The sequence below is a fragment of the Dunckerocampus dactyliophorus genome, chromosome 1 (assembly GCF_027744805.1).
Source record: "Dunckerocampus dactyliophorus isolate RoL2022-P2 chromosome 1, RoL_Ddac_1.1, whole genome shotgun sequence".
NCBI classification, from domain to species: Eukaryota; Metazoa; Chordata; class Actinopteri; order Syngnathiformes; family Syngnathidae; genus Dunckerocampus; species Dunckerocampus dactyliophorus.
Window position 1 is genome coordinate 42114139 of NC_072819.1, and position 144179 is coordinate 42258317.

At 40.9% G+C, this 144179-nt stretch overlaps 6 protein-coding genes and 1 non-coding gene across 20 annotated transcripts; 4 read left to right on the forward strand and 3 right to left on the reverse strand.

Moving 5' to 3' along the window:
* Positions 1–5917: 5917 nt before the first annotated feature.
* On the reverse strand, positions 5918–20764 carry zgc:113278 (Translocating chain-associated membrane protein 1-like 1-like). Its single transcript, XM_054775348.1, has 11 exons — positions 20393–20764; positions 17859–17919; positions 17640–17758; positions 14092–14208; positions 13938–13996; positions 13768–13852; positions 13215–13285; positions 10909–11013; positions 10683–10826; positions 10254–10414; positions 5918–7580 (listed from the first exon to the last, which is right to left on the reverse strand). The coding sequence occupies exons 1-11, from the start codon at positions 20510–20512 to the stop codon at positions 7507–7509; spliced, it is 1116 nt and encodes a 371-aa protein (XP_054631323.1). The 5' UTR covers positions 20513–20764; the 3' UTR covers positions 5918–7506.
* A 3346-nt stretch (positions 20765–24110) lies between these two features.
* Positions 24111–43469, forward strand: LOC129180914 (MYND-type zinc finger-containing chromatin reader ZMYND8-like). 7 transcript variants are annotated; one of them, XM_054775288.1, is made up of 23 exons: positions 24111–24337; positions 25977–26197; positions 26291–26526; positions 28640–28675; positions 30716–30786; positions 31119–31282; positions 34159–34380; positions 34793–34906; positions 35017–35109; positions 35190–35277; positions 35364–35419; positions 35521–35598; positions 35674–35789; positions 35872–36347; positions 36453–36566; positions 36644–36793; positions 39737–40249; positions 40317–40745; positions 40819–40943; positions 41024–41104; positions 41176–41254; positions 41382–41621; positions 42410–43469. In XM_054775288.1, exons 3-23 carry the CDS (start codon positions 26513–26515, stop codon positions 42610–42612), a joined length of 3462 nt encoding a protein of 1153 aa, XP_054631263.1. In that variant the 5' UTR covers positions 24111–24337; positions 25977–26197; positions 26291–26512; the 3' UTR covers positions 42613–43469. The 7 variants fall into 7 exon arrangements, with proteins under 7 accessions (XP_054631263.1, XP_054631282.1, XP_054631253.1 ...); XM_054775307.1 differs by having other exon boundaries at positions 34237–34380; positions 36438–36566; XM_054775278.1 differs by having other exon boundaries at positions 24112–24337; positions 36438–36566.
* On the forward strand, positions 25672–25744 carry trnak-cuu (transfer RNA lysine (anticodon CUU)). Its single transcript has one exon. It is a non-coding gene; the product is annotated as a tRNA-Lys (tRNA).
* A 150-nt stretch (positions 43470–43619) lies between the features above and the next one.
* Positions 43620–74452, forward strand: si:ch73-181d5.4 (death-inducer obliterator 1). 4 transcript variants are annotated; one of them, XM_054780438.1, is made up of 17 exons: positions 43621–43735; positions 44406–44459; positions 45265–45334; positions 45429–46569; positions 46692–46923; positions 47097–47372; positions 47450–47627; positions 63078–63588; positions 63738–63897; positions 64249–64365; positions 64499–64609; positions 64766–64922; positions 65034–65637; positions 65747–65900; positions 65998–66087; positions 66162–66357; positions 67472–74452. In XM_054780438.1, the coding sequence occupies exons 3-17, from the start codon at positions 45301–45303 to the stop codon at positions 73945–73947; spliced, it is 10437 nt and encodes a 3478-aa protein (XP_054636413.1). In that variant the 5' UTR covers positions 43621–43735; positions 44406–44459; positions 45265–45300; the 3' UTR covers positions 73948–74452. The 4 variants fall into 4 exon arrangements, with proteins under 4 accessions (XP_054636421.1, XP_054636413.1, XP_054636398.1 ...); XM_054780423.1 differs by having other exon boundaries at positions 47094–47372; positions 67472–74451; XM_054780431.1 differs by having other exon boundaries at positions 43632–44271; positions 47094–47372; positions 67472–74451.
* Positions 74453–78834: 4382 nt separating this feature from the next.
* Positions 78835–92950, reverse strand: col9a3 (collagen, type IX, alpha 3). Of its 4 annotated transcripts, none has more exons than XM_054785173.1 (32): positions 91420–91483; positions 91183–91251; positions 89335–89370; positions 89092–89163; positions 88920–88973; positions 87534–87569; positions 87396–87419; positions 87201–87254; positions 86760–86813; positions 86636–86677; positions 86502–86558; positions 86377–86430; positions 86220–86273; positions 86086–86139; positions 85936–85989; positions 85761–85814; positions 85631–85684; positions 85484–85537; positions 84836–84889; positions 84688–84732; positions 84547–84600; positions 84382–84435; positions 83959–84012; positions 83813–83884; positions 83448–83483; positions 83260–83304; positions 83167–83199; positions 82665–82811; positions 82535–82589; positions 82256–82438; positions 82093–82170; positions 78835–80356 (listed from the first exon to the last, which is right to left on the reverse strand). In XM_054785173.1, the coding sequence occupies exons 1-32, from the start codon at positions 91420–91422 to the stop codon at positions 80172–80174; spliced, it is 1974 nt and encodes a 657-aa protein (XP_054641148.1). In that variant the 5' UTR covers positions 91423–91483; the 3' UTR covers positions 78835–80171. The 4 variants fall into 4 exon arrangements, with proteins under 4 accessions (XP_054641148.1, XP_054641139.1, XP_054641157.1 ...); XM_054785164.1 differs by lacking the exon at positions 91420–91483 and adding an exon at positions 91718–92950 and having other exon boundaries at positions 78836–80356; XM_054785182.1 differs by lacking the exon at positions 91420–91483 and having other exon boundaries at positions 78837–80356; positions 87396–87414; positions 91183–91222.
* A 159-nt stretch (positions 92951–93109) lies between these two features.
* On the reverse strand, positions 93110–100065 carry ogfr (opioid growth factor receptor). The gene is made up of 7 exons (XM_054785202.1): positions 99575–100065; positions 99069–99134; positions 98899–98980; positions 98740–98818; positions 95928–95994; positions 95698–95846; positions 93110–95612 (listed from the first exon to the last, which is right to left on the reverse strand). The coding sequence occupies exons 1-7, from the start codon at positions 99704–99706 to the stop codon at positions 94538–94540; spliced, it is 1650 nt and encodes a 549-aa protein (XP_054641177.1). The 5' UTR covers positions 99707–100065; the 3' UTR covers positions 93110–94537.
* A 6767-nt stretch (positions 100066–106832) lies between these two features.
* Positions 106833–109594, forward strand: kcnk15 (potassium channel, subfamily K, member 15). 2 transcript variants are annotated; one of them, XM_054782401.1, is made up of 3 exons: positions 106833–107332; positions 107627–108363; positions 108513–109594. In XM_054782401.1, exons 1-3 carry the CDS (start codon positions 107050–107052, stop codon positions 108588–108590), a joined length of 1098 nt encoding a protein of 365 aa, XP_054638376.1. In that variant the 5' UTR covers positions 106833–107049; the 3' UTR covers positions 108591–109594. The 2 variants fall into 2 exon arrangements, with proteins under 2 accessions (XP_054638376.1, XP_054638365.1); XM_054782390.1 differs by having other exon boundaries at positions 107627–109594.
* The last annotated feature ends 34585 nt before the right edge of the window (positions 109595–144179 follow it).

The window sequence follows — 144179 nt, forward strand, 5'->3', positions numbered from 1 at the left end:
ATGTGAAACTGATCACAATATGTCTTTGTCAGACTTCAAATGCAAGGTCGGACCGCACCATAATTGGCCTGTGCATAATGTTTATGATCATTTATTTTCTGTCCTGTTCAGGGTCATGGGTGAGCTGGAGCCTATCCCAGGTTAATTTGTGCTAGGAGTTGGGTACACCCTGGACTGGTCGGCAGTCTATCAGAGGGGACATCATAGACATAGTACAGATATTTTTGCTTAAAACAACCATCACACATCCAGGCACCAATATATCCATATAAGCATCCGTCCATCCATCCATTTTCCTTGTCCTAGCCATGTTCGAGTCGCAGGGGCAGCAGTCGAAGTCGGGAAACCCAGACTCCTTGTCTTTAGCCACCTCTTCTAGTTCCACCACGGGGATGCCGAGGCATAATCCCTCCAGCGTGTCCTTGGTCTACCCCGGGGCCTCCCCCCGGCTGAGCATGCCTGGAATCCACCACCAGGGAGGCGTCCAGGAGACATCTAGATCAGATGCCCAAGCCACCTCAACTGGCTCCTCTCAGTGTGAAGGAGCAGGTCTACTCTGACCTTGTCCCGGATGTTTGAGCTCCTTAACTTGACCGCCTGTATCCGCAATCTTGTTCTTTTGAACAAGATAACTCGTGACCAAAAGTGAGGGTACGAATGTAGATCGACCGGTAAATAGAGAACTTTGCCTTCTCGGCTCTCGCTTCACCAGACAGTCTGGTACAGTCACTGCATTACTGCAGACACGGCGCTGATTGGCCTATCAATCTCACACATCAGTCTTCCCTCACTGAACAAGATACAGAGATACTTGAACTCCACTTGGGGTAAGACCTCACTCCCAACCCGGAGGGTGCAATCCACCCTTTTCCAGTCGTGGCCTCAGATTTGGAGGTGCTAAATCTCATCCCAGAAGCTTTACACTCAGATGCAAAGCCGCCGCCTTCCGGTACCTGCCAACTGCTTCAGGAGTCCCACAAGCCATCCACGGTCAGACTCTTTCAGTTTGACAGCCCCCCTAACCTCTTGTGTCCACCCATCGAGCTCGGAGGTTGCTGTCATGGCTGCCACTTGACCTTACGACCACAGCTCCTATCGGCTGCCTTAGCAATGGAGGCATGCAATTTGGCCCATTCAGACTCAGTATCCTCGGTCTCCACCCGGATGCAGGTGAAACTCTGTCGGAGGTTTGAGTTGAAGACTCGAATCACGAGAGACGCTGCCAAATGTTTCCAGCAAACCCTCACTTTCTTATTTGGATCTGCCAGGTCTGTCCGTCATACTCAGCTGCCATCTAATCCAACTCATCAGCAGGTGATGACCAGTTGATGGCCGAGTCCATCTCTTCACTCGTATGTCCAAAACATGCGGATGCAGGTCTGATGACTAGTGATGTGAAGATCGATACTATAATATTTATACTTCCGATACCAGCACTTTATGCTGTAAAATCATTTCAGAAATCAAAATATTACTTTTGATACTTCGGTCATTTGACGTAATGTTTGTCTGAACCGTTTACCTGTTGAAATGGAGCCAGGAGCCAAGTGTGAATTGTGAATAAGGTTTTCATTCTAATGGTAGTTATTAATTAAACATTTATTTTAATGTTTTTTATTATTTTACTTTTTTTATTGTTTAAAATACAATTTTCATATATCGCCCTGCTACCTCAAAATACTTCATGGTTTAAAATAAATTATTTTAAAAATTAATTATGAAAATTATTCCTTTTTTAATGAATAAATTAATTAAATATATTGTATTCTTTATGCTATGATAAGAAATACAACACTATTTCAAATTAAAATTTACCAGACATATTAAGTGACTTTGCACAAAATATTGGTATCGGATCGGAAACAAAATCACTGGTATCGCACATCACTACTAATGATTTGACTATAAAGTTGATCGTAGACCTGTGGCCTAAGGTGTCCTGGTGCTAGGTGGAGTTTGCATGTTCTCCCCGTGCGTGCATGGATTTTCGCCGGGTACTCCGGTTTCCTCCCACATTCCAAAAACATGCATGTTAGGTTAATCGCGACACTAAATTGTCCATAGGTATGAATGTGAGTGTGAATGGTTGTTTGTCTATATGTGCCATGCGATTAGCTGGCTACCAGTCCAGGTTGTACCCTGCCTCTCGCCCAAAGTCAGCTGGGATAGGCTCCAGCACATCCCCGCAACCCTAGTGAGAATAAGCAGCATCGAAGATGGATGGATGGATGCTAGGTGCACTTATGGACATCCCTATGTTGTGTGTTTGAACATCCATATGTTCGAACATGGTGTTTGTTACGGACAAACAGATTTAGATCGGGGACACCGTTCCTCCCAATGATGCCCCTCCATGGGCATTGAAGGAAAACCACAGGGTCACCAGTGGGGATGCTCTCCAGCACTGCACTGATGGCCCCTAAGAAGGCTGGGTACTCTGTGCTGGGTTTGGTGCATTCACACAAACAACAGTCAGTCTCTTCCTGACTCAGAGGTGTAGGGAAGTATCCTTGTCGTTCGCTGTGGGTGACTCCAACACGTAGACACATAGCCGGGTGCTATTAATAAGCTATTAATAAGCCCATGCCAGCTCACTGCCTCTCCCCGTATCAACTCCAGAGTAGAACAAGGTCCAGCACCTCTTGAGCTGTGGCCTTTTTGGGCTGGGCCCCATGGGTGAACAGCCTCGGGTCCACGCTGAGGCCCTGGTGTCCCACGCCCGGGCGAGGTGCCATCTCTCCGAATGTTTTTTTCCGTAGGGTCTTCTGAATCACTCTTTTTCTGGCTCGTCACCTAGGACCTGTTTAACTTGGGAGACACTGCCAGGGGCATATAGACTCGAACAACATAGCTCCAAGGATCGCTCGGGCACTCAAGCCCTTCCACCACAATAAGGTAGTAATTCGCAGAGAGGCAAATATGTCTATATAATTCTACCTTTTCCCCCTCCCACACAGTCATTAGTTGTTCTCCATTCACATCTTCCTATACATCCAATTTATACCTATTCTGAAAGACACTGGTTGGATAACGTGCACTTCTTTATACCACACACAAGCACACACTGTTCTGCCCATTATTACTGTCAATACTAAAGTGAATCTGATCACATGCTCTGCATTGCTGCCTGTTTTTCTTCCTCGCTTCCATGAACACGTCTTCTTAACTCCCATCTACTTTCCATTCCCCCTGTTTCTGATGCCTACAGATCTTTCCTTCCCTTCTACACTCTGTCCTTCATCGTTGCGCACCTGCTCTACTGGCCACCTCAAACACACTCGTCTGGTCTGCTGGCGCCCCAAATAGCTGCGAGGCCATGAACGTCTTCGGTCTCTTCTGCACTTCACAGGACACTGCATGAAAAAAAAAAAGTCTCTGAGAGCAGCTGCTGCCCAATTTGCTCATCTGAGACAATCAATGAAAACAATGCTGGAGGACTACAATACTTAAAAGAGACTATGCACGGATACATAAATGCACAAGCTCCAGCCTGGATAATGGTGGCTATTTGTCTGCATGTCTGGGATTACATGTCCTATTAAATACAGAATTTAAAATGAGCTTTGTTAAATCAGAAAGTACTCCACTTTTAATGAAGTTAATTTATATGGAAATTACACATAATACTGACAATTCAGGGAGATTTATCCTCATTGGTTGCAAGGGAGGAATCGATGGGGTCGGAACACTCACCACCCTCTTCCGTCCTGGACATTTTGCCTCTCAAGCACACTCCAGATAATCCAGATCATGTATGTTTGGGCTGTAGATGGGTTTGTGTGTGCTTGATGGAGAATGTGTGTGTGAACTCCTGTCCTTGTGCTGACACTGCAGAGCTCAAGCCTTCCTCTTACTGATCCATCATGCTGTCTGCTTGGCCGGAGAATAGCCATTACTCTGAAGCAGCACAACACGTGAACACTGAGCTGCAGGTGTCTCTTTTCTGGGCGGTGCTCATTCCTCACAATCTATGAATACATACGTCATGTTTAGTGGCACAGCAGTCAAGTTGTACGACTGTGGTGGAGGTAAGGCCGAGGTCATCAACACCCACATCGAGATTTATAAAGCAAAAATGTCTGATTTGGTGAATTGACTGCTGAAGACTAAATCATTTGAACTGAGCTGGATATTGTTTGAGAAGGCAATGTTTCCATCTTTCTCACACTGACAAATGATTTATTAATGCAGGTTTATGTGCAGCTACCCTGCAGACTGCTTCTGTCCCGCCGGCCAAAAAAACAAAAAAAGCTCAGGGATGCCCTCTGGTGGTGTTGTAAGACGAAGGCATTATCAAATCAATATAAATGATTCTGCGATTGGCTGGCGACCAGTCCAGGGTGTACCCCGCCTCTCGCCCGAAGTCAGCTGGGGTAGGCTCCAGCATAGCCCCGCGACCCTAATTAGAATAAGCGGCATAGAAAATGAATGGATGGATATCAATGATTAGTTAAACATGCTTAAATTACCAAATTCTTTTTAGGATTATTAGTAAGGAGGGCATAAAGCATCATCACCACTCATTATCATTATATATAGTTATCGGATATATTTATTAAAATGACGTGTGAACGTGCTTTTCTACTGAGAGCGTTTCAACAATACAAGTGGATGCAAAAGTCTTGTGTAATGAAGAAAATGTTTTACTCAAAATAAAAAAAAATGTGACAAGAAAAGGTGATTAGAACACACAATAATTTGAATAAATATATACTGCATTTATATATATATATATATATATATATCATCAGAACATTTTAGAGACAACATATTCAAAAAGAAAAATACATGATCAGGTAACACGCAGCAAATGAAGTCCTGTGCAGAATTAATAACAATTGGATGAAATTTTTGGATAACAATTTCATGGTCAAAGGCATTAGCAACTGTTACCACATTGCTCGTATAGTTAATATAACGCAGTTAAAATGGCAAATTTCATTCAAACTCAACCTCCAATTTTTAATTCTCACACACAATGTCAAAGATGTGAAGGTGTGGGAAAAAAGTGCCTTTTTAAAAAATTGCACAAATGACTTCATAATTCAGAGCCAGATTGAACACACGAGCAAGCCTTGAAAGTTTTTGTCATTCATTTAGAATTCAGGACAGGTCAAAAAGAAAGGGTAGGATAAAATGTGGAAGCTACAGCATAGAGGCAACTGAGATTTGCTTTAAATAAGGCCATTAAAAGTGAAACAAACATTTGACACAAACAAAACTATATATCCATACTAGTTCAGCAAGCTTCATTCTTCGATCACAAACAATTCAGACCAGTTTGGATGCAGAACAACACTGCTGTCGAGAGCCCCAACCCCATAAAAATAGCTTTAAATCTGACACTTATTACAGTGTAGGATGCCTTTTAAATCTGAGACAGTTTAGTAAGAGGCTGGTAAATGTCCTCAGCTCTTCCTTCCATCCCGTGTCACTGCCACTGGGCCGTCCAAGTCTAAGGTGAACTAAAAGGAGTAGGATTTCTTTTCTTTCTTTTTTTTTTTTTTTATTTCCTCCCTGTTCGACATTTAAACTCCAAACGGTCAATGAGAGGACAGAGGAAGGTGTCTTAACAGGAGCACTCCATATCTCAAGAACACTGGAAAAGTGATGCTCTCAACATTTAGCAACCAATAACTTACAACACACGGCTATCTGCAACATAGCATTTTACACATAACTATCGGACTGGCCAGGTTTAAAAGCGGGCAGCGGTCAAGACGCATGTAGAGTGGAGTGGAGTGATTTAATGGGCAGATTGTCACATGCTCTGCACACAGACTTTCTTTTATACTGGACAAGCAGTAAACATTGCTGTCACCACAATTCAAGTTGATTGACACATATACAGTACACAATAACCAGAACAACACACACACAAAAACACCTCCCACTGCAACATGGGATGTAAGTGGAGAAACAACTCATGCCCTGATATCCCAGGATATAAAAAAAAAAAAAAAGTCAAATGGAAGAAGCACACAAGCAAAAACAAGTGAGACAACTCACTGACATTTTAAGGACACTTGAAGAAGGATTGTATTGTTTGGATTAACTCAACACAGTTGCTATGTACCGCTGTGTTTGCTGGTTATACTAACTATCTGTAGTCTATGACAAAAATAAATAACCCTCTTGCAGCAGTTGTAAAAAGGCCACTGAATGCTTGTGTGTGTGTGTGTGTGTGTGTGTGAGAGAGAGAGAGTAGCAAACTCAACAGCACAAGTAGGAGTTAGCCATAGTGTGTTCAAACCACCATGCATTGACGTTACCATAGAAAAACACTGAGTTGCAGCCCCAAACACAGTTTCTTGCTCAAGTGTCTGCTCATGCTGATAGTTAGATTTAACTGTATACACACAGTGAAGCCTCAAAAGGTGACAGCACCGCTCCCGGACAGGACGGGCCCGTGTGAGCAGGGTGAAGCTGTTCACCGGGCTAGGGGGAATTAAATAAAACTAGGAAAATGCGCCTCAATCCGATTGTTGGATTTCAAAGGCACAAATGATCATTGGTTAACAATTTCAACACCAACTACCTCCAGTGAATAGCAGTGATTTACACAGACTGACTGACGGGGATGTTTTCTGACAAGAACACCATTTTTAGTGCTGTGCAAGAGAGGCTTTTGGAATGTGAGCCACCAGCCTGTTTAACTAATTAATGCCCAAACTAAAAACACAAACCATCCAAAAAAAAAACCCAACAACCTTGTACAGTATATCTGTACTTTAACACTTGACGTTAACTTGTTGATTAAGAAACTGAAATGTCGTGTAATTCGATGTCATAACAGCAAAAAAGTAGTTGTACACATATTTTGCAAAATTTGTTCTGTTTAAAGCATGAAAACAAACTCCGTCCTGCAATCCTCCACACAGAAGACTAGCAACCTCGCAGTGAGAGTCTTCCTAAAAGGAATCTCAACACCAAAAAGACAGCTACGTGAGGTTTCTCAAGGCTAAAATATGCTACCGCATCACGGCGCCGGCGTACGCAACGCTGGCTGCTCCCCTTCCAAACCCTCTGGCGGAGCATGACGCGCATCTTCAAAATATCTCGCGCCAATGTTGGCTCGATTGGTCGGCTTTTTTGGTACATCATTTCCGTTTTTTCCCTCCCGTGAAAGCACCAAAAAGTTTGCCAAAACAACAAAAAAAATGGTGCGAATTGAGGAGCGTCTCAGTGAATAAATACGCAACATGCAAATATGAGCAGTGAAATCAATAGGACATAAATATGGACGGTTTCAGAGTTCCAGCTCCAACAACGATCTGGATGTCGCTTCAGTCAACTTTGTTCACTACTGCTGCTGTGGTCGCTCACGCTCAAGAAAACACTGCCTCTAGCGTTTTGGTAGAGAACTGCAAATCACACGCTCACCCCGGCCGAAGAGCTATACAGGATCAAGACGCCGCCAGAAGGGCCGGCGTAGTGACTGTGCTGTAGAATAGTTCAGCCTTCAGTGCGATTTTGTTTCGAGAACAGTAAAAACATGCTCCGTTTTTAGGAGTTTTTAGCTTTTCTTGCTCGTGGTGATGTCTTTTCGTCAGGCTTCACAATCCCATTGGCAGCTCCTCCTGAACACAAACAACAGAATCAGAGTAATATAATAAAAGAAAGAATACCATCAGATACAACTAAATTAGCTGGGCTGAATGACAAAACGAGCAGCCTCAAACATCCTGACCTAGATATGCTCAAATGGACCAAAAAGTCTCGGAACTCACCTTTTGATTAATTAACAGATCCCTTTGTCGCACTCCAAATGACGTGTGACTTTTCAGGACATTTTTGACAACTTGGGAACAGATTGTGAGCCACAACTACTTAGCCTCAGTGACTTTAATTTCACGAAACTCTTGAGTTTGGATGAAAATTCAACCATACTGTTACTTTCATATTTGATTTCCGTCGGTGTAATAGCTCCGTTTCAATACCTCTGCCCATATTGCGTATCATGGAAAAATAATCATTGTATTGACCTGGAATAGAAGACCACCCCCTTTTTTTCTTTTTCAAAGACAAAAATACTGAAATACTTCATTTTTGGTTTTAAAATTCTGTTTTTAACATCAGAAAAATAAAAAGATATTTAAAAAAAAAGGATATGATGTTTTTTTTTGGTGGTGTTCTGACGAGCCGAGCACCTCTGCTTGTGCATCCCGTAGTGCAACCTGACAGCTCCCACAGCTGTAATATTCACCTGGCTACGCAGCTACTAACTCAGTAGATAACGCTATAAAGCACATTAACAGAGTTTTTTTTCAGTTTTGACATTACCATTTCAAAAGGTTGTAGCTTGAAAATGGTTCCAGATAAAGGCATACTGTAAATTAGAAAAATCATCAGTATGACCCAAAGTTTGTGATGGGAGTAAATAGGAAAAAGTATTAATCTAATGTGCGTATTATGATGTCACCAGGCTCAGAATTTCTCAGATCCCTGTCTCCACGATACCGGTTCAACAGGCTCATCAATATGTCTGATCCACTTGTGATACTCTTCCTCATCTCTCAAGCAAACCCAGCCATCATCCTCGTCATTTTCAACACCACTACTGCCTCAACGGCTATTATTACATAGATAGACATACTGTAAAGTATCTATCTATCTATCTATCTATCTATTATGCCTGTGAATATTCTCAGTCATCCAGGTCATTGTATTCTCAGGTCATATCTATTTGTTAGCAATGTATTTTTTGCCAAGGAGCGTCCCGCGGATTGTACCGCGTATGCTGCTATTTACGCGTTTTTTTGGTTTTTTTTTTTAAACATTCCCCACGTCCCCTCCTGCCACCCCCGGTTTTGCAAATCTCAAGTATGCTGCGTGTGGACTGTGATGACGAAAAAAAATGCCCACAAATGTTGCTTAGACTGAAGTTATAGATGTTGGCCATCTCATGGTGTAAAGCAGGGGTAGGGAACCTATGGCTCGGGAGCCAGACGTGGCTCTTTTGATGACTGCATTTGGCTCCCAAACATGTCTTAACATGATCAAATTTATTTACATTTTTTTTTTTGGCTGGCATTTTAGAGTAAAACATTACAGAAATCACAGTGTAAAAAAATAATGTTCAAAATATAAAACTTTCTTATGCGTTTTAATCCATCCATCCAATTTCTACTGCAATGCGGGTGGCCAGAGCCAATGCCAGCTGTCCTTCCGATATTTTCTGGGTCAGACACCAAAACCTTATTATTACTGGATAAAGCGGTAGCCTACCTGGGTTATTGAGATGTCAAGAAGTAATCTTCCCTCCTTTAATTAAATAGTCAGCTAGCTAATTCTGCACAGCCTTTCGACAAAGAAGATGGTGAAAAGAAAGAAAGATACGGAGTACATTACAAAACCATGCAGCACCAGAAGCCACCAGAAGGAGTATTTTATTTATTACTGATTAGCTTCAGTATGATAATGTTAATAAAAAGAATAAATTCAGAGACTTATTCTAAAATTGTTGGTCTAGCTTAAAATGCACGCATTTAGTTGTTTTCAATGTTAAAAAAAACATAATATGGCTCTCACGGAAATACATTTTTAAAAAATGTGCCTTTCATGGCTCTCTTAGCCAAAAAGGTTCCCGACCCCTGGTGTAAAGTATTAACTACATGAGGCACCATATTTGCAGAAATGGTTTGTTAAATTCGGCAATGTTGCTCGTCGCAATTTTGCGACATACACAAGGGTTAAGATGAATATATTCCTAATAAGTCGTAAATGTAGTACTTCAATAGGTTGTAGTGTAAAACATGCATATTAAATGACAAAACACACTGATATAGCTTTATTTAGTGTGAAGATTCTACTCATGTAAAAGATTCCTTCAAAAGGAATGCACAATTAGAACATTTAAAACAAGTTTTTTTCATTACATGCATGCGCAGTCGTGCTAGGCAGCACAACTCCATGATGGTGCACGGATTGACAGGACACCGAAGTTTGACGCCTCTGTTTCATTGAGCAACATAATCTCAATTATTATAATCTCACTGCCGACTTGCCCAAAATTTTAGACACTTATCCAAGCTTTGTCTCTGTGTCGTGTCTGCTAGTGGCCCTCCAGACCCCAAATATAAGACGACCTGCCTTTTTCAGACTTTCTTTCTATGAAAAAAACCTCAACCTACATTCATGTCTATATTCATGTGGAAATGCTTGAAAATCACTGTAAGTTTGAACAAATTTTGTTGAATATGCCGTTTTACAGTTACTACCATGGTTCTGTTTGAGGCTGCCCAACCACTCACCCCTTGTAAGTTCCCTTTTGTGAGGTTTGCTCTTTGGGCTGGCTGTCTTCTTCTTAGAGGCCAGGTTCTGACTGTGTTCTCTCCACTTCTTTAATTGGAAGTTGATGAACTTCCACATCATCCAAGCCTGAGTCAGGCAGATGGCGGCCAAACACGTCATCCTAAGGCGTACAACAGACACAGTCAAAGTCATGTGTTCATACTTCATGTTTATACAATGATTTCTATTGCTATATTTAAAAATACAAAAGTGTGATTGTTGACTCAAGTATCCCAAATGGACATTGTCTGGATTTTTTCATGCATTCTAAAATGCGAGTGTATGAAAGCACAATTAGAGCTATCATTTGAAATCCAGATGTCAAGTATAAACATGCAGCCGATAACAGACACAATACTATATAGCACATTATTGTCATTGGGACTTGCCTTATAGTGAGTACATTAAAGTTGCCTTCCACCAGCGAAAAGCCTTGGTTTTCTGTCCGGGGCAACCCAAAGCCAAATGTCAGGACTGAGAGGGTGAGAGTGAGCAGGCGAGCAATGACAAAAAGCAAAGCCCACAGAGTGAAACTGTAAAAGACAACAAATTCAGGAAAGATATTACATTTTTTCTTTATAAAATGACATGACTTATTGGTTTTATGGATGATACCCCTTCTGCTTGTTCTCGTCACTGAAGTAGAAGAGGCGTGAGGCGTGAAACAGGAGCTCCACCAAGTAGTGAGGGACCAGCAACATTAGGCCGAGTCGGTGGAGGCTAAACAAAGGAACACAAAGAGTAAGGAACAGCATACAATTGGTCTTGTGGAAGTCACAAAACGGTAAATTATTAATAAGATGATGACTTGTGGCCAAAAACAGAATTATAATCTAAAAACATACACTGCTGGCCAAAATCAGGTCACACACTAATATTTTGTTGGACCCCCTTTAGCTTTTTTTTACGGCACTCATTGGCTTTGGCATTGTTTTAATTCATCGTTCTTTAATTTAAAAATGTAAATCTTCTGATTTCAGCCTCTGAAATTTCATTTTATTTCAAAATTTCCTTCCTCATCCATGAAAGCAGACGCATTATTTCCATGTTTAATGCAAAACAAGATATTCACACACATCAGACTGACCTTTGCCTTTGGAATCAGTGATTGACATTGTTGCCTCTTTTCCAAACCACTAACTGTTTGTGTTCATTGATTCATATTGACATTCATATTCATTTGGTCCGTATAGGGCCTAACTGATTACACGATTAATCAAAGCAACAAGCTTCAGATTAATCGACCAGGAAATTATCGTTAGTTGCAGCCCTGGCAATGTGACATGTGTTTCTGTCCAGAGTTACATTCATTTTTCTCCAAGAGGTTGTATTGATGACAGGACATTCGGACAGCTGTGCAAAGTTTCCCCACTGTCCTTCCACATTTTAACAATGCGTAGGACAGTTCTTAAAACTCATTTTAGTAGTTTTGGCAATCTCCTTTCTCATGCTTGGTGCATGCCAATTATTTGACCCTTCTGAAACAGATTAACATCTTTTCTGTGACCACAGAATGTGTATTTCGACATGGTTGTTTGACAAATGAGAAGCTACTCACTGCATCAGTTACAGTTAAAATGACGTGTTGCTATTTCCCTAGTTTAATCCAAGCAGGGACCTTTTTTTTGCCAGGCGGTGTAGATATACAGTATAAGTAAAGTATATTATCACATATGCCTTTCATTTGATATAACTCCTGCCCCATTGTTTTCTCCACGTAATCTAGAGGTTGTCCATCACACTTCTGGTTTTCGTATGGGGGCCAAACATGTCAATGTGGACACCATTCAGTTACCACCGGCTGCGCAGATGTCAGTATTTTATAATACTAATAAATGCAAACCAGATGTCATAAAAAAAAATGCTGAATGTGATGGAGTGAATCCATGCACTCCGTCACACTAATGTACTGGAGCACTCACGTTGGCAGTAACAGTGAAACCTGGAAAGGCGAGATTGGGAGGAATGGCCCCCTGATCTGAATCCAAGCAGCGCCTTGTTACTGGACTTCTGTGCTCGTCACAGATTACACATAACGAACACCATGTTCGAGCATAAGTGTGTCCACATGTCCCAGAACCCTTTGGTGGACATCAGCGGTGAGGGATGCCATCAAACTGAGGAGTCCGATCGAACCTTTTTGGCCCTTGGGACTCCGGAGGCAGCCTTCGGGTACCGGTAGGTCAAGCAGTTTGCAGCTCTGGCGGTCGCCGAGGCAAAAACTTGGACATGGGAGGAGTTCGGGGAGGCCATAAATGGCTTCGGACAGCTTTGAAGAGATTCTGGACCACCATCCGCCATTTTAGCAGGGGAGGCAATATTGTGGCGAAATTTTTTTACGTTAACTGAGGTTCCACTGTACAGACATTTTAAAGTCTTCAGTTGCTTATTGCGGACAAGCATTTTTTACTGTCATATAAACTGGGTTTTAGCATTTCCCATTTTCGAGCCCAACAATATTTCAATGTTGGTTTTAGTATACATTTTGCAGTTGCTTAATTGAACTGATTTGAAACCACTCCAAATTTGAGCATGTTCACACTCCGCTCCACTCGGCGAGAGCCACAGATTCAGCAGCCACCATTCTCTGCTGTTGTTTCGGAACTTTTTCCCCTTCATGATGGACTATCTTGGGAACTCTGTGATAACCTTTCCCGAAATCCACATATGAACGATTCCAACATGCAAGACCAGTGCATGTTTGCCTCATTTTCGCTCTGATTTCACTTGACGTCTCGCTACGACTACGCTTGCTCCCCAGGTGCTTTGAGTCCTTGACAACTGCAACCAAATGTGACGTTACATGCAACCCAGCAAGAGTCTGTGACGATCATAATGAGGCAAGTGTGAGCAAACAAAAGCTACACAAAGAGCTAGTCAGTTTTTGTCTAAATCCAATAATGAGTTAAACTTATACTCACTTTAAGACATAGGCACCAGTGATGTGAACAACATAAAGGCAAATATAGTAAAGTTGGCGAGGGACGTCCTCCTGGAGACATAACACAAATGAAACAAGAGTCTGTGAGTTTCTGTCTGCAGTTTTCATGTTCTCTCTGATATTTGTGTGGGTTCTCCAGCTTCTCCCAAGGTGCAAAAAGATGTACTATTACTGTAAGTGTGAATGTGAATAGTTGTCTGTCCCCGTCCCCTTCAAGTGTGATTTAAACATTGACCGTCCTCTGCTCCAACCGTGTGTGGACAAAGTTTTTTTTTTTTTTTTTTAAGTGTATAGAAACACTTTGCCCTTAAAAAACACCTTACTAAATTAAAAGACGGCATTAACCGCTTTGTATAAAAGACAAAAGAAAACCCCCTGAGGAGGCAAGCACATGTAGAAGTGAGAGGAGCCAACTTTTACATGAAAGCAGCAGTTCAAGTAGCCTGAAACTCAACTTTTTCTAACTTTACCTTTAACACAAGGACTTTGTCAGTACGCTAATAGGCAGATTGCTTTGAAATAGAATGACTTACCCTGCGCACTTTTTGAAAGTACAGCTCAGGAAGTGCGTGAAGCCAATAGGCAATTTGGCAAATATAGAAAAACTTGGCCTGAAAACTAAACAAACAAAACAGATGTTGAACCAAAGACACAGTGCATGATATTTCTGTACAACGTCTGAAAAAAATAAACGTTTACGTACACCATGTGAGTGTGTGGGTAACCCTCCCATAGGAAAGTGGGATTTTTTGCAAAGTCCTCCTGTCCAGGAAAAGAAAGAAAGAAAGAAAAAGAGAAGATTTTAATAGGTGAAAGACTGAAAAGACATGTTTTAATGTCCCTTGTAACATTCATACCGCTGTCAGGATGCTGCAACCCCAGATGAAGGAGAACAGGTAGAATGCTGCCAGTTGACCTGATTCATTGAATTTGCTGTGTTTGGTTTTTGACAGATGCAGCCTCCTGTTAATTTTCTAAAAAGAAAGAAATCATATTATAATAGCACTGCATATGGACATTTTCATTTTACACATTTTTCACGAACATTTGTAAACATAAAATGTATTATGTTTGATGTTTTGCGTCATAGGGAGTACGTAAAGATGATGTACATACAATTGTGCATATTTTTTCTTATTTTATACTTCACAAAAATGTGATGCACGGAGACTTTTGACATAAAAGCATCAGTAAGAAATAATAGAATTTATACGCTCTTGGGGTACCCACATACGAGTTGAAATGTACTTTTAAGCCACTGTGGTGAATATTAATCAATGGAGGAAAACATTTGTTGACAGAGTGAAATGGAAGTGAAGTCAAATAAACATTGTACGCAAAAGGTGTGTGTTTATAAATCATTTTGTATGAGCACTGCACCACAACCCTGAACAGTAATGTTCACACCATCCTTCATGTTAGTGTAACCCGCCTGGTCCAGCCAGCCCGAACCAGAGTCCGCACAATGAGAATCGAGAGCGCTAAACATCGAGCTAAAAGCCTGAGCGCTCAATGTGATGTCCAGCGCAACAAACGTACTTGCACACAACCACACTGGATGTCATCCGTAACATTAGCACAACATATCGTGTCCTGGCTGGTCTAAAATTATTCTACACCATGAAAGTGGGTGTTCTACAGTCACCATGACAGGGTCTCGTATCTCCTATTACAAGTTAGTGTATAAACCAAACTGGCATTTTTAAGGACAAATTGATATGTACTGTTACTCACTGTCGGACTCACACGGTTTGTTTCTGTTCGAACACTTCAATGTCTGTATGCATCCTCACATTACCCCTTAGTGTTTTACCACTGAGACATGGTTTTTCAATTTGGTGAACACCCACAAGAATCAGTCAGTTCAAAGTGCAAGACTGATACTGTATTAGTATGGTAAGGTGTATTTGTTTCAGATATGCTTAATAAGTTACATTAAGGAACATCACATGGTTACATTTGCACAACTTAACATGTCCTAAAAGAAGTAGGAAGAAACGGTGCTTATTTAATCCTACTCCTTCTCCATATTACTAGCAATTGATTCACGGCATATCTTTTACATGTTAACACTTATAATACAGTATTTTGTTTGTTTAAATGTTGCCATTTAAAGTTTGTTCACTTCCTGTGTGAAAAGAAAGGAAGGACTTCAAAAAATTAAATATAACCACTAGTAAATACGAGTTAAAAATGGCGCTACACTCGTCCCTCGCCACGTTGAGGTTCAAATTTGCCGGCTTCACTCTATCATGGTTTTTCAAAATAAATTAATTCATAAATTGTCACTGTTTCGTGGTTGACTATGGCCTATTAGTCAAAATTGTGCATATTTTAGCACATTTTGGCCTAAATTAAGAATTTTCAAGCATACAATTGGCTAAATGAAAGAAAATACAAATAAGGCTTACAGAAGACACATTCAAAGATGCCGTGAATGATAGGTGCTATTCTGGTCACTTGGTGACAGTAATGTTACATTGACGAGACACTAACCACAGCGGGAAGGATGCTGCCCAGGAAAAAATAAGAAATACCGGTAATAAAAACATGCATCATGTTTCTAGACTTAATACAAGGGACTAAACTTCATTTTATGTTACAATGAAGTTGCTTTCAAAACATGCAATATATCAAATGACACCTAAATCCATTACTTTGAACATTTTCTAAATGGTTTGAATGAAGACATTAACTTGTGAATGTATGAGCCCCTGTAAATCCTGCATGGAAGTATGAGGTGAAGTTTCACTTTAGTCTAGATAACGGTGGACATATGTATTAACCGTTGCGTCTCTGCTTATCTCACAAGGATGCAACATATACGACGTTAAAGCGCTGCAATACGCTTTCTAAAACTTGCGTGAAAACTAGAATGCTCTCCTTGACGGTCCCTGACAGTGTGGCACTAACGTGTGGTGTATATTGTTTTACAACGTCACAGTTTACCATGGTGTAACAAAAAACGCAGTTCCCTTTCGTGCTCGTCTCCTCCTACAGCCAACTGAGTGAAAGAGAGCGACGCAGCGAGAGCGCTGCTGTCTGTGTGTGAGGGGGAGGGGCCAGGTACTCAGCCAGGGAGCAGACAGCAGAGGAAGACACAGGCAGGGAGCGACACAATCCGCGCAGCAAAAAAAGTTAATATATCGGTTACATATTCACCGATATCGATTAATCGGTGAAACGTCATAAAAAAGATCTATCGGTCGGGCTCTCGTGGAGACTTAAATAAAGATAAGTAAAGCAAAGACATTGAGAATACACCTGTACAATTTTTTTACTCTATCGCGCAATTCAAGAGTAATTTTTGGATATAGATTACGTAATAATTTGGTTATTGGCCACATTAAGTGAATAAAATGCATTGCTTAATATTGGTGAATTTGGCATAGTCTATGTTATTATTATCGATTGTTGACAGGGTTCCCACACTTTTTCCAGCTGCCACAGAGACAAGTTATCACGTCATATACATTCAATACATTCCTCTGTCCTCCTCATTCTTTGAAAGTGTTCTTTTCTACAGCTGTAACTTGCTTTTACTCAAATTATTTCTATGTGCATTACTATTACATTTTCATGTGCAGTCTATTAATAAAATATAGCTATGAAAAATAATTATGACAAATGTATCATAGAATAATATCAACACAATCACAGATTACAGGTTGGTACTTCATTAGAATGAAAAATGGAGTTACAATGTTCAACTGGGCCATTCCTAACTCAACTTTCTCATCTCTTTTACCTTCTCTGCTGCGCTTCCTCTAAAAATATTTGTGTATTTTCAATACATCACTGAAAAACTGTTTCCTTTGTTTCATCTCAGTTTACTGAACAACTCAGCTGACTTAACACACCTGACATCTTAACTTCGCCTGCTAAAATAGCCAAGAAAACAACAATATGTCCCATACATTTGTCATTTAGAATGATTTCACATTATTTTCTGCATATAAAAGTATAATTATTCTCTATCAAGTGTAGTTTTTTATTACTTATGTGTGTCTGGAACTGTAGATTTACATAATCTCCTATGTTTTTGTACATTTTGGTTTTCATTGAACCTTTTGGAACAAACTAATTACGAAAACCAATATACCACTGTATGTATATGTAAATATATATATATATATTTTTTTTACTTTAAAGTTCAATTTTTATGTATCATCGCTCTACATCCTGAACAATACTGTATATGAAAAGACATATGCTATAGATTTGTCCCTTATAGTTTGAAAAGGACTGCAGGAATAATTACAGTTTCAAAGCCCAAGTGGTGGCAAAAGTTACCTAATTATCTATAACGTCGTTCTAAAAGTTCTTTTAAAAATGCAGCATGTAAGTCAGACCATAACAAAGGGGCCCATTACACGCACTATGACTTCTAAGCATGGATACTCACGTCAAGAATATATTCTTGTATCAGGGCATGAAGGATGATGGCAATCAGAAGGTAAAAAAACACGGTGGCCACATCTTTTGGGCCATAATGGTAAAGGTTCACTTGGTCTTTCTTGTCATCTGGAAAAAAAGATGTTTCAAACAAACAAACAAACAAAAAAGACTTAAAGAAGCAAACAAAACAAAGCAATGATCAGTAGAGATTGAGACTTCCACTCACCAAGAACTTGTGTGACGTTGTACTGGACTGTGATGAACATGATGGCAAACTTTGCTGTGACCTGCAGTGAAAGGAAAATAGGTGGATGGACTAGTTCAAAGTTTGGATTGTATCCACTTGTGACAAAACAAAAACAATAGCAAGTGAATGGCATCACTCCACAGATAGTTTAAAAGGTGCAAATAATCAAAGTAGAAAGTTAGGCTGCAAAAAGGGGCGACCAACTCCATATTTTCACTTCATCAATACATACACTGTACTCATATAGTGACTTGTACTGTACATTCTCATAGTGTTATGAACTCTACACTCAAAACTCTTGGAATTGAAACCAAGCAGATGAAACTGATTAAAAGATGTGTGGAATTAAGGTACAGTACATTTAAAAGACAAGCAACACTCAATGAGAATAAACACTTAGGAAACATCCCATCTATCCATTTTCTATGTCACTTATCCTCATCAGGGTCGCGGGGGTAGGCTGGAGCCTATCCCAGCTGACTTTAGGCGAGAGGCGGGGTACAACCTGGACTCGTCGCCAGCCAATCGCAGGGCACATATAGACAAACAACAATTGACACTCACATTCATACCTATGGACAAATTAGAGTTGCCAATTTTGGATATTCTATACATAGTTTTCCCTAATATATATTTGTCAATGATGTGTCTGGAGTGAAACTGAGCAGCTGACTGTTTCAATTTCCTGTGTTACAATAAACCTATGTATCCCTGGGTGCAGTCATCTAGCATAAAGATGTGACAAACAGAACCTTTATGTATGAACAATGCATTTTTGGAAAAACACCATCTGGCCACCCAAAATTCCATTCTATTTTCTTCCGCTTATCCAGGTCTGGGTCGCGCGGGCAGCAGTCGCAGTAGGGAAGTCCAGACTTCCCGGTCTTCGGCCACCTCTTTCAGTTCCACTGGGAAGACACCAAGGCGTTACCAAGCCAGCTGTTGAGACATAATCCCTCCTAGGTCTGCCCCGGGACTTTCTCCTGGCTGGGCATACCTGGAACACCTCACCAGGGAGGCGTCTGGGAGGCATCCAGACTAGATGCCTGAGCCACGGCAACTGGCTCCTCTCAATGTGAAGAAACAGCGGCTCCACTCTGAGCCACTCCCGGATGACCGAGCTCCTCACCTCTTAGGGTGAGTCCAGCCACCTTAAAGAGGAAACTCCTTTCAGCCACTTGTATACAGTATCTCGTTCTTTCGGTCACGACTCTAAAGCTAATGACCATAAGTGAGGGTGGGAACATAGATTTACCAGTAAATTGAGAGCTTTGCCTTCCCGCTCACCTCTCTCTTCACCATGACGGTCCGGTACAGCAACCGCATTAGTGCAGATGCTGTGCCAATCCACCTGTCGAGTTCACGCTCCAATTTGGAGGTGCCGAGTCTCATCCCAGAAGCTTCACACTCTGCTGCAAACCTCCCCAGTAAACGCTGACGGCCACAGCCTGATGAGGCCATCAGGACCACATCGTCTGCGAATAGCAGAGACGAGATCCTAAGGCCCCCAAACTGGACTCCCTCGACACCTTGGCTGCGCCTAGAAATTCTGGCAATGTGAACCAGGCTCCTGCTCCAGCTGTACCAAGACCAATTGGCACGTAGTGGCACATGCCACCAATCCCATACTCCAGGAGCACACCCCACAGGACACCGCGAGGGACATGGTCGAATGCCTTTTCCAAGTCTGCAAAGCACATGTAGACCGATTGGGCAAACTCCCATGTACCCTCTCGTACCCTTGCAAGGATGTAGAGCTGGTCCAGTGTTCCGCGATCGGGACGAAAACCATATTGCACCTCCTGTAGCCGAGGTTCGACATACCCTTCTCTCCAGCACTCTGGAAATAGACTTTCCCTGGGTAGCCTGACCAGTGTGATCCCACTATAGCTGGAACACACCCTGCAGTCACCCTTCTTGAACAGTGGGACCACCACCCTGTTCTGCCAATCCTGAGGTACTGTTCCCGACTTTTACACAATATTGAACAGACATCTCAGCCAAGACAGTCCCTCAACATCCGTGCAGTAACACATCAGTAGGGAAGAACTAACCTGTCTCATCCAGGCCACCCAAAATACCAAATTACAATACTGATTTCAACATCTATTGTAAAATACAGAACATACTATGTTTATTGTGGCTCTAGGTAGTTTAGATTATTGAGCTTTTAAACTTAAATCTAGCCAGCTAAATGTCATGCGTGTGCCTTAGTGCAGTGTACGTCCATTTAAATATACAGTATAGTGTGATATTACCACCAGGGCCCTCAGTATTGTATGGTATCCATATGATACTGTACTATGGCGCTATGGTGTCATGCGGCCATTCGGTGTGGCCATGTTCGAGAATAGGTAAAAAAGAAATGTTGATAAGATGTGAGTAGTTTGGCGGAAGATGTATGAGGTTCGGCAGTGGGGTGTATGGGGAGGAAGGAGGACGACTCAGCTAATGGAACACAGCAGCAGCTAGGCGGCAAATAAACACAATACAGCATCGTATCCGCACAGTACCTCGAACATCAGGCCCAGGAGGATGATCATGGCCAGGCACGAAACCATGTCGGCGTGGTTTTGGATCACAAATTCATGGCTGAGCGCGGGTGGGCTCTTGTTCTTCTTGCGGAAGCCCATGGCGCACAGGCGAGACTCTGCCTCGTCTTACTCCTCTTGGGCTGCCGTGAACCGCACCGCCGCCGGCCTGCACCGCACAGCCGATGGATGTTTGCTCTTTTGTGCAGTCGTCGGTGTCCCGCTGCTCATGTGTTCAAAAACATTGCGAGCCAAACAAAACCGCAGCTCAACAACACCCACTTTTTTTTAACCCACAGCCGGCTGGTAAAGACTGTTGAAGGGCCCTCCCACTTCCAATGCCCATTCATGAACCGCCCTGTGCCATTGACGTACAAGGAGAACCCAGAGAATCTGCCGCTCCGAACCCGCCTCACGTAAGCAATTCAAATACATTACATTTTGTCTCGTTTTATTATTTTGTGTTGTGCAAGGTTTAAAGAATGCACAACCTGAGTATTTTAAATTTGCTTACATAGAGAACAGCAGTGAAATGTGACCAAATATAAGAGTTGAATGAAAAATTATAAACGGAGAGTATAAGAGATATTTTTATTTCTTCTTCTTGTTTCCTCTTGCTGTTCGGTTAAGAGACATATAAGAAAAAATAAACTGAAAATCAATGTACCGTAATGATAAAACTATAAACAATCAATGTTGTTATTCAAGTGGTTCTACCAGAGGGGGGTGCTGTGGTTCCACCATTGGTTGAAATTTACCACAAGAAAGTAAGCTATAGGTGTGTGATACTGAAAAAATGTGGTATCGATGCCATACCAAGTAAATACAGGCACTAATAATCAAATCAAATCAAATCAAATCAAAGTTTATTTGTATAGCATCTTACAACATCCCAATGGTGCCCAAGGTGCTTCACAAGAGTAAAAAAACAGGTTATAGCAAATAAGAACAGGGTAAGATTGAATAAGGACAGTTAAAAGCTCAACCAAGTATGCTGGAGCAAGGCCATTAATGGCCTTGAACACAAATACAAGGACTTTAAAATTTATTCTAGACTGTACCGGGAGCCAATGGAGAGAACGGAGAACTGGAGTGATATGGGCGTATTTTGGAGCATTAATGGGAAGGCGAGCAGTTGTGTTTTGTACCAACTGGAGCGGAGGAGGGACTGATTTACTCCAGTGAGAGGGCATTACAATAATCAAGCCTCGAGCTGATGAAAGCATGAATTGCTTTTTCAAGATCCGTACTTGATAAAAAGGGCTTCACCTTTGCCAGGAGCCTGAGGTGGAAGAAACTTGCTCTTATCACAGAACTAATTTGCTTATCAAATTTTAGACTGTTGTCAAAAATCACACCAAGGTTTTTAACCGCAGGAGCAAAAAGAGGGGTGGGAGTGTTAAAATTGGGTTCACTGTGCGGTGAATCGGGGGTACAAACAGTTTTTCCTTCATTTAAATGAAGGAAATTATGAGAGAGCCATTGTTTGATGTCATGACGGCAGCTATGGAGGGGATTTAGTGCGTTCTTGTCACTGAGCATTACTGGTAGGTACAGCTGTACGTCATCGGCATAAAAATGAAAATGGATGTTGTGTCTGGAGATGATTGGTCCTAATGGTAGCATGTATAGTGAAAATAAGGTAGGCCCAAGGATGGAACCCTGGGGCACACCAGAAGAGACGCGAGTGGTTGTAGAGGAGAAGTCATTGATCGTTACTGAAAAAGTCCTTTTGTTGAGATATGAGATGAACCATTTAAGCACAGAGCCACGTAAGCCAACACAGTGTTCTACACGGGAGATGAGGACTGAGTGGTCCACAGTATCAAAAGCAGCTGTAGGGTCTAAAAGCACCAGCACAACAGAGTTTTTGCGTCAAGGGCTGTAAGGATGTCATTGTGTACTTTCAATCATGCGGATTCTGTGCTGCGACGCGTTCTAAAGCCAGATTGAAATTTGTTAGCAATATTATGGATAGACAGATAGGACTGGAGTTCTGAGAAGACAAGTTTCTCCATGACCTTGGACAGGAAGGGCAAATGTGAAATTGGACGGAAGTTGGACAGAGTTGATGGGTCTAGGTTAGTTTTTTTAAGAAGTGGTCTAATTACAGCTTGCTTAAGGGCAGTGGGGACAATACCCAGCCTGAAGCAGCTGTTTGTAAAAAGAACAAGGCTGGGACCAATGGTATCTATAACCTCCTTCATCATCCTTGCAGGGATAACGTCTAGAGGGCAGTTGGTGGGGTTTAACTGTTGGACTGATTTTTTAAGAAGAGAAGTGGAGATTGGCTCAAAGTTGTCAAAAGTGTGTTTTACAGGGGAGTCAGCCAGACTAGCAGTTGAGAACTTTGGGATGGATTTTCTGACTGTTGTGACCTTGTCCATAAAAAAGTGTTGAAATGTATTGCATGTGTGTTCAGAAACATCATTAAAAACAGCATTGACGGGGTTAATAACAGAATTAATGGTGTTAAATAACACTCTGGGGCGATGGCTATTGCTAGAAATGATGTGGCAAGACTGTCCCTTAAGATGCCCAGTGATACATGAAGTCCATCCCTCTTCCATTTGTGCTCAGCCTGCCTACACTGCCGTCTCAGGGCGCGAGTGGTTTCATTCAACCGCGGGTCAGGTGTGAGTCTGGTCGCTTTGTCCTTAAATGGTGCCACAGAGTCCAGGATCTGGGAGTGGAAACAGGAGAGGAAGTTGTCCGGACACATTATAGGGCTTAGGTCTGTGCCTGAGAATGCAACAGCAAAGTCATTGGCTGTTGTGGAGGTGAAAACCCGGCGGCGGGAGGTGGCAGCAGGTTTAGGTGCAGCTGGAGGTGCTTGGGCCTGGAAGCAGATGAAGGAGTGATCGGAAATACGAACATTTATATTAGTAACTGACACAGATAGTCCGTGGGAGATGACAAGGTCCAGTGTGTGCCCAAGCTGATGAGTGGGACAAACAATAAACTGGGTGAGATCCATAGATTCCAGCAGAGAATTAAAGCATCGAGCCAGCTGATCCGAGGGGGATCGGACATGGATGTTAAAATAAATACAGTAATTGGAAATATATATATTTTTATATATACTTTTTACTTGAACTTTTTCAAGATCATTGGATGATTTCATGATTTTGCCCTTGTATGATCAAAATAAAAGACGGGACAAAAGTTTAGGCAAACAAAAACATAATTTGAATCAACATATACTACTCACACAAAGTTAGGGATATTCGACTTACTGTGTAATTTCAGGATGAACCTATAATTTATTATAACCTTTACATGTGAGCTTAATTTAATTCAAAATGTTCACCTGTAAAGATTATAGTGCATTTTAGGTTCATCTTGTAATTCCACCCAGAAGCCAAATATCTTTTTGTGAGTAGTGTATTTGTGAACAAATTAAACAATACAGAAATACAATACTATAATGCAATGTAACAATAGCAAAAAAATAATGCATTTACTCCCTAAATCCCTTTTATTACACACGATTGTTTGAGCAAAATAAAGACAGTGGTGCAAAATAACAAAACAAAAGAAAACAACAATGTATAAACATAATATCAACAATATGTACAACACAACAAAAACACAGATATTTCTGAAAATAAACAAAGAGAACTGGAAAATATCGACCTCATATCATCACGCCAGTGTAGTTGCCGAGCCTATTGTTAGTATCGATACAGTTGATATTTGGACTCGTCCCTCGACTCGAGGTGTCTCGACTCCGCCAACCGAGTGACCTCATTACCCGATAGGGCTAATTTAAACTTTGCATTTTCACCTCGCCGAGACCTGAAGAATATCCACAATGTTTTCATGTAATACCAGGAATCCAGGCCCCGTTACATTCATAATATTATTGTTATCTACTCACCACAAGTTTGGCCTAGGTAGCCGACGGACCGACTGTGCTGCTAACAGGTAACGGTACCCTGAATTTGTTAGTTTAAAGGAGTCTATCATATTTGGTATTTCCCTTTGAAATACTCAACGTAAGACTACCTTATGTTGCTGTTGCAAGACTAATGAGTTTTACTGGTTTAACATTATCCTTCTTGTTTAGGCCAATAGAGGTCAGTATGTGAAAAGCCAAACTTGAATCTCAAGTGAATATTTAAAGTAAATGTATTTATGTCTTTTGTTGGCGACATGTTGATGCATCAACGGCATTATACTGTAGCATATCGAGATGTTTATCACCTTGTAACAGTTCGTAGTTTTAGTTTTGGTACTGTTTTGGCCACCTGTGTCTGGAGCTCAATCTTGGTTGTGAGAGCCAATCACGTTTCCAGATGCTACAATGAAACAATAAACATGATTTGACCAATGGCTGATCTGCATTCTACCAGCTTCACCCACATTCTCCAACCATTTAAACGAAAAAAATGCACTTTTTTTTTTTTTACAATTTTGCCCATCATCCACAATCCTTGTGTGAGACATGAACACATGTCTTTCTCTTTTCTGTGTGTTCTAGAGATAAAAAAAAAAAAAACAGATAAAAAGAGGCAGCTCAATAACGCACGTAATGGGACACAACTATTCCGCCAACAAAGCCCGCCATTAAAGGAATGGTTGGGATTTTTTTACATGAAGTTGTATGACATCCCCATCACCAGTGTACTACAGCAACAGTGACTTAGCCCCCCAATTGGTCCCGTGAATCCATTTCTTGTCGGAGATCCGTGACGTCGAATGTAGTTCAGCTTAGTTGGGGCCATTTAAGTAAAGAGTTTGTCTTCCCAAAACAATATGCGTTCAAAAGAGTAATACATTTGCATCACAGAAATGCCTCCTCAAAAAAATCAGAACTCACAAAACGCTCTGCGTTATATTTGTCTCCCGCCGTATCCCCGCGCACTGTCGCCTGTGCATTCATGTGTATGTGATGAAGATGCTCACATCCTTCCGCTGTGGAACACATACGTAAACAAGATGGCCGCGGCGCTCTGTTGCTGTTAGCTGTCTCTTTTTATCTGTTTTGATATCTTAAGGCTTGTGGATTAGAGGCAAAATTCCACCAAAAAAGTGTAGTTTTCCTTTAAGAGGCGATATCTGTACCCAAACATAATGGTAAATGTGTGTGCACATTTGATGCAAAAGGTTTTGTCTGTTTCCTGTAAATTGGTTAATTGTGTTTTTTTTATACACTGTGAAATGTTTGTTGGATTTGTTTCAGATCAGCTACAATGGTCTTGTCATCACCAGGGTTAATGATTATCATTACCATGTTTACCAGAGCTGAATACTTATGTGCCCGGCTAGCTCAGTCGGTAGAGCATGAGACTCTTAATCTCAGGGTCGTGGGTTCGAGCCCCACGTTGGGCGTGTGTCTTTTTCATTTTCCAGCATTTTACAACAATTTAATTTGAATGCTTATGCATTGATTGGATGTTATATATATCATCATCAAGGTTTGTGTGGCAATGACTGACATAAAAAGAATATAATACACATTCCTTTTATTATTTTTGTTAGCTTAACTACTCAAACAGTTGTATGTTTATTATACAATGTATGTGCATGTTGTAACCATGTTGTGGCTGTATTTTTGTCATAGGTAAAAAGCTCCAGCCTGGCATTTCACTGCAACGGCCAGAAGGGAGGGCGGAGTTTAAACAAAGGCCTTCACCGTATAAAAAATTCAGGCTTCTTCAGAGAAGCCACGGTGTCGTGCTTCTGCCTCTACATGTGAGCATTCCTTCCTCTTAAGCCAAAAGACAGGACAACTTTCACCAGATTCCACTCACGGGGGCTTCAAAATACTGTTACTTGTGGTTTGTATGTCAAACACGTCCACATTATTCATGTTATATGGTGTTTTTAGTCCTAGCTGTCTGCTTATTTTCCTTCCTCTGTCTCTGATACTCACAGTGCTGCCCCTGCCTGCTCTGAACAAAGATAATTACTCAGGAAACGTTTCGGCCAATCAGCTTCGGCGTTGCATCTTGCCTGCGTGGAGGGCGACCAGTAAGGATCTGGCTAACAACACCAGGGCCTGATCGCCTTGCCTGAAGAGCGGAGCCTTCCCCGGCTGAGGGCTGAGAGTGTCCTCCATGTTTTATAAGTGTTGACATAACAGTGTGTCAGGCAGCCATGCATCCACAGAGGTAAGCTCTGTCTTTATATTCTATCTCACATCTCTCATAACAGCATGGCTTCCTTCTCGATGTTGTGGTGACTTTTGGTTTCATGATGAATGTGCACACATTGAAATCAGTTTAGTGTGCAGGAGGAGGAGGAGGAGGAGGAGCTGGGGCGGATTGGAGGCCTCGCCAGGCCTCTGTGCTCCACTGTGCTGAGGGTGGGGGGTTGGGTAACGACTCTCACCCTTGCTCTCTATCTGTGTCTCAGGGTCACATGGGTGCCCCTGACAAGCAGACTTCCATACAGAAGGCAAAGTGGACCATGGCAAATCCTTTTCCTTTTTTTATAATGCAAAGAAGTGTTAGATTTAAAAATGGCACCCACATCTCCTTCCCTTGTATAGCCTGGCAGAAAAGGAATGGGGGATGGGCAATGGAGGAGGAGGAGGGGAAGGGGGTTATTGTGTACCCTTTGTAAGTAGATTGGCTCTGTGTTGTTTTCCTGTAAGTAATGCCAGGCCAGGGAATAGACACACAGGGGAGCAGAAGTGCTTACAGTGAACGAAGAACAAAAGAAAGCATATAACACAATCAAATGTATCTTGCATGCACCATGTATGCTGGCATGAGGAAAAGTTCCTCACTCCATTTTTGTCAAATGATTCTTCACAAATCTTTGGTGACAAGCGGAACTCTGCCACGTATTCAGTTGTAAACTTCAAAAATAAGATAGACACAGGTGTGCTTGATCTAGAGTCACGGGCCTTGAGTTTACATTCCAAGGCAACGCCGACTACGCTGCACTATTGTGAAACTGCTTCCGCCTCGCTCTCTTATCCTCACACAGTGGCCATTTTGTGCTCAGAGAGCTCTCCTCGCTTGAGGTTTTAGTCCTTGTGCAGATCACACAACAACGGCTAAAATGTCTCAAACCTCTTTTAATGTGACTGCAAATGGACTTCTGGAAGTCTCTTGAGAGTTGTTGAGGACATTGTGACATGTAGTTGGTGGTCTGTTTGCTTTATCACTACTTTTCTGTGTTTATTATTGTCACACAAGATCAGCGGCAGGAGATATATTGTTTTAATAGAAAGAATGATGCAGTGGATGAATAAAAACACAGTGACATTAGCTGTGGGAGGCAAAGAAGAGATTATTTTTGTTTAATCAGATCAACATAGTACGGTAATTGTTTCCTTGTAGTTCCGGCGCACACACTGAAAAGCAGACTGTAACCTCCAATAATAAATAGGTACGAGCTACCAGATGACAATGTTGGACTGCTTTATATGTCTGCAGTATGTACTGTAGCATTATGATGTTGGCAACAAATCCTTGGAGTCCTATTTTCACTTGCGGGAGTATCAGCACAACCACTAAGAGATGCATGTCATCCACAAATAATCTTCCCAAAGGACGTTCAAAATCCCCTTTGATTTAAATTGTCATAATCAAGTAGGGCAGGTTACACTGAAGTGAATGAACTGTCTTACGCAAAGGGGAAAATCTCTGCATTGCAGCAAAAAATGCTTTTGAAGAGAACGAGGGGAGCCGGCGCACTGTGATCCATGTGGCATAACTCAGCCAACCAATAATGTTCCACCCTGTTGGCCCTCCAGCCAATTGCAGCTGTAGCCGAGGTTAAAGATTGACAATCAGTGGGAGAGCAGCAGCGAGAAGGGCCTTCTGGAAAATTCCACAGCCATTTTTGATTCAGCATTTATATAAAACTCAGGTCAATTCTTTCTTTTATATGCAATATTCAACAAATACTAGCTGCCTGCTTTGCTAATGACGTATTGTTTTGACACTACCGGACTTATTTTATTCACTCATTAAAATCAGATAGGTACAACTGCAAATGTCTCTCCATTGTACAATGATCACATTCTTTCGTCTGCATGTCGTTGTCAGTCTTGAGAATGCAGGAGACATTTGTTTTTGGAGGTTTTGTAATGCAGACTTAATAATCTCCCTGGGGTTCTGCGTTGCAGGGTGGTTGGATGTTTTCAGGTCATGATAGAAATCCCATGTGCTTCCCCTCTGCGCCCTTCCAGGCTGTTGTGCTGTTATTTTGAGATGGCACTTCTTCAGTATTATGCTTCTTTGACTTTAACAAATGTGTGTTGTGTTTTAGGAATCTGTCCAAGGCCCCGCGTCTTCAAAATGAAATGTAATGATTGCAAGTCTGCAGAATTCACAAGCAACAAGAAATGAGGAAGAATGTGTTTTTTAATAAGGCTCCTTATTTTGTTGGATATTCTTTTGTGTGTGTCTCCGTGAGTGATCCTGTTGTATTTTTGTATAATGCTGGATTGCAATCTCGACCGAGGTCCTCCTGCATGGATGTGCCACTGTCTGAGTGTGAGCCTAGGAGTGGGGGATGGGGGAGAGGGGGGAGGGGAGCAAGCTGTGGCCTCCATTTTCTGTGACGAGAGAACCCTGCTCGTCTCTCACAGGAGTGGAATGTAAAGGCTCTGAGTCAGGGTTGTTTCCGTTTTATCCATCAGGTATGACTTGCACAGAGGAATTCTGTCAGTGTCTTTTCCAACGTGCATCTGTGTGGAATTTATGCCAGTATCAGCTGAGGATTTATTCGCCTGCACATGTGATGGATCATAGCTCCTGATCTGACAATGCTCTTTGGATAACCACACGTTGTTACATCCTGCCTTCCTGGTTCTGTCAGGAATGTCTTACCATGGCTGTATAGGGAGCCTTTTCTTCAGCTGCTCTGAATTGCCAGGCGATGGCATATGCGCTCTCTTTTCAAGGCTTTGGTGTTATGTAGCAGAAGGACTTGGCTAACATTTTCATATTTTCATGTGGGCCTCGTTTGTTCACTCAGTCCGGAAGAGGAAGGCCCCGGAGGGGTTGGGGTGTGTGTGTATGAGACTGTTGGCGGGCTGAAACCAGATACCCATATGCCACGGTTTTAAAGAAACTGCTCAACCCTTGTCTGTCCTGTTTGAGGTGATGCAATTTTATCATGCTTCAAGTTTACAAGCTGTGAGCTAGAATGTCTGCAGGAAGAAAAGCCTGTAAGGACATCGTCCACAATTATTAGTTACTTTGATGGCCAGATAAACATTTCCAGGCTTTGGATCAAATTTGACTTCGTGTTTAAATAGTGTGGATTTAATGCATGATAGAATCTTCCTTACAATCTAGATTGGCAGTTCAGACACCCTAAAGCCTTTGATTGAGCCAAGTGAGACATTTGATCAACTGTGTGTGGAATGTGTTTTTTTAAGGTGGAGGAGGAAAATTCCTTTCTTTGCCGATAGAAGTGCAGAAAAGCTTATCTTGGAAAAGTGCTTGGCCTTTGGATTCTAGCCTGTAAACTCATCGTGCTGAGTAGTAGTAACCAGATAACTAGAGCTACCTTATGAACTCGTCAAGTGGGTGGCCTGCCAGAGGGTCATTTGGGTATGTTTTCATCTGTGGGCCCACAAATGAGGACAATAACCTTGGTGCAAAGCCCTTTAGAGTTAAAATTAACTTTTGCAGGAATGTGTGTGATGAACATGGTCACTCGAGGTCAGACTTTATAATGTTGCAGTAATATCAATTGTGGTCTTTTTTTTCTTATAAAAATGAGTTTGATGAATATTTGAGCCACAGATGGAGGGCCAGATGTATTTACAGATTCCCTGCCTTTTTTGTTGCCCAAGAATTGTCCCCAAGCCATTGGTAGCTCATTTGTCCGTCAGAGGCTTCACATGTTTAGTGGACCAGTTTCCTCCTGCTCTCGAGTAGCCAGCAGTCTATTATTTACATTAAAACAAAGATCAGTTGTACTAAATGCTGTCAACTATTATGTATTCTGAAGGATGGAATCACTGGGAAGGGCTGTCTAAAACTCTATGTTTTGCATTCTGTATGTGGACTTGTGCTTTGCAGATGGTGGAACGTTGTCATGGAGACTGTTGCCATTCCCTTTCCACACAAAGAACAAATCCCGTCTAGTTTCTTACTGGTGATATGCAAAGGATTAAAACCTGGTCCACATGGTCTCAGAAGTGTTGAAATTGAATGAATATAATAAGAATGGAAACCTGGCACGTCCCTATTGACAATTCCTCTGTGATCTGGGTGCCTTAGGTGGTGGTCCATGGTTTACTGTTAATGCCACTGTTTTTGAGCACCCTTTCTGACTTTGTGTTTGTGTGTCTTCATGTGTCTCCGGCTGTGCTTGCTTGGTGCTCTTTAGTCTGGCTGAGGAGGAGATAAAGACGGAGTCGGATGTGGTAGAAGGGATGGATACACCTGTACGATCTAAAGGTATGTCTCAAGGGTCACTAAGAACCTTGTAGAATCCGAGTCCAACTGTCTACATAAAGTCTAGGTTGTTAAGATGGCACACTCAAAGAATGTGTTTAAAATGGCCATAAATATGAGTTACTGCCAATATTTGACTATTTGAATATTTGTTATACACAACAATGCAAATACAATGATGTGAATGGTATCTGGATTGGTTATATCCTCATCAATGTTTTCAAGAAGTAGAGTTAAAGTTAAATGTTAAGTTAAAGTTTAATGAATGGCACGCCAGTCTTTCGCGTGACACCAGCCATGCCGCCTGTGTGATTTCTTTGCATCTCCGCATTTAGCTCCTGATGCATCAGGGTCAGCAGAACGCTCCCTGGCACCGCAGAAGAGGAGGGTGTCCAGTCCCACCCACTCCTCCAATGGACACTCTCCGTCAGACACCTCCCCCAGCCCACTCAAGAAAAAGAAGAAGCCAGGGGCCATGAACTCTAACAACAAAGACCAGGTAAGACCAGATAAGGGGACCCCAGTTCCCCCCCCCCAGTCCTCAGGTAGAATCATAGTGCCTGCTGGTTTTACAAATCATTATACAACCAGCTTAAACCTGGACACAATGTATAGTATGTGTGTGACCTGTTGTGACACTGGATTTATTTTGGGGTGATTGCATGGCCAATACAGAGTGGTTTTCTTTATATACAGAACATTTTGCATCAACAGTATGTGTCGCTAAGGCTTTTGACATGTGACATCAACTTTGGCACAGTCTCCTCCATTTATAGTTAATTAGTGTTGTAGTCACGTTTGACCCCAGTATTTTTTGTACACACCAATTGTAGGGGTATTAAGTATGTATTGCATGTTGTAAAACAGGGACTGTCAACTGGTTTCACCCTAGGCCCATGAACACACTTTTATAGTTAGTAAAACCAAGCAAGTAAAATTTTCCAAAAATAGCGTTCAAACACACATGTATGTTATCTTCTTGCACATAAATACAGGTGGTCCTCGTTTTATGACGTTCCTTGAGGTATGAGGTTTTGTGGATACAAACGCCCCCACCCCCATAAATTAATTAAAAATGTTTTGGTTCATAAATACGAGACTCGCTCAAGAACCAGAAGAATACAGTATATACTTCACACGCAGCTACTGTACACTGAGGAAGGATAACATCGCTTTTTAGTTAACTTTTTTCGCTTTATTATGTGTCCCAAGCGTAATGCAGGCACTTCTGGTGGCTGTGTGCCAAAGAAAAGGAAATCCATCACTATGGAAGTGAAATTGAACATCATAAAAAGCTCATAGGAAGGAGAAACGTAAATAATAAAGATCGGAAAAGATAAAGATCGTATCCTTGAGCATGTTAAAGGATCTGCTCTTATGAAAGCGACAGTAATAACGAAGCAGCGTAGTGGTCTCATTATTGAGTGGGAAAGGTTGGTATTGCTTTGGCTGGAAGCTCAAAATCAACGCTGTATCCCAGTGAGCTTTATGTTGATTCAGGAGAAGGCCAAAAGATTGTTTGAAACCTCGAAAAGTAAAAAGGGGGAAGGGAGTGAAAGTGTAGTGACCGCAAACCTCTTTGGGAACGCTTCGGTGCATATGCATGTGGCACGTCCCCATGCATGCATTCGTGTCATCCGAAGGACAATTCCCACTCAATTTAATTCGCAATTGTGGAAAATATTGACATTTTCCCTTTAAATCTATCAATCAACATACACCATTGATGGTAACATGATAGCTAGTGGTGTTCTTCTTATATTAAAAAAAACAATGCAATCCTAAGCCAGTTGCAAATAGTCTCTTTAAGTATTAATTTACATATGAATCCCGATGTCCACAAAAGTTGCAGTGCATCGTAGGAATGGAACTCGTTCGTAACCTGTGGACCACCTGTAAAAGTAGTGATTGGCCTGTGATTTTTATTTAGGCTTCTCCATCTTGCTTTTAGACATCAGCACAAAATTGTAGTAAAATCAGTCAGACTCTAGACTTAAACATGCAGTCCAACTACAGATGTGTGATCAATCTTATTACTAGGGATGCTCCGATCAGGGTTTTATGCTGCCGATTCCGTTACTGATCATCCAGGACTGAATTCGCCCGATACCGATCACATGGATTAATTATACACTTTTCAGTTTATTTATGATGAGTGCTGTTGTCCACGGGTACCGTATAAAGGGGAAAAGTCAGGACAATTCCAAAGTCCCTTGACTCCCAGGGGACCCAAAAATAGGTAATTACTAATAAAATAAGTAATTAATGAATAAAGGGGGGTACAACGTGATTTTTTTTCATGGGACACAGAATTCCTGGCTGCACCCCTGCTAGTGGCTATATGATACGAAAATAAGAACCATAAAATGACCTCAATTTAGACAAAAACATATTTGACTTTTTCAAGAAAACATATATAATTCGTGAAACTTAGAGGATGAGATGCCTTCTTTTAGGAGGCTTTGGGTGTGACAGTACATTGGTTGAGCTCTAGCAGGACTTCTAGGTAAGTGAGAGAGCACTTGTCGAACCTGGTGTTTTCTACCGCTGAGAAAGGCTGGTTATCTCGTCTGATGGATTAAATTATTGTTCGTCTTATTTGCTTAGCCTTCTGACTGTCACACACATTCGGGTGAGTGTTGTCCAATGGCTGCGTTAGCTGCCGTTTGACTGATGATCACACCGTGAGCCTTGAAAACTCACCATACTCTGTCAAGTGTTTGTTCTTCAAATGCCGTATTAAATTAAAGTTTTTTAACGTGCTACCCACGCAAGATAGTTTTCGTAGCATGTGTTGTTAGTTAAGTTCCACACGGCAGACATGATTGTTTTTGCTTTGGCACGCCTGCGCACTGTGAAGAAAAGTGTGGGGGGGGGGGGGGGGGGGGGGGGGGGGGACGCTGCTCAAGACATTAGTTAGGGTAAGACATTAAATACACGCGGGAATCACTTCAGGCTGCAATAGTACTTCCTGCAGGTGATCCGCTTTTATGATCGGAGGCATTTATCTGTATATGCTGATCACATGATTTTTCACATAAATCGTCCCATACAGAATGATCGGTCAAATGTAATATGGCATTGGATGTCATAAATTATGGTTTCACCCAAACAAAAATGCCATTTACTAAAGTCAAAAGATACACAGTCATGCTTACAGAGCTCAAACCTTAAACCAGTTAAACCAGTTGTCTGTCACAGTTGAAATTGTCACATGATCTGACATTGAGATTAGTTGCTTGAGTGGTTATTTTCTGTCCTTGCTTACCAGGCTTACCCCACTGTATTCCTGCCTTGTTTTTGTTGCACTGCACCTTTTTGTGTTCCTGCGTGTTTTTGAAACCTGCCCCCCTTTTTCTCTTGCCTGCATTTCAGTCAGAGCTAAGACATGGTCCCTTTTACTATATGAAGCAGCCAGCACTCACCACAGACCCTGTTGATGTTGTACCGCAGGACGGGAGGAATGATTTCTACTGCTGGCTGTGCCACCGCGAGGGCCAGGTGCTCTGCTGTGAGCTCTGCCCCAGGGTGTACCACGCCAAGTGTCTCAAACTACCAGCTGAGCCTGAGGGCGACTGGTTCTGTCCCGAGTGTGAGGTATCTCAGTGAATACATGTTAGATCAACTGACTGTGGGATTTAAAATAGGGATGCAGCAACTGGGAAAAAAAAGCAGTTCCAATACAATGTGCTTTTGTAAGGTGTCCTATATTCCAGTTCCATTATCTGATCAATATCCTACAAGTATTGTATTGCTGACTCTCTAATTTAAAGCCCAGTGAAATGAATGTAATTGTCACAAATAGCGGATAAATTCATTTGTCTGTTACTTCAATAGTTTTGTTTCCTTACAGTAGTTTTTAAAAACCGAGCCCCTCACTTTGGACATGAGACATTTTGTACAGGAAACAAACTGTAGATTATTAAAAATCTCCAAAACTATTGATGATTTGTGATCGTCTTTGCCCATTAATTGTCAATCATTAATTAAATGTTTCTTCTTCTTGCAGAAAATAACAGTTGCTGAATGCATTGAAACACAGAGCAAAGCAATGACAATGCTTAACATAGACCATCTCTCTTACTTGCTCAAATTTGCACTCCAAAAGATTAAACAGCCTGGGGTAAGGCATGCTGTCAAAATGTTATTATAACTGCAGTGAAATGAAATAATGCATTGAAACCCTGTCTGATGTATCCATTTCTTTTCTCCTTATTTGTTCAAACCGAGCAGACTGAGCCTTTTCAGAAGCCTGTGTCTTTGGAACAGCACCCTGACTATGCTGAGTACATTTTTCACCCCATGGACTTGTCTACTCTAGAGAAGGTAGTTTTATTTTCAGATGAAAAGTTTTCAGCATGTATGAAATGGAATTCCAACAGGATGTTTCCCCCTTTTTCCAACAGAATATCAAAAAGAAAATGTATGGCTGCACTGAAGCCTTTCTGGCTGACATGAAGTGGATCTTACACAACTGCATAATATATAATGGAGGTAGACCACTGACATGTCTTAACAATTAGTCTTGTCTGTCAGTTAAGATACGAAAATCAGTGCTCGTTCTTATGAATTAATTCCAGGTAACCACAAATTAACAGCAACTGCAAAAGTCATTGTCAAGATATGTGAGCATGAGGTAAATATGCTTTATTTATGTATTATTACTGATATACTTGACTCATTATTGCTTGTAGTTTATTAGTAATGTTTGGCTTTTATTGTGCTTTCCTTTTTTAGATGAATGAGATAGAAGTATGTCCTGAGTGCTACCTGTCGTCCTGCCAAAAAAGGGACAATTGGTTCTGTGAGCCATGTGTACGTTAACAGCATGATTTTAAGTACAATAATGATGTGCTTGTTTTTAGATTTTTTTTTTTTGTCACCAAATAGAGTCAGCCTCACACACTGGTCTGGGCTAAACTGAAAGGCTTCCCCTTCTGGCCAGCAAAAGCACTTCGTGAAAAGGATGGGCAGGTAGATGCACGGTTCTTTGGACAACATGACAGGTGAGTTAAACGACTGAGAGTAGTAGAGTGCTTGTATTTGGGCTGGTACATTCATATTATTTGTGCTTCACTTTCTTTGTAGAGCTTGGGTCCCCATCAATAACTGCTACCTCATGTCCAAAGAGATCCCTTTCTCCGTGAAAAAGACAAAGAGCATTTTCAACAGTGCCATGCAAGAAATGGAGGTTTATGTGGAAAATGTTAGAAAGAAATTTGGAGTTTTCAACTATGCACCATTCCGAACTCCCTACACACCCAACAACCAGCTTCAAATGCTGCTGGACCCTGCCAACCCTAGTGCTGGCACTGTAAAAACAGAGAAGCCTGATAAACTTCGCTTTAACTTTGATATAACTGCATCTCCAAAGATGGTTCTTGGCAAGAGTTCCACACCTAGTAGTATGTGTCGGAGGGTGTCTATGACAGACATGCCTCGTTCCCCGATGAGCACTAATTCTTCAGTTCACACGGGGTCTGATGGAGAGCAGGATATGGAAAAAGCCAGTCGAAATTTGGCATTCCACTATAGCACTGGAGAGGAATCTATGGACTATACTGGCAAGTCATATCCTGTTTGGCTCCACATTTTATATTTTAAATTAATACATAATAGGATTGTATAAACATACACTTGGTTGTAATTTACAGCATCTCCTGTCTCAGGGAAGGTTGGTCCAGCAGGCAGCTTGACAGGCAGCCCAAAGCCTCTCAACCCTGGAGTGGTACCCAAGCAGGAGAGGCCTGCATCCACAGGAGGCATTCTCAACCTCAACCTCGGTCAGCACCCTAAACATCTACACTATGTCACAAATACTCATACTCATGCCAGATGTAAACTTTTTTTTTTCGCTCAGATCGAGTAAAAGCTGAGATGGACCTGAAAGAGCTGAGTGAAACTGTGCAGCAGCAACAGCAGCAACAAGTGGTGTCAGCCAGCCTCCCCACCCCAAAGAGACCCATCAGGAGTCTTGACAAGACTATTGAAAGCTGCAAGGCTCAGCTTGGTAATTATAATTAATTAATTAATTATAATTAATTGTTCAAAGCAACAGTATGTAGTAGTATCATGGAACAATAACCCCTTAAACGTAATTTGGATGGTACGCTGGTACAATTGCGTCACTGGATGACCTACTTTAGTGGTGACTAGTCAGGATACCTGTCATGTGTTCGCAATAGTGTTGGTGCTAACACTCAGGTTTCTCATTTATAAAGGTAGCATGTGCACAAAACAGGGCCTGACTGTTGTGTAAGCCACTTTTTACACCAATGTTGGGATTTATAAAAACAGCTTCGTACCTGCGCGTGTACCTGCATGCAAACTTTAGAGATGGCGTACACACATTTTGGCCGGCAGTGAGAACTGGAGAATGAAATGGTGACGTGATGAAGCCAGGTGATTCACACACATTAATTTCTACTTTGTATCGATGTCATTGATCTGCTTCATCACAAAAATAGTTGTGTTATTTGTGCTCTTACAAAATCAACCACTTTTATTTGTAGTTACATGTACATCAGTTTTCATGCAAAGTTTGTGCTTATTGTACCATACCTAGACCATTTTTGTTACCATTTTAAAAGATAGAACCCAACTTATGTTAAACAGAACAGAATAGATTGTACAAAAAAATGTTTTTCACAAACTGCATAAAAATTGTTTACATTTTTCCTTCGGCTCTAATGAAAAACTACACACAAAAGCAGTCTTACAGAAGCAATGAAGACTTTCATGTTGTTGTTACGATAGGCTATACATTCAATGGTTTTCAGCTAAACATTGACAAATTGCTATCATTAGCTGACAACGAACTTAACTGAGCGGCAGGTAGAGCAGGTTGTCCAGAAACTGCAAGGTTGGTGGTTCGTACCCCGCTTCCTCCATCCCTGTCCCTGTGGTTGTGTCCTTGGGCAAGACACTTCAACCACCCAGTGCTGCCCATGCTGGTGTATAAATGTGAATAAATGTTTGGTAGTGGTCAGAGAGGCCTTGGGCAGCGTGAATCACGTTTCCTTCAGTCTACTTTAAAAACAGATGTAGTTTACCACCACCAGTATGTGACTGTGGAGTGAATGAATAATGAGGTTCACAATGAGGTGCTTTGGGTACTTTGTAAAAAGGTATAAGAGCTATATAAATCCCGTCCATTATTATTACAGTATTACAAGGGCCATGCATGTATTACATTGGTGTAGCTTACATACTCAAAGCAGGAAGTGGCGGAATATACTGTAATGCTTGCAGCACGTTCGAATGTTGCCGCCCTCGAGGCAGCTGGAGGAACCCGCTGCATACAGTCCCTTTAAATAGATTAATCCATCAGATTACATCAAATTACATTAACATTAAATGTGTACAGAGCAAATTGTCAATATTTTATTCACTGCAAATAATCTTGTTACTATCAGTCCTGGTCATTATGCAATGGAAAATCAACATATCAAAACAGACTTAAAAAAAAAGACAGTATCAAATGTTCATGTTCAAACTGATGACTAGGTTATTTTTAGTGATACGCCAGGGAATTAATGTGATCTGTGCAACCTCTTAAAGTCATTTTAGGAGTAATATCACTGTGAAGCAGAATTCACCAAGCGTTGGATTGTTCGTCCACTAATAGGGAACATGAGCTGGGTTTAGACGTTGTGAGACAGGTTAGTTTTACCCTACTGATGATGTGCTGTTGCAGTAGTGATCCTGCTGTATTTTTGTAATTTTTCAGATAACTGCGGTGACTACCAAACAAAATGTACTCTAGAACTCTCCACCTCACCCATAATCACCTCAATTTCTGTGCTGGTAAATATTTGTTGGTCATTTTTTTCACTCACTGTAATTCCCGGTGAAGTGTCATTGATCAGAAACACAATTGATAGGCATTTTCTTTCATGAAGTGCTTAGCATTGACCCTTTGTGGTTGAAAGTGGCGATATCAGGCGGACCCATGCTGCGTACATTTAAGCTTGGGTTATGCTTGACGCATGTACGTGCGGCGTGGAAATGAGATGTGCGGAATCAGGCAGAGACAACTTTTGCAGCATTTATAGTCAGTGCATCATGTCCCCGCTGTTAGCCCATATTTTCCCAGATGATGGGGGCAGTGTAGAGCGTCTACGGCATTTGTACAACAATACAACATAGTAGAAGTAGGAAGCGTTGTTTACAACACGGTGACGAGCATGATCTTAAACGTTTCTCTGTGTTTGATAAAGGACAATAGCCAACCAATCTCAGAATCGTTGGGGCATTTTTGCCTTCACATATTGGTCTCTTAAATTTGTCCAACTTTTTTTTTTTACTGCCTCCTCGTCTCTTCCAAGAGTGGCAGCAATTTGTCTCCAATAATTGATGACAATCTGTTGATTGCGGTGATTCTTATGAGCCGAATTATAAAGATGTCTCTATTTTCGAATCTCCGCGACCAGGGGCACTTGCTTGTCCGCCATGTTTTTCCACGCGGGACCGCATAGTTAGAAAATTTCCTTGGTGCGCGGTACGGAAAATTAGGGCTGCGTGGACGTCGCGCGGAGGGGTGTGGTTGCAAAAGTGATGTAATTTGTTCGCGTGGAGCCGTGCGGACCTCCTGGATAAGTCAAGCATAAACCAAGCTTCACAGATGCATTGTGATTCTTAAAAGAAAGATTGGCAGGCATGCGTACGCTCGTTTTCATGAGTTCATAAGTGTGTACACAAAGATTTGGTAAGAATCCTACATGCATATTTTTAAATAAAAGACCTCTGAGCTGTATGTAGTGCTTGTACTGTATGTAGTGTATTTCAATAGCTTGTAAGTCAGTGAATGATTTTGCCAATGTCCGGCCAATGTCTATATCTCAAACTTTAGGGGAAGCTTCCAAGCAAAAAAACATCGTTAGTGTTGCTTTTAATATTTTAGTATGTTTCAAAGACTATTTATTTGTAACATTTATCCTTTATCCTCATGCAGGAATAGATGAGATTTCCGAAGATGTATATAAAGGTGTGGACCATAGTGACACAGAGGACTCTGATAAATCTGACTCGAGTGATAGTGAGTATATCAGTGATGAGGAACACAAGCCAAATAGCTCCAGCAAGGATGATAAGGTTAAAGTGGACCGAAAGAGGCCCAGAGCAAGTACAGCAGAAGCAGAGACTAAGGATGCAGTTGCAGTGATGGGGGACAAATCCACCCCTGAACCCCATACAAAAGAAAAGCAGGACAGCAATGGGGCAGAAGAAGCCCTCAAAGAGAAGCCTAAAGCGACCAATTCTCAGCCCCTCACTGACAAGCCCAAGACCCCAGAGGAGGGTAGAATACCTGCTGCCACATCAGTGACCGAGCAAGACTCTGATTCTGAAAGAGAGCTGGTGATTGACCTTGGGGATGAAGGAGGTCGTGACTCTAAGAGGTCAAGAAAAGACGTGGGAGCCTCTTCTGCCAAAACCTTCAAAGAGTCCAGTGCAGCCAAATTGGAGGGTAAGATATTATATATGATTTTCCCGTGATTCTGATGTGGCAATACATAATGTTTGCTACTTTCTAGGTAAGTTACCCAATTCTGCTGCATCAGCTCCTCTTGCCACTTCCACCTCAAAAGACAGCTTGCAGCCTTCTTCAGCTGCTGTCAACAATAATTCCTTCACAGCAACTGGCCAGCCGAGTTCTGGTTCAGTTACGAGCAGCACTTCCAGCGCTCCCTCCACCTCAGTTGCATCAACCTCACCTGTACCTCCAGCAATCAAGAAGCAGCGCCCTCTATTGCCCAAAGAAACTGCCCAGGCTGTGCAGCGAGCAGTCGTTTGGAATCCCACTAAATTGCAGAATTCCTCTCAGAAGTGTCATGTACAGAAACAGCAACATGCAGAGCAGTCACCTGTGCAGTCACAAGGCCAGACGCAGGTGCAGACACAGGCTCAGCTTCAGACGAATTCTTCCTCAAGTACCCGCTACCAGACCAGACAAGCAGCCAAAGGTTTCATATATTTTTTGATATTTTTATATATTTTGAATATATCTAAATTTTATTTCCATCTAATCCCCTCTAGTCCAACAAAAAGACTCAACTCAGAGTACTTCAGCTTCAAGTAGCTCTTCTTTCATGTCAGGAGACTTCCCGATACCTACTGCTTCTGCAGATGTAGCTGCAGATATAGCCAAATACACAAACAAAGTAAGTGTCAAATAGCTTTATAAGTTTCTATCATGTCTTAAGATGAAAGTCATTGACATGTTTTTGGCAAACCCTCTCAGATTATGGACACAATAAAAGGGACAATGACTGAAATCTACAATGACCTATCCAAAAGCACGTCGGGAAATACAATTGCAGAGGTAAATCTTTTAGTGATTGCCTTTGGTGATACCTTACATGAGTTGCTGTAACCTGTTTTGTCTTTCCAAAGATTCGAAGGCTGAGAATAGAGATTGAGAAACTTCAGTGGCTCCATCAACAAGAGTTGTCCGAGATGAAGCACAACCTGGGTATGTTTCCCACATTGAAGACAAAAGAAATCTCAATACTTTCTTGTATTTTGGGCTAAGAGTTAATTTTTCATTCTTGAAAGAGTGAAAAACAATATGTCCTTGTTGTTATGTCATGTTCACATAGAACTGACAATGGCAGAGATGAGGCAAAGTCTGGAGCAGGAGAGAGAGAGGCTGGTGGCAGAGGTGAAAAAGCAAATGGAGGTGGAAAAGCAGCAGGCTGTGGATGAGACCAAAAAGAAGCAGTGGTGTGCCAACTGTAGGAAGGAGGCCATCTTCTATTGTTGCTGGAACACCAGCTACTGTGATTACCCTTGCCAGCAAGCCCACTGGCCAGAACACATGAAGTCCTGCACACAGTCAGGTAAAAAGCTCACTGTGCTGTCTCCTTTTCATTTACTGTTATTCATGATTAGTTGCAAAGTTCATTTTGTTTATCCTGTGTGTCTCTTCCTGTGATGGGTTTGGCAAGTCATTTGAGTCATTTTTGAAGATGTAAAAGAAGCAACAGAACAATACCCTGGTATTATTTCTAAAAGTGAATGCCCTCTCGCTTCAGTATCATATATTTTTCTTTCCTGTGTTGGGTGAAGAAACCATCAACGTTATATGACAATCGGAATCGTCTTTATTGGCCCAGTATGCTTACACAAACAAGGAATTTAACTTTGGTTAAATTAGCTTTCACTGTTCATAAACACAAACACGTTATGAAAAAGTAATATATCTATGATATATTCTATTAATTAGCACTGATAAGCTCCACAAAGACAATTTAGTAATTAATATTGTCACAATTTAATTGCATACCTTTTTAAATGCATTGAGCATTTCCCTCATTTAAACTCGTTTTTTTTTTTTTTGTACTCATACCAATTGCATGCACAATGTTCTTACCGGCGTAGAAAAACAAAGGCAGCTCCAACATTCTTCAACTCTATCTTTTGCACCTCCCTAGTTTTATTAGCAGCCATGAAGTATGAACAAGCATCACTTTATACTGTATCCCACCACTCTTATCTCAAGGAGCCATCAGAGACGCGCTATTTTGTTTTTCATAATGCATCAGCATGTTAAGTGTAGTAACATTAAGTAATCTTTTATGGACTCAAACCAAAGCAGATATTGATTGTTGTGTTTTTTTTCCCCCAGCTACAGCTTCACAACAGGAACCAGAGGTGGAGCCCAACATAGACCCTTCAGTGAAATCATCAGGTCATTCCCCTGCCACACAAACTCTGCCTGCAGCAGCAGCGGCAGGAACACCATCGTTATCCTCATCCATATCAGACAAAAGCAACTCTCCCACATATATTGACAAGAGCAAGGACAGTACTGGGGTTACTGTGACATAACTGTTACACTACATTGTGGCATGCATTGGAAGGCTGTTGTGGTCTTTGCCGTGTCACATTTCAAGCTTCACTGCCTGTGCTCTGTGACAATTCACTTTATTATTTCCATTCCGAAATGCTTGGTGGACATTTTTGTTGTTTTGTGTGTTTTTGTGGCTTCATCATGTGAATAGTGAATATTCCGTCTTAAGAAAACAAATGTGAGTTTGTATGTTTCCATACTATAGTCTTGTCTCATGTTATGTCTAAACTACGTAGATTGTATCAAACAACAGCATATTTGCTACACTAAGATGTTGATTGCTGCTCTCAAATACCAGGCTGTACTTTTTGTTAATGGTTCTTCATACAATGAGAGAAAGGTTTAAACAGCCATGAACAAGTGATTCTCATGTATCATGGTGCCATCAGAAGTATTCTGGATTTTTCAAATGCCTTTATTCACTCACCCTTTCCATGTCAATGGTGGTTTACACCGGTTTGTTTGTCATCCCACATTGTAGGCCTAAGTGAAAAGGCCTTTGATTTATTAAAAAGATCTAAAACATTTAACTGTACAAAGTTTTTTATAATAAGATACACGAACAATATTTATTGTTATATGTTTTTATATGTTTTGAGAAAATCACATGTCAATGTGTCTAAAATTTATTTGACAATAAATTACTCATGAATGTCAGTACTGGGCAAAGTCTGTTTTACTGTGTTTCCAAAGGTGATGTAAATTCTGGTTCGACTGAAACTGTGTAGACATAAACAGAAAAAAAATGTTTGGCTGGTAGTTATTACAAGTGAGCATGTCTGATTATCGCTTGTCTCGTTCTTGTTTACATATTGTAAATACAATAAATTGACTTGTGAAGAAAATCAAAATCTTCTGGCTATTTTGTTGTTTGGCTTGTTTGGTTTTGAAGGGTTACTTATGTACCACCCATACATCCGGCTTGTGCCTACATGACGTCACTACCTCCTTTTAACGCAAACAGGAAGCAAGCTCCGGGAACGTGCTAGATGTTCTCGCGATATTCTCAACGGCAGCACGGTCAAGAAAATGGATGATTGTGCAAACAAGCTAAAGGGTCAATTCCAGTCTTAAACGGATGATATATGACTTATGCCGAAGGTATGCGTTCAGCCTTTGTCGTGGCATCAATCCGAAACGCCTATCAGTAGTTTAAAGTAGCAGTGTTGAATACAGTCGGTAGCGTATCGTATTATATGAGATTGAGGCCAACTAGCTTTTAGCCAAACGAGCTTCACGCAATGTCGGTTGCTCTACCTTCGGCATAATCGGATCATTTGCGGTATTGCAGAGTAGGCACGAAAGCTTCTTTTCTAAGTGCTCTGAATCTTTAATGTGACAATGAGTACTATAATTGCTTTTGTTTATTTTTGTGTTAAACGAATGTCTTTGAAATCTACAGTTTTTGGACGCTTATGGGTTGACTATAGTTAACGATGATTTTTCGTGGGTGCACGATTTTTGTGTTGTCACATCCAAAAGTGAAATTAGCCTGTCGGTGAAACCCCAGAAACGAAATATGAGTGACGTTGGATTTAGTTTTAACGGTGGTTAAGTCTAACGCAGCGGTCTCCCACCTTTTTTCATCTGTGAGATACTTTTACTCAATGAAAATGGCAGAGAGCCTCTCCTTTTTTGTAAGATGTATTTTAAAAGCTTATTTCAACCCAAACAACCTGAATACGCTTGTTTTTTTCCACATAAAATGTTGGCCTCACATTTTGTATGAAAACGACTAAAACAATTGTGTCCATCTTATATTTCTGTGCAGGTGTCTCCCAACTTTCATCACTATTAGAGCTACTTAGACAAATCGAACGGATAGGTGAGCCGTTTGTGTTTCATTTATATGACTGTCAACATTTCAAATGTACTTTATTTACAAAGCACATCTCCACTCCCAACAGTGTGGTCATTGCCTTTATTGTATTTTGTGGTAATTTGTCTTTAAATGGAGTCATTATGTCTCAATTGAACAGTTATAAAAATACTCAAATACCTTTTGACCCTTTGGTGAGCTACTTGTAGCTTCTGAGCTACTGGTTGGAAATCCCTGGTCTAGCGTATGTCTTGTCAGTGTTGGACTTTTGAACAACAAATCATTGCCATTGTAATAGTCTCTTAAACATACATAAGTTGACATAATTCCTTTACACAATAAGAGAAAGATGAGATTTAAAATATCCAATAGTCTGCGAAAGTTACATTAATGTATTAATTACATTAATGTATGTAATAAGTGTCTGTTTTTAAATTTCCATTACGTTCACATTTTGTGCATTTTCCTTGATGACTGAGGACTTTACATCGCATACATGTACAGTTGCACTCAAAATAATTTACCCCCATTGTAAACATTTATTTTCAAAATGTACATGCTTTCAGTAAATACTGACCATTTGTAATATGTATGTTTATGTATAGTATGTGATATGTTGACGTTTTTTTCTGTTTCATTGGATCATTACATGCAACTGCAAGTTCATAAACGTATCAAATATAATTTACATTAATGATTTTTTATATATATATATATATATATATATTGTTGAATATTTGAATATTTTTCGGTGCAACAGTATATGTATTTAGCTTGCATGCTAATAAGTAATGTATTTTATTTTGGGCAGCCTTCATTAATTACTGCTGGTGTTACTGTGGAACCAATGGAGAATAACAGCCTCACAAATGCCAGCTCAGGTGAAATACATGGCAATAATCTGTGAAGCAACTGTTCTAAATTATCATGACAAAATTTATCTATATTTGTTGATGTGGTGATTTGTTTTTGTAGAGGAGCAACAGAGCCAGTCAGAACCTTCAGGTGATAAACCAGGATTGTCCCAACTTAGAAAGTCATGGGGTTTCAGACGATCAACGATAGCTCAACGAGAGTTCATCGAAGAAGTTGGAGATGTAACCCATAGTCCTTCACCTGTGCGGAGGGCCAGAAGCCGGCGTTCTACTCAGACACCATCGGCCTTTAAAGACAACAAGGTCGCCCAAGCTCCTCAAGCATCTCTGACCGTTATGGATGACCTCGAGTGGTCTGCCCCATCTTCACCAGGTTCAGAGGAAACCAAACCAGCTTTATCCACTGTGGGAGGGTGCCTTGACCCAACCATGTGGCAGGACATTGGGTCTGCCTTTGACACTGCTTTCTCCCTTCTTGGTGGGGATGAGGGTTTGTCAATGGACATGTCTGATGATTTGGCAATTCCAGATATTTTGGGAGTTTCTGATACCACAGAGCCTCCTCCTTTACTAGTTTCAGATGACACAGAGATATCTGAGCTCAGGGGACGTCCTGATAATGATGGAATTCTGCAGCCAATGCCAACAGAGAAGGTGGCAAGTGGAGATGTAGATGTAGTTTTGATCTCAAGCCAAGACGAGGAAAGCGATGAAACGACTTCGATACAAATCGAGGAGCAAGTGCAATCTAAATCCAAGCAGGGAACCAGTGCAGGGAGAGGCGGAAGAGGAAGGGCCAGAGGTAGAGGAAGAGGACGAGGAAAGGGTAAAGGCAGAGGGAGGGGCAGAGGGAGGGGTAAGGTAGTTGAGGTTGAGTCATTAGTGGCGTGTGATGAGGACGATGATGTAATGCTTGTTAATCCATCAGAAGGGCAGCTGCAGCACCTACAAAGGGAGCATAAAGATAATGACCTGCACACACCTGAAATGGACACATATCTTGCGCACTCTGTTGTCACGCTGAGTCCTGTTCAGCAAACAAGCTCAGACTGTATTATTATAGACACAGATGTGGAGCAGAATAAAGACACAACTACAGGCCAGTATGATGATGCACCAGAGGAGGCAGACGAGCAATACAACAAAGATAAAGATGTTATGGAACATTCAAGCATATTTACTGCCAAGACTTACGATCCCAGTGCTCTGTACTGCATCTGTCGACAAAAACACAATAAAAGGTACTAATTACTTTAGGATAAAGTAATTTATCACTGTTTGAGTGATAAATTATCTTCTGGAAGGAGCTCCGTGTACACATTATTAAACTTCCCTATCTCTGCATTTGTGTCCCTGTTCTTAGGTTTATGGTCTCCTGTGACAGTTGTCAAGAGTGTTTCCATGGCGACTGTGTTGGTGTCAGTGAAACCGAAGGCCGTACAGAGTATGTTTGCCCACCCTGCACTACAAAGAAGCTCAGCCAATCCCAGTCTGAAGTCCACACCCAGCCAGAACCATATACTTTGCCTGCAGACTTATCACTTATTCCTTCTGGAGACAAACCAGAGGGACAAGAGGAGCAGGACTCCCTGAAGGTAAAAAAAAAATGTAATAATGCCCACATTCCATTAATCACAAAAATATCCTTTTCCAGTTACACACCATGGCAGTATTTTTAATCATGAATTCCTTTGTACTTGTAGTTTTTTTGTTATTTGAAATTTGCTGATGGAGGTCTGGCCTTAAGATAAAAATCTGGTTTCAGAAGACTGTAGAGTTGGAGGAGAATGATATAGAGGAGGCTTCTGCAATAAGTTCTGAACCTGGACGTGGACCTGGTGTGGCGATGGCGGCAGATAGCTCACTTCCGCTATGTATCGGACCAGGATGCACCAGACCAGCTTTACAGGGCTCTGTTTATTGCGGCACTGACTGCATTATTCAGCATGCTACTTTCACTATGCAGTCCCTCTCTGACACAAAGGTGCCCAAACCTACAGGTGGAATGCAGAGAAAAGCTTCACCTACAACACCTGCTGCAAAGGTAATGAGAGTAACTCCATTTAAACAAAGTGATCTAGAATTATGAATATTTGACAAGTGCAAATATTTTCCTCTCAGGGTCAGTGTAGTAGGGTGTCTGCAAGGTTAGCTGCAAAAGCTGAGGAAAATGCCAAAAAGGAGGAGCTGATGGAAGGTGATGGAACGCAGACAGAGGCTACATCCACCAAAGCCTGTGACCCCACTCTCACAGAAGTTCAGGCCACTTCGCTACCATCATCTAAGTTGTACACAGCGTGTATGTACCATTCACTACTCACACTCTTCCTAATCAGACAGCAATGTTAACGCAAGTGCCACCTTTAGCAGTAGATGTCCTACCTCTTTGCACAAGTAACACAATCATGCACAACAATGATACAAACAGAAATCTTTTGGATCACTAATAAGTAACATGGGTCAGCAGTGGGTAAGTATATTATTTTGTTCTTTTGTCAAATTTTAAGAGACAACTTGTGCTGAAACACAGTCCTAACATACTGGGATACCAGCATATAAATCAACACATTTAGTCTCATATAAATGGAAAACCAAGCACTGCACAGCAGTACTTCTTGAGATGGTATCGGGTAGGCAGCGGCCTTTAATGCATTCGGAATACACATCCTAACACTGATCAAGTGATGATTTTCAGCACACAAAAGGTCTCCCGCAGTCTTGAGGGTTTTCACGAAGCAAGCACACACTCAAAATGTGTACAGTTTTTATTTTAAAACCGCAGTTGACTGAAGGGACTGATACAGTCAATTCCAGTCATATTTGAAGACTTCACTGTCTGGTGAGGCACGAATCATCCAAGAACATAGGGTGCATGTGTTTATCATGGACAGCCCAAGCTGAGGAAAACGGGGCTTGAATCCATGGTAAAATTCACAACTTTGTCATTTAGGCATACTTGTTGCCTGAGATGAATCTCTTCTCATAAACTATTTTTTTTTATTTATTCTACTTTTTTTTTAGTCCCAAAGGGAAAATCTCTTTACACTCTGTTGTGTGTTATTTTTACACACAGTACATAAACACATAGATGTAATCCACGTGCCTGCAAAAATGGGTTCAATGAGCATGAAAACAAAACGAAGGGACAGTGAATGTGCCCCTGATCAGTTTGGCGGCGGGTTGTGCCTTGCTATTGGGTACAGGAAACAGACAGGTGTATGTTCATCAACCACTCCCTATTTACATATATACGTACATGCAGATGCATGTATAGTCCATGGCATTAAACCATTTGATCTGCACTGAGCAGATGCACAAATGACTTTGAGCTTGTATGAACGCCTTACGCTCCCAACACACGATTCATTGCAATTTTAAATATAAGGATTTTTTTTGCATGTTTCCATCTGATTTGACATCAGAAAAGATCCTGAAGGTTATGTTAGGCAAACATAGAGATGGTCAGCCTTTACTCTTTTGTACAAAGGAACATGAACTATTTCAGAATGCTTAAAGGTACACAGCAGGTTATTGGAATTCATTAGTTGTCGTGTCATTCCCTTTTAGTGTAATTAAGGAACACAGTTGGAAGGACAATTTTACAAACGCATACACACATGGACAATTGTGGAAAAAGTCGTCAACCTCGTGTTAGTCAACTGTTTCAGTTGCACACATGTTGCAGAACAGCACAGGCAGAATTTCGGGCTCTTGGAGAGCAAGCCTTTTCCCAACTTCAGTCCAATATATTCATACTGATTAGGTTGTGATCATTGCCTATGACGAGGATGAGAACAAGCCTTTTCCCAAATCAACAGTGCCGCTATATTCATACTGATTTATCTTGTGTTCCTTGCCAATGATGATATGTTCGCATCATTGGTAATTCACTTAGATGCTTCTGTGAGGACATATTGGATTTTTTTTACATACTGCATCAGAAAAGGCCTCTTACAACACATACATTCAAGTCAAACACCTTGCATCACAATAACCTACTGTTTACATACTGCATTGGAAAAGGCCTCTTACAACACATACATTCAAGTCGTAAACACCTTGCATCACAATAACTTACAGCAATCCTTGCCCCAGCATCATGCTTTGACTTTTGTCAGAACCTTAATGCTGTATCTCTCATCACAAACTACTGTACATACATACTCTTGGACGATTTGTTTATGACATAGCAGGGTTAGGATTGATAGGACCTTATTAAATTATATAGAGATGGAGGATGAATTTGCGGTCCACATGACAATGAGTGAGATTCTTTTGGTTACATTGCCACTGATGATTTAAATTGTCAGCTGAGTGACTACAATGTGTACATACAGCCTCCCCATGTGCCTTTATGAGGTCATCCATCTTCTACAAAGCTGCAAAGGAAGACAATTTATTGCGTAAAGATCACACACTGCAAACAAAAAGCCTGGTCAGGAGAGTGATGATTCAGAGAGCCCCTGACTGACAGGGACCTTGGAAAATAGTAAAACATTACTTGAGTTTTTTTTTTTGTTTTGTTTTGTTTTTTTGGTGGGGCCCCAAAGTGATATTTTTTTCACAGGGCCAAACAAAAAACATTCAGCGACATGCAAGAACTGTCGGACATAGAGTTGAAAAAGCTGTTCAATATTTCCACGCTTTTTTTTTTTGTGCTAAAATCTATTTTGTATTTTTCTTCACACCTGAGGGTATAGTACACTTATTGGCTGGGCAATTTGACTTTTGGTTTTCCAGCCTTTTTAGGCCATTTTAAAAATACACCGTTCACGCCAAACCTTTCACACACTTGAACGGCAATACACTGAAGTGAAACAAAATTGACAACAACGGGAAATTACAACACTGGACAGTGTAGGATGTATGAAGTCACATCTAGAAAAAGTTATTCAACATTCACTGAGTAGCGGGTGATGCTGTACTTAATACCTAGCTATAACCAACAGCAAGCTTTCCAACAAATTCATTTGGTTTTCTGCTGAGTATACTTGCAACAAGATCTTTAATGGACGTGGTTTGGTGTGATTATGGGGTCGTTCACAGTGGAATGACCAATTGTTTCTAGAAAGTATATAAACTAACAGCAACTGTCACTTGCTACAAAATGTATAATTTTGCCTTACAGTCATATTTCCTACATCGGACCAATGCTTGTGAGCCAGCAAAGGTTACTACACACCAACCCTTCCCTGCACTGAAAGTGAGATAGTTGACATGAAGAAAAATTCCTTGATACATTTTATCACTTGCCTTTTACAGAAGGAAGCATACAGTTTATTTATGTCTTAAAACCAAAATAAGTGAAACGGGTTAATGTAATCGACATCTGTAATTCAAGCAATGCACAGATAGAAAAGAGGTATGACTTAATAGAATCTTTTTTTTTTTTTTTTTACAACCATATACATGTGCTCGTGGACGTTTATACATGGATCTCGTCTTAAACTGTAAGGCATCAGGAGTTCCAAAGACAAATTGTTGTCAGGAGGCAAACAATTCAAACACCTCACAGTTATCACTATAGAGGTTGTTTTGTTCTTTATTGGCTGCATTTTCCCATTCTTACACAATGGAAACAGCACAGTGGTTAGAGAAAATCACTGTCAATATCCATAAGATCTGCCCAGTCTTTCTGATTTCACTGCATACAACAGGAACTTGTTTGTTTTTCAGTGCATTTCACTTCAGAAGCAATGCAATGTCAGTCAAAGCCTTCATACTTCACTTGGATCTTTTGATCCTACACATTTTTTGAGTCCCAGCAAAGAAGTACGAGTGCCATGCAACAGTTGGGTGAAGGTTTTTTTTATTTTATTTATTTTTTTTTTTTACCATTTCCTTTTTTACCTTTCTTAGGTTTCAATTCGAAAGGAAAAATATTTGGGACATTCAGGTGACACCAACACTGAAGATCACATAACACATTTTTCTCTCAGATCACTTGATTGAGCTGTTGGCACTTGGTTGTCACAAGGGTCCGCACTAGTCGTGGTTCTAACAAGTTCGTACTTCTGTCGAGGTCAGGAGGCAACACAAGTTTAGACTGTTGACTGAATGCCAAAAGTCTGTGGGCCTGGTTGGGATCTGTGGCTAAAAGTGGCCCAGTGGCATCACTGCACGTGCTCTCTTGCTGCATATTTTCATCTCTGCGTCAAGGGGAAGTCAACAAGCTAAACAGTACTATCTGCTTGAGACCTGGCTGTGAAGTTAGGAGCCTTTTGAACGTATCCCAAGTGCTGGGTGTCTTTGTGCTTGGCTATGATGCCTTCTTGCACTACATGCACATTTCTTGACAGAGATGGTTCTTTAAAGCAGGGATTCTCGAAGTATGTCAGAAGGTCTGCAAAATTTCATGATATTGACATTCCCTCACTAGTGAACTAATCCAATTAACTCTTGTGTAAAAATAAGACAGGCACATTAAATAAAAGCACAACATGAATACAGACGCACAATCCACCAGTACTAATTAACTTGAGGTTGTGCACCGAACAAATATGCACATTAATGCTCAATAAGGTCATCAAACTTTACCTTTATGTATTCTCACACAGTATCAGCATTTGAGACTAAATATGAAGTGACAGAAGAACGGGGCACATACACTAGGTCTTATCTGCAGCGTCTGAGAAAGTTAGCACACGCACACAGCTATGGTGCGTTCAAAGCTCATCGAACAAAGTGAGAAGGGTTGCGCTCTCTGAAACACAATGAAACACAACATAAACAAGCATCAAATGTGGGATTTCTAACTATATATTATTTTGGGAATAAAATAACGGTCCTTATTTCCAAAATTGATATGCATTTACATAAAATTTGACATAAATCCGCCAAAACAAGTCCTCTGCCTCGACTCGTTCAGGATCACGAATGTCTTTTCCTTTGGTTTTGGTGTAACGTGCAATAAAAGTGACTGCTGTTTCAAACAGAATAGTTCCAGCTCCAACAACAATCTGGTTGTTGCTTTAAAAGTCGCCATTGTTTTACTAGTAGAGGAACCTGAACAGCTGGTCAATGTTGTTTTTGCTCACTCTCAGATAAACACTGCCCCAAGTGTTTTGGCAGAGAATTACAAGTCACATGCTCACTCTTAGAGCATAACAGGATAAAGACGCCATCAAGAGTGCTGGCATAGTGACAACGATGTAGCATAAAGCATAAAGAAGCCTTAAGTGTGCAACTCCTGCTGCTCATTTCCATAGCACAGTGGACAAAAATGTAAGTCCATCCACTTCAAGGGATGCGAAGGCCAAACCGACTAAGCTTACGACAGCATTTATATTGAGTTTGGTTTGATTGAGAATGACGGAAGGCAGAATTATCAATTTTAATCAGCATGAGGGTTATAATGGGGTCCTTGGAAATAATCTCCCCTGCAAGGAGTCCATGTTCCCAAAACGTTTGAGAAGCCCTGCTTTAAAGTGTCTTGTGTTGTTTTGTATGACAAAATATATTACAAGTTTAATATCGGGCCACAACTCATGAACTGTGATTGTCTTATTGGCTTGAATGATGAGATTTTACAGTGCTAATCACGTTATTGTTCAGATTTATACTTACAAGTATAGTAGTGCTTCAGAAATACACCTAGATTTTTGTACCTTCATTGTAATAATATACCTTCTGTGTGCTTGTATAAACTGTGCAGAACGGCATATTAATACAGTTGCACAGATTGGTTTAATTTAATTTTAAATTAATTGTGCAGCACTAACAACACAATTACACAAGGGATGTGATCGGAAAGAACATGACTCCAACACTGAAATATCTTGATCAGATAATTCATTGTATTTGAATGTCTTAGATTGAAATCAACTATGGATAGTTTACTAAATAACTAACATTGCATATTTTTCCCTCAAATGAAGATTTGATTTTGACTAAGATCTTAAAATTGGTTTAGGTAGGCACAGCCAAGTCAGTTGTCACACACTTTACCTTTGTGACATTTAACATTCAGATTCTGGCAGGTTTTGCTTGGTAATGGCATAGTGGTGTAAGGTTTTGACGTATTGCTGGACCGTTATGTACAGTTTTAATCAGGATATCTTGTTCAATTTTTTTCACCTCATTACTGGTAAGAAAATAGTTCCCTTTGTAGTGTTGCCCATTGTTAATGTAGAGTGACTTCTTAATGGTGTAACATGACTACCCTCTAGCGGCCAAAATAATAACATGCAACCTTCCAGAGACACTGGCGCTTTTTTTTTTTTTTTTTGGAGTCTCGGCAATTAACACACACACATAAGTACTTGCTTTTTTCAATCAACCAGCACTTGTCTAAAGAAGAAAGTACACAAAACATGAGATCCTTGTAGTTATGGTACAGGTTAGACTGCATTGTGCTAGTATGATGTTGCATTAGTTATATAACTGAAAGCCATTGCCATCCGGCTTCATATTTTGCTGTGCTATTATAGCACATAATCATCATTAGTTAAAAAAGCCAACATTTTTTTTTTAAATTACCTGACGGCTATCTGTATTACCAAACATTCATTTGTTTTAGTTTGTCATTCATTGAGAATATCAGATCTATGCTGCCACAGGTAATTGTAAATAGGCTCTAATTATTTAAAATATATTTCATGGTGAAAAGGCCTGTAATTCAGGCCTTTTAATTTTTGGACATTTTTGCTTAATGTTCTTGACTTTTTGATTTGTATTGTATGGTAGGCCTATTCCTCAAACTCTGACATGTCTCGCATGTCTCCTTCAACATGTCTTTGCTTTCCAATCGGTGGTTACATTTCCTTACCGCTGCCTCATCCTCCATCGACTTTTTGAGACTTCCCGTTTTCTGTCAACACCATCACTCATATCAAATCCCCCTGGTCTGGTAATGGGTGATAGATAAAGTCAGTCAATCTTGTTTTCTTGGTCTCATTGAGAGCGTCTTCTTTGGTTATCACTGTTTGATGAAAAGTAAAATCCTACAAAACTTTCCATCATCGACACGCCAATCTAGGGTATAGATTTTGTCATTTGTCTCTCAATTACCTTCATAATGTTGGACATGAGTCTTTTTTTGTCCTTTAGAGCTCACTGAGAAAACCACAAATATGTTTGCATGGTATCATATGCTGTGGGAGCATAATTTAAATCTTTGTTCTTAAAATGAATGGTTTCCCTTTTAAATTAAAATGCTATAAGGCTGTAACTGTTTACCCCACCATCAGTATTACTTTAAGGGCAAAAAGTCCGTGCTTTCTTTGGTCAGATGATTTCCAGTTGATCTAATGCACATTAGACTGGTTATTTTAATTACACCAGTCAACATTCAGTGAAAAGTTTTGAAGTGTGCACAACCTCAGTAAATTGAAGCATTGTTTATGTTGAAAATGACAAAGCAATGCAAAATCAAGTACTCTAAGGCAGGGTCTTCAATTAAAATTGAGTAAGGTCCGTTTATGCAATTTTAATTATTTTTTTCACAGCAAATGTCCAAACCTCATATTGCCTTAAATTGTGTCAAACAGACCAGTTTTTATGAATATCAAATGTAATGAATCCCTGCAAATCTCCCGATTGATTCAACACAATTATCTTGTCACCTAAATTGCATTTAAAAGAAGGCCAAATTTCACATAAATTAAAAAAGGTTTAACTGTACAAACAATGTAATGAACACAAGAGGCTTATTTTTAAGTTAAATAAAACTGCACCGGTTTCTCTGAAAAAATAACATTAAATAATAATTTCATAAGTGTCTCTTTTAAAGAACACATTGCCTGCAACATTGTGCCTTTGGGAAAAGTAGTCTATAACGAAGGTAAAAGTTACCTTAAATGTTAATTGTAGCCCTTTCATTCAACGTTTATATGCATTTCAAATTGTAATTATAAAACTATAAAAACGTGTTGTGTATTAACACTTTTGAGAGTCAACTACTAATGACATCATAGACGGGCGACGTAAGTCCTGTTTTTGGTTGCCAATTTGTTCGCTAGCTAATAGGATGCTAACAAAGAAGTTTTCTGATCAAAAATATATGAAGAATGTAGATGTACTCACAGAGTGTATTAATGAACAGGATAAGATGTGCGCCATATTGTACGCTAATCGGAGAATGCATGCAAACCAAGGCTAAATTGCGAGTACATTTTTTGTATTTAACCAACAAACACGCTAACGGGGGTGAGTTAGAGGTTCCAAAGTATGGATACAATAAAACCTACGTGTTTAATAAATGTCAAAATGTTGTGGAAGAAGACAATTTTAATACATGATGCCTGGACACATCGCAGTGTGTAGAAACACGTCAAACAGCCGTATTTCAACACCAAAACTTCCATTTTTGTATGCATAGATGAATGAAAATAGACTGAAACTCAAACGTGTGTATTTCGTTAGTCAGTGGTAAGTATACAACAACAATGACACGACGGTAGATACTGTAGTTTAAGAAGTATATGAGAGAGAGCAACCAACAACTAAAAGTAACCCTGGAATGTCCATAAACAACATTTGAGAAGTCACAAAGTAGCAGACAGTTTTAAATAGTGAAGGCGAAGTACCACAATGGCGTATTTTTTATTTTTTTACTATGCCACTGATCACTACTACTGAGCATCACTACCACACAAATCAAAGCAGATGTCATTCAAACACACATGAAAACTTTACCGACAACATGAAAAACTGTATAATGTTATATTATCTGTTAGACTGACGGCTACATAGCTGATAGCATGTAGCTTTGTCTTTTACCATACGATTTAAAGACGTACATACGGAACCAAGATTAACAGTAAATGTAATTCACAGCAAAGAAGTTTACTTCACTTTCATTTGCAGTTTGTATTACTTCCATTTATAAAATATACCTTTTTAATTTTTACTCCAACCTCTTTTGCTCATTTGTTTTAAACTTTGCCCTCCATGGACCCCCGTCACACAATTTTTCCAGAGAGGAAATGAAAGCATTAGGAGTACGTAGGGCTGGGTTTTAATTGTAGTTAGGGTTTTCATGTTGAAGAAATTTGTGAAACAACTGCAATGTTACAATATTAACAGTTAGCTGTTGTTTTGATATATTTGTTAGTTTATATATAATATCTAGGGGTAAATATGTTAAATTGAAAACAATTTAATTATAATAGTAAATTAACATTTGTTATTATCATTGATTCTCAGGTTATTGGTACCGTATTGGTTCAAATGTGTAAGGTACCCATCCCTATATAGCATTACATATTTACCAGTGGTGGGTGGTGCATTTTGCACCTGGGCCTTCAGTGTGGCCTTAAGCGACCCAATCCACCTCTTAATGTCACCACCATCACGTCACAATCATAAAAACTATCAGTAATATAAATGCAACATAACAATGTGTGGCATTATATAGTTGGCAATGGATACCACATTACTAAAGCAACAAACCCAGTTAACACTTTATCTTCCAATACATCATCCCTAAATAACTCCACACTACAAACCTCTACCATACATCATGCAATTCAGAGTCAGTATTTATCTACACTCAACAAAAATATAAAATATATCACCACTTCTCTCAAATATTATTCACAAATCTGTCTAAATCTGTGATAGTGAGCACTTCTCCTTTGTTGAAATAATCCATCCCACCTCACAGGTGTGCCATATCAAGATGCTGATTAGACACCATGATTAGTGCACAGGTGTGCCTAGACTGCCCACAATAAAAGGCCACTCTGAAATGTGCAGTTTTATCACACAGCACAATGCCACAGATGTCGCAACATTTGAGGGGGCGTGCAATTGGCATGCTGACAGCAGGAATGTCAACCAGAGCTGTTGCTCGTGTATTGAATGTTCATTTCTCTACCATAAGCCGTCTCCAAAGGCGCTTCAGAGAATTTGGCAGTACATCCAACCAGCCTCACAACCACAGACCACATGTAACCACACAAGCCCGGGACCTCTACATCCAGCATGTTCACCTCCAAGATCGTCTGAGACCAGCCACTCCGACAGCTGCTGAAACAATCGGTTTGCATAACGAAAGAATTTCTGCACAAACTGTCAGATACCGTCTAAGGGAAGCTCATTTGCATGCTCGTCATGCTCATCAGGGTCTCGACTCCAGTTCGTCGTCGTAACTGACTTGAGTGGGCAAATGCTCAAATTAGATGGTGTCTGGCACGTAGGAGAGGTGTTCTCTTCGCCAATGAATCCCGGTTTACACTCTTCAGGGCAGATGGCAGGCAGCGTGTGTGGACTGGTGTAGGTGAGCGGTTTTCTGATGTCAATGTTGTGGATCGAGTGGCCCATGGTGGCGGTGGGGTCATGGTATGGGCAGGCGTCTGTTATGGTTGAAGAACACAGGTGCATTTCATTGATGGCATTTTGAATGCACAGAGATACCGTGACGAGATCCTGAGGCCCATTGTTGTGCCATACACATCACCTCATGTTGCAGCAGGATAATGCACAGCCCCATGTGGCAAGGATCTGTACACAATTCTTGGAAGATGTTTTTCTGAGTCCCCAGACACAATATTTGAGAGAAATGGTGATGTTGTGTATGTGGAAAAGGTTTTAGATCTCTGAGTTCATCTCATAAAAAATGGGAGCAAAAACAAAAGTGTTGCGTTTATATTTTTGTTGAGTGTAATAACATGACAAACACATTTAAAAAATGAAATAACATACATCACAGTTACCACTCACTTATAAGCACTGATCTGGAAGACTTCAAGTGGAAGCAGTGAACAACCCTATCCAAGGCTGACATATATAAAACATTGATATAAACTCACTTAGTTGTTCATATAACACACTCAGAAGAACTCCATGCCTGTCTGCTTTCGTCATGACTGAAAAAGATCAATAAAGTGCTGCTGTTCATGTGATGATGCATTTAAGTGTACTGTCAACTTTGAGTGCTACGGAATAGGCTTTCCAATATCACCCAGGGGACAGAAAAATGCTGACTTTACTGTGGGCCAGCTGAACTCTATCCGTCCATCCATTTATCCATCTACAGTATCTATCTGCCTATCTATCTACCTACCTACTTATGGCAACACATAGAAGCTGGGCAAAGAAATCGTAAGAGACACATACATCGACATCATGTTGATGGCCTCCACTCACAAGAGAAAAAGAGACTGACGAGGGCTCACTTTGTTCAAGCCTTTGCTTCTTGGAGAAAACGCGCCTAGGGGCTGAAAACAACAACAGGGTGAACCTTCTTCCTGCCTGTGTGGAGGCGAGAGAAGGAAAACAGACACACATGCGCCTGACAATATATTGAGGCCGGCAAAATGATTGCATTCGTTTTCATTTATCGTGCGATTGATTAATTATCACAAGACAGTTTTTTCTGAATGCGAAATCTTGTCACATTTTAATATTGCGAGATCTTGTGACACCCCTATTGAACATCTTTATTACCCATCACTGCCTTGCCTTAATTATCTTGGGTGTGGAATTCACCAGAACCGCACAGGTGATTACTGGAATCCTCCTCCACTACTCCATGATGCTATAACAGAGCTGGTGGAAGCTGGACACCTTGTGCTGCTTCAGCTCCTGCTTGAGGATACCCTACCAGTGCTCAGTTGGAGTCAGGTCTGGGGGACATACTCTGGCCACTCTATCACCTTCAGCTTCCTTAGCAAGGCACTTGTCATCTTTGAGGTGTGTTTTGGGTCGTTATGTTGGTCGTTTTGCGGCCCAGTTTCCAAAAAGAGGGGCTCATGCTCTACATCAGCATGTCACAGTTCATTCATATTTCCCTCAATGAACTGCAGCACTCATGGCGGCACAGACCATGGCACTACCCCACCACCATGCTTGACTTTTTCGATGTACACAAAGGGCCTATTTCTCAAGTTGTTCACAAATTTGTCTAAATCTGTTAGTGAGCATTCATAATTCATAAATCCACCATTTTTGCCTCAAATACGCCGATCCAGAGCATGTCAAACTTGCTCGGTATTTCTGTGCATTCAAAATGTCATTAATAAAATGCACCTGTGTTCATTGTCCATAACACGCCTGCCCTTACAATAAGCCCACTGCCACCATAGGCCACTTTATTCGCAACACAGGTGCATTTTGTTCTCTTAATGCACAGAGAAACCGTGACGAGATTCTGAGTCTCACTGCTGTGCCATTCATGCACGACCATTACCTCATGTTGCAGCATGATAATGCATGGCCCCATGTTGCAAGGATCTGTACACAATTCGTGGAAGCTGAAAACATCCCAGTCCTTGCATGGCTTTCATGTGATTTTGGGATCCCACTAGTGGTCTGCAAGCATTTTTTCTGCTATGCATTTTTCTGCTATGGCTCCAGCTGGTTTGTGCATCTGTGTCGTCACACCCTTGAGCCTTTCAAAGTTCTGCAACGGAGTTGAATGTGTGCTGTGCAGTTCTCCACCGAAGTGCTAGGGGCAGTGTTTTCTGGTGAGTCAATTCGGCGAGTAACCATGACACAATGATTTAGCTTGTTAGTTTCCTTTGTGGCTAATGAACAATAGCAACTTAAGTGATAGTGTTATTGGAAGTGGAAATAATTGATGTGTGCCAACACTTTTATTGTAAGTGTTGATCCAAACTTGTTGGAGAAGACGTTTGCGAAGTTGGGCCATACACGCTCAGAACCTTTGAATGAGTCGTATCAACACAGGAGAAATGTTTAGAATTACAGCCATTGCGGTCTGCATCATCTCTACGTAAGGTCAGAGTTTTTTGGAGGTGTAAGTCTCACTAGGCAAGAGTGTTTGGAGGGGGAGTTCAGCAGCTAAACAAGCTGTAGATACTGTAGCATAGAGTCTAGGTTCCCAAAGTGGGGTACGCCCCCAGGGGTAAGCCTATTGTGATGGGTGTACGTCAATAAAAATGAAAAACAATTGGCACCTATCACAATTACAAGTGCACCAGAACGTCTCAGGACACAAGGAGAATGGAGCAGACCTTCAATTTGAGACACCTTCAATTTGGTGTTAAATTAATATGCAGACTTAAACCATAGACATCGTGAGTGGGAAAAAAAAGTGAACCCAAATTCAAACTGGAATAAAAGATATGTAGGATGATTACTTATCTAATTATCAGTGGTCATGTGAAACTTTGTCAAAGGTGACCATGCAAAATACACGTTTGACCTGGAATTACTATAAAATTGATTACCCAATTAATTATGTTCAATATTTCAAGTTAATTCAGATAAAAGGGTTTACGCTTCTTAGGTGTGCAGGAGTAGGGAGTACATGGCTTCAAGTCAAATGTCTGAAGAGGTATGTGACTGTAAAAAGTTTGGTAAACACTGGCTAGCAAAGGAGAACAATAGCGGTGGAGATGTGTGGCAACGCAACAGCTAAGGAGAGAATAGCCCTGCACCAAACTGATGCAAAGGTAGATCTTAAGAAACGTGACTAAATTGCCAGGTGACAACACATGTAGCTTGCCACTCCTCTGTCTGACTTGAAGGAAGGCAACCTAAGGAGGAAACAGAAAACGGTAACAAAAATAAAATAATACAGGAATGGAATACATTTAAGGAAAGCTGGCAAACTATATAAGAGTGTTGGACTATCAGTGTAATGTCTTTCAGAAGTTGGACCTGGACACTGAGCAGAAAGGACTTAATAAGAAAATTCAGAAAGCGATCAAGATTCATACAATCTGCTGTCTTATAATAATACATTTAATTTATAAAAAGACATTCAGGGACACTTTACAAGATAAAGGTAAAACAACAAAGGCTAAAATAAACATTTAACAAACAATTGAAGGACAGTGTAGAAGCAGTCGTGAGTATGCAATTTTGAACAGATGAGTTTTGAGTCTGGATTGGGAGATGTGAAAGGAGTCAGTATTTCGGATGTCAGGTGGTAAGCAGTTCCGAGTTTGGGAGCAGAGCGACTCTTTGCCTGGCTTGGCGCCAGTAAAGTTTCTTAAGGGTGCGAGTGATGTGATGGAATGAGGGGGTTGTGGTTATGATCTGGGCAGCGGAGTTCTGGACCTATTGGAACATGTTGAGGAACTTCTGGGGGAGCCCAACGGGAAGAGAGGAGTTGCAGTAGTCGATGCTTGAGCAGACTGAACAAGGATGGAGGCAAAGTGGACAGCAACAGAAGGGCAGAGTTAATGTGTTAGTACAATTGTCTTTATTAATCTGGGTGTTATGTATCAATAACATGTTAGAAATGTTTAAATATAACTAGTCTAGGGTTGGGCATCGTTTGAATTTGAGTGATTCCGATTCCTCATTTAGATTCTGGTTCCTAACTATTCTCGATTCTGATTCTTTTCAAAGGTAGGGTCATAAAAGTTTGAATGGTTTAAATGAGGGCGCTAACCAAAGTTCTTGGATGAAATGTCTGAATGTCTCCATAATTTTATTTAATTATATGAACTTTTTATGAATTTACTATGAATTTTTCACAGGGCTATTTTTAACTAGTATATAAATATCAAACCTTTGAACTTGAACATAAATGTCTAGAAGGAGCATTACATAGGAGTACACGTTCACAAATTATTATTTTTGAAAACCTTATGAAAAAACAGTTACACATATCCTGTTTGTGTTGGAGAGTGTCTTACGATGCAGAATAGATGAAGTGTAACTTAACCATGCAACTGAGTTCCCACTAACCCGCGTGCAGAATATCAACAAAGCATGGTGAATGGAGTCACACTTTAAGTGGTCTGGTCAACTTCCTGGCTAAATGTGGCGTTAAACGTTAGGTCGTTTGTCTATGAAAACGTACCCAGCCTTACTTTAGCTGGATATTTGAGTTGGCCACCATATTCGTGGTATAAAGTGCAATTAGTTTGCTTCTTCAGTGTTTGCATAAGATTGATATTTATTGTTTCACTTACCTGACTGGTTGGAAGAAGTCCGGCGTAGCGCATCAAAAACGAGGCACTCTGTTGGACCGTGAATCCGGAGGTGTATAATCCTGTAATTGGTGCACCCTCCTTTGCATAATATGATGGCGTTGCAAATGTTTCACGGCGAAAAGTGTTAATTTTTTAGCTGAATTTTAGCTTTCAAACTTTCCAGCGCCGTCGCACACTGTCCATGGCTGAAATGGATGAGCACAAATGCTTTCTGCCGCTTCTTCTTCGTGGGTGTTCGCCGGCTTCTTCTTTGTTGGTGTTATGCGGGCTTTTTAGCCACTTGGCAGGCTGGTCAATCACTGAATGTAAGGAGTGAAACTTGTTAAAAATCTGAAGAATCGGAATGTTAGTCCCATTTCCCATCAATGCTCGATGCCCAACCCTACTTTAGTCATACGTTAATTTAGTCAAAAACATATAGTTAAGTATGGCCATATGTTTGATGTATTAAATAAGTTATTAAATAAATTATTTTTTACTTTCCTGTTTTTTTTGGGGGATTCTGGCAGTATTAGGAAGTAGTATCAAAGCCATAATAGAGTGTCGTGCCCGTACGAAAGTATCCAGCAATGCTGGATTGTCAAGTTTAACACCCAAGACTTGCAACTTCCGCCCTGTGTGGAAAGGATTTGTAGGTGTCCTTAGAATACCAAACCAGATGGTGATTTTGGTGTCATTACACGTATCTGATAGCAGCATTCTTTGTCTCTTTGTGACTGTGCACAGTTACGCCAATGTCCTAATTTTTTGGGGTGTGTCAAATGCAAAGATAAAAAATGCACGATTTATTAATAGTTAATATTTTGTGTTGCTTTGAAATGTTTTCTATTCATTTGCACATGTTGTGACATGTTGACATTATTGGTCACACAATGTCCCGCTGTTCTTTTTTCCAGTAACTAAGGAGTGTAAAGAAATAGAGCCTGAAACTCCCCAAAAACAAAAGCCAGAGGACCCACCCACAGATGAGTCTCCCCCACAACAACCCAGCACTGAGCCAGTTCTACCACAAAGTGACTCTCATACCAGCAAAAAGGATTCTGCAAACAGTGACATTTCAGAAGAAGCATCTGGAGAATCAGTTCCCTTCATACCCCCTACTGGAGCAAAATCAGGTCCACCTCCTCCCACACAGTCTCCAAACACAGGGACAAAACAACATGAAAGGGGAGTTGTTTTGAACACTCTGACAGCATACATAATCCCTAAGAAGCAATCTGGACTTCAGCCTTCATCTAGCCACATGGCAGCCTCATGCCAGAAGCCTTTGGCCCCCACTGTAGTGAATGAGACCCGAAATCTCCCTGTACCACCTGCACCAAGCGCTCCCTCCTCAAGACCCTCTCAGCCAAATAACCAGGTCAGACAGAGCATCCAGCGCTCTCTCACTAGCATCTTGTTCAAAAGGTGAGACTTAAGTATCTTTTTCAGCATTAAAATATATATTTTTTTGTATTGTATGGTTAGAAGATTTGAGTCCGTGTGATTTAAATATTGTCTGCAGAAAAGCATAAAAAAAAAATCTAAACTGATTAATTTTCTTTTTGTTTGTCAAGGGTTTGTGACTGTGAGGATTTGGACATGTCTGAAAGTGATGCTGCAAAGCTTGTTGCAAGCATTGAGATGGAGATGTTCGACATCTTTCGTAATACAGACAGCAAATACATGAATAAGTACAGAACTATTATGTTCAACCTGAAAGACCCAAGACACAAGGTTTGCTAGTGCTATTTTGTGATCTTTGTCAGTATGAAAGTTATTATATAGTTATTCCTTAAAGCATGTAACGGGTGCTGATCTTTACTGTGTACTGTTCTGTTATTACCCGTTACCTTTCAGTATGCTTTTTCTTGTTTTTTTCTTAATGTGATTCTTTGTCTTTACGTACTTAGAAAGGTGTGCTACAAATATTATGTACTGCATTATTAGGCCCCCAAGCACCAAGCAATATTGTATCTTTATTGTTATTATTATTATCATTTCACTTCTATGAATACAGGTAGTGAATTTTTTGTAAGACAAATTAATCTGGACGACCAAACTGACAATGTGGTCCTGGTTTTCTAGGGCTTTCTATATCGAGTTGTGCAAGGAGACATCAGTCCTTTCAGACTGGTCAGGATGAGCCAAAAGGACATGCAGGCTACCAAGGCACCAGACCAAAATGTAAAGGACACATCAGAGGTAAATCCTATGTCTGCTGTCGTGTGAAAATAAATATTTAGCTTAAATGTATGAGTCCTGCCAAGGTGTCTTATAGGTGTATAATCTCTCCCCCAGTTTCTATTTGAGATCAATAAAGTCATATGTGTCTTAGGTTAAAAATGCAGCTGCTAAAGTGCCAGGTTTGTCGCAGAAGCCTGAAGTTGTGAAGGTTGATCTTTCCTGTTTAAACATCACAAAACCCGAACGAAGATCTGTGGGCAATGTGAGCATTCATCTTATATTGATCCAGTCCAAAACTTATTTGAAGATGTTACTGTTGTCTTACTAATTGTACATATCTGCAAGCTGCAGTTACTGTGATGTTTTTGTGTAATACAATTATATTGTGTTGAAGAATGTGTTTTCTCATTTATAACAGAAGAGAAGTATGCCTACTCCCACTCTTACTCTGAAGAACAGAGGAAGTGAGCCAAGAAAAGAGAGTGCAGTGCCAGATGTTCTTACCTGTATGCTTAAGGACACAACATCAGAGCACAAGGCTCACCTGTTTGACCTGAAATGCAAGATATGTACAGGTGAATTAAACAAATCGTTGGTATTTGAAGCATAGTATCTACTGTATATAACATCAGAATTCTATGTCTTCCCATTGTTACTTACATATTATTTCTTCTTTACTTTCAAAGGACAAATACCAGCATTAGGGGAGGAGGAACCTCCAAACAAAAAAAACAGGATTTCTGAACCAAGCGATAAACATTATTCACAGGGGAAACAGGGAGATGACTCACCATTATGGGCGCCACCAGACTCACCTGACATGGATTATTCAACACTCTGTCCTTATGACCCTCCCTCCCGCCTTATTATTGATACTGGTGATTTGACCATTGTTGAATCTCCTGCTTCCCCCGTAATGGATTCCCCTGCCTCTCCCACTTTCGAGTCTCCTGCTTCTCCAGTCATGGAGTCCCCTACATCCCCATCTAATGATACTTCTAAAACCACAGCATCAAAAAGAGCATATACACCTGTTGTGATTCCAGCCATCTCCACAGTGACTATTACAAGGCGTGACCCCCGAACTGCAGCTAACAGGAGCTCTGCTTCATCTCGTGGTCCCACAAATGCGTCCCACAATCAATCAGCGCCTTATGGTCCTCGAGGGGGTAGCACTGCTTCATCATCAGTACCAACCTTGTCAGTGCGACCAGCAAAACTAATACCAAAACCTATTCTCATGAAGCCATCCTCTTCAGCTGATCCCAGACTCTATGGAACATCATCAAGGTATTTATCGAAATGTATCAAATAAGTATATTAATGCAATTAAATGATCATCTTGTTTACATATTGTAAAATTGGGTGGCATAGCTCAATTGTAAGTATTGTTTTTCAGGACTGTGATTTCTGAATCTCTAGCCGATGGTGCAACTGCACAGTTTCTGGCAAAGCAGGAAACACTTTGGAAAGGCTTCCTGAACATGCTCACTGTGACAAAGTTTGCTACCAAAGGGTATCTGGTTTCAGGATCTGCTGAAATTTTGAAATCGGTAAAAGGATGAACAATGACTACTTTTTATACATGTAATCAGATCAGCTACATCGTCTTTGCAGTTAAAACTGAAACAAATGTCAACTTGTTTTTAGGAACTACCTGATACCATAGAAATTGGAGGGAGAATCATGCCTCAAACAGTGTGGGACTATGTTGCAAAGCTCAAGACCTCTATTACAAAGGCAAGCAGCATGTATATTGTATTAATGTGTATGCGATGCCATATAAATAACTGACCTTTTTTATTGCTTATTAGGAGTTATGTGTGATCCGCTTTCATCCTGCTACTGAAGAAGAAGAGGTGGCATACGTCTCACTCTTTTCCTACTTCAGCAGCAGAGGACGTTTTGGTGTCGTGTCGAACAACAGTCGTTCCATCAAGGATATCTACCTTCTGCCACTTAGTGCAAAGGAATCAATCCCATCAATACTGCAACCTCTGGAAGGACCAGGTGTGTGACAAAGCTGCAGCAACAATCTATCCGCTTGCCTAAGGGGTGCTGCCAGGTATTCTGGGCCCCATGAAAAAAAAAATCACATTGTAACCCTCCCTTTTTATTTTTTAATAATTACCTATTTTTTTTACAGGGGCCCTTGGAATTGTCCAAACTTTTCCCCCCCATACGGCGCCCCTTGCTTGTCTGTTGTAATTCCAGTAACGATTTAAGATTAAACATTAGCTTGTGTTCACCTTGCTGCAAGTTCTGAGGCCAGATTGTAGCAAAGTTGACTGTCGAAACTAGTGCTGCTGTAGCCACACACACTGGGTGCTGCCATCTTACACAATGACATGTCTACATAAACCACACTGCTTGCCTGTCCAGTAACGACGTACGATCATATAGTTCTTAGGTTGACCTCACGGCAAGTTTTGTGGCCCGGATTGTAAGAAAGTTGACTGTAAAAGGTAGTGCTTCTGTAGCCACATAGGACTCTTCTCTCTTGTACTGACATTTCGTTATTACGTCGTACATGTACACTGTACTGTGTGCTGTATTAGTATTATTGGGTTTCTTATCATGTATTCATAAATTATTTCAGTCTTAGGGTGATTTAGATGTGTTTTCTGTGAAAACAATTTCAGTAATGTACTACAGTAAGAAAAATTATAAAAAATTGTAAAAATTGTTTAAACCAAAAATCTGAGAATTTGGGCGAACGCAAATGCTGAATGTCAACTATACAGGCATCCACTGTGCATTAATTTATTTTTTCTTTGGTAGTTATTTTCAGTTCCAGTTCAATTTATTGTGTATAGGAAATCTAATTTTGAATATTTTTTGTTTCCTCACTACTTGTTAGATCTGTAGCAACTAGCAACATGCTGTTTCTGTTGCAGGCTTGTTATTTTATGATTATCTTTGATGTATGTCGACAGTAGTTCCTAGAAAATAGTACCTTATTACTTTGAGTTGCATGTGTATTGTACATATGCATGTTGTTTCCTGTAATATGTTGAATAGGTTTCATTTTGATCCTGTAGAAATTGCAAAGTTAGCTAAAGTTAAACACCATTAATTAGAAAACAAATGACATATTTTGATTATGCTTTTCTTCACTTCACAGGAATTGAAAAGGACAGGCCCAATCTTATTCTTGGTTTGGCAGTTATCCAGAAACCAAAACGTCCAGGAAGTGTGCTTCAGGAAATTGAAGAGAAGAAACCAAAAGTTCACATGTCTAAAGACCCCATGTGGATCCCAAAACCTCCAGTCCTCTATGGTTCAGACAAATTGGAGATGTTTCAACCCTATGATCCACATACCCCTGTGAGCACAACCCCTCTCATTGCACCCCCTTGTCCTGGGTCACCATCGGATTCCTCTTCGAGCTCAGATACTATGCCGTCACTCCTAGCCTCCATTAAATCAAACCCCGCTGTTTCTACTTCAGCCCCTGCTACATCAACCCAGTCCACATTCAATAATGAAAAGAATCCTAAATCCCCCAGTAATGATACACCACTAAAGACTATATTGAGTACATTGTTCCGAAATAAGCAAACTGGTGTCATGGTTTCTAATGATGAAAGTTTTCCTACTAATTCGACAACAGTAAGTGCTAAGAAGTCCTCCGTGCTGTCTCATGTGTCAGGATCAATGGTGGATCCAATTGTTCAACAGTATGGGCAGAAATCTAAAGTCAAAGAGATAGAAGAGGAGGAAAATGCATTTGATCGTCCGTATGACCCAGAAGAGGAGTATGATCCTGCAATAGGATATGGAACCCTTTCCTCACAGAGTACAGGAAAGAAGAAGCCAGAAGACCCTCCATTATCAGCCTTTGATGATGAAGATGATGTGGCCTATGATCCTGAGGATGAGACTATTTTTCAAGATTTACCAAGTGATGCAAAGAAACTTCCTGATCAACCTCAAATGAACTGTCCATTGTCATTTCCAAATTCCACACAAGTTGCAACACCTGCTTTCACTACTATTCCAACCCAAACTTCTGTAGCTGAAGTTCCGCAGACCAGTCCTACTGGTACTGTGGTTGTCTCAGCCGCTACGTTGACTGAGCAGCAGCGAATGCTTGAGGAGCTTAATAAACAGATTGAAGAGCAAAAACGGCAATTAAAGGAACAGGAAGAGGCACTTCGCCAACAAAGAGAGGCTGTGGGTATGTTCATGGCACACTTTTCTGTTACTGATTCCATGATTTCGGCTCCCTCAAAGCCTCTTAGTCAGGTTTCATCCCTTCAGAGCGGTAGAATTCACTCAGGGTCAAAACCTTCTGAACAGAAAGACTCAAAGATAGAACAGGCCAGCAATCTAACAGATGCTGTTGATGAACCACACGTTGATTCACAAACCGATAAGCAGGAAAACGCAAATGGTAGTCCTTGTTTAAACATAACTTCAGTCGCAGTGCAAGACGCAGTATCTGACAATATAAAGGAAAATGAAAAATATTCATCTGCTGGTGAGATTGAAGATTCTGATGTACCTTATGATCCAGAGGATGACATTTTTAATGAAATTCAGGATGATGTGTTTCAAGGAAGCACCTCAAAGATTCAGGATTCATCCTTATTGAGAACAGGACACGGGGGTATTTCTCCAAATTCATATCACAGCAGAAGGCGGAGGTCATCACCAAAGAGGCGGAGTCATCGTGAAAGAGACAGCCACAGAAATCCTTCAAGGAGAGCTCAGCGGCGTTCCACTTCACATTCCAGGAAACATAGAGAACGGGATAGATACAGAAAAAGTGAACGAGACCGGTCAAAACATAGAACTAAAGGCCACTCTGAACGCCAGGCTCGTCATGATAGGGTGCATAGCACACGGCGGCATTCCCGTGGTCGTCGAAGATCACCAACCTCTCCCAGCAAAAGAGATGGGGGGTCCCAGGGATATGAGTTCAAGGCATTGTCACCTCATGACAGTGATGGACATAATTTAATATCTGACATTGGTGTTACAATTCCCCTTCAAAAAAGCTCTGATAAAGACTTTAAACAAGAAAATGTTCCCAGTGTAAATCCTGAAACTTCACAACAACCAAACTCCCAAGAACTTCTCCAAAACACAGTCAGTGTACATGATAATTCAGGTATTGTTCCTCTGACACAAACGAATGAACACATTCAGCAGGAAACAAGTGGAAACAAGCTTGAAAGTTCAATTCCTCTAAGAGAACTTGATCCCCCAATTCGAGATTCACCAGAGAGTCCTGATCCTGATCCACGGTTTATACCACCTAGCAGTATCGAAAATAACCCCCCTGCCAAATCCGAGGAAATCATAGATTCAGAGGATCAAATCAGTGACCCAGCTGAGAAAGTACAAAATGATTGCCAGCTTTATGGAAGTCAAGAAACATTACTGAATATGCCACCACCCACTGAAGGTATTAAATCAAATGTTGGCATCGATTTGAGAGCCAAAGATATACAGGGTCTAAATCCAAGAGAACAAGGTATGACAGGGAAATGTTTTGGTCAGAAGCATTCAGAAATACAAAAAATTGCTAAGGGAGTAATAACAAATGTACCTGAAACGGGCAATGACCTGAAATGTTCAGATGGTGGCCCAGAACACTATACTAAACATCCTAATATCAAAACTGAGGAGAATATGTCAGAATTCCCATGTGGGAAGCTTGGTGTCATGGATATTGGAAAGTCACAGATTCAAAGCAAGCTTTCAAATTTGACAGGGAAAGGGATTGACCACAATAATCAAAGTCAAAATTTCCCCCAGGTCAGAGATTTTCAGTCGCTGAGCAGAAGTGATGACTTAAACAGGGGGCATTGTGATCAAGAAAGTAGTGCAAAGTCAAATTTATCCACAGGTTCTAATGATACATATCTGACACCATCATTTGCCGTGTCAGATGACAAACGGCATATAAAAAGAGATCAAGATGCCTCTACCGCAAATATAAAATATGAACATTATGACACTTCTTACATTGGACAAGACAGCATTGAATCTGCACATTTGCAGGAAGCACAGTTTGATGTTAAGTTTGAAAGGAGTGTGCATGGCCTTGACATGAAGGAATCAGACAAGCAGCTTGAACTGAGAAGGCGTAATAGGAGAGAAGCTTGTTCTTTAGGGCCTGGTGAGGGTGTTGCTTGTTTGGGTGGTCAGGACTTGAGTGATGTGGTTAACTCAATTGCTGTCACTTCAGGAAGAGGCATTGGAGAAACATTTCCTGATGGCTGCCATGCAAGCATTCAAGGAATAAGCAAACAGAATCAGTGTCAGCAAGACCCATGTACTGCTTCTAATATAAAAAATGCCGATTGCAGAGGTCCACAACCCGGTATCTGGGTTCATAGGGTTCAAAACACAGAACTGGTTGAGTGTAATAGGGATCTAGATTGGGGTTGTCCAGGTTTGGTCAGAGATTATGACACTGACATCAATAGCACAGGGTCAGCTTCAGTAAGAGTAGGGCAACTTGCTCAAGATGAAGAGCAAGTCCATGAGCCATCTCATGGTTGGATAGGTGCGAGTATGGAAAGCCATGGACCTGACAGAAGAGTTGCTGGAGATGTACACCCTTGCAAATCATGGACTGTGGGAGGTCTAAATGTAGGGGCCACAAAGCATGACAGCAGAGGACCAGGTGATCCAGATGCCATGGGACCATGGGGAGAAGAGATCCAAGTGCATGACAGGAGAGGACCCGGAAGTCCACATTTCATGAAAACAGAACCCCAAAGCCAAGGACCTACTTTGGAGGGCCTAAGAAATGACAGGAGAGGGAAAATTGTTCCAGATTTCATGGGACCTGGGACTCGTGGCAGAGGACCTGATATGAATAACTGGCATGGACCCGGGGATGAGCGCGTATGTACTGACATGAGAGTTCCAGTGCATACTAGGAAAGGACCAGATGCTTGTGATTTCAGAACACAGGAAATTGGAAATGCAACTATGACTGGTCCTGTTTCTAGCAGGCAATCTATAGGGCCTGATTTCAGAGGTCCAAGACCTGAAAAGAGACATGCAGCTATAAATAGTTTAGGACATGGTGTGAGAGGACCACTTGTCCCAGAAAATTTGGGACCATGTTTTGAAAGAGGTCCAGGCACGGAGGGCCCTGTACATGATGGAGGACAGGCAGAGGGAGGTCCACATTATCGAGGTCCTGTAACTGACTGGAAAGACTCGCCTATGCAAGGTACAGACCATGACATGAGAGGTCCAGTAGGTCCAGATTGCAGGGAACCATGGAATGAAAGAAGAGGCCCTGAAAGGGTTATGCAACACTGTAATAGAAAAGGAACAGAAGGTCATGATGCCAGGGAGCAAGGGCCTGTAGTCAGACGGTGTGCAATGGAAAGTCCAAGGATTGCACCAAAAGGAGGCTCACATTTCAATGAACCAGGGAATGGAAGGCTAAATTTACCAATCAACAGCCCCAAATTTGACAGGGAAGGACAGAGAGGTCCAGACTTGAGGGGAATGGAACCTGAGAGAAGAGAATTAGGAGTCCCAAAATGTTTTGGGCCAGGGCACCGAGGGCATAATGTAAGAGGGCCTCGGTTTGAAATGAGATGCATAGAGGGTCAAGGGCCTCCTAACTTAAGAAGGGGAGATCAAAACACTGATGAGCTTGGCACAAGGCCTTATGCATCAGGTCCTGGACATGATTTAATGGAAAATAGGTTTGAAAAGCTTGGACCTCATAATAGACGAGCATGGAGCCCCAGGTCAGAAAGTATGAATCCAAATATGGAGCAAACAGAGCCTCACTGGAGAGGTCCAGATATTAGGGGACCAATACATGAAAAAAATCTCCCACGACCTGATAACAGAGGGCATGTGCCATTTATGGAACAGAGAATGGTTCAACCAAGAGTTGCAAACATGAATAGACCAGTGTATCAACATTTAGGTCCAAACACAGAGTTACCGGGGTCTAGCAGAATACATCCAGAAAGGGAGGAAACAAGGTTTGGTAGTAAAGGCCCACGACCTTTTGGAGGACCTGGCCCAAATCAAAGTCTTCCAGAAATGGACCCAGAGTCTAATTGTAGAGGTTCATATTTTGGAGCAGGCTTAGAGCCTGAGAGGAAAGGTCCAAGTAGTCGAGATTTTAGAGGACCCATTTGTGAAAGGAAAAATCCAAACATTAATTCTTTGGGGCTTGAGAGACGAGAACCAGGAGACCCAGATAGCAGAAAAAATAATTTTGAGAGAAGTCCAGATGGCCCAGGTCCTAATTGGAGGTCAGATGGCCTACAGTATAGGGGGCCAGGAATCAGGCAGAACAGCATTAGATCAGGTCCAGATAACAGAGAAGATCAAAGACATGAAAACAAATGCAACTTGAGTGTGACCGTCTTTAGAGGTCCAGAACCAGATCAAAATTGTCATGGCGGCAGATGGAAAGCGGTAGACTACGGCTACTCGGACTCTGAAACACAATTTGAAGATGAGTGGAAACATCCCGATAACCGGTATCCTCACCCAATCACAGAGGATATTGATGTACCAGTGGATCATGGTAATGTGCAAAGAGGCCCTGGAATTAGAGGATTTGAGCTCATGCCAGAAATGAAAAACTTACCATTTTCAGGGCCTAGGAGAGTTCCTGGGGATGATTGGAGTGATCCAGGCCCTTTTCAGGGTGACGCTGATAGGGTATGCCCTAGGCCTAGTAGAGGAGGCCCTGGAAATGGATGTAGGAAGCCTGGTAGAGGAAGATCTGGGCAAAGGTGGAGATCTGACCACATGGACTTCAGAGAACAGGGCCATGAAAGGAGAGGTCCAATGATGGGAGCACCTGTGTCAGATAAGAGAGGTGATCACGAGGCTGTAAGACTGTCAGGAAGAGGTCCAAACTTGGAAGAACCAAGGCCCATTCAGGGAGGTCCTGATTTAAAGAATTCATTCAAAAACAGAAGAGAATTTGAGATGCATGACAACCGTGATACAGATGTAAGGTTCCATGGGCCTGAAAACCCAAATCTTGAAAGGCCGTTTAGGGATTTTAGAAATTCAGAACCTAGAGCAATGGAGCCTGAAAGGAATGCTTTAGACATTGAAATCTCTGAAAACCCAAATAGACAGGGTTTTGAACATCGTTTTAGGACGCAGGGCCCAGACATAAATTTTAGGCACAGAGAAAATGATATGAGGGGGGAACCTGGAAACTTAAGACTGGGGCGTGGGCCCGTGGCGTGGGTTGCAGACACTCAAGTCTCTGTGTGTAATAGAAGAGATGAGGACACTATGGACCCCGGGTTAGACTCAAGGCAACCCAGTCATGCTATGAGGGATGGGATGCAATGTTCTGACATCAGGGCCTCAAGGAGGTATAACCGTAGATCATTCGACATGAGAGGTCGGAGGTCAAGGCAGAGAGGCCGTGCACTCCGTGGTTCTCAATGTGGTATTCAGGGTAGCGAAGAAAAGTCATTTGGCATTTCAGCAAATCCACAAAGTGAAGAAGTAAAAGCTCCAAAACCTAGGGCTGCCTTGCTTCCCACTCCAACCGAAGGTCGCGTATGTCTCCCAAATCATAGGATAAACAGCAGCATGAAGCAAAAACACATAGGCCACCATATTAACAAGTAGTAGAGTAGAGGTAGACTAATTACTCAAGAAAGTCGGTTTTTAAAGGGCAATACATGAGCTGGTGAAAGGACTGCTGGCAAGGGTGGAGAAGAGCAACTAAAGCAATATGTGATTCATGATTCAGTGATGACAGTTAAAATAACAGACATGTTGGGACACATCAAAATATCAAAGTTGTACATCATAACAATCTATTAGTATTACTCAGACTAACATGACCTACGCAAAAGCAATTTGATGACTGTAAGATGAAAATTCAGAGGTATTTCTGTTAAACGTGTTCGTCTTTTATTAGCAAGTTTAATTTTGTATGATTATTAATAAATATGTGTAATACACCACTTGTGAACTCAGGTTTGGTGAATAGTCGGAAATACTTGTACATAAATGTATATTTTTTAACAGCCATAGTGTTGGAAGGGCAGACAAACATCTTTTTCTGTTTATGTGATAAAACTAAATAAAAAGGCTTACTTTTTTCTATGGTGATTTGTCATACTTTTACTGTGCAACAAACACATCTTAATCATGTCATCCATACAAAAGATTTAAAGGGATAGTTCAGATTTTTTTTGTTTTACATGAAGTTGTATTACATCCCCATCAGCAGTGGATTATTTCAACAATGACTTCCTACCCCACCCCACCCCATTTGGTCCTGCCAGTCCAGTTTTGGTTGGATTTCCGTGACGAGGAACGTAGTTCTGCTTAGTTGCTGGGTCATTTAAGTAAAGAATTTGGCTTCTCAAAACAATATGTGTTCAAAAGAGTAATATATTTGCATCATACAGTACAAATGCCTCCCCCAAAAAATGCGACGTCACAAATCGCTCGGCATTATTATCTGTCCCCCGCCGTGTCACTGCGCAGTGTCGCCTCTATATTTGTGTGTATGTAATGACGCTTGCATCTTCCGCTGTGGAACACACGTAAACAAGATGGCCGCAGCGCTCCGTCGTGGATGAAGATGCGTATGTGACTAAGACACGTCTTCGGCAACTGAGCGCCGCGTCACATACGCGAGGATGGAAAGGCAACAGTGCGCAGGGATATGACGAGAGACCAATATAACGCCGAGCGATTTGTGAGGTCTGATTTTTTTCAAGATTTTTTTCAAGCATGTTTTGCATATTGTTTTGAGAGGCCAAACTCTTTACTTAAATGTTCCAGCAACTAAGTGGAACTATGTTCCTCGTCACAGAAATCCAACCAGAACTGGACTCGCGGGACAGGTCACTGTTGATGGGAATGTCATCTTTAGGAGGAGGAACGTCTTTAGGAGGTTCTAAGTAGAGCTTGAAAATGCAAAGAGAAGAAATGGGAATGAGACAAAAAGAGTTGAGTAAGCAATGTTTACAGTGTGGTCCTCGGTGGAAAAAGTTTGGACACCCCTGATTTTTCATGACACAACCATGTGCGCTGTGGATGGTTTACCACAGGGGGGCGACACCATTCCACTAAACCTTGCATCAATGACTAATGTGAACGGATTAAAGTTCCCTGGTAGTTTTATCCAGTGAAAGATTAATTTCGTTTAATTGCCTTTTCATGAAATAAACGTAAATATGGGTTCATGGCCAGCTTTTTGTTGCAAATATGTGTTATTAGGAAACCATTTTCATTTTTCATAGGCATTTTTTAATTACCAAAAAAATAAAATTATTTTTGTATTATTTATTTCAAATTAAAATTTTGTTGTATCATAATACAATATTATAGTACAGTTAATAGTAATAGTACTAATAGTATTACAATTGGTGATACCAGTGATTTTGTTTTCGATCCGAAACTGAATAAAATGATATGGGCAATACTAATTCAAGACCGGTATTTTGTGAAAATTCACTTAATATTTCTGGTCATTTTTAAATAGTAGTGTATTTCATATCACAGCATGGAGAATACAAGACATTTAATTAATTTATTAATTAAAAATATTAATTTCAATAAATCATTTATTTTAAAACCTGAAGTATTTTGAGGTAGCGGGATCATTTACAATATAGCCAAGCTAATATACAACAACAGAAAAAACAGGACAAAATCATATAAAACGTGAAAATGGTATTTTAAACAAACCAAAAAAGGAAAATACTAAAACCATTAAAATACATGATTCATTAAGAACTACCATAACAATGAAAACTTCACAATTCACACATGGCTCCGTATCAACAGACAAACGTTACCGCAAGTGACTGCAGTATCAAAAGTATCGATATTTCAATTAATTTTACAGTATGAAGTGCTGGTATCGGAAGTGTCGATAGTTTAGTATCGAATCGCACATCTAATTGCAATCGTATCTGTCCGAGCAGCGCTGATCAGTGGCAGGGAGCCGCGCTAAATAAGAGTATTTGGCCGTGAAAGTAGTCTTGCTTACATTATCTTCCAATAATAATAATTCTTATTGTTAATAATAATTAGTACAGTAGCGAGTATTGAGTTGTTCAAAATCCAACATTATTCAGTGCCAAGCTAACTGACTGACTCCACATCACCTGAGCAAAATCCGAAATAAATACGAAGGTTAAAACCTAGAAAGTCGCCGGTGGAGAGAGGTAAGTAATAATTAAAGCAGACATGATGAAGTGGAGGATTTATTAGTTTATAAAATAATATAGGCTTATGTAAATGTGTTGAAGGTTTAAATTGACCGAAGGTGACGTACATAGCCGGCAAGCTAACTTCCTTATTGCATGTAATGACAGCTAATGCTAAAATTGTATATGTTAAGGCCAGAAGAACTAGTTAAACAATGTTTTCTGTCATTAAACTGCCTTAATATGGTCTAAATAACTTAATCTCCTCATCTCTAGAGTAGTGAAGGATGTCATCTTTAAATTCCTCTTACACAACCATCCACACTGTTGGCGTTTTAAGCCAAACTATCAGTTTAAACCATCTGGAGCAGGTTGAAATGACTGAAAATGAGCATGATGTTATTGTGGAGGGACACATCCACCTCCAGAACCTTGTCCAAGACCACACAGAGGTCCAGTATGAGCATCCAAATGTTAGATCTCACCCTGCAGCAGAGGTGGAAAAGTATCCTACGGCATCCTTTGTCATCAGCATGGATGATCATCACCATCAGACAATGTTGCCAGGAGAAAAGACACCAGGTACCTATGGGGAGGTCCCCGATTATGTTCTGGCCAAACTGCAAATAGAAAACACGAATGTCCCTGAATCCTCCGCAAGCTGCAAGTATTCCCTGCGGCCACGCAGATCAACGGCTCGGATTTGCTTGGAGAAAAAGTTTAATGCCTTGTTTGGTGACACCCCAGTAGCTTCTAACAAGTAGGCTTCAACATGTATGGAGATTGATTAAGATAATCTGCTTTTAATTGAACGTGCATGTGTTTCAGTTCCGTGACACTGGACCAGAAATCGTCTGAGGAGCAAGAGGCTGTCATTTTAGCTCCAATGCGGATGACCTCAGATGACCTGGGAGACGGTGTATCTCATCTAATTACGACCGACAAACAGTCAGGTTGTTTTGGGCAAACAAGTTTTAACTGTCAGTCTGTTTTTGTGCTCTAATCCCAGGTGAGCATCCCCAATAACTTTTCATTGAATTTCTACCCAGAGTCGCTTATTAAAAATGCTCACAGTGCAAGCTTCAGGAAGTCACAAGGTGAGAAGCAGTTGGTTTTACAATTCTTTTTCATCACTTCTATCTTTATTATTCGCAATGCTTTTTGCTTTTAGGTCTCATCACAGGCAATATAGCATTTGCCGCCTCAAGTATGTATGACAGGCGTTCTCAAGTGGCTGCAGTGTCTGGAAGCTCCACCATGAAGACACCTACCAGACTGTCGATACTGCCGCCAGGCCAGCAACAAGAGAGAAGAGAGAGACACAACAACAACGAGAGGCTACGCAGGTTCGTACCAAATAGGGCTGGGAATCATCTAAAGTCAGCTTGGATAGGCTTCAACTCACACGTGACCCTGAACAGGATTAGTGGTAGAGAATGAATGAGTTTTTAAAAACTCACTCAAATTTATTCAATGCACAGGCATTTCTTAAAGTAGCATGTTAGCTTTCTTAACGGCTTTACAGATGTAAATACAGTATACGTAAACCAATGTCAATAATAAATGTGGAAATCATAAAGAACTATCATGTTTATAATATGTAAAAAAAACAACAAAAAAACCCAATACAGGCAGTTGCCAAAATAAGTTGTCAAAATAACCACTTCATTTCACTCCTATTTCATAGTTATTTAAATATCTATGGTAGCAGTATGACAAAAATGTTTTATTAAGTGAGTACTTTCATTTTGTTATTGTTTTTTCCTCACCTTTGCAGCAGGTTGTCTGAAATTATGTAATGTTTTTTCACTCTCTCTCATCTCACCCCCTCCTATTCACATGGTCAAGACTGTGCTGTTTGTGTATTTGTCTGTTTCCATCTTTCAGTCCTGTGACTAAGCACACATGTACTGGTAGAAGTCTGATGTAATTTTTTATGCTGTATTTTCTTTGTGCTCACCATAGACTACTTAGTGTAACTACGTAAACCCCATGAAATGCGACTGGCTAATGTTGGACACACAGATCATTTCCTCAACATACCTCTGTTGGCATTGTTTACTACTATTAGTACTATTTGGAAAAGTGTAAGAGATCACATTGCTGGCAGCTAAGAATTGTCCGCATTGTCTGTGCTGTCACGCAGGAAGAAGATTCGTTTATTGTGTGACGAGTTGAACGCTTTGGTGCCGCTGTGTACACCAGACACTGACACAGTCAACACACTACTGAGGACCTGTACCTTCCTGAAACACATCAGGACCATGTATGGAGATATCTTCCAAATGGTTAGTCTGGACAGATTGATCCTGTTTGATAATTTGATTGATAAATTAGATCATGAGACTACTCTCTGAAAACTTGTCTCTATCTCGTGTTTATTTTCATCCTCAGAACTTTGGAAGTCAGAGCCATGTCCTTACAAGGGATTTTCAGATGTTAATTAGTCAACAGTTGAGCTCCTGTGAAAGCCAGGACCCACAGATGGATCATACAATTGAACATATAATTGAACAATGACTTCTTCCAAATAGCTTGTTTATTACCGCCAAACAATAAACAGGCAAAATATTTGTTGGCTGGAGTTCAACTGTGTTTCCACACAAAACATGCTGTTGCGTTGCCTGTGTTTGTGAATTTTCACTAGATATTGAAGCATTGGCGTAGCAAGTATTCCTATCTGTTGGATTAATTTGATTTTACAGTTAATGTTTCATATTGCTCTAAAACGCACGTTGTTCAGTCCATATGTAGAGAGCAGTAACATTTTACTGAAAAGTGGCTTTATTTGTTCTTTGTTACAACATGTCGCCTTGTCATCTTACTGTACATACAACAGTTACCCACAAATAATAAATAGTATGAAATTGTTTATGTAATAGTTACAGCACCGTTAGTACATAGTGGATGTGGTCATTGTACGTAGAATCCAACCTTAAAAAAAGGAAAAAGAACTGTACCTAAGGTTATTGAATTTATTTTACAATGTCTTGATTTCTTCATCCACATGTTTTATTTGGCATTTGATTCTAGAGATTCAACTGTTACCGAGTAAGAAAATAAACAGCTAAAAAAAAAAAAAAAGACAAAATGTTTCAGCTTGCTTGCGTTAATCTACACAAATATGTTCTGGCCACCTGCTTGTTTGTCCTTTATTTTTGACAGTACCATACACCGCTGCCTTACAGAGGCCCGTTGTGCAGAACATTTCTATGCTGAGGTAACACCTGGGCTCTACATCAATGGGCCATGCTGCATGTTTACACTTGTTGTCAGAGTAGACCATGGTCAATAGAAATGGGGGCAAGGACAACATGTACAAGGTTTTTATACACAAAGCTCTCATCATTGTTCATTTTTCCACTTTTTTGAAATCTGAACGTCCTGGATGGAATGCTGATGTCTGGTCTTTTTTTCCCCCGTGCATCCACCTTTTTTTTATGGACGGCATCTTGATTTTTTTAACTGCCAGCTGCTGTTAGTCACATCACACCTTTTGATGTTCTTCTGTTCCTCTCAAAATGTCACACTTGTTGATGTTTTCCTTCCATCTTGTGATATGCATATTCATAAAAAGAGGAGATTTTTGCGACCACTCTTGTCTTTAATTCCATCCTTTCCTCCATTTTTTTTCACCTTTTGTTGTTGGCGTGGACGGCAAAAGTTGGCAGGAAGTGATGTTTAATTGTTTTTGGGGTTGGATGACTTCCCAGCAACCGATGCTCCCTGACAGGCTGATGTATCACAGATTCCAGGAGGTCCTTGGTGCCCAGTCCTACCCACCCTGCCGTGTTCGCCAGACTCACCTGGATCACCTGGTGAGCCATCACGGCCATCTTTAACAATTCCTGGGACTCCTGGAAGACCTGCGAGCAGCACACAGACATACAAGTCTTTATGTATTTACAGTAAGTGTGTTGTTGCTCCAACACGAGGTGGTGTAGTGCATACTCCTGTGCTGTAGGTGGCAGCATGTGGGTGAAAACTAGGCACTGTCGGCACTAAAAAGATGTTCACCACTTTGGATTTTTGATAATGTTTGTTTAAATACGCACAACTGTCAGCCTATTGTTTCGTATTTAGATAGATAGCAAACTTTGGAGGTGTGATAATGATTCCAAATTTCAGCTGAAGCATTGGACACGTTTCATACGAGTAAACTTTGACTCTTAAAATGCATATGATATTTAAATAAAGAACTCTTACAGTGCAGGCCAAAATTACTGAATTGTGATAAATTAGATCCCTTACAATTTAATATTAGCTATGAGACTCAGAGGTGTATTTAGTCATCTGAGGGCCCGCCACATCCTTGTACTGCACTGACCAAAGTTTTTTTTTAATTTATTTTAATTTACATTGTCACAAAAGGTGAGTGTGTCTTTTAGACCACTTTTTTCCCAGCTTTTGAAATCACTTAGTCATCCCTAAAACTACTGCATTATTCTCAGCTGTGCTGCTGTCCAGAGCATCCGGCTGTCTCCCTTCGGTAGTTTTGATTTTTTTTTTTAAACTCTGTTTTCCTCTCGCCTTCTCCTCTTCTCCATTCTACTGGAGTAACTCATCGGTTTTCTCCAAACCACGCAAAAAATTTAGTTTTGCTCCCGTCCTCCGGAATCAGTCTGCATATGCGCAGTAACATGGACTAGTCCATTGCATGAGAAGGGTGGGGGGAGCAGTCAAAGCGATCATGATCGATTACGCATTTTGATGTAGTTTTAAGCACCTGATTTAAGACTAAAACAGTAATATGTACGTCAAATAATAAAAAAAAAATCAATAATCAGTTTTTCTGAGACATTTGGTGGGTCCTGGAAATTTTGGGGGGCCCAGGAAATTGCCTGTGTTTGCCTAATGGTAAGTCCGCCCCTGATGAGACTGCATGTAAAAGTCATGGAGCTCTGCAGGGGTCTGTGCTTGGACCGGTGTTGAATGCCTTCTTTAGGCAGTGTCATTGGAAAACACTCTATAGATGGGGTTTTTTTACTTGCCTGTTTGTCTTGCTCATGTGCGGTTCAGTTGGCTTATTTTAATGTGGAAAGTACCTTGAGATAACTTTTGTTGTGAACTGAATGAAAAAACAGCCTGCATCCCAGCTTTACGATATAGCTGAAAAAGCGTATTATTAGTGTGACTTTTTATTCCTTAACACTTTTTTTGATAATTTTTTCTGTTTTTATTTGACAAATATTTCAACATTTCCATGTTCCTTTTCTCATAATGTTATGACTTCATTCCCATAATATTTTGACCTTACTGTAGTAATATTATACCTTTTTTGCAACCTAATTTTCCTATTTCCTTTCCTTTGTTTTTTTTTTCTCTTAAAATGAGAAAATACTTTAATATCTCAACTTTAATTTTAATTAATGTGATTTTTTATTTTAATAATAGTTTTTTCCCCATGATATTATGACTTTATTCTCCTAACATTTCATCTTTGTTCTCATAAAATAACTGCTGGGGTTTTTTTTCCCCCATTTTCTAGTTTAATTGTATTTTTAGAATGTGCCAAGGGCCAATAAAAAAACAAGTCGCGGGCCGCAAGTGACCCCCGGGCTGCACTTTGGACACCCCCGAGTTAGCATGTGAAGCCTCATACCTTGGTATCCTTGGTCTCCGACAGGGCCCTCAATTGCTTTGCCGATGGTTCCCTTGTCACCCTGCTCACCAACGTCACCTTGTTGAACAGACAGTTTCAACATTTGAGTTATATTGTTGAGCTCCATGCTTCTACTAGATAATACTGATTTCAAGTGTCATACCTCTGGGACCAGGATCTCCGAGTTCTCCTGGCAGGCCTCTATATCCCGGAGGTCCACGAGCACCTGGATGACCAATGGAGCCGGCTACTCCCGGCTGTCCTGGGGGTCCAGCGGGTCCGGGTCGGCCCACCATCCCTGGAGCCAGAGGTCTGCGAAGATTAGCAGCCAGCTGTGCAATCTGATCTGGGATGAGGAGAGGACAACAGATGATTAGTTTCCATCTCACATTTCTCTCCACACCGACAAGAATTGGAAACCAAGTTGAATGCAGATCTTCACCATCGATCATTGAGCCGCACAACTCTCTGATGTGTTGTTCACTCGCCAGTTTACCCTGAAGAACAAGATTGCTTTATAAATATTTATTTTTGGTAACCTTCACTTCAGACGTCAAAATGAGAACACTTACGGCTACACCTGTCTTTCCCGCAATGCCAGGAAGACCCTGCTCTCCCTGGAAGCCCATTAGTCCCGGTTTTCCCGGGGGACCTCTTGCCCCAAGCTCTCCTTGTGGCCCAGAGACACCTTTGGGTCCCAGTTCTCCTCGTTTCCCTGGCTGTAGTCAACGAAGGGACGTATTATATTTTTTAATATATTTACTCCAACCTTGAGCTAAGTCATTATCCTCCAAATAACAACCATGGAGAAAACTGTCAAAGAATCTAAGAAAATTGAGCTAATTACACAAATTGTGCTGCAACCATACTACTCAAGTTAAGCTGTCAGTGATGCTGAAGAAACAATGCCTGCCTCTAATTAATCCCATTAAACTTGGAATGTGAGGCAGGATGTGCAGCGACTGGATGAATGAAAGCGCGGCAACAAAGAACTAAACAGATGAGACTATCATTAATTCTATTGACTCACTGCTCGATCATCAAAATCGATGGCAGCAAATAAATGAAGCTCACCTCTCCTTTTTGTCCAACTGGTCCAAAATGACCCTGGAAATAAAGGATATGTTAATAAACGTGCCGCATTAAACATTTGACTCTGATACTTACAGGTTCTCCATTCTCTCCAGGTAAGCCATCACTTCCTGCGACGCCCTACAATTACAGCAGAACATCAGACAATAGTGTTTTCTGGTCCTCATTGAATGATTTGAGATTGTCTGCTGACACATTAATGCGGCCTGGTTAAACGTGGAGGTTTTACTAAGCATTACTTGCTTTCACTGAAAAATATTTACCATGTCTCCTTTAGCTCCCGAAGCGCCCACTGGCCCCTTCGAGGTAAAAAAAAGAACATAAATGAGAGCAATGTTGAGTCATGTGCGCAAGAGGGAAGGAAAGGGTAGGTGGGGGTTTGGTGTGAGGTGGGCAGGTTGTGGGGAGCGGGGAGTGATATAAAGACCATCTTTGTTCTGCCCCTCTGGGCTCTAGACCACTTTGTGGCAGAAGACTCTCTACACTTCTACTTCATTCCACTCTCACAGAGGTTAGATGAGCTGCTCATTGACCACTCCACTGTGTTGCTCAGGACACTTTTTGAGATTTATGGTCTTGTATATGATGCCCGTGACAAATAACCTGTAATCAGACAAGTCTTCCTCACCCTTTCTCCAAACTCTCCACGAATTCCTGTTGGACCCGGAAGACCTGGATCTCCCAAAGCTCCTGTTACGCCCTGTAGCACATACAACTCTGTAAAAGGGCTGATAGTGATGACAATAAAAGAACAGTAATGATGTATGCCCTGACCTGGAAGCCTTTCACTCCCTGAGGTCCTGGGTTGCCTGCAGGTCCAATGCCTCCCTGCAGGGAAACATGGTTGCTAGTAGTAACATTAAAGCAATAATGTTTTGTAAGCAAAATGGCTACATCGACATGATGATCATGTGAGATGTGTTTTTTTTTATGTCAGTTCCTATGATCTTTTTCTTTCACGGTCCAGGGTCTGCTGCCACCAACCACAAAGACTCCATTGTCGTTGGATTCCACCTTTGCGAATACCTTCTATCGTCCCTGGCTATCTATTTACGCTGCCTCTGAAACCGCAGCAATATCCTACTAACCTTTCATATATTAACACTCTGCTTTTTTAGACTTGAGCTGATTCTCAATGTAGTCTTATAAGATGGTGCTTTGTCTAATATTGCCAGTGTAGCATCACCACAAACTCACAGCCACTCCTCTGGGTCCTGCTATGCCTCTCTCTCCTGGGATGCCAATATCACCCTACGGGAAGACATCGGGAGTTGATATACCAGTCGTCACATAGTTAAAGATGGTCTTTGGCAGCATGCAGGAGAGATTTAGTAATAGCCCAGATGCCCACCAGATACATACAGGAATACCTGGCTCTCCAGAGGGTCCCGTCTCCCCAGTCTTCCCTGCATCACCCTGGTGTAATTGAAGAGGATAATAAGTCCCACATCGTGCTTCTTAATGACTCAGTTTCCTAGTCTTGTATTTTGATTTCAAACTTACAACTTCTCCTTTGGATCCTTTGGCACCAGCCTTTCCTTGCAGACCCTATGAAAGCAGGAAAATACGTACATACGTATGAACATGTAAACCTGCATGGTATGTTGATGATTGGACCAAGGAGAGACACAAATGTATTGTTAGAACTTACTGGAAGTCCATTGGGTCCTTTCTCTCCAACTACGCCATGGCGCCCAGCATCACCCTTTTCAAAGACACAAACTGTGACTGGAACATCAGTCTTAAAAGCGACTGTGTGCAGCGGGTTAGAGGGCGCCACCATTCCAGTGCACTGCTAGCATTATATTCTGCCTCTTCCTGCTTTGAGTACGCCGACAAAACGCACGCTAGTTATGTTTGTTGCCAGCTGATGATAGCAATTTGGCAAGGTTTAGCGACTAGCGTTAGCTATCACTGAATTCTTTCGTAACCTAACTTATCGTAACTGTAACCTATCGTAACAACAACATGACTGAAAATTGTCAACCGCCTCTCTTAGGCTGCTGATCGGTGTGTGTACGCACCACGGACATGCACGTGAATACAGCCATGCATGCCAATTATCTTATCGATTTATGCATTTTAATTCACAATTGTGAAAAATATCAACATCTTTTTGTACAATCTGTTCTTTTAAACCACTATTTGGAACATATATTCATCGGCCGTAGTGTTCTTATACTTCTTTTGTTTAAATAAAATGTAATTCGGAGCAAATTGCATACGGTCTCTTGAACGAGACAGCGCTTAGCTGATGTTTTTAAACACAGCGCGTGCGAGGCATGACGCTGACACTTACCTTCTCACCATCCATTCCTGGCGTGCCATCTTTGCCATCTCTGCCAGGAATCCCCTGTAAGGACAGCACATATTATCTTCATGCAAGTTTCTTAGCTAGGATTTATTTAATGTCTTAAGAATGCATTTTCTTCAGGTGGTAACTTACAGGCTCCCCTTTGGGCCCTGCTCCCCCAACAGCTCCTTTCGGGCCAATTTTACCCTGTTTAAATCACAACAGAAACTCAATTTCATATCTGACACATGCTGCGCCTCCAATCTCCAATTTTTTTACTTACAATTTCTCCTTTAGGACCTCTGAAACCCTGGGGACCCCTTTCTCCAGTATCACCCTGGAAAAATCAGATAAAACACACACAGCTATTCATTGACGGGACCAGCGTTTCATTCTGCGGTTCACCAAAATGTCAAGACTTTTTAATTTAGGTGTTTCAGAGACAAAAAGAGACTCACTGTCTTTCCGATGATGCCGACAATGCCGGGTTTGCCTCTAAATCCTGGCAGACCCTACAAACAAAGAAGAGTAAAGGGGCGAAAGGAGCACGGTCTTTACAAACAATCGGAAGTGTTTGATTTTCAAATGAAGATGAATTAGTTGCTTACTCTGTCTCCCACAGATCCCATTGGACCTGGCAAACCTCTTAGACCACGTGGGCCCTGAAAAACATCACCAGAGGTAATCAGAAAACATTTAAAGAGTAATAAAAAAAAAAGATGCAATTCTGAAATGTCCTTACCTGCAGGCCAACTGTCCCAGGAAAACCTGGTGGACCAGGCGGACCGGGGTCACCCTACAGAAAAGTTGGACACTTAGTATACCAACAACACCAGCACCAGATTAGATCCCGCCATATTTTGCATGTAGGATCAACCTGCCTTAAGTCAAACACTCACCTTCTCTCCGTTTTTACCAACTTCTCCCTTGTCTCCTTTATGGCCGGTGTGTCCCTACAAGAGGAGTGAATTATGTATGGAATGTTGCAATTATCCTCACGGGTGAAATACTGTACTATAGACACCTTAAATCCTGGCATCCCAGGAGGACCAGGAGGACCAGGGGGGCAGATGGCAGGACACTGAAAACAAATAAACCCTGAATAAGTCTCCTGCAGAGGACACATAACATCATTCAAGTGCACCATTGCCGTCTTACCAGTAAGTCACCACTGAGATCATGAAGAGTACCAGGAAGACCCTGACAAAACAAGAAATGTTATTTCCATACTTTTGCACACTTGCAATACTGTTTTTACATGTATAATGAGGACTGAACTTACAGGTGGCCCATCAGGACCAGCAGGTCCAGGAAGTCCTGGAAGACCCTCAGCACCCTGATAAAAAAGGTAAAGGAGATTAGGCGCATCTTCATCACTTCAGCAGTTTTGAAATAAAAACACTTTCACTCACGTCCTTCAGACTCCAAGTGTAGTACGGGGTAGAATGAATGGATAGTGTATGAAACCATGTCATCCCTCATACTTATACACTTTCACAAAGCTATGCGTCACATCAGACTTCTGCATTCGGTTGGTGGGGTTGACACGTTTGGCACTCAAACGCAATCAAATTATGGTCATCCTCATCCTCCAAAAAAAGCTTTTCTATTTGAAGTCATGTGACAGGTGGAGTGGAGTGTTTATCTGGATGCCAAGTGTAATGAATTACATAAAGAGACATTATGCGTGATCTACTTCTGAGTTCTAATTGACAACACTCACCACAGCTCCGTGTGGTCCGACTCCGCCTGGCAAGCCATTAGTTCCGGGTAAACCCTGCAAATAGACGACGGCAAACATGCGATATAATAAGAGTACATTTTGGATGTAGTACGTACTGTACATTTACATTCATCCCTGATTCATAAAAACAACCTCCCAGAAATGACAAGAGCAAGAAAATGGTTTTATACTCACTGGAGCTCCTGCTCTCCCTCTGCCCTACGGAAAATACAAGACGTATTACTAGGACAAAGTCCTGCTTTAAATGGTGCCAGCATGTGTATGCCAACTCGGGGCTTTGGTTGAGGTTATACAGTATGTTGGCCTACTTACAGGAGGTCCAGGTGGCCCAGGAGGTCCGGATTCTCCCTGTGGAAAGAAAGGCGAATGTGACAAACAGACAGTAGTGCAATGGAAAATAGCACCTGAATAAATCACAGCAAATTGTACATTGTGTATCCAGTATCCTGACGTACTGAGAACTGTGATCGTTGTTTGTCACAGTGGATTATGAGAGAGTATTATGACAACGTAACTGAGGCTCCGCTGTGACAGTTAGCTTGCACTCACTGGGGCTACTAAAATGTTACATTTTTTTCCAAACACTGAAATGAACGTAAAAGCATGTGCGCCTACGTTTCTTGGGCTGCCTGCCCGAATGTTTCACAATCACAATAAAGTTGACTCGAATTTCTCAAATCTCCAATTTTAAGTTTGACTAGAATAAAAAATTGAGTAGATAAGTGTTACGTAAGAACACAACACATTCATAACAAACAATGGCTGCATGCAACAAAAAACACACAGCAGAGTGAAAATTGAATTTTTCCTCAGGTATTAAAATAAGTATGCTTAAATAAAAATATTTTAAAATGGCCGTTTTGTTATCATTGATGAGACCTAATTGCCTCAGAGCATACTGTGGATAAAAACAGGCAGTATATCCACCCATTTACTTTCAATCCCCACACTTTTCTCACCCACTTACTCTTTATTTACCTCCGTCACTGCTGTATTTGTGCGTCCAAATAATCACAGTGACGTTACACTTAAAGCATTCACTGCATTCCTCAGCATGCAAAGCTAACACACAGACGCTGACATTCAGGATGATGACTGCAAAGTGTTTAAAAACACTAAGAAATGGAGGTAAATGTGTACGCTGCTGACGACATAAACGATCAGCTCTTGTTGTCGTGATACAGGAAAGCGTCCCAACAGTGTATTTGTGTCCTGTAAGCAGACTGCTCTACTGTTTTGCGTGTGAACAATGTGCATAATGTGTAGTATGAGCAAGTGATTGGGAACAGGCATCCTCAATAACGTGGCTAATTAGCTGAATTGTTTTGCGGGTGGAATTTTCTTTAAGGAGATGTGCTGCCTTTTATCTCAATTCTCACTTCTATTGCACTCATAATGTATGAGTATAAATATAAAATGTAGCCTGTAAATAACAGATCATCACTCTCGCTCTCACAGAATGGTGGGGGGTAGAAAGAATTGCATTCCGTTCAGGATTAGAGAGGCAGCCGAAATAAATCTTATTCTGATCCCTCATTAAAAGTGTTCACACCATAAGGCTGAGCCAGCTTGACAAATTTAGCTCGACAGAGGGCATGCAGGCCTCATACCTCCATCTTGCTACAACCTGCACATATATACTGCAGCCGAGCTTAATTTATTTTTAAAATGTGTCAACAACACACATGACACACTTACAGCCTCCCCTGCAGGTCCGTCCTTCCCGGCGGGACCATCAGGACCTGTCAAACCCTGAAGAAAACATGGATATCATCACATTGCATGTTCTGTTGTCATTTTCTCAAGAAGAGCTTTAGATCAAGTCCAGAAACAACACCCGGTTATGACACAGGTGACTTTGGGCACTTACATCCACCCCAGGAAGTCCTGGCAAGCCTGGTTTTCCTGGGGTTCCCGGTATTCCTGCTTTCCCCTTTGGGCCCTGTAACAAACAGAGAATGCAATCAATCGAGAAAAAAACAAAAACAAATATTGATTTAATGTGTATCATAATGTGGGAGAGATTTGGAATGTACTTAATAGATCAACAGATAACAGGTTATTTGTTGTTTCAACTGCATCGGCACTCCTTTTAATTATAGGGAATACTCACTGCTCTCCCTGGCATTCCAGGAGGTCCGGGTTTGCCCTGTTTGTGAGATAAATACCGTACATTATGACACAACTAAAGAAATGAACGCATTTCATATTAATTTCCACATCTGGCACGGAAGACAAGCCGATACAATGCATTCAATATGACAGACGTTTTTTGTTTGCGGGGTATAATGTTAAGTTTCTGCAGGCATTGGGAGAAGAACAAACACGGTTAAGACTGGTCACATGATGAACCCTTCCGCTGGTTTGGATAGAGGGGGATGAAGGTGCAGGGAGGAGGTGTGAGGTGAGAGTCTGGATGGTCTCACACAGCTGGGGAATGCATGAATGGACTCTCTGTGTGCTTTCACCCTACTGCTGCAACCAAAATATCTCCGAATAAAATACTCTCACATTCCCTTACAAGGGCACATTCACGTATAGTTTGTGCCAGTCATCAATGTATGTGGCAGAAGAGTTTCATAGAGAAATTGTTTTAACAGTTAAACGCAGGAAGTTAGCATACTATCAGCAGGGTGTGATTAAATAAGCTCCGCTTCTTCCTACTCCTTTTCAGACATGTTGTGAACATTTATATCCCTCACCATGCATGCCCAAAACAAGTAAACCATTACCAAATTAATAAACACAGCACGTGTAAATGACAAAACATATTATGCAACACAAACTATTAGAGAGGTTGTTCATTAAGTGTTCCTATGTATCAAACTCAAGGCCCAGGGGCCGGATGTGGCCCACCACATCATCTTATGCGGCCCGCGAAAGCCTGGGAATAATGTGCGTGTGTAACTGTTCTTTCATTTTGACAAAAAAATTGTACTGCGTGCGGCTCTTCTAAACTTTAATATGAACTGATCGCGCAACAAGATATTTTTTGCTATCAGAAATAAATACATGAATGTCTGCTTGTCAGCATGACATTCTCACTTCACTTCTCCATTCAAAGCAAGTTGTCCACCATGAGGTGATATTCATATCAATATTCATACATATTGACAGTTACCAGCAGCCCCACGAGGGCAACCACAACTGTGATGTGGCCCTCAATAAAAACGAGTTTGACATCTCCGCACGAAACTAAACCCTGCTTGTGCCTGCCTACCATCATACGCATCAAATAATTGTGGGTTGGGCATTGGGAGGGGCCACTGTAACAAGACAAGTTTGCCACAAATGGCCTCACAGTGGTTAGCATGTTGGCCTTAAAGTCAGGAGATCAAGTCTACTCTGGCAAAAAATATGCATGTTAGGCTAATGGAGACTCTAAATTGTCTACAGTTATGAGTGGTTGTTTGTCTATATGTGCCCTGTGATTGGCTGGTGGGTGTCCAGGGTGTACCCAGCCCCTTGATCTAAGTCAGCTAGGATAGGCTCCAGCTTACCTGTGAAAGGTGTCAACACTATCCTACACCCATCCATTTTTTTCTATGCTGCTTATCTTCACTAGGGTCGCAGGGGTATGCTGGAGCCTATCCCAGCCAATAACAGGGCACATATAGACAAACAATCATTCACACTCACATTCATGCTATGAATAATTTACATTCGCTAATTAACCTAACATGCACGTTTTTGGAACGCACGCAGAGAACATGCAAACTCCACACAGAGACGCCCAAGCAGATATTCGAACCCAGGTCTTCCCAATCTCCTGACTGCGTGGCCAACATGCTAACCACTCGGCCACAGTGCGGCACTATCCTACACACAACATGGAAATACACCATAACGTTAGGAAGTACTACTCTGTATGGAAGATGACAACAACTAAACAACATTTCTGCTCACTGGCGCTGATTTGTTGTTAAAGTCTAACAAGTACTCATGCATTGGGTCAACTCACATCAGTGCCATCCCGTCCAGGGGGCCCTGGTGGCCCGGGTAGCCCAGCAGCTCCTCGGGGGCCTGGTCTCTGCAATATATAAAATATATGGGTTTTGTATCATTAAGTGTACATCATCATCAGTTATAAAAAAGTTGTTGAAGAGTCATTGTGCAGGTTTCATAAGACATATATAGATTATATGATGCAAAGAAAAAACCCTTGTGTATAAAATATAGAATATTTGAACAATACTACCATTACTGAGTTCACGCTTCATAGAAAAGAATAATTTCAGTGAGGATTTGTCCAAGGAGCTTGTGTGGTGGACTGGATGAACAGAGGTGGCATTGTGTGCTCCCCTCTCAATCAGTGCATTCCACAGCTTCATGAAAACCACTGCCAGTAAAAAAAAAAAAAAAAAAAAAAAAAGCGCCCACACATCACCATCACCAATAGGTGAATAGTTATTATGCAAATAGCGCCATAGGTCTTCATCAACTTTCATTTTATGTACTTCTAGAAGGTGTGTCACCTGCTCTAGGAGGCTTCCTACCTGTCCAGAGGAAGATGTCAAAAGCTGGCACAGTAGGAGCACCCACAAAGCCGAGAAGGTCGTCATGACTCCTAGCTCGACCTCTCAAAGCGGACTTTCACGCGGAAAAGATCAAATCCCAGCCGCCGGTCCTGGCTCGCGCCCCCCTAATGTCCAACGGAGGCTTCGTTCACCTGAAGGCGCGCAAGCTCCTAAATGACGTCCTCTTGGCTCCCAGATAAACCCGAACCTCCAGAAAGTAGGAAGGGGCTGAGCTCAGTCGAGACGTGTGTTTTGGGGCTGAGGGGGGTGAGGACGAGTAGGGCTGGTGGAGGAGGACGCAGAAGAGTTAAGGACCACTTGCAACATCAGTGAAGAGGGCGGGGCTTCAATACTCGAGCTTTGTTGGGGTTTTGTACATCGATCAATTAGAAGACAGAGCTGTTGTGATTGACAGCACAGAGTTTCTGCGGGATGTCTACATTGCCATCTTTCACTTTTTCAACTCCGTTTACAAATAAAGGTTTGATGTCTAAAATAATAAACGCATTTACACATTTTTCTCAGCGGAAGCAGCTTTACAGCTTTTGAATTAATATTTTTGTCTACACATAGACAAAAATGTATTTGCTACAGAGTGGCTCCATTTCATAAACCAAATACTAACAGACAATGCAATGTTTTACTGGATAGGTGCCTGATTTTTCGATTTGAACAATTTTGCTGGGATTCTGAAAAACAAATTTCATCAAGAGATTAAGAAAAGTGTGCATCCTATGTTGTACAAAGAACATTACAACAAAGAATGCTGCATTTATAGGGTGACATACAGGGGGCATTATATTGCATACAGACAACCCAAAACAATGTCTGGAAACGGCAACTCCTCCCACCAGAAGATCCAGACAGGTTTCATCAAAGTGTCAGAAAATATCTTTATTCTGCTCTTAAACAACCAGGTCTTCAATTGGAAGAAAGGTCACATGTAAAGAACTTAAGCATCTTAACTTTAAATCAGGCAGTTCATATTCAAAATTAAGTGCAAGTGTTGAGGAAAGAAAAAGAAGCCCTCCGGCTTCACCAAGTGTGACGCAAAGACAAAAATCATTTTTAATACAATCAAGCAGTCTATCACATTTTTGGCAAGGCTTTCAGTTGTCCAAAAGTCGACTTCCCACTCGTGCGAAAGCACAGACTGTGAAACATCACTGAAAAGACACCTTTTGTGACAATTAGTCCAACATGAACACAAAAGCAGCCTGCGAAGGGAAACAAAAACCTTTAAATTCATTCTTCAGTGCAAAGCAACATTTTCTTGTGAAAACAGTTAACAAAAAACAGCATTTCCTTTAAATTCACAAAAGGGGATTTCTGTACTCAGAGGAATTAAATGTCAATCTTAACTCAGTATAAATTTGTCTATGAGGGAGTTGGGGACAAAAGTAAATTGGAGTTCATTTATAGGACTCCTTCAAAATGAAAATTACCATCATAACCTAAAATATAAAGCCAAAATTTTTTTTTTCATTCATTCCTCATCTGTCACTGTCATGTTTCAATTAGATGAATCATTTGTTATTTTAGGTTATAATTTCATTGTGTAAAGGTTTAAATGTCACTCGTCATATTAGGCACACCTGCAAATTCTAACGAGTCTGCCTTTTCAAAATTAACAATGCTGAGTTTTGATTGACAATTGGCATAGATGTTTTGGTTGGTTGTTCATTGCAGATTGCCGTGACGTACATTTTTACGATTACATAGCCAAACTAGGTAACCAAAATATTAGAACCTGCTCTCTTATTGATGTAGTGCAGTTCTATAGCACTGCAAATTACAACCATATTAATAAACAGTGTTAAATTATTATGTCTCAAAACAGTTCATCATTTTTTCAAAGGCAGAGTTTAGAACACCTCTTAAAGGGATAGTTTGGATTTTTTGACATGACGTATGACATTGCCATTAGCAGTGTAGTCCGTCAACAGTGACTTACCCGCACTTGGTCCTGTGAACTCACTTCTGGTTGGATGAGAAACGTAGTTCCGGTTAGTTATTGGGGGTACTTAAGTAAAGAGTTTGGCTTCTCAAAACAATATGCGTTTAAAAGAGTAATACATTTGCATGACAAAAATGCCTCCTCGAAAAAAATCAGACCGCACAAATCGCTTGGCTTTACTTTCGCCAACGGCTGTCCATTGAACACACAAGTCGCGGCTGATGCATCTTCATCGCTCTCTCACACACACACACACACACACAATAGACAGCCAATAGCGCACATTAATACGCCGTCAGAGAAAGTAAAGGTGAGCGTTTTTTGAGGTCTGATTTTTTTCAGGAGGCATTTTTGTCATGCAAATGTATTACTCTTTAGAACGTATATTGATTTGAGAAGCCAAACGCTTTACTTAAGTAACCCCAATAACTCACCGCAATTATGCTTCTTATCACCAAAATCCGACCAGAACTGGGCTCACGGGACCAACTGAGGGGTAAGTCACTGCTGATGGACTACACTGTTGATGGGGACGTCATACAACTTCATGTCAAAACATCCAAACTATCACTTTAAGTCAATGTTGAACAGAAGTCTGTGAAAACATCAAAGCTTACTTGAGGCTTTCGGCACTTTAATGTCCTCTCTTAGGTTTCGGGCAACAATTGAACAACGCGGCAATCTCTAAATCGAACGGTCATCTGTGTAAGGTACTACAGCTCCAAGAAAAAAAATGGACAGCCAACGTTCTTGCTCCAAACTGAAGAATGCCAACAATTCTTGTGAGATAATCACTTAGACTGAAAAGCAGTGGAGTAGAGTCGAGGTAATGTAGGAACTATTCATGTGTTACCCATGTTGGGGTCTAAACTAGAGGGGTTTGACTCCATGTCAACGTCCTCCGACTTCTTCTCAGTTGTCTGTTCGTCCCCTTTTTTATGGGTGCTCCCGTTTGCCTCCGACACTTTGTCCTCTTTATCTGGCACTTGAATAAAATCAGTCCTTGGGATCTTCTCCTCCCTCCCTAATGACAGGCAGGGTGAATATTTTGAAGTCTTAAGAGGTGTTTGAGCAGACGAGCTCATTTGGCCAGGGGCTGTGTTAGCGCCAGCCTTGCCCTCTGCCTGGCCAGTGCTCACGTCTCCAGCAGAGATGCCATTGCTCTGCATCATCACACTCTCTTCTCTCTTCTTCTTCGGAGGCTCCTCTATGCCCACATCTTCATCCATTTGCATGACATTGTCGGGTTCCTGAATGGTGTCCTGTGAAATGTTTGTAGACTTCAACTCAATATCTGCAGTAGGCTCAGTTTTGACGGTCACGGTGTCAGGAGTGGGTGACTGATCCATTTCATCAACATCATCAGCAGTCTCGTTGCTGTTCCCTAAACTGTTGTTATTGGTCTCAGGTCCACTGTTGGTGCCATTTCCAACAGTCATTTTATCAGCCTTGGGCTGAGGCGTTGACTCCAACTGTTTGATTTTGTCTTTACTTATTTCAGTTTCTTTCTGTGTCTTTCCTGTATTGTCCAGTTCCTCGTCTTTAAGGTGAACCCCCTTTTCTCCATCTTTGTTTTTAGCCCTTGAATAGACGTCATCCCGACTGTCTCCATTGCCAACAGCTTCTGATCGTTTCTCTGCCTTCCTGAACTGCTTCTGAATCTTCCTGGGACACCACACAAATTTATCCTTTGGTTCAAAGTGAAGGTAGGCGAAGCGCACTAACTCCTGGCGTTTTTGTTTATCCAGAACCGCGAACAGGAAGTAGTCAAGTACACTGCGTTTAACACTGGTGAGGTTCTTCTTGACCAGAGTCTCCTCAAGAAAGAAGCGCACGAGCGGTGCCTGATAGTGCTCAAAGCCCAGCTCCCCCATGCTCTTCAGGATGCGAGTGATGCGCAGGTTGTTGTGCATGTTCCTACAGGAGATGAGATGGTTTGTCGTGAAATTATAAACTTGAGAGTTCATGTGAGAAAATTTACAGCCACAAAAATCAGATTTACCGCTCAAGGTTCCCGAAGCGCTCTTTCCAATTGTCTGCTCGTGTCACCTCACCAGTCTCTTTGTTAACTAGGCGGATGCCGTAGAAGCCCAACATGAGTTCATACGACTCCACCAGCCTCTTTTTGGCATCCTCATTACTCTTAAAGGCCTGGGCCGAATACAGGGTGAAGACCGTGAGTCAAAGTGAAAACACTGCAGAGTTCAGGAAGGTCACCAATGTGACACTCACCTCAATTTCCTTCTTGGTGAGTTCAGAAGCCATGTAGTTTACCCCTGGTTCGCGGAGTGGGAACAGCCTGGCAGTAACGGGGGGGGGGGGGGGGGGGGGGGGGGGGGGGTGTCACATATCACTGAACATGTTGAACTCCAGTTATGTCTTGTAAAGTTGTAAACAAATGCAATCTTTTTACAATGTCACATCCATCCACCAAGTTTTGTGCAAATACGTTCAGTTCACTGCAGAATTAAATAACTATGCCGCTCATGCTGTATATGACAATGAAAAGTAAGCAAAAATGCATGGCTTGGGATGACCATAATGCAGGGGTCACCAACACAGTGCCCGCGGGCACCAGGTAGCCCCCCCCACGACCACATTCGGTGCCCGCAGGCCTGCTTTTCATTCAGGTTTTCAGTTAATAATGTGAGAACACTAGAAAGAAAAGTATTCTGAAACATAAAATGTAAGTTGTGGATACCAGCATTTTGTGAATGTTTTGGTAAAACAAGCATATTTGATTTGTTTGGGTTGAAAAAAGGTATGAAAATCATTTCTACAAAAATGAGTAGCACGTGGCCATTTTCATTTTCTAAAAGTAGCTCTCGCAAGAAAAAACGTTTGTGACCCCTGCCATAATGTCTCTCGCTGGACATATTGTGGATTGACTCATGCAATCCAATGTGCAAGTGGATGAAAGCCCAAACTACAATGCGGTTGTTCTATCTACACTAGGGGTGCCCATTATGTCGATCGCAAGCTACCGGTAGATCGCCAAGGTAGTTTGGGTCGATTGTGTAAACATCACTTTGTGGATGTCATATGACATCAGTCAGCTGACATTAAGCTCCCCTCCTGATTCGTTCTTGCTCTTTCTCGTGGCATTTCAAGCTACACACAGAGATGCAACTTTCATCTTTATTATTCTGATTACGGATAAACTACCTCAGTGGTAAGATTCTTATATCTATAAGAAAAGTTATCTGTTCACTTGTAATGGCTCGTGATGTAGAAAAAAAAAAAAGTGTATTGTTTGATGGCTTTGCTTGAATGCCATTACAGAAATCAGTGTTTTCTGCACGTCCACTTCGTGAACTATTTCATGATGAAATGTGCCCACTGCTGAAACCTTTTTAATATGTTGCCTTTGACTTCAGCTGCATTGTCTTTTGCATAATCATTTTCAATTCTTGTACATCTGTAATGTTTGATAGCAAATGCGAACTGGATGTAATACACGAGCTGTCTCCTAATGAACGTTACGTAGCAATTTTGATTGACAAATTACCAGTACTCAGGTTATGTACACAACTATTGAGGAATTATGCGTAATTATCTTTATTGCCATATTGAATATAATTATGATGTACTACAACTACTTTGATTACCTGTAAACTTTGAAAATGTGAATGTGAAATACTAATCAATAATATTTACAATAGTATTTCAAAGTTTACGGTTAGATTTTATATGTCATATGTTTTATGGAAAAAAGTAGATCATTTTGACTTGTTCATATTGGTATCGGCTTTTCTGCCGATTAAGATATCAGCGTGCAAGTAATGGCGTGCCACACGCTTGCTAGCTCAGTATGTATATGAATTACAGTCTTTCCAAATTTGCTTTTGAAAATGCCATTTGTGATGAAAGCGCTGCTTATGTAAGGGGTGAGTAAAGAGTCTTCCTTTAATACTTCTAATATGTTTCAGGTCTGCACGGTGACCTAATGGTTAGCATGTTGACCACATAGTCAGGAGATTTGGCTTCGTATCTCCATTTGTGAATCTCCATGTGGAGTTTGATGTTCTGTGTGTGCGTGGGTTTTCTCCGGGTACTCCGGTTTCCTCCCACATTCCAAAAACATGCATGTTCGGTTAACTGGCGATTCTAAATTGTCCACAGGTGTGAATACGAAAGGTTGTTTGTCAATATGTGCCCTGCGATTAGCTGGCGACTAGTCCAGGGTGTACCTCACTTCTCGCCTGAAATCAGCTGGGGTGGGCTCCAGCATTTCTCCACAACCCTAGTGAGGTTAAGTGGCATAGAAAATGAATGAAGAATGTGTTTCATTCATGTGTAACATGCTGAATGAGCTGGTGTATAATTTCACTGATTGTATTAATCCAGACTTTCATACTTTGAACTTTACTTTGTTTTTATATGGATGTTTGTACTACATAAAAATGTGCAGATTTCCAAAATTGTATCGTACCAGCATTATATAAATTGAATCCTTATTTGTGAATTTATTAAGACATTAGTCTTACTTGTTGATCGCAGGAGAACATGTTTTGACTATTAGTCATGATTTTTTAATGACTTTTATTGGGACAAAATGGTAAAAACAAATACGGCACTTTTTCTGTAACATTACATTATTTGCCAAATTTTACACAAACACTTTATTTGTGAAATGCATCTAGTGGCATCACAGTAAAAGAAGCGTAATGTTAATTTATTACATGAAATGTGACCTGACAGTTTGAGAGACGATCTGCTGCCTAAATTATCTGTTGATATCGTTATCGGTAATGAAGCACAGGACGATATTGGTATATCGGTAAAAGCCAATATGATGCATCTCAACCTTGCAACACACAAAATGTTTCACACAGAACTGTGATTTGTGTTCAGCACACACACAAAAAACAAATCATCAAATACATTTCAATGAGACAGCAAGAAAGCGGACTGTTGCAGCAAAATCGAGGCTGCGAAGTACAGAACACAGCTTATGTAAGCATTCATGTTTATCTCTGCCATTTCTTTCTGCGTATCCTCAAATGCTACAATGCTGTGATGCATTCAAAGAAAATGCACGTACCACTGAATGTATGAGTGAACTCTCTCCAGCCTTTTGTAGTCATTCTTCCATTCTTTGAGGAAGGATTCAATGTAGACATCTGTGTCACAGAAGAAAATCTCAGGTTAAAATACATGCATCCTCCTGGCAGCATATTGCGGTGTGACTGAAATATTCTACCATCAGGTGCAGAGGGAAATTTATTGAGGTAGAACTGCAAGTTGTTCATTTTGTCCTCCGAGCACTCGTCGTCTGCAAGATTCTGACAGAGAAAAAGATGTAGGACATGACAGGCCACACTGAGTCAGATGGTTGGGGTGTGAGGAGCATAGACAGTTTACAGTACTTACGGGGTATCCTCTTCTGTAGTTCTGCATGTCCTTTGCTGCCCTCATGTTTCTGGGCGTGTGATGCCACTGCAAACCATCATGATGGGAAAATGTGTTTTACCAGCATTTAAGGTGACAGACATAATACAGGTATATAGGCTACCATAAACGACAGCACTTCAATGTGTAGACATGTAGGCGTTTGACGTAATTATCATACCAGTCACGTTATGTAAGTCAAGCGGGGTTTGAGTAAAGCTAATCCATTTTTTAAACCAAAGGAATTGGCAGCTATTTATCGTTCTTCGGCCTATTTATGCAGAACCAATGTCACCACGTGCAGTCCAAATTGAAAATATCCGACTTGATAAAGTAAGCTAGCGTGAGGAGCCTGCTAGGCTAGCTAGCTAGTAGCTACTATTAGCCTTGCACCCAATACAGCAAAAACACCGTCTAACCAAGTCGCCACTTTTAATCCCACGGCATCAGCATGGTGAGCCAATGTTTAAGTAAGTTTAAGCACTCACCGATACTAAAGTCCAACCACATTTGTTCCTGTCTTGGCTGGGCCGACGAGGTTGGCCATCTCCGGCCGGGTCTTCTCCATCACTCTCCGTGTCCCAGGTCGAGTCGTAATCACACACACAGTCGTCCTCCATGATTCCCAAGACGGCAGAAACCACCTAAAGCTATCCGAGATTGTTTGCCACCGTTGATGTGCATGGATCCAGCTACACAAGCATGTTCGGGTTAGACGGGGACAGTCCTGACCAGCCTATCTTTGCAGGCCGCCATCGTCTCTCTCCAATCTGGTCTGCTCTTGGCGGCGATGATGCCTTCAGGTGCTCGAGTGGGCGTTGAACTACCCAGCCCCCACAATCAAAAACACAACGTAGTACGTACTTTACTAGCGCAACAGTGTTTTTTTTAACAGTTTTGTCCTTATTTAGATGCAGTTAATAAGATCGAGTCGCTCCATCGCTTGTTGATTTCGATCGAGAGGGAAGGAAACGAACTTAACGTTATCTTGTCACTCATGGCGACATTAACAATGATATCTACAGTGCTGACATTTCTGAGCGTTTAATGCACCAAGTATTTGTATTTTATATTGGCCCATAAATCGAATTTAATCGAATGTCTCCTCAAGAAAAGCTGAGCTGTGAAAACTATTTTGTGTAATAAACTTTGTGCTCGGGCTTGGCATTCGTTTGTGACGTCACGTTATTTTGAATGGCGTTTGTGTGTGCAGTATTAGGGAACAGCAACATTTTTCTTTTTGAAGTATAAAAAAAAACAAGAAATTGAATAGCACAACAGTGGCAGAGTCGGATTTTTTTTATTGGGGTGGCCAAGGTGAGACCATTACTCACATAGGGGTAGCAATAAGTTCATACCTGAAATGTCTAAATGGCCAGTGGGGTGGCCGGAAAACATTGCCACCCTGTAGATCTACCACTGCCACGCAGTGGTGAAGTCAGAGAGACACAATGAGAAAAAAAAATACTTCAGCAACAGCATCATTTTGCAACAAGTTATTAATCCACACACATTTCACAGTTGAATTGCTGCTCTGTCTTAAATACAAATACTGCACTTGTATTTGTCAACGTGGCTGTAGGAGATCATTCATATACCATGATTCCTTACCAAGATGTAATGACTTCATCTAATGTGATGATATTTTTTGAAATACAAGTCAAAGTTTTAACTGGTGCAACACCAAATCTATATTAATATGCTCGGAAGTTGTTACATAATCCTGCTGGCTGGTGGACAGGCAGAAAATGCAGCATAAATAGGTTTCCAAAAAACCCCACTACAAGTTGGAACACATTTGTTTTCTTCATGCTTTTCTGATACCACTACCACAATGTCCACAGTGGGAACATTCACAATACAGTGGTAAAGAGCAATTCTGAACACAACAATTAAAGGAAGAGCAGGGGACGCTCCAATAGTGCAAACTGGAATCTGATGAGTAATGATTCATAAAATGTGCACCATTGGCATTGATAGACAAATTGAATATTACTCTAAAATGATACGGTATACTTTCTGTATACTGTCCATGCACACACAAACCAGTGGCACAAAGACAGATTTAATGGTGTGAACACATGATGACATGAACTGGTGGGACGCTTTCATGCAAGGCACAGCTATAAATAGATTTAAGTATCATGGCAGGAGTAGATTCATTGTTGAAGTGCCTCTGGTGTGAGTTTCTATTTTTAGCCCTGGTTACTGTGGAAACCAGAGGCCTCAGCCTGCATCCTGTGTGGCTATTTAGTGGCGTTGCTTCATCACGTATGCTGTATTCAAAGGTTGGTTTATTGTACAGCAAGATTAAAACCATTTCAGACACCCAGTTGGCTTGTGCTAATTGGACATTCTTGACTTTAATGACACATGCTTTACTGCACTAGGTCACGGTCAAGTTTTTTTTTTAAATATATATAATACATTTTAAAGCAGCCACTACTGCCTCAAAGTGCTGTACGAGTATAACGGAACAGTATGGTAGTAAAAAAAAAAAAAAGCCATAATAAATACTGATGTTAAACAAACAAGAGGCCAAAAAGACAAGACTGGTTAAAAACCAAAGAAACAATAAATGAACTAAAAACAGTAAAAGGTGCAAATAGAAACATTAAATAAATAAAAATGTCCAGCTCGGCTTGTGTTAAAAGCAAGTGCAAAGAAGTTGTTACCTTTGCCCCTCCTGTTCTGCACTTTTCCTGTCCTGGGCCCTGTTACACAAAATTAGGATAAAGCTTGTATTTGTTGTCCTGGTTCAATCTTGTTGCACAAATAGTGGGATAGTGGAAAGTGGGATATGTTCTGACATAAGTTACCATGGAGATTTATTCTGTGGGGTTAGCCTGCTCCAGACCAGACTAAGGTCCGGGATCTATTTAATCTCATCCCTTATCTCAATCAGTACTCACCATAAATGGAAACCAATAATTAATCCACTGCCCACTACACATTGCTACCACGTTCAACTACACCAACTGTCATTATTTAAACATTTGTCATCATTCATTTCAATCATTGTAGATAAAGGATTTTAGATGACGTTGCAATCATTAGATCATTTATCAGATCATTTACACATATGATATAAAAAATGAACATCCCATAAATACAAATACGCATGTTCAAGATAAAATAGTTATACAGAGTTACAGTTACACAATTTCACTCACATCTGCAGTCAATTTCACCTACAATTTAAACGGATTCATAATCACAGTGCGTCTACGTTTTCGGAGATGTCAATTGCGTTGGTTAATGCGGATGTGTTATACATTACCCAGAAGCCTTAGCGCTCGAGGGGAAACCGGAAGTTTATACACTGTTGAAGCTAGCAAGTAATGGTGACGTGGTGTGCTAATAAAGAGTTCATAGATATTACTGTACAACGCTGTTCTTGATTTGTTAAACAAGCAACAATTGTGATGGTTTCAACGGAGCAGTGAGTGTGTATTTGCGCACTACTTATGCACAAAGTATTGCAAATCGTCTCTGCAATAATTTGCCGCGCTTTCTGTCTTTGTTTTATGACTGTGGCGTTGTTGCCTTTTTTTATTTGCTCTTGTGCGTCCTCGTAAGCCCCTATGAGGATTTCCGCTCCCGTCGGGGGAAGGCACGCCGCTCTCGTTGCCATGGTGAATCGGTGGTTGTGTGATGATAGCGGGGTTTATCTAAGGAAGCCGCGTACAGGCAACTGATTCAGGATTGGTTTCACTTGGCTTGACTAATCAGTGTCTACTCAGCCTGCCTTTGGCTTTGGGCAACCAATTAAGCGTAGTTGCTCTTGTTTTGGGCTGGTTGAGCTCAGCTCAGTCATTTATCCTGGATATCGGAATCCTACTTTTGTGCAAAGGGCCCCTGGTCTTCTCCACCTCTTTGTGTTTTTTCTGTTGTAAGAGGCCCTCATTGCTGCTGGAGGCGGGACTACTGGGCGCCCCTGCTGCTTATTTGTCTGGCTACTTCAAACCTGATTGTTTGCAGCTGGAAGATGCCTAACAAGATGGACATTTCGGCTCTTTTTTGAGAGCTGGTTCTTTTGGCTCGCCTCACTAAAAAGAGCCGTGCCTTTCGGCTTCCAAGTGACTCTTCAGATTTTTTTTGCTGGCTTAAGTTAATTTTTTACCAAATGATGTGTATAGTGTAAAATGCATTACTAATGTAAAAAATACATGATATCAAATGTTTATTATTTCAATTGATTTATTTAAACCTCAGTGAACAGCTACAAAAATATAATATAATGTTATATTCTAAAATATAAAAACAAGCACCAAACTCAAAAGACAAATTAGGTCAAAATAGATGAAATCTCTTAATGCAAATTTCTCACGAATGAATTGGCTCTAAGAGCACCACAGCTGTTTAACCCCGCCCCTCCCCCTGCTCAGTTTGGACACACAGGCGCCGCCACACATCTTGACCAACGACATTCGCCTTTAACAGAAAAAAAAGACGAGGAAAAAAATTATCTGCTCCCAAATGGCTCCCAATGACGCAAACCGGCTCCCGTCGTTCATTTCAAAATGCCGTCTCTTCGTTCGCGACTGACACATCACTACGGTCTACTTTTCGGACATTTAATAGTTGTTGCATCTCCTAGTAGTACGCCCAGTTGTTTTCCTGCCATCCAACCTGGCACTCTGCTTTCCTTTTTTTTTAATGGCTTGCGCACCATTGTCGTCCTTTGTTGTTCTTTGTGTGACTCTCATTAAAGATACTACAACGTTGTGTTGGCCTCACGCCTCTGCATCTGAGGTCCAGACCTACTCAGCATGTGACAGCATGTAAGTGTGTTTTAACATTGATTTGAAACTCCCAACAGATGTAGCAGCTCTAAGGCTCAGAGGGAGAGTGTTTCAGAGTTTGGGGTTGCTACCGCACAGGCTATGTCTCCCTTGGTTTTCAGTCTGGACCTTGGGCACTCTTAACAGACACTGATCAGATGATCTCAAATCTCTGACCGGAGTGTGCAAAACAAGCAGTTCAGGAGTCAAACCATGAAGAGATTTAAAAACAAACAAAATCTTTAATCTGAATCCTAAAAACAACAGGCAGCTAATGGAGAGAAGCCAGCGCTGGAGTGATGCCTTCTCGTTCCTCTCAGCCGCATTTAGGCCAGTTGTAAGCGATGTGTGGAGGACTGTTCAAGGCTGAAGCATAAAGAGTTACAATAGTCCAAGCAAAACGTTGCTGTATCAAAGAATGCACAACTGTTTCTACCTGGTTTGGCGTATGCCTTGACCTTTCCGAAGGAGACTGAGATGAAATACAGCAGTTTTTACAACTGAACTTATCTGCGTTTAAAAGAACCATCAGTAAAAACACCAAGACCTTTACAGAGGAGCAGCAGTAAGACCTAATGGACCGAGGTCCATATAGAAGATCGGGATCGCCAAATATGACAATCTCTGTTTTTTTGTCATTTAAATTGAAGAAATTTAAGGATGTCCAATCTTTGACTTCTTAGAGATATTTAAGTAGTCCTTCAGATGAATCCGTTTTGGAATTAATAGGTAAATGCATTTGCACACTATCTGCAAAGAAATTAAATTAGATTCTATATCATTTTAAAATTGATCCCAGTAGTAGCACGTAGAGGGAAAATAGCATGAGGCCCAAAATTGAAAGAGGCCTGAGTAGCATTTGAAAAAATTGGAATTGTACTGTTCACACTGACCGACTGACCGTTACAGGTCATATATGAGCAAAAGAATCGGAATAGGCCTGCAGTGTGAACGTAGCCTAAGTTATGCTTTTTTAGAAGACGCTGCACTAGAGCTTGTACACTACACTATTGCAAGGTTTGACCTTCTACGGTCTGATTCCGGCCTCTAATTAATGCCTGCTGGAGTCTGCAAAGAGATGATCAATAGAATTTTAATAACACATAATTAATCAATCCCAATGGGGAAATTAAGGTTTTTAATCTTGTGACACAAAAGTTAAGACATTTTTCCACTCCCATAGTGATGAATACCACACAGTAACATAACAGATTCATTCGTTCATTTCCCGCTTTTCCTGTTCAGTGTCAGAGTCTACACCGCCTCTCGCCCAAAATGTCCAATTTTCTCTTATAATTTTTATTCAATAGAGAAATTGCGGACAGGGTCCTTTCTTCTCTGCACGATGCTGCGTTCATGCTTCGAATATATTTGTGCCACAACACAAACCAAGCGAGATGTTTGAAGAAGCATAGTGAGGGTAATATGGGGCTACTCCAGTGTTTACTCCGAAACAGAAAACCACATTACCTTGCAATATAACAAAGCTTTGTTTCATTATCACAGCCAACACCTCCAGCTAATCAACATACAATTAACCACCTACAGTTCAGCATCAGGATGATAAGAGATTACTATATTATAAGTAGGCCTGTGATAAATTATGATTATGATTATGACCCTTGATTTAATGTATACTGCTGAGATGAGAGGAATTTTCAATGAAAAAGTTGTCTGTTTCTGTAGTTGTGAATTACATTGGTCAAAACAATGTGACCAACTGCAAAATGTAACGAGATCCAATACATAACCCTGCCTTTGCAGAGATAATGTTCAGGTTTTAATTGAACAAGGTGTTACTTTAACAATATCTACATTATTTTGTTGGACACTTTGGATATTAGCCATCTAACTCACTGTCTGTGCTTTCCTATGCAAGTAACCATGGAAACCAACATCCAATAGTGCAGCTCTCGAAGCGCAGTGAATGTAACATTGGTATTTATTTGTCATTTCGCCAGTGCACGGGCACACACACATACACACACACATACTGGACACACACACACACACACACACACACACACACACACACACACACACAATGGAAACCAACATTCAATAGTGCAGCTCTCAAACAGCAGAGAATGTAGCATTGGTATTTGTTTGGCTTTTGTCTAACGTGCACACGCACACGCACACATAATGGATAAATAGAAAAGTGGTAAATTGTGCAAAAATGTACTCACTGTACTATATTGATAATATATACTATAATACTATATTAATTTGCTTTTGAAAGTCATTGTTTCATTGTTTGTAGCAGGGGCGTCCAAAGTGGGTGCCCACCGCACATTTTAAAAGTAAAATGGAATTTAAACAAAACAAAACAGCAAAAATGGGAAAAATAAAGCAAAAAGGCACAATGCAAAGAGAAAAAGTTCAAATATTGATACAAATAACTAAAAACACAAATACATATATTTTTTAGCCTTTTTACAAAATAAAAAAATTATATAAAAATGGCCCCGCATCCATTGATTTTGGCCCTAGGTGGAAAAAGTTGGGACACCCCTAGTTTATAGGTTTTGTTTTGTGGTATTGTGGTACTCTTGAGTACTAGCAATTGTGTTGTATTATAAGACGCCATTACAATCGGCAGAGATGAAGGTTTTCACAGTAAATTACATGTCTTCTTTAGCATTAAGCCCACAACAAACACACTCCATGCCTATGTTGTTAAGGAAATTAGTTCCTTCTCAAATTGAGGTCTTTATGGAAACTCTGACGGTATTATTTGTTTTTAAGCCTTTATTCATTTAATGAAAAATAAAAATCTAGCCTTGTCGCTGTCCATGGTGCTCCCCACCTTCTCGTTTTTAAGTGGAGGGTTTGATGCGATCAGGTGATTTGGATTTAATGGACTTTACAGTGTGTGTGTGTTACTCAGGACACACATAAATAAATATTTATATTTGACTTTTGGGGCTTTGCGCATGCGAGTGGACAGTCTGCAGGGAACAGTCCACCTTGTCTGGAATATTGCTCGCCTCTGTGCATTTACAAATGTTTAAAAAAATACAATATCGGATTTATAGCGGCTCAGAACGATTGTCTCAGCTTGTTTTCTTTTTCTGCATAAAGGCTTCACGCAACAGGCTGCAGCACCCATGTGAAGACAAGCACGCTGCCACCTGTAACTGCGCCTCCGCTGCAGACTTCGCACGACAGCAGCGAGGATGAAGAAGCAGAACGTCCGGACACTGTCGCTCATCCTCTGCATGTTCTCCTACTTGCTGGTGGGCGCCGCCGTCTTCGACGCGCTCGAGTCGGAGACGGAGAGCTTCTGCAGGCGCATCTTGGAGCAGAAGCGCAACGAGATGAAGAAGAAGTACCGTTTTTCTGAGGAGGACTACCGCGAAATCGAGAGGGTGGTGCTGCAAGCAGAGCCCCATCGCGCCGGGAGGCAGTGGAAATTTGCTGGTTCCTTTTACTTTGCAATTACAGTCATCACCACTATTGGTAAGATGGAATTCACCTTTCACTTTACAATAGCACATATTTCCACCTTCACGGAATATGTTTATGATTGTAGTTGTTGTTTGTCCTGCGTCGTACTGAGATCTGTAATACTTTTTTGTAATGTGTTAGTTACCTCATTTACATGAGAGAGCAAAACATTACAAACAGTATGATGCAGTACAGTACAGTTCCACACCACTGCAAACTACAACCACAATACAAATATTGTCATTACTTGCGAACAACATTGTGTAGCATTCACCAACCTGACATGAAGCCCCCTCTCATTTGAAGGTTATGGCCATGCAGCACCAGGCACAGATGCAGGAAAGGTGTTCTGCATGTTCTACGCAGTACTGGGCATTCCTCTGACTTTGGTCATGTTTCAGAGTCTGGGAGAGAGGATGAACACATTTGTGCGTTATCTCCTCCACAAGACCAAGCAGTGTTTGGGCCTTAAACTCACAGAGGTGTCAATGGAGAACATGGTTCTAGTGGGCTTCCTATCCTGTATTGGAACACTCTGTGTGGGGGCTGCAGCTTTCTCCCACTTTGAAGGATGGAGCTTCTTCCATGCTTACTACTACTGCTTCATCACACTCACCACTATTGGCTTTGGTGACTTTGTGGCCCTGCAGAAGAAGGAGGACCTTCAGGAGAAAACCCCCTATGTGGTTTTGAGCTTCATGTACATACTGGTGGGGCTTACAGTGATTGGGGCCTTCCTGAACTTGGTGGTGCTTCGTTTCCTCACCATGAACAGTGAAGATGAGAAGAGAGATGCTCAAGAAAGAGCATCACTGAAGAGGGACAGAGGCCTTCTGGATCGGGCTCTGGGTCTCCGCGTTGTGGGCGATCACAGCAGAAACGACCGCAGGGAAAGGAACAGACACAACATGGGGTACAGCCACAGCCAAAGTCCGCTCTTCCTCCCGATGGAGGAGGGAACCAGCCGCACCAACCTAATTGTTTCCTCAGCAGAGGACCATGAGAGAGAGAGAAGCCCCTGCAGACACAGGCTGCAGTTTCAGGTGACGGCAGATGCATGTAAGGCAGAGTCGAGTCTGAGCTCTCTCTGCTCATGTGTGTGCTACCGCCTGGGCATTTGTCCGCTTGTGGCCCGCAGCCAACACAAAGGCCGCAATGTTGGTTCTGTTTACTACAACTCTGTCTCCTATAGGATCCACAGCAGCTCCCTAGGCTCCAGGGACAACACCGGGCTCTCTTCCCCTGGAAGCACACACTCACCGGGGCATAGCTTCCACAAATTCCCCCGTTCAAGGAGAAAGTCAGTGTGAAAGCAGTTTTACCTTTAGAAATTTGTACCTCTTTTGGGAATATTCAGGAAGGAATTATATTTTGTAAAGAGATGCTGAGGTCACACAATGGTTACATAAGCTGCTGCTTTCCTTGCATGTTGGGCAAGTGCATGCTGAATTGAATGTTTAGCACACAATGTGGCTGCATGAGTGCTTCTGTAAGATATACAATGTCTTCTAATCCACCTTTTGAAATAAAGTATGTTCAGACAGTGCTTCTTAATCACGGTATAGCTGTTCGGTGAAATAAGTGATTAATTCACAGTGATTCTTGCATCTGCTTTGGTCTCACCCACAGACACTCAGAGGTCACAAATTAGTTTCACTATTTAATGAGATTCAAGATGAACTTAAAACAAAATCTGCCTTTGCAAGACAAGATCTCTCAGAGGTATTTGTTCAACCATGTCTTTATTATTGTGATGGTAGTGTAGAACTGCACTACATTATAATCACTGGTGATAGATGAGTGAGCACTTTTGTTTTCCGTGCAAGGTTTGCAGGTTCTGCCCACCTCTTTCTCATATTTTTGATCTGAATGAGATTACTCACATATAACAATCGCTGATGATGCAGTGTGTACTTCTCTGCCAATGTCAATTAACACTGACAATTGTTTCACGACTTGTACTGTCTGCCACTTTATGAAGGTAGACATTCTGCTTTGTATTAGATCTCATTCGACAGATGAGTGTATACTTTTATAGCATTAAAAAAAAAAGCCTTAATGAATTTAGACCCAGCACATGAGAAATGTGGCTCCTTATAGCTCAGTGAATTTAATAAAGCTTACAGTACTTTGTATTACATATCATTGGGGCCTTTGATTAGCATTAATGCACTGGAATGTAAACACTGGTTTATATTTAATGGATGTAACAGAAAACAGATAAAATATGTAGCACGTTACCAGTAAACCTCCCATTATCTTGGAAAACATGACAGGGTGGCATGTTGACTTGGATAGCGATCAAATTTGATGTCTCTTGTAGTCATGTTTTATTAAACAAGGAGAAATTACTTGAACATGTTGTGAGTGGTGTTCATTTTTCCAAAGTTTAGAATGGAGTCCACTGATGTGTTGGTCTTCTGTGTTATTCCGTTTCACTGAGATTAAAACAAGGTTGTAAAGGGCTTTATCAGCACGTTTCAACAAACATTCTGCTTGCGTCACTACAATGGAGAGAAAACGCTGATTTAGTTTGCTTACATGATTTTTATTTTTGATTTATGGAGTTTTAAAAAACAGACATAGTAGTTAGAAAACAATGGAAATGATTGATTTCCACATTTGCAGACAGAGGTTGGAATTTTCAACAAAATGTATGACTTACATCAACTGTTGCCATGACAACAAATTTGAACGTCAGCATCTGGCTAACTTTAGAAACAGCACTTTGTATGTTTATTGAGCCTTTTATTTAAGTTTTGAGTTGGATAGATGAGTGCACACACCTGAAGGCTAAAATCCAGTCAGTGATACTACATGATGATCATCCTCGATTGCAGAGCCACCCCTTTAAACTCAAAGGGACGCATTCTCGTCAAATGTGCAAAGGATGCGCGTCGCTGCCATGAGACATAGAGCACCAAGTCAGCCCAAGAGAACCAGGAGGGGGAAAAAAAGAGATGAGTAATCGGGCACAGTGTACCTGTCAGTCCCTGGTGGTGTACAGTCGTCCCTCGCTACATCATGGTTCAAACATCGTGCCCTCACTCTATCACATTCTTCAATAATTAATTACTTGTAATAAATGATCGCTGTTTCTGATTGAATGTGGTCTCTTATTATCTTATATAGTATTTAAGCACATAGTACTTATTCTTGGCATAAACTAAACATTTCAAGCATAAAAATGGCTAAATGAGCTAACCAAATGAACTAAAATACAAATACAAGGCAGAAGAAGCATTCTAAATGTAAATGTAGTATTCTACATTGGTCACTAGGTGTCAGTAATCGTTCGGTAAGACAACCATCAGATGTGATTGCTGGAACTGGCATTCATTGCATGTTTAAATGATCTCATTATATTATATCTACTATTTTGGGGAATACATACACATTCTTACACGGTGTTAAGTTTCCAATGTGATACTAGATGCCACATTGCTATAGAAAGGAAAAGAAAGAAAGCACAAGAAAACAGTGCAATTCATGCACAGGGACAATAATAATAACATAATAATCATAACAATAATACGGGCTACTGATGGGGCCATAACCCACCACACGCTAAATATGCTGTCACCTCGACATTCTGTCTCTTTTGCTGGCTACCTCTTATAGTACTTACCATTATTATGCTTCACGGAACCTTTTTACTCCGTCACCTTTGCTTTAACTTTTGCCAACATAACTGTGAGTATCTGCACCTGCTTGTGCTTATTAAAAGACTATTTTTCCTGCACATTGCGCCTGTCTCTGCATACCGGAGGCCCAGCATTCGACAACGCATCGCAACTCCTAACACTCCACACATCTGCCTGCCTGCCACTAAGGTTCCCTTGGGAACACATTTACTGTGACACACGTGGACATGAGTTTTATTTACGCCTTAAATGGCTTATTTACTCTTATTATGTCTACTATATTGGGTAATACGAGTGTAAAGCCATTTAAAGCCGCCATTACATTACAGTGATGAGACAATAGCTAATGCAGGAAGCATGCTGTCCATAAAAAAACAAGGAACTGCTAACGTGTGAGTCTGTTGTCTTATTTATGTTTTATTCTCTGATTATATATACTATATTGGGTGATGCGAGTGTAAAGCCATTTAAAGCCGCCATTACATTACAGTGATGAGACAATAGCTAATGCAGGAAGCATGCTGTCCATAAAAAAAACAAGGAACTGCTAACGTGTGAGTCTGTTGTCTTATTCATGTTTTATTCTCTGATTATATATACTATATTGGGTGATACGAGTGTAAAGCCATTTAAAGCCGTCATTACATTACAGTGATGAGATAATAGCTAATATGGGAAGCACGCTGTCCATAAAAAAACAAGGAACTGCTAACGTGTGAGTCTGTTGTCTTATTTATGTTTTATTCTCTGATTATATCTATTATATTGGGGGATACGAGTGTAAAGCCATTTAAAGCCGTCATTACAATACAGTGATGAGCAATAGCTAATGTAGGAAGCACGCTGTACAGAAAAAAACAACAAGGAACTGCTAACGTGTGAGTCTGTTATTTTATTTATGTTTTTTTTCTCTGATTATATCTACTATAATGGGTAATACAAATGTAATGGTGACTATAGGGGTGTTATTTTATGTCTGGGGGGCTCTAATAATGTTAACAATCTTATTTAGAAGATCATAAACAGATTTTCTATGCCATAAATACAAAAATATTCTATTTATTAATATTCAGTCCTACTTCACAGAAATCAGCCAAGTGGTGGCTTTATTTGTTTGAATTCAGTTCATTTCTTATTTTGCACTAAAAATAATTTCCTGAACACTTTCTTTCCCATGGATTCACATTAGTCCCAAAACATGCATTTAACTAAATTCAGGCTCAAGTAACATTTTTTTATGGGAACCAAAATTCCTGGCAGCACCAGTCATTTTGTAAAATTCTGTTAAGGGCCCCAATTTGGCCAGGTGCAGCCCTGCTCGAGTGTCCCTGACTGTCCCTACAAAGAAGACCATTGACCTCCACTCACCTACTACACTGCAGCCAACATTTCAATCCTTCAAATACCACGCCTTGACTGCTACGGTCTAGTATCACATTGTGTATCTTAACATTTCCACTTCACCTCCTAGCTGTTCTCCAAGTCTGTTTTTATTTTGGACCAATATCAGAACTCTTGACAAAGGTGTCCCGGAGCAAACATATCAAGCCATCTGCTGAGCTACCGGAACAGTAGGCTGCTTTACATATAAATATAAAACTGACTGGCCAATAGAAATTGAAACGATGAGTGCATGCTTCTGAAAGGCCATCTGCTGTGCTTTGGACATAATTTTGCAACATTTATGTTTTTATACTGTCACCTCTCAGATGGTGCTTCGTTCATTTATTCCTGGTGATACAAATACCATTAAAAACAGCAGTGACTTTAAATTCATGACAGATGCAAATTATAACTTTGACAAGGGCGCCCTCTAAAGGGAGAGAACACTCTTTGGGGACGTTGGAGGAAAGCGAAGGTGAAGTTATGTATTCCACCGCCAGGGGTCAGTATTTACCCATCTAAACTGTTCATCAGCTACACTCAAGCTTTCCCTTTGTGAGCAATATAAAAACAGAACTGTCTTCAAACAATGATCGCTATGGAGTAGGGGTGTCACAAGACAGTTCATGAGACTAAACATACAGGAGATTGGGTCTACGAGAAAGATACAAGACAGGTTTTAACATTACTTAAAAAAAGTACAATGAAAAAAAAATTATGACAATATATTGCAATCTACTGATTTAATGTCTTCTGTTACCTTGCATTGCGCCTCATGAGGCTACACTCTGTGTGTATGCTGGCGGCTCCGCCTCCATCCACCAAGACAAATAGATTGTATGGCTCACTCCATTCATGCCGTTGTTCTAAGGAACAAACGAGCCAAGGTGCTGAAACCAACGCACAGAGTGAACTCTCTTCCTGCTTGTTTGGAGGCAAGAGATGAGGAAAACAGACACGTATGCACATGGAAATATATTGAGGCTGACAAAATCATCAATCTGATTTTCATTTATTGTGTGATTGATTAATTTATTTACTATTGTCCCAGTCCTAGTGTCCACAAGACTATATTTCTGAAATCTTGTCACGTTTTCATCTTACGAGATTTTGTGACACCCCTACTAATGAGCTAATATGGCTTTGCCTTGTCATGTAAAATGACATTCTACAACCTTCAACACCACCCATTGAAAGATATAGTAGTTGACCGTACGTTTCTTCAAAACAATGCCAATGAGGAAAGGAGCACAGATTGTATTTAGTTTTCAAAGCTGACGCAGCAGTCAGTGTTTCTTTTCAGCTGGCAGCCAAAAGACTGATGACATAGTCGAGGCTCCCCGCCGTCTGCTCCCAGTGGTGACCTGGGAATTACGTGGTGAATGAGTGTGCCACAGCGGCTGCCTTGTCATAGGGCCAACGATTCAATTTGTTTACAGACGCAATATGGCCGTCCTGGCCGAGTGCTGCAAAAGAAGCTAGGGGAGCTGCTACTTGCCAGCTAAGTTCCCCCCCACCCCGCTGCTTTCTCTGTCATCTTTCTTACTGTGAAGATTGGCTCCACAGGGCCCATTTGAAGAAGGAAACACACTTTCATGGAGAATTCAAAGCTTGTGATCAAACCGTCAGTGTTCTGTGGAATAAATGGACATTGTGAGACTTTCATTGTCTTTCGCTTGATTTGAGCTTTCTGACTATTTGATACATGTTCCTTTTTGGTTACACATCTTACAAACATGTTTACTTTTTGATGCAAGCCGTTGTAATCAAAACCACTGTGCATTCATTGCACTGTTGAGTTTTCTTGTGCTTTGACGCTTCAACTATCTTCGGTTACTGCTGCATGTCACACCTTTCTATAGCAATATGGCATCTAGTATTACATACAGTAGGAAACTTAACACCATGTCAGAATATCGCAATTGTGTCTAATATACTCAATTTGAAATATATCTTCATCTATCAAATTGTCTAAAAGGTTCTCCAGTTATCTTTTGAATTCCAGAGACGCGCAGTGTTCCATCGCAGGTAATGTTATTGTTCAGTGTTGCGCGGAGTACCTGTACACTGCGACACACTTTCATGTTTATTGCAATGTTTTAAAACCGACTGCTTAACAACCCCCAGGGGATGCTCATAATCTTAATGGATATGTTTTTTGTCAGTTAATGTCACATTTTTATCGGATAAATCACCAACCTTGGATTTCCCATCTGGGGAAAACGTGTACTGACAGTCGAGAAATGAAGTAATGAATCCAAATGTGGACGGCATGGAAGAGTGCACCTTATGTCTATGAGAGGTTTATGGAGCAAAGAGATGTGAAAAGATGCATTAAATGAGATATGAATACACTTGAGTGTTTTGCAAGTGCATTGCAGTCAAAGGAAAGCAACTACATGAGTTAATCCATGCAGCGCCCCCATTATTCTCAAACCAGATAAAAGTCTTTATATAACACACATACAGTATTAACAATATTGATATTGTTGATCTGAATAACAGGACTAACAGGATCAATACAAGTGGAAGACAGCTTCTGCATCATTTTCACTGCTCGCTGGCTTTCCCTCCAGTATATTTAAATCCACAGGGGTTACCATAATCCACTTTAATTGATTTATTTGTACTCAACTCTTGTTCGTCTTTAATAGTATCATTAAAATGTCATACTTGTTCTCCAGGTCTCTTGGCAGCACGCTCGAAACTTTCTCCTGTAATGGGCTCGCTATTGAACATTCACTGGTAATTGAACAGTAATGAACTGTTCTGTGCCCTTTGTATGTGTGTGTGTGTGTGTGTGATTGATTCAGAAAGCAGTCTTTGAGGGAACACTTTTGTGTGTGCTGACGCCATGTAAAAAGCAAAAAAAAGCGGCCTATAGATGGCGTTGTTGCACTTCGTGAGCAGCATCATTCGCATCATCTTCCCAGACTTTGGTGTTCGTTCCTTCTGAAACTATGCAGTGTGCTGTGTTTTGGTGATATTTTCACACTATGTTTTTCTTTATGTATAGCTATTACACTCTTCTGACTTGTTCGCTTACAAGCTTTAATTAACTCCAAATGTAGCATCACTTGAAGTGCAAGATCAAGCTTTAAGTTCAAGTCAAAGGTGCAGAACCCTAGTTTGTGTGAAATAAATGTTTGAAATGTTGTTTTGACACGAGGGAGGAAAAGTGCATCATAAACGGTCATCAAAGAAGTTGGGTGCCTCACTTTAACATATCGTGATCACGTGCTGCTACCAATACAACACCAACACAATCCGCTCATTGACAACTGCTGATGGGCAGCAAATCCACGCATACAATAATTATCCAATGAGCTGGAAGAAAACAATTCAGAATGGAAGCAGCCGAACGGGCCATGATGCATTAGAAAACTCATCAATCAAACATGCACTATTGGCATAACACAAAGTCAACTGCAATGACCAATGAAGAACTTTTCACATTTGAAATCATTCAGTAGTACTTTGCCTTGTATGGGTTTATTCCAGGATTCATCACAGTATGTTTTTAATACTTGCTGATTTGAGTTATGACGATTTGATATACATAAAATTTTGTATATTCTTTTATTATGCCGAAGAGAAAAGAATTGAATTTTGACATCATGAGACCAAGATGACACCTAAGAATGAATAAACAGTTCCTCATAGTGGTGTAACAGTACACCATAAGCACAGTATGGTACATACCTCGGTTTTAAGGTCACAGGTGGTTTCATTTTCAGTTACAGTAAGGGAACAAAATGCAAACCATAAAACTGCTTAGCTTTTGTGTTGAATGGTTTTTAAAATGAAACATAAACAACTGCCATCTGCTGGCAGGTAATTCACCAATAAATACAATTCTCAAATAAAAAAAGAAAAATATCGATATAGCACACAGAAAAATTTGAAGGACGTTAGGGGCCAATTTGATACATTTTGTGCATTAAAGATGCGAAAAACAATCCAATGTAGGTCAATATACTGTATTGTAAGCTATATAAGCTTTGTGTTATAGTTGACAAAGCAAATCAGTGTAATATCTAATAATATATCTCAATTAGCGGGGAAATAGAAAACAGCTGTGGGTCGAAAATGACGTCTGGGCATCACTTTGGACATCACAATTTAGAGTGTTTCTTCTTAGAGAAGTGCAACAATAACCGTGTGAACAGTGTGAATTATTATTTTATCTTCAGTAAATGAAAGTTCCTGATTGGCTGAAGTGCAGCATTAATAGTTCCAGCGTATAGCCCTGTTCTTGAGCGCTACTAAACAATGGCAGCACACTGCTTTCGTCTTATCCACTTGTATTTGTCCGATTTTAACGATGGAAGAGGGTCTTCAGGCTCTGGATTCTCCTTGGCACAGCCATGACACCCACTAGCCAAAGGCACACTACCTGGGGTTCTGGAGATGCATGGCAACCTCGAATGTACACTTCCTGTCCCTCACTTGTAATGTGTAAAATCAGAATACATGTACCATTACACCCCTAATAATTTGCCATTGCCAGGCTTCAAACAGGATGTTCTCAGGGATGTGGCCACTGAGCTTAGAGTGTCATAGAGTGTCATCAGCAGGTTCCACCAGCGATACAGAGAGACCGGAAGAGTCTTTTTTTTTATAGTGCATTTCATATTAAAATTCTTCTGTAGGCTTTTCAATTAAATGAGAACAGCGGCATTAATGACTAAGATTGACTGAGCGACACTTTAGTATCCCTATTAAGGTAATCATAGTATAACTGTGGCAACAAACCCCCACCTGTTGGGTGCCATCATTTTTACCTTAATCTCTGTTCATTTGATCTCAATTGTGCATGTGAGTAGCTTGTAAACTTTCAAAACCAGGTGTACTGTAGTACTGTAGTACAGTACTCTAGTACTGTAGGCTCCTCTTTGTACAATAAATAAAGAACAGAACAATCATTCTGAACAGAATTTGTTAAAAATAGCGACTGATAGAACTCTGAGCGAAATAAACCCCGGAGGTTTACAGAAGAATTTACCAACCTGACTTCCGACCCCAACGATCTTGGTCATCTTGTTTGTCAGATACAGTATGTTAGACAAAATGTGATTGGTTGTGCATGACATCAAGCAACCACAGTCAATCCTAGTAAGTTTAAAAATGGTTGAAAAACATTTTAATATTGCATTTTTGCCAAAAACCATCAGCCCCCCTGTTCACCTTTCCAAAACATCTCTTTTGTCGGTCCTTCACCATAGTGGCCTCAGTGAGTTTTTGCCTTGAGCACAGATGGAGAACACCATGAAACTATGGGGATCGTCCAGGCTTATGGCCAAAACCTGCTCTCTGAGTGGGCAGGTAAAATGTTTGGAGAGTGATGTGGAACGACAACAGGCCAAACATGACAAAGACAATATCTCATGATGGCTGAATAAAAATGAGTGTTTTGCTCCTTGCAGCAAACGACTGATTCTTTTTTACAGGAAAGAAATGGGCTCATGATTTTAGCTGCAGCAATTGCCTGTGATTTATTCTGCAATTTGTTTCGTTGAAATGGGTTGAAATGGATTGTAATGGTTGCGCTTTCAGAGGTGATGCAATGGGTCAGCACACATTCCGATGAGTTGCGGTTGTGACCATTATTTTCCTCTATTGCTGGGCACATGTGAACTCTCATAGAATTGTTCTTTCACCGCAGTTTCACAAGTGTTCAGGGAAACCATTAATCCATAGGCAACAGCGACGTAAAAGAAATGCCGGTTTGGTTAAACTGAATGTTTTCAGAGGCATATGTGATTGGCTGTTCTGGCAGTGTGTGCTTTTTGCAAAAAAAAGAAAAAATCAGAGTAACCAACCTCCCTATAGCCTGTAATTAATGCTCACTAAGTGGAGCAATTACAGGGAATAGCTCAATAGAGTCATTTACATTTGCTTACCATTAGCTGGCCTTTCATACGCCCCATTTGTAAAGCTTAACTAAAACACAGACACAGAAAATGTAGACTGATAGAACGCACATAATAACTCTTTGAACTCAGTTACTGTAACTTAGCCTCGTATCAGCTTTTGAAAATAAATACGTTTTTTGTAGGGATGCTCCGATTTCCGTAAAAAAAAATCACGTCATTGGCAAATGCCGATAAATGCCTTTTAACACCGATCACAAAAGGCGATCATCTGTGGCTGGCACTATTCGTGCAGTACTGTGTCTTGCTCTAACATCTTGGGCAGCGTCATCCTCCCACTTTCCTTCACACTATGTATGGTGAGTTTTCGAGGCTCACGTGGCGATCATCCGTCAAATGACAGCTAACCCATCCAAGTGGTAACGTGTGTGAAAGTCAAAAGGCTCGAAAAATAATTGAATTCATGGGACGCGATAACGAGAAGACACCGGGTTCGCCGAGTGTTCTCTCACTTACCTGGAAGTCCTGCTAGAGCTCCACCGATGTATTGTCATATCCAAAGAAGGCGTCTCATCCTCTGTAAGTTTCACGAGTGATATATGTTCTCTTCAAAAAGTAAAATATATTTTTGTCTAAATAAGGTGGGTTTTTTCCCCTTTTTTTAGCAGGGGTGCAGCCAAGAATTCTGGGTCCCATGAAAAAGTCATGTTGCCCCCCCCATTTATTCATTGATTACTCATTTTATTTGTAATTACCTATTTTTTAGGCCCCCTGGCAGTCAAGGGACCTTGGAATTGCCCTGACTTTTCCCCCCTGTATACAGCACCCCTGGCCAATAGCACTCATCATAAATACATTGAAAAGTGTATAATTAATCCATGTGGTTGGTATCGGTATTGGCTGATTCCAGTCCTGCATGATCGGTATTGGAATCGGCAGCATAAAACCCTGATCGGAGCATCCCTAGTTTCTTGCATTTAATGAAGCCTACTAGACAGTGGAGAGCTGATAAGACCCACAGCGAGCACTGGCATTGAATTTTAGACACCTGATGATGCATTTGTGTTTCATGATTCCAGGGAACCATTTTTTTTTTTGCAATACCCCTTGAATTTAATAAAAGAGTACTGCCATATGTAATAAAAGTAAAACTCCACCTACAGTACAGAGCTCAATGGCTCATTTTATTCTACACTTTTTTAACGACTTAGTTTCCTCATTCTATTTTTCAAGGTAACTGCAGTTACTTGGCATATCATATAATGAGGTGACAGGGGTTTGTGGAGTTGATCTGACACTAGATTGCCATCTAATTACTCAGCGTAGGAAGTGTCAAGTGCAGCCTAAAAGCTTCTGAGGGAGGCAGTGGATCCAGTTAAGGTGTGATGATAAAAACATGGAAGTGCTGACAGTATAACAGAACGACATATAGCTCACAGCTGATTACTGCACGCAGGGTCCCCAAGGATGTGCCTGTTTCGCACACTGAAGCTTGCAGATATGCTATTTATGCTGGTGTGCATAACCTCGCTTTGACTGGACTTCAAGAACAACTACAAAGTGCTGTCACTTTAAAGAGTACATTTGGCATGTTAATGATTTTAGGTTGCAAGAAGTGTGTGCAGAGACACCTTTAAAGCTAAGAGTGATATTATCTGGATTGTAGTTAAACTACAGCCACTCTTAAAATAGCACGCAGGTATGCATTGACATTTTACAAAATATGGCGAACTCTGGCAGGGTGTACCCCACCTCTCACCCTAAGTCAGTTGCCGTAGACAATAACAACATGTGGTAATGAAAATGGATGGTTGGAAAATAAGAGGATTTGAATTCATTGATTCATTGAATGAATTCATTCTGTATGTGCTTCAAGGAAGGGGATTTTACTAAAGATATGTGAATGTGAATGTGAACTATATTTCCTCAGCAGGGGTTATTAAAGCACACTTGAGCTATGAAAATTATTACTTGTGCCTCGTAGCTTAATGCTCAGATGGGAAAATTACCAACCAGAGTTTTTTTTTTTTTTTACCCCTACCTCTTTTGTGTGATTTATGCACTCCTGCAATCTCTCAGGTACTCCTTTGACACCTTCCTCCCAAATGTATTGTCCATTATTTCTGTGGTTCACCATTACGGAGAAAAACATCATGACTGCACAGACTTTAAGGCAGTGCCAGTGGAAGTATGGGAGAGGGTCAGCAGCAAGCAAAGAGGGTGCATTAAAGAAGTGCTTGAGATAAATAATCATATTTCTATGCACCCATGATACTGGAAAAGCACCATCTGGGACAGGCCATGGATTTGCATTACAATATAAATGGGAAGTTGCTGGAGCTGAAAGGGTGATGTGAAGTCATTCACCCAGCCCCCTCACTCACTGACAGGTCGCATCTCCCTCCCTGCACCATGCAGCACAAAGAAGCGAGGCAATTTGTTGGCACTCGGTACACCGGCGTACGTTTGTCGCTCAGCTGACCTCCCTCCTTGTCTCCATACTATTTGCCCGCCACGTCGTCTTCTGTAACACGCAAGCTCATCTTTTTTCAAATGCCACAACTCCGTACACACGGAGGAGCCTGATAGCATATGCACCAGTGGCTTCTCTTTCAGATGTGATCTTCAGTGAACCCTGAGTGCTCTCAAAGTTGTGCATGTATACGAGTAAATAAAAGGTGCTGGGAGAGGTGGCAGGGGAGGTCTGTATAGAAAGTCACATGTGAACTGTTAACTCTGTGTGGGGTGTCCAATCCTGCTCATTTCAGGAGCTTTAAAAATGATATTGGATCCCAGTGGGGCACTCTGGGAAGTTCCTTTTAATAAAATACTCGTTAAATCTCAAGTTGTGTACTGGTCAAATCTGCATTCTTATTCTCTTAGTCGACATGCTCAGATTCTGCAGCAAAGGAGGTTTTTATCTCACCGAAAACATAATATTTCATTGCTGTTTTAATCTGGGTTAGACATGGAATTTTTACATTCTTTCAGGCTGTGATTTTCAAGAAAAAGCAACAAATGGTAGTGAGCAGTGGTTGCCGATTACCGTTTACCGATTAAGTTGTGACGCGTGAAATTAAAAAGATCTTATAGAAATCCAAACAGTCAGGAAATGGGGAAGATCTGGGTGCAAATCTCCGATGGGCATCTGTGTGGAGTTTGCATTTTCTCCCCGTGTGTGCGTGGGTTCTCTCTGGGTACTCCGGTTTCTGGTTCCCCCAAAAACATGCATGTTAGGTTAACTGCCGATTGTAAATTGTTCATATGACTGTGAGTGTGAATGCTTGTTAGTCTATATGTGCCCTGTGATTGGCTGGCGACCAGCCCAGGGTGTACCCCGCCTCTCGCCCGAAGGCTCCAGCACACCCACGATCCTAGCGAGGATAAGCGGCATAGAAAACAGATGGATGGGTTTGGGTATGATTTGACGACAAAGATACTTGAAAAAACATATTCAGAACCGACAGAAGATGTGCAGCCTGTTGATTAGGAGTATAAGAGAACTCGCCAGCAAGCTTGGAACAAGTCCAGGTGGCAGAGTCCGTTCAAGGTAAAATCAGCCTCCCCCCTTGGTGTCAAAACCAGAAGGTGGGTTGATTCTGGCACAAGACTCACTGCATAACCAGCTCCCAAAAGACAGCTTAAACAAATTTAAGAACATCTCACTGAATTGGACTAGGCCAAGATGGGTTCACCCTGGCTGTTTATTTTTCTGGTCTTCTTAGCCGCACAGCTAGACTGGTCAAGAGTTGCACTTCGTACCAACATGCTTCCCCTTACGGTTGTGGCATCGTACGAGAGATGTTTTGATCTGAATATCTGTGACTTCATTCCTTACAATTTCAGCTGCGGAGGCATACAAATGTGTTTCGGCTCCCATAGCATTACTCCCAATATTTGCGGCTGATCCAGGCAGGCCCCCTATTGTGGTTACTTCCCAATCACCATGTGTGAGACCTCACCTTGTACCACTTTGTGTGACGGGTGTTCTCTCTTCTCTCTGCTCCTATGGTTCAAATTTCACTGCCTGTGGACACTCTTTTGATAAATTGCTATATCTGACACATGCGTTCCACTGTTTTGTATTATTCATTGTCTTTGTGACTTTTGCACTTTTGCATGTCACAAAGTGGCGATAACATTACAAATGGACATCAGATTGTGTTTTATACACAACAAAAATATTTGGCACTGTTTTGCCCGTTTGCAGGATATTTTTATTTGGTTGTAGCTGCAATCATTGTTATCTGTATGTCATGACCCTTCAAGTCACAGAAACTTCTCTGGTACCCCTTTCAGGAAATTGTCCCTAAAGCGAGTGTAAAGGTGACTATTGGGGTTATTTCATGTCTAGGGAGCTCTAATAATGTTAAAAAATGGATTTAGAAGGTTGTAAATAGGTTTTCTATGCACTAACTACAAAAGTATTGGATTTATAAATAAAGAATCTTACTTTGCAGAAATTCACTTATCCCAGGCGAGTCTTAAACCAATTAACCATGATAAACAAGAAATTGCTGTACAACACTTTCAACAAATAATTACTGTAAGTACATAAGTCTGAAAATTTGAAAAAATATACATACCCACAATTTAATAAATAAATAAACCAGTGCATAAATGAATGGGACTGAGTTTCCCATTACCAACAAACTTCACAGAGACAGAAAAAGTATGAATTACCGTAAATTCCGGTGTATAAGCCCCACCAGTGTATAAGCCACACCCACTAAATTTAGAGGAAAAAACAGATTTGTACATATAAAAGCCGCACCGGTGTATAAGCTGCACGTGTCCATGTCATAAAATGGCATATTTTGGCACGCACAAATTTGTGAGGACGAGTCAGCTGTTTATTCAACAGGAGCCAATCATGAGCTATAAAAAAACTCACAACAAGCTTGTCAACCCATTGGAAATTGCAGGAGGTGATTACTCAACATAACACTTTGACTCACGGTTTCATCTTAGAAACAACATTAAACTCATTACACAGCAGCTTAACACTCAAATGTTCTACCTCAGAAATATAGAAACATGTACCAATAACATGTACCAATAACATGTACCAAGTTTAAAAGGAAAAAAAAACAACATTTCAAAGTTTTCCCATAGTGTATTTTGTGTGAGAAAACCAAGACCAAAACCATAGAAAATGGTGGATGGTGCTGCAATGCTGCCTCTGTCCACCAGTGAGAGCAAGAGGACCGGGAGCCCAAAGCCCAGACGGAGGCTGAATGCGTTGCTCAGATGCAATGCCTTATGGGAAAACTTTAAAATGTTGAGTTTTTTTCATTTTAAACTCATATTTTGGGACGTGTTTGTATTTGTCAGGTACACTTTTTGAGTGTTAAGTTGCTGTGTGATGAATTTAGCGTTGTTAGTAAAGTGTACTTTGAAAGATGACACAGTGAGTCAGACTGTTATGTTGTTATATTGTTATATCTAATGACCTCCTCTGATGGGTTGATAAGCTCATTGTGAGTGTACTGATACAGTAGCTCGTGATTGGCTCCTGCCAAGGAAAGAGCCATCGTTTTCTCACTGACTTGCGAGCGGCACAGTATTTAAACAATTAGTAGTAGTTCTGAAGTAAAGGAGATGTCACGAGATTAGAATTTAGCCATAAATTAGCTGCACCGCTGTATAGGCTGCAGGGTTCAAAGTTTAAGAAAAAAGTAATGGCTTATACACCTGAATTTACGGTAATTATTTGATGCCTTAACAAAATGAAATAAACATGATTGCTGTACAACATGCATCAGAAATATAGCAGAATTTATTGTTTGAAGCTATGATACTTCTTGCTTGTAGGGTGTGTGTTTCATTCCTGCCTCCCGCCCAAACGGTCTGTGTAATTTACTCCATCCAGGTACACCTCCTGCCGAGCCCACCACTGTGATTGGTCACACTCCCTCCGCTCGCTGTATGCACACTCTATAATTCTACACAGACAACCGCTTTTTGTCCGATTACTTACATAAAATAAAAAGTTAGGACACTGGTAAATTGTTACTTACAGGTTGCTCTTCTGACTCTTAAACGCGGCCAAGTAATGTTGGAAAGGCGTCGGACTTCAGCAACAGTTTGGCGGATAGTCCAGCTTCGTATTGGTCCATGTTCACATAACAGTCCCGTGTGAAGTGCTGTTGACAGATGAGCATATTTTTCTCTTGCTGGCCGGGAATCAGCAACTCCAACCACTTCTGCCTGATATACTTGCCTCTTTAGGCACACCCGAACAACAAACATTTCCTGGGAGCCATACGTGCTGACACGGTGAACAGAGCAGAGCGAAGCAGAGTGGGGGGAGGTCAGGCCTACAGCATTTAGCATAAAAGGAAGTCGTTGCGTTGACGTCAGTGGAACTCGGTGTTAAATAAAACTGTAAAACACAGCGTGCAGAGCCATCCAAAACTGCTTTCAGGTTTCATTTCCAAATGCGCAAAACTCATTATCTGACGCGTTGGCATCATTTGACACGAGAATACAACATTTATAGGTCAGAAATGAGGACAAGCATAATAGGTCCCCTTTAAATAAAATAAAAGTCATGTCCACTTGCAAACACTGAGGCACTGCTTGATTCTGGCCCTGGGCTTTTTCTTAAAGACGGCTCGCTGAAAACCTACTCCGTATGATATATAAGATAAAAGTCAGTCAGGAATTTTAGTGAGGATTTTATAAGATATTTGCAGTCGAGAGGGAAAAGAGTGTGAAATGTATTCATATACAGTATATACATATATAAATGTATTCATTGCTTATTTAACGAGTCATTTAATCAGCTATTGGTGGTACAGTGGTTCACATAGCTTTTGCCATTTTATGCAATAGCTTTCCCCAAACTTGAGTTAAGGATGCAAAATGAGTCCTGAGAAATAGAAGACTTTGTGAAACCCTGCAATAGAGTCCTCTGCAGGGTCTTCTACTGAGGAGCTCACGGACTATTTGCATGAGTAGACCCTGCAGGATGAGATTTCTGAATCTGACAGTGCAAAAACAAATTTTGAATACTTCATGGAAGTGGGCAGTGGTTTGCATTACAGAGCAATGCACGCGGCAGCGAGCTGCAGGCAGGCATCATGTTTAAATGACTGAGTGTGATACTGTGACTCGGATGTACTAAGCTTGTTGAAATTGTCTCTAAGTGGTATATTGTGTTTACTTCTTCGCCACAAGAGCCCTAACTGAGTCATTATGTTTACGGCCCGAGCTTGTTGATTTCTACACAGTAGGATTGTTTCGTTTCTCCCATGGTGATTGTTTCTTTTGCTTGTCTGATCATGTATTCAAGAAATATGACTGTGATTCTCGTCTCATAAAACTTTAATATATCGCTGGCTTTGACTCACACAATGAGAACACTGGGCTTCTCCTTTATGTCTTCATATAAGTGCATCTTTACTAACCTTTCTCCCCATAAATATGTATAGAAAGACAACATGACATGAAAAGAGAGAGAAAAGAGAGAGAAAACATGATGGCAGTGACTTCTCACACGTACCACAAGTCCAGAGTATTACACAACACCCAGCACAGTGTTAGCAGCACAAAGTTTTAATGAAGGAATCCTGCCTTATTTTTATATCTTGTCTTGTACTTCTTTATTCTGGCGACTTACTAAAGTTACTCATACAGGTACAGAGTTCCCTTGATTATCGTGGGGGATAGGTTCCCAAAATAGCATGCAAAAGGTGAAATCCGCGAAGTCGCCAACAAATTTTTTTTTTTACAATTATTATAGATTTTTTAATGCTGTAAAACCCCTCACCATACACTTTATACACTTTTCTCAGACAGGCAATAACATTTTCTCACATTTCTCTTGTTTGAACACTTATAAAAGTTGAAACCTTTGGTCGTTAGAATTTTAATGATCAACCTTAATGATCAACACAATAAATTATTAAGTTACTCACGCATATTTCACTCCCGTGACTGTGCCTTTTGTCCTGGCGGAGTTCCACTGTACTGTAGCGTTTTTGTATCCTTGTTAAAACATATTGCTGCAGACGAACGGATGATTCATTTACAAACTAGCAAGCAAGCAAGCTAGCGAGGACAGTAATATTAGATGTGTTGTTTTGTTAGTTTTTTTTTTTTTACAAACTATTCCAAGTTGATGAACTTAAAAAAATATGCAACATTGCAACTATGTCTGCAGCAAATGCTCAACCCATTGAAAACTGATTGAGCAATATGAGCTCAATTATCTTTGGCACTTTTTTGGGTACAGTTTTCAATCAGTCTTCCGACTCCAGAAGGGATTTTCATGCTTTGTACAAGAAGGAAAAAGTACAAGAAGTAAAAAGGAATAAAACTCAGAGTTATTGTTGTAGCTTTCAGATCATTTCAATAACAGATCCAATTCGCTTTGTTCCCTCTTACTGTTCAAGCTACTTTCTCCCAATGTCTGTCCAACTGCTGACAAGCGAAGCTGCTTTATTTTGTTTGTTTTCATCTATCACACTTTTGTTTCCATGGTAGACATTTCTTTAAAGTCAGGGGCTCTAATACCTCACATTTATTTTAAAAATATTTGTAGTTTCATCAAAAGGATGAAAGGTGCATCTACCAAGAAGCAAACAACAGTCATAATGGTTTATTATAAAAACAAAAAACATAAAAACATACAGGAGACCCACTGGACAGCCAGTTTAAGCATGTCTCCACACAGCAAAGACAGTTTTTCTTTGTTTAATAAAGTTTCTCTGTGAATCACCACCTTATCGTGGTGGAAGGGTTTGAGTGCCTGAGTGATTCTTGGAGCTACGTTGTCCGGGGCTATATGCCCCTGGTGGTGTCTCCCAAGGCACAGGTCCTAGGTGATGGGCCAGACAAAAATTCAGACGACCCTATGAGAAACGGTGAAGGAGAGACCGCACCTTGCCCCGACATGGGACAACGGGACCTCACCCTGGAGCCAGGCCTGGGGGAAGGGGCTTGCACGCAAGCTCCTGGTGGTCGGGCCTTCACCTGTTGGACCCGGCTTGGCCCAGCCCGAAGAAGCCACACGGGACCCACAGCAGATCCACCACCTGCTGGGGCAAGCATAAGAATCCAGGGCATTAAGTGTTGGGTGGCGGTCGAGGGCATGCGACTGGATGACCTGGTCTTCCGCATCCAAAGCTGGTTCTTGGGACATGAAATGTCACTTCTCTGGTGGGGAAGGAGCCTGAGCTTGTGTGAGAGGTTCAGACATTCCGACTAGACATAATCAGACTCACTTTGACCCACAGTTTGGGTTCTGGAACCAAACACCTCGAGAAAAGCTGAACCTTCTTCTACTCCGCAGTTGTCTGAGGGGAGAGGCGGCGAGTTGGCGTGGGCTTATTTATAGTCCCCCTGTGCTGGAGTCATCCCTGGTGAACGAGAGGGTCATTTCTGTACGCCTTCGGGTTGGGGAAAGGGTCCTGACTGTTGTTTGTGTGTATGCGCCAAATGGAACTTCGGCATACCCAGCCTTCTTGGGCTCCATCAGGCGGGTCTTGGAGAGCCTCCTTGCTGGTGACTCAACTCTACTGGGAGACTTCAATGCCCATGTGGGCAATAACCTTGTGACCTGGAGGGGCGTGATCGGGAAGAATGGCCGATCTGAACCCATGTGGTGTGATGTTATTGGACTTCTGTGCTAATCGCAGTTTGTCCATAACAAACAACATGTTCGAACATAAGGATGTCCATAAGTGCACCTTGGACCAGGACACCCTATAGGCTGGAGGTCTATGATCAACTTTGTTGATCATAGACATCAGACATCAGATCATAGACATCAGGTCTGATGATCATAGATCATCAGACCTTCGTCTGATGATACCTCATCAGGCTGTGACCTTCAACGTTTACTGGGGGGGGGTTTGCAGCTGGGTCTGAAGCTTCTGGGATGAGACTCAGCACCTCCAAATCTGAGGCCATGGTTCTTAGTTGGAAAAGGGTGGATTGCTTCCTTTGGTTTAGGAGCGAGGTCTTGTCCCAGGTAGACGAGTTCAAGTATCTTGGGGTCTTGTTCACGAGTGAGGGAAGGTTGGAGTGTGAGATCGACACATGCGGATCAGTGCAGTGTCTGCAGTCCTATGGTTGCTGTGCCGGACCGTTGTGGTGAAGAGAGAGCTGAGTCGGAAGGCAAAGCTCTCAGTTTACCGGTCGATTTATGTTCCCACCCTTACCTATGGTCATGTGCTTTGGGTCGTGACTGAAAGAACAAGATCGCAGATACAAGAGGCTGAAATTAATTTTCCTTCACATCGAGAGGAGCCAGTTGAAGTGGCCCAGGCATATAGTCCGGATACCTCCTGGACACCTCCCTGGTGAGGTGTTCCGGGCATGCCCAGCCTGGAGGTGGCCCGAGGCAGACCTAGGACACGCTGGAGGGATCATGTCTCACAGCTGGCCTTTGAACGCCTTGGTGTCCTCCCAGGGGAACTGGAAGAAGTGGCTGGAGACTGGGAAGTCTGGACTTCCAACTGAGATTGCTGTCCCCGTGACCCGGACCCAGATAAGTGGAAGAAAATGGATGGTTAAAGTTTTTTTGGAGTTTTTTCCAACTTCCCCATAACTTTTCATCATAAAGGCCCATTGGTCTTTGCTGTGATTTTGTCTTAGCTCAGCTGATACTATTTTCAGAACTGTATTAATTGTTAGTTTCGCTCTTTTGATTTGCTTCATTTATAAGGTCCTTGGTTAATTTAATGGATCGCGGAGTAAGCTTTTCAAAGTACCGCTGGGTTTAGGCAGTAATCAGACGTAATTAATCTAAAAATACTCCATACAGAGGCAGTTGGTTCTGCACCAGTGTGATGTGTGCATACAACATTGGAGGATCAGATAGAATACATATACCATGGCTGAGTCCTCCTGAAGTCTATGAAACTCCTGATCACCCTTTGCCTGCCGAGCAGTGCTCCTTTGTACCTGTATTTGTTCCTAAGGTCAGACAATAAGGTCTGTCTCAATAGTCCTCACACATTGTTGCTGCTATGTCCAATGCTGACATGAAAACTTGCCATCATTTGTTCATTCAAAGAAAAGTAAAAAACTGCTGCTTGCCATACTATTAGTATTGAATGAGAGAACGTGGCCTGTGACCCCATGTTAGAATCCCCTGCCTAGCGTAGGCACCAACCCAATAGCTCCTCTGGCATTGACAAGCTGTGTGCTTCCACTTACATGTGTAAGTCAAGTTTTATGTGTGCATGTCGATGTCAATAACAAAGGTCTATGTCTTAATTAAACATTGATTCATGCACTGGCTACAGGCTGAGCACAGAAGCATCTCATCATTGCTGTATTCTAACCTCAATGAACACATACAACATCACTTTACATGAATTGTCACTTTCACATTCTTACGGAAAAATTAATTGATGTTTTTGTCATGGGATAAGTTATTTCATGTGATGTCACAATGATGATAGTACTTTAGCTGTAAAGGAAAGTAGCCATGAATAAAAAAACCTGACCTATGAGATGGGCGGCAGTTTAACTGCACCAAGATATTGTCTGTGTGAGTTTGTGTGTGTGCAGCTCTCATTGCAACTTCAGACTCATAAATCAATGTCATGTTTTATTTTACAACACGGCCGCAGTAACCCCAGTTCCTGCGCGCGCACACACATGCTTCTGTTATCGGTGGCATCGTCACAGGGGACCCTACAATTTCCTTCTCCCCCACTGTCATTCTCTTGCCCTACTGCCTTTCATTTCAAACACAACACCTATGACCTGCAGCTGTGACATTTACTCACTCTTTTATGATTAATTCATAAAATCAGAGCTCTGCTAGCGCACACGTTGCTTTAAGGAAACTCATTACAGACTGTCTCTCAATCCTGGTCTATCTGTGTGTCATTCTCTTCACTGACACTTTTTTTTACTGTCAGAAACAACAGAGGCAGTATGCTGATGTGCAACGTTTGGCTGTGAGCTCTCTGTGGAGCCTAATGATAAGGCTGTCAGCACTGAGTTGACAGATACACTTACTGAGGCTGCTGCAGCCTTCTCTTTCCACATCACTCTGCTTTACCACATTGCACATTTACTGAGAAATAGCCACTGTTTGGAAACAAACAAATAAATCATTTTTGATCCCCAGGGCATCGGTTGGGGGTTATACATTGATTGGTTTGGTTAAGATTTCCACAAAACAATCTGAAAGAGCTCATTGTATACTATATAATAAACAAAATTAAACACCAAGCCGGAGTGTTTGCCAACAGTTGGACTTAAGTGACTATGGGACATTCTTGTTGTACTAAATGATGAAAAATCCCTTTTGCTCAAAGTCAAGCATTTGCTTGCCAAACATGCCACAAAAACATAATTAAGCAGGAAACAGGGCAATTTTTACAAGTGGAGACCACATCTACTATGACTCACACTTACATATAACATTCAACACAGTGCTGTGAGAAATCCTCCAAGGCTCTGAGATACCACACAAGACCCAGCAAAATCTTCCTGCAGCTTCATGTTTTGCACCCGCTTACGTCACTATCTTCAAACCTTTAATACACCCTCGTCACCAAACACAATCACTGAAGCCTCCTTGGTGTGTGTTTGTGTCTGTTTAGCTGCTATCGCCATGCTCTCTGGTTTGATGAGAAAACTAATGCATCCACTATGACCTGAAGGCTGCTTTTCCATCAACTCAAAACTGAGAGCCTTCCTGGGCACTGTGAGTTTAAATCAAAGTAGAGAGAGATTAGACCATGTGGCTCCAGGTGAGCAGGAAGTGCAACCATCCATTTTCCATACCAGTTTTTTGTGCACGATCGTGAGGAGACTGTCTTAGGAACTTAGGATGAGAGGTGGTGTACATCCTGAACTGTTCACCAGTCAGCCCTGGGACTGGCACCCATTCACACTCACATTCACATTGATGGTAACATGCATGTTTTTGGACTATGGGAAGAAGTCGGAATGTCAGGAATGAAATTGCCCTGCATTAAACTTCAAAATCTGAGACCTAAGTCTTGCTGTGAAGCTTTTTTTTGTTAGTTTGTTTTTAGGTCAAATCCTACTTTTCCCAGGATGTTTTGGAGTTTTCAGGCTGCAGAGTGCGCTTGGCATGAGTGGTAAAGGGATGCAAACTGGGAGTTTAATCCACTCTAATGTCCCAAAGATGCTGCTCTGGGATCTCTTCCCTCTGTCTCATTTATTGAACAACAGACTTTCAGGAGCCATAGAGTGATGGAGAGTGGTGGCTGAAAAGAGACTAATGGCTTGAAGTTGATGGGTAATGAAAGCTGCCATTGGAAAAGCTAATAAAAAAATCCTGCTTAAAAGAAAAAGCTTAGTTGATACCACCAGACATTCTATCTCCAAGCTTCCGTAGTCATGGTAGTCCTTGTAGAGCATATGTAAGCATAAATAAGCTTTTGTTATTGCTCCCTGGCACCTCCTGCAGCTATGAAGTAAACTTTTCTTTTATTAAACTGGTGAAAAAAGGCTGAAGGAAATGGAATTGTCAACAAGCAGAGTTAGGACAACCCAATATAATTAGGTATGGAATCTTCAGCCCTTTTTCTTTTTCCTCTTCTGTTTTTGAACACAAAATAAAGTTAGCCAATTACAGAAGAGCTGGAGTTACGTCCAACAGTTCATATTGAAATAAATGATAAATACAATGCTAAATTATGCACATACAGTCGCAGTCTCAGACTTTTCACTGACCCCCGTAGCTTGAACATGATTAGTCAATACTGCTCACACTACAAAAAAAAACAACAACAACAAAATGCCACTGTACAAAACTTTGTAACTGTTTCCATTTCAGATTCTGCATTCATACGCCGACATCTGCTGGAATTATGTGAGCAACTGCGCAAACATCTGCTAATTTGCACTAAACAAAAAAAGTACATCGATTAGCTCTGCAGCTATTTGGTCATAAACCAAAGTATTTTGCAAATTGGAAATTAGGGTTCGTTTAGTGTAATGTCTGTGTTGCCCTCAGGTGGTCGCTTAATTCATTCCCCAGATGGTGCGCAGCAATATAGTCCCCAATGATGTGAAGTCATCATCTTGTATTTGTCTACAAAGACAACACAGAAATGCTCTATCAGCTGTAGAAATATGATTGAACCCTTACCTAAACATCATAGAAACATTTAAAAATAATAGCATTCACAACAAACAGCATTGAATGTACTGTATTAGGCAATTTGGTTTGTGGCTCTCTAAGGGAATTGCTAATGCACTGGACTTTAAGATTAGTCCACCAGCTCCTTCTTTAGCTTATGTCCACCAGCATCAGTCTTTTTTTTCCTGTTTTTTGTTATGGCCACAGCTTCTTTATGAACGTCCCTCGTCTCTGTCATACTCTGCACAGAATTGTGTGGTGACACTCACAAACGTGGTACAGTCTTCCCCCACTACATCGTGGTTTTTCAAAAAAGAATTAATAAATAATCACTGTTTCATGGTTGAATATGGCCTATTATTAGCATAAATATGCAGATTTAAGCTAATTGTATGTATTTGTGGCCTAAATTAAGCATTTTAAATAATAAAAATGGCTAAATCAGTGCTTCTCAAATTGTGGGACGCACCCCCGTGGGGAGTTGCGGTGTACTGTCAGGGGTCTCTTTCAGTGTTAGTGCAGACCTGCCAACATGTACAAATTTATCACACCCAACATGCAATTGGACTCCTGAATACACTTGTATGGTTCACAGCTCTCCATTTTGTTGAATTTAGTTTCGGTTTTGAGTTCAGTCTGTACAGTACGATTTCTCTATCGTATTTCAATGATGGGGGGCATGAAAAAAACTTCTGTCCACCAGGGGGCGCATGACAGAAAATAATTGAGAACCACTGGGCTAAATGAACAAAACTAAATATATAAGACACTCAGATGTGATACATAGTGTAAAATCTGTAATATCTGCCACTAGTTGTGTGCGCCTTTAAGGAGCGGGGCTTGGGAAGATGGCATCACGCATGTGATGCCAACTAGCTAGAGTTGATTATGTTTAGCTGAGTGTTAGCAGTGTGAAGAGTGCAGTCACTGAGTGAGTTGTGGCCGAAAGCAGCTCCATGTGGGAATGGTCACTGCATATGTGCTCTCTGCTTGTTAATAAAGTGATTCAAGTTCATTGTGAGTCTCTCCTTAAGCACAAACAGAAGAATTACAGTAGTATTCTACACTGGTCACTAGGTGTCAGTAATGTCACATTGATGAGACAATAGCCATCACAGGAAGTATGCTGTCAATGCTCATGTGTGACTTTATGTTTATGTCTAAGATGTTTTATATTCTATTATTATGTCTACTATAATGGGTAAAACAAGTGTAAAAGTGACTATAGGGGTGTTATTTCATGTCTAGAGGGCTCTAATAACATTAAAAACCTTCTTTACAAGATTGTAAACAGGTTTTCTATAATATAATATTCTCTAAAATTCCATTTATAATCCTACTTTGCGGAGACTGATTTATCACAGTCGCGTCTGGAACCAATTAACCGCGATAAACGAGGGATTACTGTATATCTGTGTGCATCACCGGCCACTGTGTGAGGTGCCAGTGCACAGTCTAATGAGATTCAATACAAGAGCTGTGCCAAAATATTAGCCCAACAAAGAATAACGCAACAAACCCTGTCAATCGTTCCTAATTTAACAATGTTAATGGTTGTGGTTGTATTTGAAGTTGTGTAGCATCATACTGAAAGCTGTATGGATGTATGTTCACATTGATATTCTACTGGCACACACACAAGGACACCAAGTGATACACCATGTATATATGCAGTACATACTGCAATACAGAATACAGAACATAATCCCAAAAACTAGTAGCAACTGTATAAACAATATGGGGGGAAATATATTTGTTGGAGGTTATTTCTGTGGGTAAGACTGCAATATTGTAATAAAGTAGATGAAAGTAAACAACACAAGGATATCAGCTTTGTCGCTGGAGCGAGAACATAATTATGACGGATTAGAGAATTTTTAGAAAAAGTCAGGGAGTGATTTGTAATCCCTGTCTATCAATGATCATTTTAGTTCAACTCACATTAGACTTAATTCAGAACCTTAAGTTTTTCACAAAATCAATCAGCCAGCTGTTATCGTTCCCATTTCTATTAAAAATCCTAAATACCACAAATGCGGCAAAGAGGTGACAAGGTCTGACACGGCTTTCACTGAATGAACAAGCGTGTTCTACAGCCTTGCAAACGGCCGCATGAAATAGAGCCAGGCGAGTGAAAAGAGGGCAATTTTCTGCCTGTGGCGTGTGGAACAGAAAGTTCTGCTGGGGATCCAGATTTGTCATTTTTCAGTGACACCAGAGGTAAGCGTAATGTGTCAGATGGGATTGACACTGGAGCTCCATGCACAAGGGGATACATCTGTGCTGTAATGGAGAGAGATTGAGTGCACGCAAAGGATGGCTGATTGGGAAATGAAAAGCTTGTGAGCAGACAGCCTGACCAGCCTTCATTATCAGTCCTCATTAAGAGTATTATTTTTTGATCCATCTATTTTAGTCGACAAAAGGGTTACAGTTTATGGTAGGTTTAAAAGCATACATATCCAATAACATGAGACCTTTGTGAATTACGAGCAGCCAAACGTCTAACCCTGTGTAAAGACTCTGGTGATAGGGTGCATTATTTACATTTTTTTCTGTTATGAGGGGTCAGCCGTAACAGGTGAGAGGTGTGTGGTTTATTTCTTCATAGAATGCACACAGAACGATGAACAACTCTGTTTCTGTCTTCTTTTTTCCTCTTAGCCCTGTGCCCGAGCTTTTTCTTTTTGGTCTTTGTCGGACCTTTTGGAATGAATTAATGACGAAAACCGAGGTTCCACCGTACTGTAATCCCTCATTTATCGCGGTTAATTGGTTCTAGACACGAACGTGACAAGTGAATTTCCACAAAGTAGGATTCCTTATTTATAAATCATACATTTTCATAGTTGTTTACAAACTGTTTACAAACTTCTAAATACAGTTTCGAACATTTGTAGAGTCCGCTACACATGAAATAACCCCAACAGTCATCTTTGCACTCATATTACCCAATATATTAGACATAATAAGAGAAAATAAGAAATAATAAGACTCGTTGCTGATGATAAGGGAATGGAGTGAAGGGAGGATGGGAGGTGACCTCGGGTGTTCAGAGCTGAGTTTTAGCTTGGCATGGGAGTGGGCAACAGTGAAAGCCCCCAACAGGCACATGGGAATGATTGCACCCTTTGTTTGAAGTGTTTTGAGAATTAAAAAAGATCAGGGAAAAAATTAAATAAAATGTTTTTGCTTTGGCAAGCAGAATCCAAAACAAACAATAGAAAAGCTGCTGGTGCTGAAAAGTTACCTCAGCTGGCCATTGCTCTCCTGATCATTCACGTAAACACAGTATGCTGTTCATAAGGGTGCAGGTGTAAACTTAAATAAACTTCATTTTATTCATGTTCATACACGTTCTTACTTGTTATTTTCATTTCTTTTACATCATGTTTGCTATTGACCGCATTGTCTGGTAATTGTTTTAACAACGGAAAATTGAACCCAGTTTCTATGGAGACAACAAATCTACCACGTATGCTGTGTATGGTGCGTAATATATATTTGCACAGCAATTTTGTGCTTCATTGACCCCAGAAGTCTAAGCCGGAAAATAAATTGACAAATAAATAATAATAACACAATCCTTTACTGCCAATTAAACCATGAATGTACCTACAACTTCATGCAGTTCATGTCTGAGAGGAAACAATGAACCTTGAAATGAAGCTTACAGCCTGTGTTCACTTTTTTCCTCACGCCTTATGATATGTACTGTAGATAGATAGATAGATAGATAGATAGATAGATAGATAGATAGATAGATAGATAGATAGATAGATAGATAGATAGATAGATAGATAGATAGATAGATAGATAGATAGATAGATAGGAGTGGTGTTATGGCACATTCACTGTGCAGTGAAAAATTCAAACGTAATAGGAACCTATTAACCTCTTTTTAAATTGGCCAATCTAAGCTTCGTCAAGCCTGAAATTGTCACGATTAAAAAGCAAAAACTCAATCAAGGCACAGTATAATTAATTTTCCTGTGTGTTAATTCTATTATGGACAGACAATAATGATTTACATGAGATCTTTGGGGGAAAGACCATCAAGACTGTTATAGTTTTAATTTTCAATTTTCAATTAGATGTAATAACTGTCATCATGGAAATGCTGGCGTATAGGCCTCATGCGTTATCTTCACTGACCACCCCAAGTACCACATGAATACCTACTACAGTATATCTTCTTCATATAAATGCCAATTTTCTCACTTGTATCTGTTTTTCTCTTCTGTGAAATGGCAACATTTTCTACAGATGTAAAGACAGCACACACCGATGTCACCTCGCCTCACATCAGTGATCCGCTGTGTCGCGGCGAGAGAAACAGGTAAGGTCTTTGTGGGCCGCTGCAGCGAGGTGTTTCCTATAGGAGGTTCAATGTAAGGATGACATTCTGGTTCGCCTTTGCATGGGGGTGGATGACTAGATCAATAGAAAAATGTGAGGATGTTTTGAGCCATATGTGGCATTTACTGATCTGCAGCAGGTTGAGACTTTATTTGTCTATCACAGGCTGAGCTTCAAATTGGTCTCTTGAGATGGAAACACACTCGAAAGCAGGGGTCTCAAACACAATTTACTTGGGGGCCGCTGGAGGTAGAGTCTGAGTGAGGCTGGGCCGCATCAAGTATCGGGAGTAGGCCTGGGAATCTCGGGGTGCCTCACGATACGACACGCGATACATGGCTCACAATAACAATAATATCTTGATACAGTAATAGGGTGAATCAAATAAATAAATAAATCATTTCACAGTTTATATTTTGCTGCATTCAGCTGGGATAGGCTCCAGCATACCTGTGACCCTAATGAAGACAAGCGGTATAGAAAATGTTTTTTTTTAAGTGACTCACTCACTCTTAGTTCAGTGTAGGCTTATGTGTGCATCCTACGAGTAACATTGGCTTGTCGCAGGCCGTGTTACAGTAATCTGAAGACAAGTCACGGGCCGCAAAATATGACTCGGCGGGCCGCAAATGGCCCACGGGCTATGAGTTTGAGACCACTGCTCTAAAGGCTTGAATATGTTACAACGCAGTCAGCACGCTGGCCCTTCTGACGCTGTCTGGATGCTGTTGTAGCTCTTCGGCAGGGGCTGAGCACTTGACTTGGTGCAAAAACTGCAAAAACACTCTGCAAAAACGCCAGTGGCAGTGTTTTCCTGAGAGGGAGCAATCACAACTCTCATTGACTAGCTATTTAGCTTCCTGTGTTTTAGGAGTGAACAGTGGCAACTGAAGCAACATCCACATCATTGTTGGGGCTGGAACTAATCAAGTATCATGAGATTTGGTTTTGAGTGTGTGATCCAAGATGTACCACAAGTAAACGGCAAAATACAACAGTTTGTTAGGTGTAATATTGTACAACAATCGAGGCAAACATTTTGGTAAAACCACAATCATACAAATACCGTGTTCGAAAACCTGCATGCATACATGCATATGGACATGCAAGCAGACACACTGACACACACACGTACACATATTTGTAAAACTTAGAAGCGGTAAGAGTGGACACATACCTCCAGGTCCATCCCAAGAGGCCTCATTAACAGTGCTGAGCGAGACAAGAGCTCACTGTAGCCTAAGATAGCAAGAGACTGTTCAGTGCACAAACAAAAGCCTCAAAGTAGAAAAGCACACTCTTTCACACTGCACGTTCATATACTCTCTGAGTAGAAATACACACACAGCCTGACATGCAGGGCACACATTCAATCTTTTTTATATCACAACTTACTGCTTTATTTTTGTTTGTTAAGATGTTGGTCTGAGGCGACCTTGTGTGTCTCTTAAATCCCACTGAGCTTTGGGCTTCCATGTCCCACATTAAACAGCAATTGTGCTATTATGAGCCGACTGTAGAGTTGATAGAAATATGACACACATATAACACACCCGCACACACAATTACAAACTCCAAACATCCTAGACACCCGCTTGGCCTACAGGGCTTTAAACCAATTTCCTTTGGTGATTGCGACTTCGCCCTCTGAAGCCATGCCCATACGTTAATATGCAACAACATAGTGAGTCAGTCTGTAAGAGCATTTTCAGCACAGCAGGGCGATTGTCTAATGAAAAGACACCATGATAAATATGACTTACTTAGGGTGATGCAGATAGAAAGAAAGCATTATGTTTAAAGAGAGAAAAAGGAAGTAGAGAAGAAGAAAACAAGCTCATCGTTATTGCCTGAGCATATCCGCTACACATTGTCTTTAACACGGTGAGCATTAGATATGAATCTATACGCCGCTCGCTGCTTCTCTCAAGGCCAGCCAGCTTAAATAATCATAATTCTGCCTGGGGGGACTACTTGCTAAAGGAATGTATTTTCTAATTAGATAAAGCCACTTTTCCAATTTGCTGGCTACTTAACCATAAAGCATGGCGGTGAGCGAAGCCTCAGAGCCATCTTGAGATGCTGCCAATCCCCATCACACAACGCTCACAATCACATCGCTGGGGAGACAATGGATTTTGTTTGTGCATTTGTCAACGATATAAAGTCTGTGTTTGTGCTGCTGCCACGATTGATGAGAAAATCATTTTCATCTGAGGCCAAGGCAGAATCAGACTGGCTTTACCTAGACATTAGCTAACAGTGCATGTGCTTTTGTTAATTGCAAATAAACAGAGTGAGGGGACACTATTCATCATAGTCAGTAAGTCTAGTTGGTTTTCTTCAAAATGCTCCAAATTAAAAGCACAGATCTTTTCACAACGATAATAAGAACAATCATACAACCTGAATTCAAGAGTGCTATTTATTAAACTGGGAAGTATAATTTACTTTTAAGTCACTAGCGGCTGGATCTACTAAAGGTTTATGTGTATGAAAACATGTGCAAACTGGATTGCATGTGCAAAGCTGATCTACTAACAGGGTGCAACGAGGATTGCATATGTCAAATAAGCAAAATTGTACTTGCAGTCCATTTTGAGTGTTTGCCTTCATGAATATGCGAATATGTGTAGATGATCAGAACCCACAAAAGGGAGGAGGATATCAAAATATAATAATTTAGCACCCACACTGTGATTTAGCAAAACTGAAACCTGTTTACGGTTGGTATTTTTGCACCTTTTTTTAAGCACGTTTGAAAGGCAGGTGCAAACTGTTACACATGGCCACTCCCATTGTGGCAAAGGAGGCATGCAATGACTGATGACAGAGAGAGAGAATCTTCCGTGTGCTTGTTAACGTATTTGGACTGTCAGAAATATAAATAGTTGACATATTGTCTATCAAGCAATGCCATTTCTGAGCTACCGGAAGGGTTGACTTGAAGTCAGTCACAAAAAGGAGTCATGCCATGTCTCCTATGGAGAAACCCCACACACAGGAGGCGACATCGCCTCTTCTCCATTCATTTTCAATGGAGCCTGCGCGATAGGGCAATTAGCGCGTGCCACTGTCCAGCCCAGCGACACGCGAAATTCTTGTCTGTGAAAGTTTGTGCATGTCATCGTGCACACACTGGCTTGCGATTAGATCCCAGAAAGTTGAAAAATTTTCAACTTTTCATTGCTGTTGCCCAGACGAGGACCAATGAGCGAGAGTTTCATCGACCGACCAATGAGCAGACAGGATGCTAATCAGTACACTATACTTCAGATGTCCCGTAGATATTTGGCATTTCTAAAAAAGAATATACAGATATTTAAAAAAAAGCAACATGGGAACTCGTCGGTGTCAGAGTAAACATATTGGGTAAGTTTACATTCATTTTACACGGACATTCATATAAGTTTATCTTCAATGCTAGCAAGATCCAGTACTAGCGAGAGTGCTCGATCAACACCGGCTGCTTTTCCTTCTCTGAACTACTTTGATACCCCCAAATTCCCTCCACATCTGACAGCCAATCAAAACCGTGGGAGACTCGTACAAGTCGTTCTGGATGTCAACACGTCGCTCACGGGTGTCGCTGGTCACAGGCGCACGTCGCCTCCCGTGTGCATGGTTTTCTACGTGTTGGCGATGAGTTTCACCAATCGCAGTCGTTTGTCGCCTCCCGTGTGTGGCGCCCATAACACTGCATTTTCTTGTGTCTCGATCATCCCAGCGCACCAGCTGTGCTAGTGTAATAAATAGCCGTGCGCCCTCTGCCTTGTCCCGTAGCGCAATAGCGCGGCTTTTTAGTGTGGATTTCACCTGGATATGCAGCAATCTAATAATGTGTAAGTACAGTAGATAACAGACTGTCTTTTTTGCCTTGTGTACTCCCAGAGCCATTTTGCCATACCATGAGTACCCCCTCACTCATACGTGTTGATAATTCTTCAAACGTAGAGTGTAATACAACTGCTATGATTTTGGTGCAGCTGTGCCACATGTTATTGTCTCCCTGGGAGTCACTGGTGTAAAACACGTATACTGTATGTACACAATATGTTGTAGTGTACAGTGTTGTTTCCGTCAACGATGATGATTACAAAATTATCTCGTTGGCGAACCTCTTTTCACGACGAAAACAAGACGGTGAGTCGTGTGTGAGTTTTTGTTGACAAGACGAAAATGTTAGTGGGTGGTCTGTCAGACGTGTAAAATCCACAACATTTCTGCCTATGGTGTGTCTAATTTGTCAGTGAAAAATTAAGACGTAGCAACACATCCTGGCTTAGCAAGCAGTGCACTTTTTGCTCAACACGCTGGTGGCCGATGACAGTCGTCACACACAGACAGCGGTATATAATCTATCCGAAAGAAAAACGGTAAACGTGGCTGCATTTTTCCATTCATTGACGGTAAGACCATGCCTTTGTGTGTTTATGTTCTGATATGTAAAACAGGTGGAGTTTCATTTTCATTCAAATGTAGGTACCCAAAAATGTCATACAATTCCTCTCAACAAGAGAGGAGAAATATGACCTAAGAGAAAAATTCAACTTAAAACATTTATACGCAAAAGCTTCAGCATTTCAGTATGCGGAATCAAATTATGGAACGGATTGAGCAAGGAACTCACACAGAGAACTAACATGAGAGATTTCAAAAAAACAATACAAGCAGTTGATGTTTGCAAAGTACTAGGAATAAGAGGCCTGAAACACTGTGTACAAGTACATACAATACTATGTCTAAACACTTCTACACTCACTACTAACTCTTCACTCTTGTCACTTATTGCTCTTCATTCCTATGTGAGTACATTGCCAGTACTCACCCATTATCCAACTATGTTCTGTTCTATTTTATTTGTCAATGCTTTGTCTAATCACTACCACACTAACTTCATTTTTGTGAGTTCATTGTCAGTATTCACCCATTCTCAATTATGCTCTGTTACATATTATTTATTACGATTGTCATATGAGTTACGGGACAAGAAATTTGACTACTATTTAACAACATTATTACATTACTTTATAATTTTCCTATGTATTCAACCAGGAGAGATTGCATTTGGTATACAGGAAGAACGGATGAGGGGGTAGGATTAAATAAGCTTTGCTTCTTCCTAATCCTTTTGGACATGTGGATCTGTGAATTGTACTATGTGATGTATTCCAATGTGACCTGTATGCATGTTCAAATAAATGAATGATCTATCTATCTATCTCTCTCTCTCTCTCTCTCTCTATATATATATACTGTATATGTATATATATATATATATATATATATATATATATATATATATATATATATATATATATATATATATGCTGCTTATACTCATTAGGGTCAAGGGGGTATGCTGGAGCCTGTATACAGTATACTGTATATATCATTTGATTTTGTTCACCTGTAGACTTATACAGAAAGTGTGCTTTGTATATAAAAATACAGCGATAGAGTAATTGTATCCTCTCTTTGTTTTTTTTCGTCCAATTTCCAATACTTACTGACATAATTTATTAAAAGATGTATTATTATTACTATTATTATTATTATTTAAATTCTTTTTTTTTTAATTAAAACTAGACCTTTTTAGTTTTTGTCGACTACATCTGGACTAAAACTAATACATATAGAAATGACTAAAATGTGACTCAAACAAGAATCATTTTGGCCCAAAAGACTGACCCAAAAGATGGCTACCAAAAACAACACTAGTAGCGTAAAACATGTCTATTATGGCAATATACACTAATATAGCATTATTATGATGATGCAATGTTTCTGTGTGTTTATTTGCATCCTCCACCAAGACCTCCAATTTTTTTTTTGTTTACGGCCACTCTGCTCTCCCAAACTCCCCATGGTGACAGCCGGTAGCGCACACAAAAATCCTCATTTATATGGAGGTTACTTTTGCACCTGTTAAAATTGAGCAAGTAACCATAGTAAATCACCCGTAACACGCCCCCTAATAGTAGTGTAATTTTTTTTTTTTTTGCTCACACAGTTTAGCGCTTGTTATTTAGTAGAGCAATGTCATGATCCACCTGACAGGTTGGACTTTTGGATTTGTCTTTCCTTTGATTCAGGCTTCATTTCCTGTTTTGTGCTTTTGTTTTGCAATTCTGTTTCTTGTTGTGCACCATATGAGGCAACTTGACTTGTGCTTGAAGGTGATGAGCAATGATAATATAGCGCAGGGCTCGGGAACCTTTTTGGCTAAGAGAGCCATGAAAGCTACATAATTTAAAATGTATTTCTGTGAGAGCCATATACTAATACAACCAATTACAACTAAAGTTGTGCGCTTTTTAGCAAGACCAGCGATTTAGAATATAATAAGTCTCTGAATGTATTCTTTTTATCAACATTGTTATACTGAAGCTAACGAATAAACAGAATTCAACTATGTGTATGTGAACAATGTAACACACTGCATTTAGCAGTTGTAATTCTTTATGTTAAGATTTGAGCTTCAAATACTTGCATTTTCATGTTTGTGTTCCATAATGTCCATTTGCATGATTCCATGTACTTGTACTGAGTTGCATGTAAGAAAATAATAATAATGTAATCATTTCTGGTTTACAAATGTTTTAAAATGAATTTATTTATGTATTATGTTCTATATATTATTATTTATTTATTTGTATTCATTACAATAATTATTTAGTGTGATGCTCGTTAAGCGTTGGTAAGACAGTAAGGAAGGAAACAGTAGCAATTTTAGTCGGAGACATACTAGTGGGCAGAAGACTAGAGAGTTTACTGTTATAGTGATAGCAAGCTATGGAAGCAGACAGCAACAGGATGGACCACGGTAGAGAGAGGATGCCGACTTATTTGCATGCCTTAATGGGTAATGACAATGCACAGATGGAGAAGAAGAGCTGGGAAATTTGAGCTCAGTGCATCGAGGGAAGCATTCTGGCAGTCTAGTCTGAAGCAAAATAACTGGAGGTTGCTTCGAGGCAGGCACTGGATGCCGTGACAAGTTTAATGAAACACTTTTTAGCCAGATTTTACATGTTGATTATTACAAGTTTTGTAATGGGTTTGCAGGTGTGGCATTCATTCATTCATTTTTTTACCACTTATCCTGTTTAGAGTGAGGGGTGAGTTGGAATCGATCCCTTGGGCGAGAGGCGGGGTGCACCCTGGACTTGTCACCAGCCAGTCACAGCACACATATAGACAACAACCATTCACACGATGAAGAGGATTTAGAGTCTCCAATTAACCTAACATGCATGTTTTTGGAAACTGAAGAAAACCTACGCCGGCTAAACCCAGAGTCACCTTGTAGTCAGGCAGGTATGTAAATCACATGCATCGCAGTGCTGCCTGGTCTAGAAGTGTAATTGTTAAAAAAAAAAAATGCAGCATCAACAAAGTTTGAGATTGTGGTAATCTCTGGGGTACTGTGATTTCCCTTTACCACACTGATTTAAGCTCCGATGGGATCACGTTTGTCTAATGGTATGCAACAGTCAATTAGTAGTAGTTCAGAC

Bases quoted from the DNA above. Each gene is read 5' to 3' on its own strand.
- zgc:113278 (XM_054775348.1), bottom strand. From the start codon at position 20,512: ATGGGCTTCCGCAAGAAGAACAAGAGCCCACCCGCGCTCAGCCATGAA. The intron at 14,209-17,639 runs GTGAGTATCCAT...CTTTCTTTTTAG, and splicing joins TACAAGAATATATTCTTGAC to AAAATTAACAGGAGGCTGCA. The intron at 13,997-14,091 runs GTATGAATGTTA...TTTCCTGGACAG, and splicing joins GTTGCAGCATCCTGACAGCG to GAGGACTTTGCAAAAAATCC.
- LOC129180914 (XM_054775278.1), top strand. The intron at 35,599-35,673 runs GTACGTTAACAG...GTCACCAAATAG, and splicing joins ATTGGTTCTGTGAGCCATGT to AGTCAGCCTCACACACTGGT. The intron at 40,944-41,023 runs GTAAGTGTCAAA...AAACCCTCTCAG, and splicing joins TAGCCAAATACACAAACAAA to ATTATGGACACAATAAAAGG.
- si:ch73-181d5.4 (XM_054780423.1), top strand. From the start codon at position 45,301: ATGGAGAATAACAGCCTCACAAATGCCAGCTCAG. The intron at 64,610-64,765 runs GTGAGCATTCAT...CATTTATAACAG, and splicing joins AACGAAGATCTGTGGGCAAT to AAGAGAAGTATGCCTACTCC. The intron at 65,901-65,997 runs GTAAAAGGATGA...ACTTGTTTTTAG, and splicing joins CTGCTGAAATTTTGAAATCG to GAACTACCTGATACCATAGA.
- col9a3 (XM_054785164.1), bottom strand. From the start codon at position 91,783: ATGACGACCTTCTCGGCTTTGTGGGTGCTCCTACTGTGCCAGCTTTTG. The intron at 89,164-89,334 runs GTGAGTATTCCC...TGTTTGTTACAG, and splicing joins CTGGAATGCCAGGGAGAGCA to GGCCCAAAGGGGAAAGCAGG. The intron at 86,559-86,635 runs GTAAGACGGCAA...ATTTGTTTTCAG, and splicing joins ATCTCAGTGGTGACTTACTG to TGTCCTGCCATCTGCCCCCC.
- ogfr (XM_054785202.1), bottom strand. From the start codon at position 99,706: ATGGAGGACGACTGTGTGTGTGATTACGACTCGACCTGGGACACGGAG. The intron at 95,995-98,739 runs GTACGTGCATTT...CGTTACTGCCAG, and splicing joins GTTCACTCATACATTCAGTG to GCTGTTCCCACTCCGCGAAC. The intron at 95,613-95,697 runs GTAAATCTGATT...CATCTCCTGTAG, and splicing joins CGCTTCGGGAACCTTGAGCG to GAACATGCACAACAACCTGC.
- kcnk15 (XM_054782390.1), top strand. From the start codon at position 107,050: ATGAAGAAGCAGAACGTCCGGACACTGTCGCTCATCCTCTGCATGTTC. The intron at 107,333-107,626 runs GTAAGATGGAAT...TCTCATTTGAAG, and splicing joins TACAGTCATCACCACTATTG to GTTATGGCCATGCAGCACCA.